The following is a 120,119-nucleotide window of genomic DNA, read 5'->3' as shown; positions in this document are numbered from 1 at the left end:
AAAGTGGAGAGTCAAGTTTTATAAACCGATTTTTACCGTTTGTGGTAAAAGGTCTTGGAAGGTTACTATAAATTTAAAAAAAAAGATCAAATGTCATAATGAGACATTATTCAGATTTGGTGTTCAATAATTTAGATACATGTACTGTAAGATTCAAAATATATAGATAATAAACCCAGAGAGAGGGCATGACCATTGTGAGAATTCACACCTGCAGATTATGAGACTACAGCAGACATATTACCAACTATGATTGTAAGTGTTTTCCTTTGAACTGGTGTCCTCGTGCAGCATGACAGGGCCACTTTAGATGTGTCACACATTGAAGTGTTTCGCAATCATTTTGAAAGTGTGTCGCCACATTTCCAATTGTCGCTTCATACTGCAGTTGCTTTAAACATGTTATGTTAAATACTGCCCTCTCCTGGACAGACACGGAACTACATCAGTAGTCAGTTGCAAGCATTGACTGTAGGTTGGTTGAAAGCTGCTTTATAATAGAACTTTTTCACTGAGGGGGTTCCTGGCAATGTACCTGCTGCAGTTAAATTGTATTAGAATAATACTGAATGTGATAGTAATTAGTGTATTGCCGTTGTAGTTGGTTTGTAGGCCTGCTATGGAGATTTCCATTGACCTACTGGGAACTACTTGAACAAAGAACCACCCATGATGGCCTCCATAACACACAACAGCATAAGAAACAGCTGCTGCCACAATAAACACATTGAGCTTTAACAGGGAAAAGATTGACTTGAGCACTCTATGCTTCTTCCAGTGGGCCGGAGGCAAAAACAGCCGGCCACAGGCTGGTCTCATAGAAATAAATGAAGGGTATGGTTTTTTTAATTACTATTTTTTGGGCTTTTCTGACTTCATGATAGTAGCTGAAGACAGGAAAGGGCGAGAGAGAGAGAGAGAAAGAGAGAGAGAGAGAGAGAGAGAGAGATATGCAACATAAGGCCACGGCCTCAGATTCAAACCCCGGCCGTGTCAGCAGCCTCAGTACATGTAGGGCCCACTCCACCAGCTGAGCTACCAGAGCTCCACAAAACTCTGAGTTTACAGGTCTCACGTTTGTCTAGTCCAGGGGGTTAAAACTGTAATCCGCAGTGCCAGAGCAGGCAAGTCTTGTGAGGACACCTGTAATACCTACAACACTAAACTAATAGTCTTTAAAACTACATATATGTTATATAGTTCAAACTGAGAGGCCTATATTCAGTAATACTGTCTTTAACAACTTCTGTAAGTACTACAGACTGGAGCAATGCTCCAGTGTCCTCGCTGTACTGCCTGCACCCACTGGCAAAAAGTTTCTGTCTACTATCATAAGGCTTTCCAGCAGAGGATGCTCTTGAGTTAAGTATAGTGATCGAAGATGTGATTCCTTTTTTTTTACTGCATAGGTAAAACATAGCATCAGATCATCAGGATGGGGAAGCCTAGTGACAGAAATCTAGTCTCTGTAGAAGGGGCCAGAGCATTCTGTCAAGCTGTCTGTGTGTGGAGGCACCAGCCGCTTGTTTTATGGAGCATCATCAAGATCAGCTGAGACAAAGGCTATTTTTCCAGGTATAAGCTACTGGAGCAAGCACAAGACTTACTTGGGGCAGTTCATTAAATGATTCTGAGGCAATCAGGTCCAACTCCTGCTGTATCTTTCCCAGATGATGTATGTACCTCGGGACACCTGAAGGAGACAATCAGCAAAAGCTATGGCACGTCAAAGTACTACACAGCAAACAATTTATGAATCAATGTAAGTAAGCACACAATTTGTTTTTAGGTATTGGGCCAGATGTCTGCTTTTCTTGTCTATTAGCAAACTCAAAGATATCTGGGAGGTGCAACATGAGACAGCTGCTGGATAAGAGATCACACTTCTGCACAATACTGATGTGGAGACAGCATGCACGGTGACTGGCTAACTTGGTTTGAGAAAATCACAACTAGGCGTGCAGCTAAAGTTGCTGTCAGATTAAACAGAGAGGCATTGTTCCAGCAGGACGAGAGACATGGACGTTTATGCAATGCCTGGATAACAGGAGAAACAAAAGTCCAACCATTCAACTACTGTTAGAGGTAATTATCAACTTTATAAAAGTTATGCCAACAGAAAATAGGCATAAACAGCTTTCAAGATTCTGAATACTGTCACGGCCAGAATGCCATTGGAGCTGGGGAAGAAATGCAATTGGTGTTTGACCTTTGGGAGCAAAAAAAGGAGCCTTTTATTTCAAGGTGCAAGAACACATCAATTAGGGCGTGGTTGTTCGTTTCTATATTTTATTGACATTGCACAACAAGGTTAGCATGTACATGACACAGACCAAGCAAGAGGAGCTAATGGCTCAAATAAATGCTAAAAAAAAATAGCTAACGTTAATAAACTAGCTAGTGTTAGTTCTCTGACGCCCAGTGACCAAAACCGTCAATTTAGTTTAACTGGGATTAACTTCTTGCTCCAAAAGTAACGTTAATAAGTTTTAATGAAGCCATGTTAGCTAACAGAACCAATCTTTTGTTTTAATAAAAACACTCGACCCGCCAGAACCCACCGCCTCCTGAGCCTACAGACCACGGTGACATTAGCTTCTCGCTTTAGCTAACGTTACTACCTAGCTAACGTAAACTGCTAGCCCGTTTGTTGTCACTCGTAGTACTATTAGTAAAGTCACAGCTTACGTTACCGGTGTTGCCAACTTACCTGTATGAGCATCCAAAATGACGGAAGGTGAGCGGGGGTAAAATTACATTTCCTGCAAAAACGTGTGGTGCACTAGTGTCCAATTAACATCAAACTTAAAATGATAGTTTTAAACAAGTCTAACTAGACAAAATTTTAGACATAGAATTGCCCACAGCAAATATTAACTTATTTACAAATGCAACGGCAATAATCAACATCAATAGCCAGATTATGTGTGGTTATGTGTTTAGGAAAAGCTACAAAAAAGTTACAAATTCTAGTCAAATATTCAATGTACAGTAGCCTACAGTGTATTGTTATATTTTGCAACTAAGACCCGTGTTAGGATCCAGTTGGACTATTTCAGGGGAAATAAATGAGATCTTTCTTTCTACAGAAAGATGTACCGGCTACAGCAGACACTCCTGATGCTCCTGCTTCTGGTAAGACCTTCTATGCAGTGTAGATACCATGTGAAGAGAAAAGATATGCGTTTGAATGTTGTGTGCCTGAAATACATGCAATTCAAGTGTTGGTGAACTTGGTCAGTAGATGGCACCAACGTCCCTTATTTTGAGAGTCCTCACTCAGACACCCATGATGCTCATATAGGCAGGTTAAGTTTTCCTGTAGAAGTACCATTAACACAGTTCAAAGTCAGGTCAATAGGAGGTGACAAGGACAACGAGTTTTCTGTCATGTTTTACGTGTCTGAGGTGACAGGATGTTACTTTTTTCTCTCCAGTTAAACCTTATTTCAAAGCCAGACCTCATTTGTAACTAAAATAATCTCCTGTATCCTTAGCGGTTGGTCGTAGGTCATCAGTCACCCCTAGCATCCTTCATTTAACCATATGATCATACGATTATGAGCCACACTTATGTTGCACTTCCGATGCTAATTAAACCCGTCCAATCATTTGACTGCGGACGGATGAAGTGGCTGCTGTAGTCATGGCAGGGGATCCTTCATTCTGTGTCCTCACGCTGTGTCCGATTCCAGCAGTTAGTAGACAATCTCTGGAGGCTTTAGCCCATCAGTTGTGGCCCTCTAAACCGGGTATTTAAGGGGCTTACAGGGGGTTAAACCCCCAAGATTGGAGCCCTCAACCGCCCGTTTGAGAGATTACGCTCTTCAGTCTCCCATTTTCACCTCTCTGTCTTGGTGGAACAGCAGGAAGTGTGGAGGGTGGTCATTAGAGAGAGAGAGACATGCCTCAGCTTGACATCTCAGGAGGGAGGAAGTGGTGATAAATGAGTTTGGTGAAGCTCGATTAAGTAGAACATTGCCACATGCTGGGCAGCTGAATTCTAAGGAACTTGTGTATATGATTTTGGTAAAAAATATATCTCCAAGTAATTCAGAAACCCCTAAATAGGGTAGCATATGGATTGAGCAGGAAAAGGAATACGTTACAGTGTGCATGCATACATGAAACGTGGAGTGGCCAAATATCTGCACAGCGCCGGTCAGAGCAAGAACTTTATGCTCCATTTCTCCCGGGTGGAGATGTGAGGAGTGGAAGTAAGCCGTGCTGCATCTTTAATGAGAGTCTGCCATCTTCAGTGCCACTATCAGTCCCGCCAGTGCCTTCTTCGTCCTCACCTGCATGGCACTCCCAGGGTCAGACAGAAAATAGAAATGCCGCTAAACCTCACGGACACATTCAAGAATCTGAATGTCACCGCACACCCTCCTTAAAAAGCAGATATAGCATTTACAGTAGCGCCAGGTTCAGGTGCCGATCCCTGGCAGCGAGAAATCACACTTCATAAAACCCTGTCAAGCAGAGTCCTTGGTCTGTTTATGATGAGCCTGTTTCCGCAGCGGCATTTCATCGATCGCTTTAATGGTTTTCATAGACTCTTCATTAGCCTGTTACAGCAGGCGATCAATACGACATTATCACATGCATGATTGAACCAAGCACCAGGCATCCGCTCCAGGGCACATTGGTTTAAACAGTCACGATTAATGTCACGATGGCCCACCACATACTTGCACTGGCAAGATTATGTTACTTTGCCAATAACTTAGACTGATGAGACTAATTTGCTGAGTGCATGTTATTGACTTGTTAGTAATATCATCTACCCACAAAATTGACAGACACAGATTTATTGTGATCAGCCCCCCGGTCAGAATGAGCTACCAAAGAAGTAATATGTGTTGTGTGTTGAGACAGCCAAACATCTGTTACCTAATGCGATGGGACCGTAGATGGTCACTAGAAGGTGAGAGGATTGGTTCTAATACCCCAAGGTACCCATTTGTCAATTGCAGGCCATATACTCACTCTAAATGTCCTAAATTGAGTAGTATCATCACACAATATGTTTCATTAACTTGACATATACAATAGAAAAACAATCATTTCATTCCTCCAGCTACAAATGAATTAGAATGAAATAAAACATGCTTTTAATAATGTATTCAGGCAGTTTCTCTTTGTATGCAAGTCTTTGTGTGTGTGTGTAAGCGTGGGTGAACTGAAAAGTTACCGCCATTGCGTCTTATTTCACCCTCCATTCTCTCCCCGAGGGAGCGTCCTCCGCTGTTCACAAAACAAAGTACTGTTGTGCACATAGGTGGAAAAATTTGTTTAACCCATTCACCCCTGGGGATTTCCTCACTGTCTGTGTTCATTGAACTTGGATGGGATCTAAACACCTCCTTTGAGATCGTGCACACAGGCCCGTGCACCGGGGTCAGACCGGGGCCCTTGTGTATGTGCATGTGCATGGGTGAGTGTGCCGAGTTGGGTTTGGATAGAGTGACTTGCTTTGTACGTGACCAGTCGGCCACATCCATCACAATAGGCAGAAAAAGGGGGTGACCACCTTTTGACAGAGCATTTTATCTCAGTGAGATCATAGCAGTTGTCTGTTAGTGGCATGTGGCCTGCTGTCATGAGAGTTTGAACTGAGTGCAGAGAAACATGGTTTAGTGTCACCCTATTTACCTTTTCCATTCAGTTGCCTCTTTAGATAATCATAGGCAATCCAGCACAGTGGTGCATTCCTAACCACGCCGAACCCCCAGTGCATTGTTGCTCTTTTGCCCCCCCCCCCCTTTTTTTTTTTTATCCCCATCTCTACTCTAAACTGACCATTACATGTTTGTGAAAAGTGTTTTTGGTGCCTCCGACCTCTTATGCCAGTACCCCACCCCACCCAACCATGCTAAATGTGAGGCAGAGCCAGGCACATAGAGGGAGGGGGGGGGGGGAGTGAGGGGGAGAAGGGGGGGCGGGGTTAAGAGAAATGGAGGGAAGGGTTGATGAAAACAACAGATCACTGCTCCCTAATCCTTTTGTGTCGACGGTGTTAATCCATCCCAGCCCCCCACCCGACCCGCTCACTCACCCTCCCTCAGCCGTGCTTCAGCACCATATACCAGGCGCTCCCGTCACATAAACAACCGACAGCGCGACTGAAACCAATACTCGCCCCCCCAGACAGTCAGGCAGAAGTACACGACAGCCGCAGTAGCACCCCCCCCCTCCCCGACGACCACGCTACTCAGGCTCAACTCTGTCCCTGCTTTCATCCTGTTCATCTCTGTGGCCACTGGGAACAAGTCTCTATTCTGCATAGCTTGCTTTGTTTGTCTATGCAAACACATTTAAAAAAAAAAAAATCTTGCATCAGTATGTCAATGTGTGTGTGTGTGTGTGTGTGTGTGTGTGTGTGTGTGTGTGTGTGTGTGTGTGTGTATTGGAGATTGCAAAGTGTTGTTTTCCCTTTTTTTGTGTGTGTTTTGCTTTCGTGCGTTTGCTCCTCTTTGTTTTGGCTACTGAACATGCAATGCACTTGAGAGCAACACGGTGTGTTCGCTGCAAGTGTTTTTTTTTGTGTCGTGGTCTTGTTTACGAGCTGTAGGAGCGAGGGGAGGGGGGAGCGGGGTGTCGGGGAGGGGGGAGCGCAGTGGTTGCCAGGGGAAGAGGAGGTTGTGTCTAATGAGGTCACGCCCTGGCAACCCAGTGACTCCTCCCACTCAGCCCCTCAACCACTACTACCTCTACCATCTCTCCACTTGGCCCCCTCTGAGTGTACCCACCCACTCAACCCCCCTTCACCCTCTGACAGAGAGCGAGAGAGAGAGCTCTCCGTGGTGCTGAAAGCAGAAAAACACATTCAGGCTCCAGTTACAGTGCAGCTGCAAAAGGGAAGGCAGGCGAGACACATGAGATAAAAAAAAAACAAAAAAAGCAGAAAAAAACGACCAACTGGAGAAATGAACTCGGGCATATGAAGATGAGTTAAAAGGCACACAGGAAGATAAATAGGAGTGTAGGCAAAGGAAGGAGAGAGAGGGAGAGAGGATGACACTCTGGTAGAAGGTGGCTACAGTAAGCAGTGGGCGTGTTCTTGTTGTTGTGATCTATAGCTGGGAAGCCCGGTGTCATCCTGCTTAAGCACAGACCGACTGTACAGACCTGTGTGGACGAGCAGGGCAGAGGGAGCCGGCAGGGAATGCCATATGCGCACCGCTCTGTGTCACATCGCTCTCAACCTCCAGGGCACTGTGGAGCGGGATTCCTTCCACCTGTGCAAGACATTTTGTGCGTTCGGACATATCAAAAGCAGAAGGAGAGACATTCTGGGGAAAAAAGCACCGGAAAGACTGTGAGCGCCTGGTCTGCAGCTGCAAGAGGAGTTTTCACTGCTTCGAGAGTGCTAGTGTGAATTTGTGTCATGCTTGCGGGTGCGGTCTGTTGCTGCGCCGCGTCTTCCTTCTGTCTCTAGCATGTGCAGATGCGTGGAGCGGTGAAGCTGGCACCTGGCAAGGAGTTCATCACCATCTGGACTGGAGGGCTCGCATCTCCCTTTTCTGCCCAGGGGAGGGAGCGTTGGGCCGGGCACCCGATGGCCCAGCTCCCCTCTAGCCCACAGCCTTATCCCGGGTCACAGTGACTCCTTCTAGCAAGTCAATCAGGTGGACCATACAATGGATGCAAGTGTATGTGGATTTAAGTGGAATAGTGCATGGGTGCTCCAGCATAGGTCAGAGTTCACAACCGTGCACCGGACTCATCAGGGGAACACAGAAGACACGTTGGTCCACAAACCAGCAGGGACACAGCCCCATTGTGAGTATACATCGCAACGCTTGCTTTTACACAACAACGACCCGTAAACACACAAAGATGTATGCCAGCAAATCCTCATGCTATACACATCACTGCATGCAAAAGGGGCGCTTTCTCTACTCACATTCACATAAAATTCCCAAACGCCCCAAAATGCCAAGTGTTGCACCTGTTTGTGTCTGCCTGGGTTTCCAGCTTAACCTTTACTTGGTCCACTGTACAGCATTAGGTGTGTGTGTGTGTGTGTGTGTGTGTGTGTGTGTGTGTGTGTGTGTGTATGTGTGTTTGTGCACGAGCGCCCACGCATGTTGTCACCAGACTATTGGCCTTGCAATCTTTTTGACATTGTGTCTCTGGAATATCCATGCTGCCCTTCTTCTATGACATGGTTGCCTGGAAACAGAAACGGTGTGCCACATTCATTTACTCTTAAAGCAAAGTGCTCCTCGATGTTACAGCGGTTGCAGCCCATGTCAGCTGGGGGGGGGGCAAAGGGAGAGAGAAGAGGTGAGATGCCTAAAAGTGCATAAAGTCAAGAGGGAAAGTGAGAATGGAGAGGGAAATAAAATAAAAAGCTTTGGTGAGGAAAATGGGTTGCTCAGTTGACAGGCTTCAGAGAGATTAGCGAATGAATAGCATTTTACATCGATGAGTTATTGGAGGACAATCCAATGTGAAAGGCTTGGTTGGTAAAAACAGTGTGATAAACAAGCTGATTCTAGTGCAGAGTGCTGCTGCAGGCTTACAGGGATTAGGCGGGCAGGCTTAATTCAGCTCAAACACTGTTTGAACTGTGCTTTCCTATTGCTGCACCCTTAACACATCTAACCGGTTGCACCTCGTTTCCCTTCAGAAACCAAAGATTTATTTCCTTTGTGCAGCTTCAGATCTCCGGCTGTGCCTGTGTATCAGAGATAAGAAAGAAAAAAAATCTCGACACCAGGAAACTGTGCCCTAGTTTGAACTCTGCTCCAAGATGGTGATTCCATCTGTTCTGCCGGCTCTTATGTGCCCTCTACGAGGTACAAACCTATGCTAAGGAGTGTGGAGAATGCGCTGTAGGGAGTGGAAGATAAACCCGGTGACCTAGGCGCCATGCTGGACTCATTGACAGACACAAGTTAGAGGGACAACTGATGATGTCTGGCTAGTCACTCTGTTGGCCCTGCAATCTCCATCTGGCAACCCCCCCCCCCCCCCTTCGTTGCCCTTGCCTCCCTACACACAAACATATATCCAGTTATCGCAAGCACCCTCCCCCTCCCCCTCTCCACGCACACTCACACTCAGTGCTTCTCTCACACGTAAACAAGCATGAGTCTTAGGCTGATCTGGAAAACATTGACCTACATAAAAGCATGCAGTGTCTTCTTCCCTCGCTCCACTGGCCTCTCCAAATTCACATTTGACTGTTGCACACACTGCACATGCTGCGTTGCAAGCAGTTGCACAGGTTTTCCGGCAAATGTGTAATGTACATGCATGTTTTGGCTGCGCCACGCTCTGTTCGGATCTTAAGTGGCTGCAGACACATTATTCACATTTACGAAGGAGTGGATCATGATTGCGCCAATGTGGATGTTTCATTGAGGAGGCTTTTTCTCACAGAAACATTCACACCCTTCCTTATGACAATGATGCCGTCAGTAATAGTCTTTTTACGGAATCAAAAGGCAGCAGGGACTAATTTTAGATCTTAAAACATAGGACTGACGATGATGTCCGCATATGCATCACAGTCTAGTGAGAGTGGTTCTTTTAATCTGTGCGGGTGGTCCCAGGAGTGCTAGATTTTCACATCTGAGCCCAGCACACGACTGCAACAGCAGAGGATGAAAGCCCCTTTTTTCAGTTTCATTCAGACGCTCACTTGGTTAAAGCCAGTGATTTCAGCCAGAAAAACGTGCAAACACAACTGAGAAAATGAACAGCCGCTACCGATCCACGGCCAATAACAAGACGGGATCTGAAGGTGATGAGTAGCTGTAGATAGTGAGTCATTTCACTGTTTGCATATTTACATGTGCATGTGAGCTTTTGTGTGTGAAAGTGTATTTATATATGTATGTACACAATAAACAATAGAGAAAGCTGTTGCAAACCCTCTCGGGAAAACATTTTTACTTTTGCGGACACATGATGCAAGAGTATGATTCTTTCATAGGCGATGAACTCCACGGCAACAGTCAGGGGCATTAAAAACAACAGCAGCATCACACAAACTCAATTGTGTGATGTTAGTATAGTGCTGATGCAATCCTACTCCGTCGGTTTTCCTCTCACTAAGGCTGACTTTGAGAAAGTAAGGTTAAGAGAGTGATTGCTGACATAACGGCATGCTTTTTTTTTTTACATTCAGACCATACTCATGTATGATGCCCTAGTAGTCCATATTACAAGTAGTATTACGTGTGTATATCTACTTAAGGCAAACAACTATTGCTAACATTTTCAATGAATGTCTTTATCAGAATGCTGTGGAAACACTTGAAGAATGATGAGCTCCAAAGAAGAGGAAACTCTCCGTTTTTTCCAGTATGTTGAGGAGAATGGGCTGAGAGCCTACAACGGCCTGGTAGCTCAGAACTTGGACCACGCCAGGAATGAGAGAAATAGGACATTCCTGCAGGAGAAAAACGACAAGAAGAGAAAACAGGAGGAAGCCATACGGAGGTAGGAAGAAAACAAACTGATAAAAGTGCTACACAAAAAAGAAATCAGACTCCTTGACAAAGGTTGTGTTAGATATCCGTCAGATATTTAGGAGATATCCTGTAAAATACATAGCTGCAGCTCACCAGTGGGATTCCGCTCTGTGAACGCAGGAACGTCACTGGGTTCACTTCAGGAAGAGGTTGTAAGGAATTGGGACAAGTGGCCAGAGGGTCCCTGTGGCAATGGCAGGTTGCTATATTTTGGGGGTTGCCAGTGTGGACTGACGCACCCCATGATCTTTAGAGGATAATTAATTTTTCACTTTTAGACTTGTCCTTGGATGGAGGTTGTCGCTGCTCCATTTTTGAGACGGAGAGCGTTTAGAATTAGGAAAGGGCTGGGATGGGCTGTGACATAGAAGTGTGTTAGGATGGGAACGCGACATGTGACATTACATCTGGTTATGCTGCTGCGATTTAAGTAAACCTAACTATCCTGTTTTAGGAAGAACATATTTCCGACCATGTGGTAAGAAGACAAGAAGTTGATGTAACACCCTATATAGTTTGAGGAAATTAGTCCCATGTGCCAATGCACCCTGTTTCACATGTTGTGATGAGCAAGCAGTTACAGCTGTGTGCAGCAACACCACTGTGTGTGTGTGTGTGTGTGTGTGTGTGTGTGTGTGTGTGTGTGTGTGTGTGTGTGTGGCATGCCGAAACTTGAGCGAATAAGAGGCACACACTCGCAACGTGACTAACATGTGGACTCGGCATGCTTGTGTTGTGGGGTAGAATAAGGAGCACTGAGTCACAGAGTCATTGGGAGGATAGCGGGACATCGCAGAAGGGGTTTGGAATGTGTTTGTGGGAAGGACGTGGACATCCGTGTTGCTTTGTTCCTCTCCAAAAACTTGTGAGCAGTATGAAATAACACCCCAAATCACTCTGTTGAATGCTTTTTAAATATTGTTTTGTTTATACATTTTTCAGTGGTTAACAGTGATTTGACCTTCGCTTGCAGAGCAATGAACGTGAGTTCTTAATCTGCTGGTTGTTTTTGTGCTCTAACATGGCATAATAGCCCTTTTAATTACATTTTAGGACTGATGACATATGAACAGGTAGAATTTTCAGGAATTTTATCTGAGAGAACACCCATGAAGTAGTAGAGAAACACTTTGTTCACCGCTTTGTGAACAAATAATGAATCTAATGATGATCAGTGTGCAGTGGAGAGGCTTATGGGAAATGCTGTCCAGTGTTGTCATGGATTCTAAAACATCATCTCCGTACTGTCACACACAGTACAAAGTGTTTTAGCAGTGATGTGGTTTTGAGGGCTGTGCATTGTGGTTCTTCTTCACTGGTTTATTCAGGAACACTTTGAACCCTGTCATATTTCTGTCAGTGGGTCCCAAGATTCAAAAAAGAGCGGTTTCTCTGCTGCCACCGTGAGTTTCCGTCCGTAGACAGTGCATTGTAGAGTATACGTACTGTATATCACTCAAAGCTGAGTTAGAACTCAACAGTATCCCTCAGGAATGAGATAGAAAGCTGAGTTAGAGTAAAACTCCAAAATCTATTTCTTTCATCACTTGCCAGCAAAAGGTCCGCTTCCGTCGTCATTAGCAGTCTAATGCAGGCCTGCAATTGGTAAACTGGACAGGGAGACATCGGAGGAAAGTGGCATCTACTGTCCTGCTTCCACTGTCTCTCAGCTGTTGCCAAAAGCTAAAATATTAATACACAGTCACTGGAGGAACAGTCTAAAAAAATAACTGGATTTTTCATGAGGCCTATAAGTAGGTCAATGAGACGACCCATTTTTACAGTAACTGACTGGGAGTGAGAGAGTGTGTGAGGATTCATGTGTGCATGTGCGTGCACGGGCACGTGAAAATATCATGTATTAGTTTGTGAGAGGGTTAGAACAAATGGCTGCTGTGATTGTGTGAGGGTGAAAGAGCTTGTTAGAGCAAATGTGTTTAAGAGTGTGTGTGTGTGTGTGTGTGTGGGGGGGGTAGAAAAAAAAAAAACCTGTTAGAGAGAGATTAAGTGTGAGCTCAGTTGCAGGAGATGTGTTCTGCCTGGTGACAGCTGGAACAGCCATAGGCCAATCAGATCTGCACGTTAGGTTTGAGTGAGGCGGGCCTTCCTGCCTGCTGCTATCTCACTCTGGGTTTTCTGTTATTGTATTTCATCAGCAGACGTCCACAAATTTGCTTAAACGTGCAAGCGTATTCCTGAACACATACACACACAGACACGAACCACACACCTAAATTTACTTATATTTACATATGCTTGCAAATTCTAAACGACTGCTTTCTCTTTGTGCACACATGGGCGTATTCACAGATAGACATCTTTTTTTATTTTTTTCTCCACCCTCAAGATCTCCTTTATTGTTTGTTTGTTTCTGTGACGTTGTTCGTCCTGTCGCATGGTGTCACAGTGAGACAGAGAGAAAGAGCTGCCCAACAACACCTCAACTCCAACTGGTCCAAGTGCACCTGTGGTCTGTCCTCTAGCCAATCACTGGGCAAATATCCTATAAATAATCCAGTCTCACCCACCTACCAACACACACAATCCATGAATTTGGGACCTGCATGCATGCTGTCACAGCAGATGCACACACCAAAAACACATGAGAGGAAGTGACTGTTGACACCTGTGGCTGAATGCCCTGGAAGATTTTTTTTACTTAGATCTTAATTGGAAAAAAACATTTGCTACATAAAAAATGGCATTAATAACATCAAAACATGACAAACAAAAACTGTTTAGGAAGTACATTTACAAAGTCTTTTTTTACATATTGTGTCTTGTATATTGTCCATTGTCCCCAATTTTGTTCCAATCTGCTTCTCATAGTCCCAAAATGTGTCAGTTTTTCCCACAAATTTAATGTGGGATAAATGCCTTTGTCAGTGATGCCACCTTTCCCCAATTCCTGGTAATAGCTTTTTTGCTTGCTAGTAGCAATATTTTAACCAGATATCTATTACTTCCCATCACACTTTCTTCAGAGAAATTACAGAGATAAAGCACTAAATAAGGATCTTATAGCCCAGTATTTGTTGAAGCACTTTTCATACAATTTACCAAAACATTGGGAATGTCTGTGCAATTGCTTATTTTTCATTTTAGGTTTAGATCAGATTTTTCTCTCAGATTTTGAAACTCCAGTTCTCCTTCTTTTTCCAAAACACACCAAACTGCTATTCCTTTTGCTGCCCATTGCTTAAATCATATCATGGTCATATTGATCTGGTTTGATATACTATTGTAAGCTAAGATATTAATGAATACACTGGCAAACGGGACTCTACGTGTTGAAGCAGCCACCTTTCTCTTGTGTATTTAAACAAATTGTGATGTGGTAAGATGTGCACATGATGCGCAGGATTGCTTTGTTATTATTTATGTCCGCCGGTATTTGGTTTTGTGTCTGGTTTCTATGGGTACCCTGTTGCTAGGCAAAGTTAAGCCCCTGACCAATGAACCCACCCTACCAAGCACCTTCTGTTCAGCAGCTGGCCGGGGGGGAGTCAGAGTCAGCAAAGTCACACACTGAGGGGGTCACAAAGACACACATGCATACACTCCCACGTGCGTGCACACACTCACACAGGACAGGGATTTGTGAAGCCACACATGCAAATTCATGCCATTTGTTTAAACATTTAAATCCCATTCACATTGAGCTCAGTTGGGGCTCTGATATTAGAATAGTTAAACACATCAGCTGCAGATATCAAGTGGGTATAGATAGCATAGTTGTCACGTCTTTTGTACACAAACAAAGTCAGATCTTGAGCTGATTTACTCTGAGACACAGAAACACACTCATACACACTCACACACACGCAGCCCTCCTTTTCCCCATTACCACACAACACTCAGACATCATTAACGCTCCATTCGGGCCAATCATCCATTTATAGGGATTGATCGTGTACTGGCCGAGGGGGGTGGGGGTGTGTGTGTGTGTGTGTGTGTGGGGGGGGGGGGGGGGGGGGGGGGGGCTTCCATGGTGTATTGTTGTGTGAGCAGCGTCGGTCACATCCAGGGTTAAACTCAAATCAATGCTTTGCCCTGAAAGAGACCCTGTTTTTAGTTGCACTGACATGCCGGATGTTGTTAAGTTAGCGCTCACACCGTTTGAGCCACGAGCACAGAATGAAATGCACATACACACGCAACATGGAGACATGCCATGATGAGTCTGTGTGTCAGGGTATGGCATGTGTTGTTTTTGCTGTCTTCTGACAAGAACAGCTTCCAGGGGATGATGTTTCTACAGTGTTGCCTCAGAAACTTAATATTTAGTAAAATGTAGATGTTGGCAACTTTTGTGTTTATTATTCATATTTACAAATATATTTCTGTCCCCTTGACCCTGTCTCTGTCCTGTCTACCCTCTCTCTCCCTCTCTTTTTCTCTCTCTCCCTCTCTCTCGCTTCCTGTTTTCAGGACAGGTGAGGACATTGCGACCGAAGGCAAGCACTTACGCATGGGCTCCATTACAATGCCGGACCCCCAGGAACGCATGCCCATGCCCCACCCGCATGCCCTCGCCTGTGGGCAGGGCTTCTCCGTGCGCTCCCAGTCCCTCCACTCTGTCGGCGGTGGGAGCAGTGGGGGCGGAGGAGAGGAGGAGGTAGGAAGCCCGACCTCTAGGAAGCAGCCCCCACCCAAGCCCAGGAGGGACCCGGCCACCAAGCTGAGCATGTCGTCTGAGGCGGTGGACCACAGTCCCACGTCCACCTGCCGTGGGGAGAGATGTGACGGTGAGCGGTGGTGGCACTTTACACCAAACTGCTGCGCTATATATAGCTGCTCTCTGCAGTGCCCTCCTCAACACTGCTCCTCCTACAGTGACATGACATCTAGCTATTCACTGCATACTTCACTCTGAGTACCATTGTGGCAAATTGATGTTAAAAAGGAGCTCTTGAGTACGATAGAGTTAAACCAAAGTTAACACATTTGTGGCGCACTACACGACAATAAAAAAAAAAATTGATAACCTGCAGTTCAATGTGCTACATTAAAAGAGTCTGACAAGATTTGTGCTGCACCACTCTGACTTGTCTGGACACGGTTTGCCTATTGTGCAAGAAACAAATCCTTCCTTTGTGTATTTGAATAACAGTGGACCAATCTACACATATTCCAGAATAATTAAATACACAAGCTAGAGCAATTGTGAATGCCATTTGAAATGTTGGAAGATCATGGATAATGTGTAACTTTATTGGACTTTTCATAGTGCTCTTTTACTTCCTGTTACTGCCAGATAAACAAATATACATATTTGCCTTCGTCCCACAGATAAATCACATCGTATGTAATCATCAGGTGTTATATGTCTGCTGTCTTTCACTCACTAGGTTTTCCAGGCTTTTTGAATACTGTCAGTTTCTCTTCTCTGAGAGGAATGTCCTGATTATCATTAATGTAGTAACACGTTCTGCGTATTAAGTCAAAGCTCTAGTAACTTCATTCAAGAAGTTGGTGGTGGTCACACGGTCTGTCAGGTATCACAAAACGACAGACAAGAACCCAATAGCACGACACAGAAAACAGTTCAGGTGTAGAAACCGGGTTTAATAACCAGCAGATGTCAAACCAGGTAGTAATCCGCGTGGCAAACAAATCCAGTGGGAGCAGGCAAAAGGGAAGGTCCAAAGTCCAAAAAGGCAGGTCAATACACGAATAATCAGGATCAGAATCGGAATGACAGGTTGCTGGATAGCAAGGGAAACACACTAGACAATCTGGCAGAGAACTGAGGGAAATGGGCCGGTACATATACACTGAGGGGCTGATTGCTGATGAGGAGCAGGTGAGTATGGAGGTGGGGCAGGCCAGGTGAAATGAAATCAGCAATTAGTGCAGAGCGGGGGGGAGTGGCAGATTCTGAAATGACATGAGAGTTAGTGTGGCAAAACAGGAGACAGACAAATGAAAAACTAAAGCCTGGCTGAAGTTGTGACACGGTCAGTTGTCCAAGCTGTTCTCATTGCACATAAAGAAGGCAGAAGTGTCTTGACAGTTTTTTGACCTCATTTAAAACGGACTTACTTACTTATGTATATCTTCAAGGCAAATTATTACCAATAAAGGCCAAACAATTTTCCCTCCAGTTAAAACTGCTGAGGCCAACATTTAGAGATGCCTTGATCAAAATCCAGAAGAATCAGCCTGCAGCAAGTCAGTTTTCTGAAGCAAAATAAACAAACACAATATGCCCGTTTGGCCATGGATGAAACAGAGGGCATAATTATAGTACATCAGCTCAGTGTAAAAGCTTTAATGAATAGGACCGAAATTAATTGAGCAAAAGTAATGTTTCCCTCAACGAGCCGCAGATACAACCACTGCTGTAGCAGACGCACATAGCTCAATAGTTTTATTGAAGACAGGACATGTGCTGAGCACTGAGAAAAACTCACAAGCATTGCAAAATCAAACTGACATTTAGAATAAAATAATAGTCTTGGAGGCAGGTGACTCTGATTTAGAGGTTGCAGGAACCTTTGACTCCATTTCATTTTGGATGCTTCGTTGCCAATGTGATGCTTAGGGAGTCCGCCCAGCCTGGCTCAGATTGGTGGGGATCTCTCTATGTGCACACAGATCTTCCTGGGCACCACGGCAACCATCCCACAGAAACAAGACCCCCTGCAGCCCAGCCAATCACACAATCGCTGAGCGGCTCGAGCCAATGGGGCTCCAGAGATGCTGAAGTGTGAGGCTGCGGAGCCAATCGGAGTGAGAGTGTGGGGGTGTCCCTGGCCGAGGGGAGGGTTGCGTGCTCGGTAGCTGGCGCTGTAGCGGGAAGGGGAGGAGCTTGTCAGAGTAGAATTCATTCAGGAGGAGCGATTGACCTAGATTCGTTTTTTTCCCCAGGAGGAGAGGGAGAGGGAGGGGGTTTGCGGGTAAACACATCCGCTGCAGGGGGGAGGGGGAGAAGAGGGAGCAATAGAGAGATGGAGAGGAGAAGGGACAGGGAGTAGGAGATGTTTGGAGCGACGGATTCATCGTCGGTGCTGAAACAGATCTGGAGATCCACCGTGCAAACCTGTTAGTGTAATAATGCATTTGGTAAATCAAAAGTGGCAATGCTTCACTACTGTGTGCACACACCGATTGATGCACATGCATACAGAGAGAAAGGGAGAGAGTACACAAGAATGTGAAGATGTCAGTCAAATTGAACACATCCGGTTTGAACCAAATCTTCTATTAACACCGTATTAATGGTAATGAGGGCACAACGGAACCAGAAGGCCTGTTAATTTGGCATCATCAACATCAACCTGGATACGTTACAAAGTTTTGTTTCACCTCCTAGATTTTCTTGACATCTTTCATTGTTTTCTCTTTAGTGATATTCTCAATTTAAATAACAGACTCTAATCTACCTATATATTTCTCTCCATCTAATTCCCTGCAACATGTCCTGCAAAGCTATACATTCACATGCAACAGAAAACAGACACCTACATAGTTAGACTCCTGTTTTCTGGAAGGATTGACTTTAGTTTGTGTGTTAAAATGTGTACATGCCTGTCCTAATTTCCTGCTCTGAATGTGTAGGCATGTGCGACGCGTGCGTGCGTTCATGTAGGGATGGTGGTGAGTCATTCACTTACAGGAAGTGCGTGTGTTTGGGCCATCTGGCATATGAATTATTGAAGGTGTAAAATCTGCAGTTTTAAGATTTCCGACATGGTCCGGCTGTTAACCACACTTATCTCTCCTTGCCTATCAGAGAAAGTCACGCTCCTATCCAAACATCGCGACGTCTGACCTAGAAATACACTGTTAGCAACTCAGTTGTAAAGCGCGCTGCCTGCTGTGAGTAAACTAGCATTAGGACCGCACTGTACTATCAAGTCGACGTGAACACTGTACCATCGGCCTCACTGCACCACATCTAAAGAGATTCACTCCGCAATGCTACGTCACCACTATCAGAGAGAAGTTCCACAGTGTGTGTGACCCAAATACGATGCTCGCATACTGCTCCACTGCCGTATATGTGACCTAGAAACGTGCATATGCCTCAACTATTCCCACATATCTGACTCAAGATATTGCTCTCAGCTATATACACATTGACCCACATCCAACCCACAAATCTGCAGCAAGCTGTATGTTAATGATAAGGATTCACTCGTGTACAATAGCTGTGTAGAAAGTTAGCAACAGAAGAGTAATGTGGAAACAGTGTGTTGTCATGTTTCATTCCATAACAAAATGTTAGTCAGAATGATGACAAGGTGCCACGATAGCTCACCTGGTGGACCGGGCTCCCCATGTACTAAAGCCTTACTGCAGCTTTCTCCCACCTACTTTCGGCTGTTCTGTACTAAACGCAAAAAAAGCCCCAAAAATAATCTTAGAAATAGAATGGCACACAATTGTAATTAATAGCAAACAATGAATATACAGTAAATGGACTGTACTTGTAGAGCACTTCTCTAGTCTTTCCGACCTTGTCATCATTCACCCACTGATGGTAAGGGCTAAGTGACACCTGCCATCAGATTCTATCACATTCATACACTGTAGGCACAGCTACAGGAATTTGGGGGTTAAATGTCTCGCTCATTGACCAGCAGAGCCAGGGATCGAACCACCGATCCTCTGATTGAAAGACGATCCTGCGCTCCACTTAGCCACAGTCACCCACACAGTGCTTTTCGTTGTCAAGTATTGCTTGTGAATGTGAGTCTTTCCAATGGATTTGTGTTTTGACCTTCTCTCTCTGTCCTCTAGCAGCTCAAGGATGTAGTGAGGACTGCAGGAGGGTGCCGCCTCCTAAACCTAAGAGGAACCCCAACACACAGCTGAGCGTCTCCTTCGATGAGTCCTACATCAAGAGCCACGCGGGCAGCGGGGTTTGCCCCTCCAGACCCCTCCACCACGTCACCTCCCCCTGCGAGCGCAATGCCTCGCCTCCGCAGAGTGACGAGAGCCCGACGGACGACTGTGAAGACGAACCTGTCTACATCGAGATGGGCGGGATCGACGTCAGCCCGCGGGAACCCTTGAAGAGTGAGGACGAGGAGCCGGGAGAGTCCGTGTACGAGGAGATGAAGTACCCAGCTCTGGACGATATGGAGTACCGCACCGACCCTGTCGGGTGTCGCTCCGCGTGCCCCACCCCGGCACCCTATGACCCTGAACCTCTCAGCCGCTGCTCCACCCCACGAAACATTCCGCTATGTGACATTCCTGCACCCTTCCCCAATTTACTCACCCATCGGCCTCCGCTGCTGGTGTTCCCACCGGCGCCGGCCCAGTGTTCGCCGAACTCAGACGAGTCTCCCCTCACCCCTCTCGACGTAACCAAACTGCCCATGCTGGAGAACCAGTCCTACAGCAAATCTCCAACATCCTCCAGCGAGCCACCTTCCTCTGCACACATCCGCAGGGAGCTCACTGCCACCCCGACCCTCACCGTCTCCGGCCGCTCCTCTGCGCCTCCTCTGCCCTGTACCCTCTACAAATCCTCCTCCTCATCCTCCTATCAGCGCAGCCATTCCGCTTGCCCGTCGCCAGTCAGCATGGGCCGCTGTCTCACCCCTCTCAGCCTCATGCGTACGCCTCCCTTCGACGCTCCCATGCCATTCCCCGGTGGTCTGCCGCGGAGTGCCTCCGCCACCCCTCACGGCAAAGGCTCGCCACCTCAAGATGCCGTGGGCCGACTCCATGGATCCATGCAGAATGTGTCGACAGGGCGTTCACGGACACCCACCAGCCCGCTGGACGAACTCACCAACCTCTTCACGACAGGCAGGAACATGCTGAAGAAAAATGCCAGCGGCAGGAAGTCTAAAGAGCCCGGAGAGAGTGAGTCATTTTACACATTTGTCTCCTCATTTTGGAACGTAGCTCAAGCAAAGGGCACAAACAATTGTGCCCGTGTTTATTTATGTCTCTTTGATCCTGGAAGCGTGTTGACAGCTTATAACTGCATCTTCTTTTTATGAATCTTACCCTGGCCTGTATGTTTCGTAAGAGGGCCTAGTTAAGAGAATTGATGAGAAAACAACCCCAGCAACACTAGAGAGGAGCTCCAAAGTCTCCGAATAACAATCGGGAGAGCAGGAGTAACATCCCAGAGTGTTTATGGACGGCGTGGAAGGTGTCAGTGTCTAAATGCTTTGGCTGCAGTAAACTCTGGAGCGAACACGAATAAGTAGTCTTCAGTTCCCTAATCAGTGTAATTCATCCCTGTTTTGCGTTCACATGTTTAACCCTGCCAAATTAGGATGCTGTGCAGAGAATGCACCACTTATACTGTACCATGCATGACGTCCATGGCGCTCTGTGCAGCCATCCATTAATCTAGGCCCAGCTAGCCAAGTCTGATACAGATCGTATGATTTAATCTAAGGGGATTAGAGACTAAAGCGGACAGCAGGTCCCTCAAACCTACTCATGGCATTAGGCCATCAGGCAGCGTTACTTTTAAATATGTAAACAACATGTTTAAATACAGATAGCCATGCCACACTCAAAACTACGCCAAAATGAATGCAAGGCAAACATTATTTGCTTGTTGTGACATAAGTGCACAAGTTGCTAAAAGTTTACAAAAATATGTAGAAACCCACTCATGCTAACTTTATCATACGATCAGTCACAAATGAACGTTCTCATTCATAATGCAACTGTTTATGTTAAAATAACCATGTTAAATATTTTGAAAATGAATGTATATTAATAAAAGGTATATGACTGCAGGCATTAAACAAAACTAAATAAGCAAGAGGGTGTTTTCATAATGCATGAAGTATAGTGAAGTATAATGTAGTTTATATATATATTATATTTGATAACAAATACATTTATATGAAGCATGTAACGCTTTATAGTAATTTAACCCTATAGTTGACATATAACTCTTCAGAGCTGAGCTATACAATGTGAAAGAATTTTAAAAACGAAAAAACTGAATTGCACAGAGCACCGTGGACGTCATTCAAGCGTATTTTGAACATAAATCATGAAAGAACTACAAAGAGTCCACACATCCATCCTCACTCAACGCTCTAAGCAACTACAACATAGCAACAGTGGAAGGAGGAGAAATCCCTGTTTCTTATTTGCAGATTCCCTCCTCATGGGTAATGCAACCAATCACAGCTCAGGGCACGCCGGCCTACAACCGAGCAATAAGCAATGGGATAGCTATGGCTCTGAACTCAAATCTGCACCTGATCAGAGGATTTCAGATTCTCTTTTCTGTCCAATCAGCACATACTCTAGTCACGATTGAGCCAATCAGGGAGCTGTGGCAGCTGTGCAGATGGGGATGGTGGAAGCTGAGGCAATTTATGATGTCTTGCTATTTTGACTTCTTCCAGTTGGTGTGCATGTGCCAATTAGTGCACATTTGTTGTTTAATCCTGTGCTTTCCGTGCACTGTCTTGATTATACTGTATCTGTCGAATTACTGTCTTACATTAAGTTATGGCTAGATTGTAAATGGACTCATTTAAGTCTCAGTGATGTCTAACCAATGAGCACATTGACAGTATTTTGTTCTCGAGCCCCATGTGGTTTGTAAACAGTTTGCATATGCTTTCTATACATATATACTTATATATATACATATATATATATAAGGGTGGGATGTGCTCGCAGGTCTTTTACATTTTTAATTTCTTAATTTCGACACCTGTGTTCAACCACCACATGGGGCTAAAGGACTGACAGGTTGTTTGTGTTGCTCTGTGACTGGCTGCGAGCACACATGGTGTAATGAGCATACAAACTTAGAACAATGAATGGAGGCTGATTTTCTTTTCTCTTCCTTACTGAGGCAAAAGAAGCAGCAACAGCTAGTCTGACCCACTTCCCAACTGGTTAATCGCCACACTCCCTCTCACACACGCACTAAAAAGCCATGTATGACACGCATAACATGAGGGATGGGCATGATGAGGGAGAATTGTGCATGGTGCTGTATGTTAAAGCCCATATAGAAACCATATAGAGGCACAGCCCACATGGAAATCAATCATGCACATATGTTTTTATTTGTGCAGTGATGATCTATAATGTCTTTATTGAGGCTTGAATTGGTGACACATACGGCTCTAAATTAACAATTTTAATGCACACAGACTGAAATATGTGTATGCTAAAGAAGAGTCAGAACAAACAATCTGGTCTGTGCAAAACAATTAAACACAGAGACATCCAATGGTAGTGGTAAATGTTTTAAAATATGTTTCATGTATGTAACCATGGTTATTTTATGGTACTGTTGTGTATTATTTTGTAGATTTTGCGGGTGAGAAAAAAATACAATGAAAAAATGAAATTAATAAATAAATAAATGTAATTTGAATTGATTGAACTGAAAAACAATGTAGAATAGATAATGATAGTGTGTATTATAATATACCAAGACGATTGCAACTCTAATGCCTGTCAGCCCACATATTGACTCATCTAACTCCATCATTCACTGCAGCTTCCTCAGTGCAGTGAGTAGTGAGTGACACCTAGAGGATATATGATGGTAGTGCAGAAACTTGAAACAGAAAAACTGCATTTTCTGCATATTTTCCCCTGAAAATATGTAATTCACACATGCATTTAAACAATTTATTTTGAGTAATTCCAGTAAATTATCAATTGCAGCAGAATAAGCTTGGATGGTACAAACATGTAAGTGTTTTTTTTCTTTTCTTTTACAGCCGAGTCCAAAAGCAAGTCTCACAGCGAGTCCAAGCGTGAGGGCAAGGAGCGCCACAGCCACGGTCACAGCAAGGACTCCAAGCGAGACTCCAAGGATCGCCATAGCAAAGAGTCTTCTCACCGGAGAGACAAAGACAAAGACAGAGACAAAGACAAAGACAGAGAGAAAGACAGAGTAAAAGACAGAGACAAAGACAAAGACAGAGTAAAAGACAAAGACAGAGACAAAGACAGAGTAAAAGACAAAGACAGAGACAAAGATAAAGAAAGACGGAGCAGCAATGTAGAGCCCCTTCCAAACAGACGCAACAGTAAAGACCGTACTTATAGCAGTGCAGATGCGCCACCTGTTCACAGGGATAGCAGGGACCAGAGCTGCAGCAGTGTAGAGCCCATCCCATTGATAAGAAGAGACTCCAAGGACAGAGGGCTTAGCAATGGTGATCTGATGCTAAGGAGAGACAGCAAAGATCGAGGCGGGGGACATGGAATGGAGCCTTTGTTGAGACTGGACAGCAAAGACAGGCTGCTAGATCAGCCACCTGAGCTGTTACAAAGACAAGACAGCAAGGAAAGGGCAAGAAACGGTGTAGACGGTCGACACGAAAGCAGAGAGAGACTGCTGGATCAACCACCTGAGCTCCTACCGCGACAGGATAGCAAAGAGAGAACCAGGAACGGCGTGGACTCAAAGCACGAAGGCAGAGACAGGCCACCTGAGCTTCTCCCCCGATCAGAGGGAAAAGACAGAGCTAGAACCGGAGCAGAATTTAGACACGACAGCAAAGACCACCGTCCTGATCTGTTACCCCAACAGGATGTCAAAGAGAGAGCAAGGAATGACGTGGAACATAGACACGAAGGTAGAATAGACCAGCCACCTGAGATACTTCCCCGACAAGAAACATCCAGAAACAGCAACAGCAAGGACAGGGTTGGCCACGGCTCTGAATCGAAGCATGAGGGGAGAGATCGGAGCTGCCACAACGGCGGAGATCTCCCTCCTCCTCCTCTGCCCAGACAGGACAGTAAAGATCTTAGGAGAACTGGACTCGAGGTGAGACGGGACAGCAAAGACAGAAGTCTGAACGGCTCGGAGCAGCATCATTATGATGCCAAAACAACCAAGAGCCCCTCTGCGATGGAGTACAGGTGTGACAGTAAAGAACGAGGACACAGATCAGATGGCACGCCCAGACGAGATAACCGAGCAAATCACAGCACGGACCAATCAAAAGCACAAGAGAGGAACGGCAGCACAGTGTCAGGGCAGCATTCATCCACCACGACGCCCACTCACCACGGGAGATCATCAGGTAGCCCGCCAATGACCACGGGAACGGGAAATGGTGAGGGTTAAAACATCACATTCATAGGAAAAATCTAGAATTGATCATATGTCCTTTGTATGTGGGGCAAAAAGTATTGTGTCAGACGTGTGGTTTCTCCTCCCTTTGCAGATCTGAAAGTAGCACCTAAGTATAGCCGCTCACCTTCTATGCCCGCTAACCCCTCCCCAATGGGAACACCACAAAGGAAAGCAGCAGAGACACATCACAGTCAGGTATGCAGATTTGTTTGTTTTTCTTCACTTATATGTTTAGCCCGTTACCGCCCCTGAAAATATATTTCCTCAGTCAATTTCGTACTCCAAGTAATAATGGAGTCCTATAAACCCACAAGGTCGAACAGTTCTCAATTTCACCAGACATTTCTGTAATTGCTGTTCTCACTGGCTGGGAAGATTTACGAAAAAGTGATGTCCTTGTGTGCACCAATTAGGATTTATTTGCTCATTTAGTCATGAATAAATATTTCATGTTATAGAGAAATACCTATTTTAGGGGCTTTAACGTGCACAACTAACTTTGAAGTCAAGCTGTATTGGCTTCACTTAATGCGTGGACTCTGCCCCTTAGATGCCCCAGATGCCGTGGATCTGTGGAGACACCACCATGCTGGACCAGATCGAGAGAAAACGCACCCTCTGCAAGGAGATCCGCTCCAGGCAACATCCACACCTGCAGAGATCTCTGGAGAGGCCTCCTCCTCCGGACAGGAACGAGGAGAGGCACCAGGAGCGGAGTCAGTGCAAGCAAGAAAGTGCACCTGTCCTCCCGGGCTGGGGGAAAAGCAGCGGGGCCAAAAAGATTCGACCTCCCCCTTACCCTACACAGAAAACCGTATTCTGGGACACGGCCATCTGAGAGTAACCACACACTTGCACCTCCCTGCCACGCAACCCCCCCCCCCAGTTACCCACTCCCTCTTTCCTCTGAGCTGTGCTGATTCTTCCCAGCGACACCAAGGGCATCAGGACAGCCAATAAGAGCACTAGGGGGATGATATTCGCTGATGTCAAAGGACAATGGTGGTTACCATAGCAATATTTCTGCTCGTTCAGGTTGTCATGTTTTCTTATCATCACTGGTGATATTTGATATTTTTCTATTTCCTGTGACTGGATTCTTGTAATATAATTAGTAGTATAGATATTTGATGAATAGATATTTTCTAAATGAGATGGGGATTAAAAAGCAGCTTAAATGATGTATAGTAGATGTAGATGCAATCTAATGTTGGTTTTTTATTTAAATTTTGTTTCGGTTATTTTACATTTCAAAGCATAATCTATCAATACTTGTACTGTAGTAGCATAATTTTCTTATGCCCAACTGTTTGTTTTTTTTGTGCGCAAAAGCACTAAACTGAATGGACTATTCAATTCTGTCTATATATACTTTACATTTTCACTGTTGTATTGTAAGTTGAGGGGTTTAACGTCTTCATGCTTTAGATCCCAGCGCCCTCCATGCCTGGTCCAGTACAGTATGTTCTAGAATGTACAACAGTTGATCCTAGAACAGAAACAGGAAACATTTGTGTGCTTCAGTTTGTATATTACAGTAAGAAGCGGTGCAGTCACTACGTCGAAGCCTTTTGAAGTGGTCGAATCGTTTTATAGGAAAACCTGCTGGCCGGCATGTTGCGAAGAAAGTGTGAAACGCGGTTTTCTAGGACACTATGAGGGTGGGTTGGGTGAGGTAGTAAATTAGATCATACATTAACAGTATAATTTCCAAAACCAGCCAAAGCCTGTTAAAGCGAGATAAGGGTGTGGTTGCACTTTGGATGGTTGGTTATTTGAAACGGGGTTGGTGGCAATAGCTGGCGAGTAGTAGTGCCCTTACTTTGCCAGGCACACTGCAAGCACCACGACACAGTGTAAATACTTGATGCCAACGACCAGCCCATACAATCAACACCTGAGCTTTTAGAACATTTCTTGATTTTACCGCAGATTATAATAGCCATATGCACTTGCTTAAGAAATAAACTTTCAAGATTATGCTTATATATATATTTTTGAAAATGTTTAAAAAAAAAAAAGATAGCTGTGCCATGCAAGTTTTTAATTTATTGGCGGGGAGGTAAAGCCTCAGGAGGCTGGCTGTGTGCGACATGCAGTCATCCGCGATTGGTTGTCTCTCACAAAATTCCCAATTCAATTGGCTGGCAACCATTTTCGAGATCAAAACGTTTAAGGACCTATAACATGGCAACAGCTCTACCCAGTCAAGCAGACAGGGGTTGCACAACGGCCTGCAAATCTTTGAGGCTTTGTAAAAAAAAAAAGAAAAAAAGAAAGAATCTGCACTACCCATCATATTCCATCACATTTAATCAGACTGATTACATACATGTCCCTCTTCCTCCCGCTCTCTCCCTCTACCTCAACCTCCTTCTTACATCATCTAAATGTGTTCTCTTCAGCACATTAAAATGCAATGTCGACATTGCCAAAATAGTGTGGGTTTGACAAAATGAGCTAGCCCTCAGAGTGCAAGTGCAGTACCCCCTCACTGGTGAGAATCAATGCTACAGAGGTCCCTCTGTGTTGTACCTGTATGTGTGTGTGAGGGAGAGAGCTGTGTGTGTGTGTGTGTGTGTGTGTGTGTGTGTGTGTGTGTGTGTGTGTGTGCGCGCGCGTGTGTGTTTGTCTCTGTGTGCCAAGATACACTGTATGCAAGTTGAATCTTTAAAAATGATTGTTTTAAGACATTCACTTTGCCCTACCCATGATGTTGGTGGGTGGAGGTTGGAAATGTAATAATGATGATGTACAATCTTCTTGTGTGTATAAAACGTGCACTGTGAAAAGGTAGAGAGAGCACCGCACCGTCAGAGTCCTCTGTCTTATTGCACTGAGTGTCCTCTTGTTTTGCGTAATAAAAAAGAAAAGGAAAAAACAATGTTTGAGGAAAAAAGTACTGTATTCTGATTGTCACTTGGGTTCTGTTGAGAGAAATAAATAAATATGAACTTGAAACCCGCTATGGAAAACTGTATCCTGTTGAAATTATTCATTCACTCCCATCTTGGGATTTTGGCATGTCGGCTGTTGTTTTTCCAAACTGGGGAAGCTATTGAACTCTGAATGACTCGTAGTGTTGAAACTTTTTCAAACATTTTATTTTGAGGAGCACAACTTAGATGAAAGAAGGAAAGGTCTTCAAAATATTTATCCTAAATGACTAGTCTGAAAATGGATTATTACAAAATCATCAGGTAAGGCAGCAAGATGATCAACTATGAAACATTTTCTTTAGAAATAGCACCTCATTGTAAATAATGACAGAGAAGGGATAGAGTGGCAGCAACATTGTATCAGATAAAGGTAACATGTAAATGTAAAGACACAGTTTTGGTCGTATATCAAATATAATCTATCTATGACTCAAAGTGGTCATCAGACTTAGATTCTGAAAACAGAATGACTTCTAAAAAGTGACATGAGGTCCTTTATTGTTCTCTGAGGCAGACATGACACTGACTGGCCTTGCGTCGCTGTTTGTCGGCTGCCTTGATGGTGTCGGGCCTCTGGGTGACAAACTGCTCTGTCTGACTGACGGTGGTCAGCCAAAAACTGTAGAGGTTGGCAAAGTAGTGACAAGAGCCGTGCGCACCCTGGCACTCTATGAAGGGGTGAGCTCGGAAATCCTTAAGGCAGCTTCCAGAAGAATCCAGAGACTGGCCACCACCCTCATCGCCTGCCCCTGTGTGCTGAAGAGAAGAAGTGCAGCAGGGTACACATTCATTAATGAGACAGCATGTTTATTTCATACGCACACGAAAGCTTTCTATCACACCCACCAGGAGGAAAGAGTACCCCGTCCACAGACTCCTCCAGCCAGGCGGGCATGCAGGGACTGTGTGATCCTGGCTGTGAAAAGCCACTGCAGGCGAAGCCGTCTCGCACACCGCACAGCGGCTGATGTGGGAGCTAATCTCCAGGCCAAAGAGGGGCATCATGGGTATGGGAGCAGTGGTGGAGAGCCAATAGGACTTGTCGTTGCGACGGGAGTAGTGACAGGCGCCTTTGTTGCAGTAGGAGAACGGCATGGTGGAGAAAACAGGGAGGCAGGAGCCAGCCTGGCCTACAGGAAGAGGGGGGTAAAAAAAGAGCGAGAGAAAGAATAAAAGAGGAAGACACTCTAAAAACGTATTGACTTATGTATGAACTCAATTCCAACACAGATGCACTTAAAGCTGACCCGTACCCAGATCTTGAGTGTGAGCCTTCTCTTGTCCCTCCAAGTACACCAGACTGTAGCCCACCCAGAGTCGACTGCTTCCTTCAGGGCACAGCGGCACCTGAACTGACTGGCTGTGGATCACCAACAGGAAGCCTGACCTTAATGCCTCCCTTCGGCCTGGGTTACCTGGATCTCCGGGTGGACCTGGGATACCTGGAGGATGGAGGGGATGGTGACATGGATTGAGGATGACAGCGAGGAAGAGAGGAAATTAGCTATTTATCGGAGGTAGTCAATCATTATATCTGCTGCCTCGATTTAAAGAGCAAACATTTTATCAAGAGCTTTCTACAAAAAATCTGTGTCTTTTTTAAGGAGACCGGCAGTTATCAGTCCTGTGAGTTTCTCATATAACTGATGTATTTCATTCGCCATCCTGCCAAAATCCTAATACCAAATTAAACAGTATAAAGTTTTGGCTTGTTACATGACTGCGTCTGATTGTTTACCTTGAGGTCCAGCAAATCCTCGCTGACCAGCATCTCCTGGGTCTCCAACAGGACCATTATGTCCAGCAGGACCAGGTTTGCCAGGGAGGCCCACAAACCCTATGGGGCCCTTCTGTCCTGGAACACACAGACACAAACAAACAAGGACAAACACACACACACACACACACACACACACACACACACACACACACACACACACACACACACACACACACACACAAACACACACACACGCATACACATACAGACAACTGAGGATGAAAACACACAACACAGATATATTCAGACACAGACATGGGAATACATATACATATGCAGAGAATATATAAAACTCTCTTGCCTTTACGTCCTGGAGTCGCAGGAGGACCCCTATCGCCAGGGAATCCCACAGATCCTGGCTGACCACGTGGTCCTGGGAGTCCAGGGGGGGCCATCTTTGTCCTTTCATGGAAATACTCACCAGGAGCACCTTTTGCACCTGGAAAAAAAACATAATGCTTTGATTACCAGATGTCATAACATAACACAACACTCAGTAGGGTTGAATAAATGAGAATCAATTCTTAACTAAAGTAAAAGAAAAAATGTAAAAAAATCTTGAGACATTTTCTATCTCACTCACCTGTGTCTCCAGCTGGGCCCGTTACTCCCTTGCGGCCCCAAGGCCCAGGGACCCCGATATGACCTTTGGGTGCCTGGGGACCTCTAGAACCAGCAGGACCTCTCTCACCTGTCCAAGTGCAGCGACATTTAGAATGCATGCAAGTGAATGGCAACACTGTAAATACTAATGGTAGCAGTCTGGCACTGTAATGTACCTTTTGGTCCTATAAAGCCTGGGTAGCTCTGAGACCCAGGAGGCCCTGGGAGGCCCCCATCTCCTTTACGACCTGGCAACCCTGGGAGGCCATTTGGGCCTGGGTCTCCTTTGTTTAAAATGATGCTACCTGGAGGGCCTGGCTCCCCAGGAGGACCTTAAAACCCAAAGCAATATTCCAGTTGTTGACAAATAGATAAAAGGCACACATACCCAGTTATATATCAACATGCGCACAAGAAATCCCCACAATGTTCACTAAATGGGACCACACAAATACTGAGATGCACATAGACAAACTAATGAACGTAAATAGGCATGCACACACACACACACACACACACACACACACACACACACACACACACACACACACACACACACACACACACACCCACCTGGCGGTCCTGGAGGTCCTTCATATCCTTGGTCTCCGTTGGGTCCTGGCGAAAGCTTGTAGCATTCTTTGCCAGGGTTACCAGGTTGACCTGGAAAGCCTGGAAGACCTGGGGGAAGAAATGCACAAGAGTTAAATACCTTATGTCAGAAAATATATTGCATAGAGGAATTAAAATGTAACCACATTCAATGAAAGGAAGTGAATAAAAAGATAACAAAACATAGCACAGTCTGAGTGACAGAATAATGCATGTTAACAAATCATCACTGTATTATTCCTATTGGACTTAAAAGGATTGTCTTCAACAGTTCCTTTCTCCCCCGCCATTATAGACAGATGCAGTAGATGTACTATTGGTGATAATGAATATGATACCTGTGGCACCAGGTGGGCCCCTCTGGCCCTTGGGCCCATGAAAATTGGCTCCTGGAGGCCCTTGATGACCCTTGAGACCTTTGACTCCAGGAAAACCATCTGGTCCAGGAGGGCCAGGTATACCTGTGCCTTGAAGTAATGAATGAGTACATTTAAGTGTCAATAGTAAAATATCATAACATATTATGCTCTAATGACTACTGACTAAGTAAAATGGCACTAATTAACTTACTTTAATTCTTCAAGCTGCAGCTGACTATATATATACACATGAACAAACCATAACAGATATGCAAAGACATGATTGCTTAACTAAGTTGAAAATTGTGATAAAACACTCTTCTTACCACTTGTTCCTTTTATCCCTTTTGGACCTCTAAGCCCATCCAGTCCATCCAGGCCCGGTGGTCCAGGGAGGCCTACACATATATCCATAGTACAACATAAGGATAATCTTGTTAGGTTATGAGCAGTCACTTCTTAGAGCCCTTTGATACAGAATTCAAGCCAATACAAATAAACTAATAGAGACTTACAAGCCTGTACCCTGACATTATGTTAGTACCTGTATGCCCATATGGGCCTGGTGGGCCCGGGGGTCCCAGACCTCCAGAATCGCCCGGAAAACCTGGAACACCTGGACGACCCGATGGGCCATGAGGTCCAGGGAAACCTGTAGAGGCGCACACATAAAAGAGCTCAAACCAACAACGTGCATATAAGCACAAGATTCAAAGTGCTTGATAAACATTGATGTAATATTTAAGATCTGACTCATATTGTTTTAATGGCTGAAGGACAAAATGAGAATTGTTGGATTCTCATATTCATACCCATATACTGCCATTAAATGACACTTTATGTGCATTCATATCTAAATGTAAGTTAGCTTTATATTATCTGCGAACAAATGATCTTGGTTACTCCCACAATGTTCTTTCAGTTTATTATAATTTTTTTCTCTCTGATGAAATACAACTGTGTGACATCTCAGAATGGGGTGCAAGCTCTTCTTCTCCTGAATCTGACTATAAGCTATGATTCCTAAGTTCAAAGGTAAACAACAGCAGCATTCCTTAATGGCTGCAGTACATAAGTTGTCGCCACTGGAAATCACCTGGTCCTCCTTGTCTTCCTGGTTCACCAACCATGCATCGCTGTCCAGGCTGTCCAGACCTTCCCTGGGGTCCCGGGTACCCTGGATCTCCTGGACTCCCTCTGGGTGCTCGAGGGAAATATTTGTGGATAGAAATTAATTTCCAGTTTTACATCCACTTACAGTATTGTATATAGTCTTGGAAACTGACCGACATCTTCAAGACAAAAATGAATTTGAGTCCCTCCTCATCATTTGAAGTAATTTCTAACTCCTACAGTCTACTGTTCAAGTGTTGCATTTTCTTAACTCACCACTGGGTCCATCCTCCCCTGGCAATCCTTTGGGTCCAGGTGGACCAGGTGTTCCATAAGACTGTCCTCGCTCACCTGGAACAGATTTGGACAGCTTTCAGTCCAACTGAATGACATGGGTATAAAATCCTGAGAGATTTTACTGGGCTTTATTGTTACATAATGCATTTATTAGAACAATATAACATATTGTGTTTAATCTGTTGTGGATTCACATCCTGTTGTATACACTTTTTTCTCTTTTTCTTCCATCATTCAATCATTATCTCTCTCTTTTGACTCACCCTTGGCTCCTGAATATCCTGGTGACCCTGGGATACCGGACTGTCCCGTTGGCCCTTGATCTCCCTTTAACAGACATCAACACATTCAAACTAACATCTAACATCTATCTAGCATCACTCTTGAGATTGACATACAATTAATCATGTGTCTACTAGACAGACAGATAAGCTATCTCTAAAGTTATGAAGACAATAAATTAGGTTCATTGTGTACCAGATCTCCATCATGTCCAGGATATCCCCTTGGACCAGGGAAACCGTTGATCCCAGGGTACCCAGAAGGTCCTGGTATTCCTGCCCTGCCTGGAGCACCAGTGCTACCTTTAAACCCTGGCGAACCAGGCCATCCATCAGGCCCCGAATCACCTGGCACTCCCCTATGGCCCTTTAAGCCTGTAGGTGTCAAAACAAATAAGATATTCCTGTACTATAAATCACAATCTATATTAAGTATGTGTAGTTAAGTCCCTGGGTATAAAGATATCTTGTTTAAATAAGATATGTAAGTTAAGGGACAGCTTCATTGCCTGCAGGTCCTTGTTGCCCTGATTGCCCCTTCCTTCCGGGAAGTCCTGATGGGCCTTTTGTTACATTCACGATCCCTGATGGTCCTCTTAATCCTGGTGGACCACGTACACCTGGATGGAGTTGAGATGAAATGCCCAAATAAAACATCATCCTCATTCATCTTTATCTAATGCTGTAGCTGTATGTCCACTACTGTAGCTGTATACAGGCCGTTTGTTGTACAACTTCTGTGGACATCCTTGTCAAGATCAAGTATCTTATTCATGCTATATCTTTAGGTTATATATATTTTGAAAGGTCTAAATATATGTTTCTGTGTATTACAACACATCCAAAGGCACAGACACATTTTTGATATTTTAGTAATTTCCTGCTTGGTAAATATTTACAATTATCAAAAAAACATTATGCCATGGCACCTGGCAAGACCGAGTATAGCTGTCATAGTCTTGGTATGCATATAGAGACTTACCTTTATTACCGGGCTGTCCTGGGGGTCCAGTGTCACCTGGGCGACCATTAAAGCCTCTCTCTCCTTGTTTACCTCTGGGTCCCGCAGGTCCAGGACGACCTGGTAAACCTCTGGCCCCAGCCCTGCCTAGGTACCCACGTTCACCTACATGAATTGAAAGGAAAAGCCTCATTTCAATCAGGACAGACTACTTTACAGATGTATTGTTGATCGTTCTTTGAGTGTGATGCTACTGTGTAGTTTTAAACTAACATTTTACATGATTTCACATGATTACATGACAGACCAGTGGTTCACCTTTCTGTCCTGGCCAGCCATCGGTCCCAAGATCTCCTGAGGGACCAGCGGGACCTCTTGGTCCAGCTGGGCCTGGCAAACCGGGAGGGCCGGGGAAACCTTGTGGACCCCTGTGTCCATGACCAGGTGGACCTATATCGCCCTTAAAACCCTTCTCACCAGAGTAGCCTATGCAACATTATATCGTTCAATGAGAGAAATATGTTAATGGGTACAGATTCATAAATGTAATCTAGATTTCATCTTGATATGTTTAAGGGACATCATTTTGCTTGCTGCTACTGGATGCTTACCTGGTACTCCCCTCTGTCCAGGGTTTCCTGGAGGTCCTGAAGGGCCTGGAGGTCCACTCACGTCACACGCAGTGCAGGGTGGGCCTCTGGGACCAGTGGCTCCAGGGTCACCATTGTCTCCTGGCTCTCCTTTCCAACCAGGTCGACCAGGTTGGCCTTGTCCGCCTGTTATTACAAGGCAGCGATGATCAACCAAATCCAATGTACAAAAAAGAATGGAAGGTACACTGAAACTTTTCAGTGATATAGGCCACATTAGTTAAGTTGCTGAGTAGTTTGTTTGTGTTCACCTAAATATTAATGAAACTTACCTGGAGACCCAAGGTTTCCAGGAATTCCACGGAGTCCGCTTGCGCCTCGAGCCCCAGGGAGGCCGGGTTGGCCAGTATCACCTGGCCTGGCAGAGAGGACATCTCCTGGGTCACCCTTCCTGCCTAGAAGTCCTGGTAACCCAGGAAGGCCTGAAGGACCATCCAGGCTAATTCCACTGGGACCAGGGTCACCTGGATCCCCATTTAAACCTTGAGGACCTTTTACAAATAAGAGAGATCTATTATTTAGGTTTTCAAAGAGCACTCCTAACCGTATAATTGATGATTAACTGACAAATTCCTTGCAGTGTGGATGTTTTATGATCCTTGAATCTCGGCCCACCAGTGAAAAATGATGATATCTAAAAATATTTGTATAATTTTAATTTAAGACAACATTTAGACAACATTTTAGAGAGTTGTTACCTTGCAGTCCAATCCCTTCAGTTTCACTGTCATCTCCTTTCATGCCTTTCGGGCCTGGGAATCCCACAGTTCCCTGAGCACCATCTCTTCCTGGCTTACCTGGAATCCCTACAAGCGACCAAAGAAAACTTGACTTGCAACATGAATCAAAATTGTTTCAGGGGTCATGAATCAGGTTTATTTCATGACATTTGGCTTAGTACGGTAAATCCAGCCAACTTTGTCATCAACTTTAGACAAGTCAGATTAATGGACATGGCACTTGGACTGGCGATCAAACAATTGCAATTTTTTTACAGTGCCTGGATGCAGTGGTGATGTTTTCTAAAGATATTACTGTATGTGTAACACCTGTAAAACTTACCCGGTGAGCCTGGCTCTCCCTTTGGACCAGGTGATCCAATCTCTTTTTCATGACAGCATTCCTCAGCTTCACCTGGTGACACAAATACAGCATACTTTTTGAGCCCATGACTCTGGCTTGTTGTGTGACTCTCAATTTAAGCCAGTCTCTGACCTGGAGGGCCTGGTCGTCCAGGAATACCGGAGGGTCCAGGAAGTCCCTGATAACCTTTAGGTCCAGGTTGCCCATTAAGGCCTGGAGCACCAGGACCTGGGTGGCCTATAAGCCCTGGAAACCCTTTTGGTCCAGCAACACCAGGGTAACCTTTGGGACCAGGTAATCCTGCATATCCTGCACCCTGCAAAAACATTACCTGATACAATAACTGCAAAACCAAAAAAGTGGACGTTTTTTTTCTGTTCCATAAATTACATATACAGTACTTGAAATGTAAACTCTCACCGGCGTTCCATGGTCCCCTGCAGGCCCAGGGGGGCCATCCAGTCCTGGCCTACCTTCTGCTCCAGGAGAACCAGAATGTCCGGGCACTCCTTGGTTACCCTTGGCACCTTTCAACAACAAAAATAAACTGAAGGTATTAGGCTATCATTTTTTATTAACCCTTAGGCATGTATAAAACGGATCTTTGTTTTCATAGCTTACATAAAGCACAAAGTTACCAACAGACAAATCCAACTTATTTTTTGTTTCATGTTACTCTTGTGCTGAACAGACTTACTGTAGTCTTTGTCAAATAAATCTTGACTTAGAATTCTGCCATTATCCAAGCATTTAAAACATCTATTCTCTTTACTTGTATAATAATACTGTCTATGGTACAGGTTTGATGTTAACAGGTGCTCACCATTAACATCTACCACAAAGGAGTGACCTTTTTGACCCTTTTGTCCTTGTATACCAGGAATTCCTTGAAAGCCCTGAAAGAAAACACAAAAAAGTTAAGTTAAAAAAAAGTCATTGCTGCTAATTTTGATACATGTTGAAGAAAATTGCTGTAACTAATAGTTAGTTAGAGTCCTGTGGTCATTACATGTGGTCCTCTTAGACCCTCGTATCCTTTCAGCCCTGGGTCTCCTTTAAATCCTTGAGTTCCAGGTAACCCTGGAGGTCCTGGAAAACCAACAGGACCAGGGGGGCCTACCGTTCCCCCAGCAGACCTACAGACACATTCCCCTGGACAACCTGTAGGACACACAAGATGACAACAATGTATGGCTATGATGCAGCATATTCGTATACTGTACAACTATACACACTGTATATATAAGTATACTAAATCTGTTCCAGTGAATTCCTACATGATGTTTCAAGAGGATGCTACAGAGAAGAACACAATATCTGCTTGTGGGATTAACTAATGCATATGAACAATCACAGATCACCTTTAAGTCCCTTGAGCCCTTGCTTTCCAGGATATCCATTGGGTCCTATGTCACCAGGGTCTCCTGGGTAACCAGGCTCACAGTAGTAATCTGTGGATCAACCAGCAACAAATATTGAGCGACATTAGTTAAAAAAAACTCAGCAAGTAGTTTTAATGCATGAATTAGTGGACTCCTTTCATTAGAAGTAATTGAGAACTCACCTCCACATCCTGATCAAGAATGCCACATACACAGACAGACAGACAGACAGACAGTACACACACACACACACACACACACACACACACACACACACACACACATACACACATGAGTAAACATTCAAATGAACATGCACAAAAACATGACAAGCTGACAATCATTCAAATAATGAAATTACATTTGTGAGATTAACTAACACATATAGGAAACTCCTTTGAGTCTAATATGAAGGAAGTAATGATATACCTGGAGGACCTGGTGGGCCTGTGACACCTTTAGGTCCGAGGAGTCCTTTAGTTCCCTTTAGTCCCGGAAACAGATTTTCAAAGTTGTTATAACTCCCTGGCTCTCCCTTGTAGCCCTTTGGACCAAGGAAACCTCGTGGACCAGGCAGACCCGGCTCTTCTAGAAAGTGTGGGAGACAAAATGAAAATTCAAGCAAGGTAGGATCAAGACTGACTGAGTTTCTAGCTGTAGGTCAAATCCTGATCAGAGTGAGTGATGTACTCAGAGATATGTAATACATAAAGACAGGTGTAACCAAAAAGTTGAAGATGGAAACCTCTGACCTGATATTGTTAATCCTGGTGAGCCAGGAGGTCCATGCATGCCCATGAACCCAGGGTCACCATGGGGTCCAGGCGTTCCAGGATACCCTCGGTCACCTTTAACACCTGACCCACACAGACATATGACGATTATTTTCATACAGTAATAGTTATTTACTAATATAACAGTTTAAGGATCAATTTATCAATTTAATTTCAAGTGATATTCTACAATGAGTTGTGTATTTAGCAATATTTTGGTGAAAAAATGACTGCAGAGAAGACAAACACTGGAGAAGTGGATTATCCTGCAGGAGTGGTTTGAGAAGGTTCTATAGTTGATACTTTTTGTGACTAACAGTTCAAGTTGACCACAGCTTTAAACATTTCAACCCTCCAGTGGGTAAGTGTTTGATTCTCAAAACATAGTTTCTGAATGGAGTATACTTTAAAGGGGACATATCATGCTCATTTTCCGGTCCATATTTGTATTTTAGATTTGTTAAAAAAAAAAACATATTATTTTTGTCATACTGTGTCTGAATATACCTGTAATCACCCTCTGTCTACAAATGATTCCTTTCAGCACCAGTTTCTTTCAGCCCCACTCCCGGAAAACCCCAGTTTGCTCTGATTGCAAGATAAATATTGTGCACCATTGCAAAGGTAGTTCTCAAGCCATGGGTGGACATACTCTGATGAGAGGCAGTGTGTTCTAATGAGCAGCATGTGACATAGGAAGGGGAGTCAAATCTGAATGGCTTGTTGAATAAAGTTTTTAGATTGGCAGCCCACAAAAAACTGACTGGGTTGTCTTATTTCACAGTTTGAGGGTTGGTTGGCACTCCAGATACCCAAATGTATGTGCAGAAGCACTGAAGTTTTGAATGATATGTCGCCTTTAAACACCCCACTGGACTGTAAGGCTATTTCCAGTGGAGCGCATGTCTAAAATCTCTACAGTGATGACAACATTGTTTTGCCAATGTTCTTTAGTAACATTGGCCAAAACTGTAAGACTAAGATTGTAAACTGTTAACCGTTAAATCAAGAAATCATATTAAATGTTTATTAAATCATATTTCTAATAAAGCTAGTGCAGCTACTGCTGTGGTCTCACCTCTGGCATCACTTCCATTGTGAAAGTTCAGGGCACCGGGGAGACCTGCATCTCCTGGGTAACCCTGTTGGATGCAAACACAGCGACGGTAACCTTTGTCATAAATAGAAAATGCCAGTGATGTTTATAATAATTCTAAAGATGAGAACAGTGATCAGAAATGGCAGGTTTCATCCAGTAATTGTAATTATCCCATTGAGCAACCACCAGAGGGCAGCAGATAACATATCATAAAGATGCCAGCAACCATCTGTCCTGCAGAAGAGTATAGATCCAAGTCATCAATAACTAAGACCTTTTAGTTTCCCTCCCAGCAGCACTTTGCACTTTAAATACAATGGTCATCTTTTACAGACAAGTGGCTTCAGTTTGCAACTGATTAAAGCTTTGTTCAAACTGTGATGTACATTCATTTGATGTTTGTGTAAAGCTCACCTTTGGTCCATTTCTTCCAATGAGACCTGGATATCCTTTCTCTCCATGCAAACCCTGAAAATATATCAATGTATTGAGCCTTAAAAAATTGCCTTTGTATAGTAACCTACAGGGAGGCTAAGGCCTCATGTCACAGGTGTACCTCAGGGCCTGGAGGTCCATCTCTACCAGGAAATCCTGGAAGACCCTAGAGATGGAAACGATGGGGTGAATAACGTACGTCTGTCTAAAAGCATGTTGCAGTTTGAGTTAAGTCACCTACCCTAACTCCAGGAAAACCAAGGATGCCTTGCTCTCCTTTTAATTGTTGGATATATGTGTCTCCTCTACCACCCTGATAAGGAAGAAAATGCAAATAAAATACCTTTCTCTTACTCTCAGACACACCCGTAGGCTTACATACAGGATGAAACTCACGCTTATGCCCTTTGGTCCACATGGTCCAGGAAGACCTCGGTCTCCCTTAGAAGACAATCAAGAAAAATAACACATTTGTCTTTATACAGCTCAATGCAGTAGTTAAAAATAAGCAGTCTAGTACAAATACATGAGAGCTTTGCCTTCACCTTGTAGCCTTTGGGAGGAAGGAAGTCTGGAGGAAATTCTATGACTTCTTCTGGTCCTTGTGGGCCAGGTGGGCCTTGCTCACCCTGCAATATGGAATTAAATGGGTGAAGACGTTTGCTGGATCGGTTGTAAGCACGCTCATAGACCTTCACACAGACACATACACACAGCGCAAAAACCTCAGTGCATGGCTGTCAAAGGCCAAAGTGGTTTCTTACATCGTCACCTTTAGCTCCTGCCAGTGATCCTCCAGGGTCGCCCTACACAACAACCAAAAGATTAGTAAGGTTTTATGTTTGAGTGTGTGTGTGTGTGTGTGTGTGTGTGTGTGTGTGTGTGTGTGCATGCACGCAAGGATTTTCTTTCAGCACTGGCTAAAATTGTGAAACAGCTGACTCACTGGTCGTCCTCTCACACCTTTAGGTCCTTCCAAACCCTAAATGGGAACATTTATCCATGTTCAACATATAAAGATGCAGCATTTCTTATTGTAATGTAGATCATGAATAATAGTGGTCCAATATAGTGCTGCAAACTGTGCATGTACAGTTATATAACAGAAAAATTAAGACGTTTCACCTGAAGTCCAAGAGGGCCAGGAGGGCCAGAGTGGCCTTTTGTCCCAATGACTCCTTGTCTTCCCTGAGTAAAAAAAAAAAAGAAACTTAAATTGAGTCAACTTAACTAAAAGCACGGCGTATGATTTAAATTATTTAATCCTTGCTTCATCTTTTAGCTTAATATTACTGAGGAACACTGCTTTACTGTCAGAATAAGAAAACTTACAGGTAGACCACGCTCTCCATCTCTACCACGATCCCCCTGTAAGATGAAATGAATCAAAGATTAAATTGTTTACAGACACTGTACATTGCAAATAAGCATGAAACTGCTCAAACAGAAATGGGGTTTGACATTGGTGAAGCCCAGTCCATCTTTATCTGAGCCTCTCCGGACCAGAGGAAGTTACCGGAAGCCCTGGAAGGGTAGCACCATACAAAGGTTCTCCTTTAATTCCTTTAGGTCCTCGTAATCCCTGATGAGAAGACACATTACATATTTACCTTAGACACATTATAAATAACTTTGAATAATGTTCAATAAGAATGTTGAACATCTAGTACCGATGTTTATTATTCACTTGGTTAGTCCTATAATATCTGCCTGTTGCATCTGATGAATTATGCAACTAGAGCTTTAGATAAACACCGCCACGATTTTATTTACAAATTTTAAAAAGCGAATTGCTGTTTGGAGACCAGCTAAAAACTCATGCCTCAGTTCTACATGTCTAACCCAGACCTCCACAAACTTAATTATCTTTGTGCTATTTGAATGTCACACTACTTTACCGATTTGCCACTAAATCAGAATGCTGGCATTGGATGTGAATCTTACTGCAGAACTATCAAAAAAGAAAAAAAATCCCATGTGCTTTACTTTGCTGCATACGTTTTGTCGAAAGGCTGGAGAGGGACATTTGAAGGTGTCACTACTGACTGAATAACGGCGAACAGAAACATCAGAGCAGGAGCTCTACTCACCGGCGACCCGTGGAGACCATCCAAACCAGGAATACCAAAGACTCCTGGTCGACCTCTTGTCCCATTACAGCCATCCAACCCCGGGAAACCAGGGTCGCCGCCTGCTCCAGGGTGGCCCTGAAGAATTTAGTACAGTTATTGTAGCGACGTATAATTGCAATGCATCAGAGGCTACAATTACAACCTCTTTGACTCCAGTTGAGAATGATAAAGAAAAGCATGCCCTACAGCATTCATGGCTTCAGGCCTATAGTTTATCTTTAATATTTCATAATTACATACTGGTTACGGTGAACAACTTTAGTTTGTATTAAACACAAACACTTGAGTAGTGAAGAGGCAGCTGCATTGGGCACAAAGTAAAACGAGGCTAATCTACAGTGAGCCATGATGTGGCCACTAGAGGGCACACCAGACACATGCTTCAAATCACTGCACCATTTACTGTGGTAAAGTTGAGCTGTGCAGGTTTTGGGAAGTTGGTGCAACCCTCCAGAGGTTTACACACCTCTACGGGATTATCATTGTCATTTTGAGCTGCATGTGTCTTTTTCTGATTTGTAGATGACATTTTCGACAACATTGGTTTACTTACTGGTGAGCCATCATTACCAGGAAAACCAGGAACACCGGTCTTGCCCTAAAATGTAAAATAAAAAAGAATATGGGCACCATTCATATATTAAAGGGCTATATTGCCTTATTCACTACCAACCCCACCCTTTCTTTTTTCTTAATCACTTTTTTCTTAATCACTGAATTAATTAGTGATATAGTATATGTAATATAATGTATTTATATTACATATACACACATTTTGTATAATAACGTAGACTTATTGTGATCATTAGCAATACTTTCTGCCTTGCTTTCTGTCTGTTTCTATCTTAAAACACACACACACACACACACACACACACACACACAAACAACATGAACATGCACACTAACGCGGTCTCCTTTGGGCCCCTCTGGGCCATGTGATCCCTCTGCTCCCCTTCTGCCCTTCTCGCCAGGTGACCCTTCACGTGTCTGTGGTCCCATTAGTCCCCGGGGCCCTTGTTGGCCTGGCTTCCCTGGAGCTCCCTACAAAGAGAAAAGTCACATATATAAAACTTTAACTTTTAACTTCTGTTGTTGTGAGTGACATTTTTAGGATTACGATTTGTTTTCCCACTCAAGGATCAATGAGTTATCTGTGGATTGGTTTCACATCTCTATCTGCAACCATGGATTTAGGATTGTCATTTACAACTTTGACTTAAGTCTGTGGAACAACATTTGTCAAATCATAGAAATTAATCATTATTATCATCAATCATTATTATTCATCATCATTTTTTTTCTGCTAGTCAAATAATTAATAATTGAGACATTGAACATTCAAGGTAATTTTGGAGAAATTAATGTGAATATTTCCAGTAGTTTATTAATATCTTTCTAATGAGGAAACAAACTACAATTCAAAATATCAACCATACTATTGTGAGAGTAATTACGTGCCAATGCATGAGAAGAAAAGGTTCATTCATACCCGTGCACCTTTAGCAGGAAGACACTGACATATAGAGCAGTTTCTGCCTTGACATGGACCTTCAATTTCCCCCTGAAACAACAAACAGACTGATCATTACTACATTTAAGAGAAAGAGACTGAGACTGGCTGAGGCTACATGTGTCTCTAAGTAGAGCAGAAAACAGTAAGGGGTTAGAGCAGACATCAGATAAGGTTGTGTTATGGGCATTTCTGACTTTCCAGAATATTGCACCTTTGAGAATAAGCCTTGAGAATTAACACATTTCCCTACGGAGACTGGACAGTCCTGATTAGAAAGCTTTAAACAAATCAATGGTCTCACGTAGACTTGGGTAAATAATGAGCACTCTGACCTTGCTGAGAAAGAAAGCTCACACAACGCTTCACGGCTCTCACAATGCACTAACATCTTGCTAAAAAACTAGTCCACACCTCGAGATGCCAAGTATTCCCACCGCTGTGTGTGTGTGTGTGTGTGTGTGTGTGTGTGTGTGTGTGTGTGTGTGTGCGTGCGTGCGTGTGTGTGTGTTTATATGCCTGTGTGTGTCCGGGGAGTTTTACAGTGTCTGTCTCACAAACATTTATTATGTTTTCTCAAATCTTACTAAATATTTGGATAAGTTTATGCTGGTGCAATTTAGTTCAGTTGCACATCTGCTGTCCCACTTTCTATTTCAGTCCAAACATTCATGGGTATCTCCTGCATCAGTCCCAAAAACATACAACAGTTGGCTAAGTCTTGGACAGGCCATTGAGATTCAGAGCATCAGCCAAATTTGGAACACTTAGTGAGAAGTAAAAAACACTGGGATGTCTCCACTGCCACACGACATAGCAGCTAAACAACAATTAGTATAAGCTACGTCCAGACCAGCTTCCAACTAGTTTATATGTCAAAAAAGTGTCAAATAAAAAAATGATTAAGTGCATGTAAATGGCATTGTGTTATCATTAGCATATTAAAACATGTGACACAACAGTAAGAGACAGAGTTATTTTCTGAGAATGTGAAGTTAAAAAAATTAAGCACATTGAATGTTTAATGTTTAAAAGTGAATTTTCTAAACCGGTATGTTTAAACAGCATAAACAATTTAAATACCTGGCCTAGGAAGCAACCATAGACTGTAGGAAGCAATGCTATTGCTGTAACGTTAGCTAGTTACGTTAGCGTGGTAGTGTCAAGCTAGGCCCTGAATGTCCATCAAGAGGAACAAATTGGGTTGGCATTGGCATTCTTGCTGATTTTGCTAACGTTAACGTAAGTTACTTCTGCAGTGTTAATCTACCTTGACGCTTCTCTGGTTAACATAGCTATTAATATTAGTGAACGTTAGTTTATTAGCAAATTTTATGTTTATGTCCTCCCTTCTCCAATCAGCGCAGAGGTAGGAGTTGTTTTGTTGTGTAACGTTACAGTGGCGTTTTGGGTGGAAAGGAATGGTGGAGCAATAACTCACGCTACTTTGGACAGATGTGAAACCTGAAAATTAAACCATTTAAAATAACAGTAACGGCTATTTCACATTTTTCCACAATTTTCAACAGGTGATCATCTGACCGGGGCACATAACGTTAACGTTACATGCAGTCTCCTCAATTTGTCGGTATGCTGCTCAATTCACCGTTTGTATAGGCTGTCGATTTGGGTAACGTTAGCTATCTAATGTTACTGTATGTTTCCACCATTGCCAAAGGATGTGGGCATACGTATTGTTTTTTTCCCAGGCTTTGAGTGCTTGATAGCGGCGTCTCAGCCAATCCATTTAAAACTCAATTTTAAAGCTTTTAGATCCTGACACTGACCTTAAACTGTAGAATGTTGCAGACAGAGTCAACTGATATGCATTAATTCATGATTATATTAATGTCAAAGTTATTCAGTATAATAAAAGCACACCTGTTGCCAGCAGGTGTGACTTTGCATCACTTTTCCCACATGACCCGTCACTACTGGTTGTAAATGCGATTTGTAGTAAAATCAAAGGTGCTTCAACACAATTTTGGCTTGCTATCTGGGGACATGTGTTTCCAGCTAATGCATGTATCTACATCTAGATCATATTTCTAAAACCCAATGCCAATATCAATATTAATATTATATTAATTGTTTGTCTTTTACAAAGTGCTTCACATAAAAAAACGTTTCAGATTATTATTCTCTTAAATTAGTTTGTTTTAAAGAATTTTACCCTGATATACACTGAATGGGACATTTTTCATTTGAAAAATGTGTCCTTGCTCTCTAGTGGACAAACTATGAAATAATGACACTGTCTATAGATTATCTTAAACATACATTATTTTGGACATTTATATACTGTTTTTTTTTGTTACTTATACTGACATATAAACCAATACAGGATTTTCTTTCTGGAAAACCATTAACCAGTACCAACTATAGTCTGCTTTCTCTGCTTGTGACATTCACATTGGGTTTGAAAAAAAAAGTGTACAGTATATACACTTTTTTTCTTAACATCAGGTTCAGGACAATATTTGCATTGAGTTGATGGTTTGTTATTTTTGACAGGCCTAAACTACATTCCAGGCTACCGCAGTAGCAGCAGCAGTGTTTACAAAAATGAAGTTGTCATTAAACTTTACATGATGTATTTCAATGCGCTTCAGTACAACTTCCTCACAGTCATCTCAACAAAAACTAATCTTTTTTTAAATTGTGTTTATGTCAGGGCTATTTCACAGCTTAGCAAGTGCATGTGTTTCAGACAGTGTAATTTTCAAGCATGTTTTATCTATTGAGGTGCTCGTTCCACTTGATAATTTGAACATAGTCTTGAAATCTCTTCGAGGTAAAGGTGCTCCTCTTCATTGTTCTTGTTCTTCTTCAAGAGCATATGTTGCTGCATTTTGAATTACAGTAAATGTCTGCTGTGTCTTACAATGTGTTGGATGTCTGAGTTTGAGAGGAATGCACATGCATAATGGTTGTTCTCAGCATGATAGATTTGAAGGTTGTCATATTAGTGATATTATGTATAAATCTAAATGAGTGTGTTGTAATGAAGACTTATAAAGGAAAGTCTTACTGCATTGAGCTGCTGCACAAAGATGACCAGGACAAGGATCCACCTGTGAATGTAACAGTGGTAATAGATTAGCTGTGGTCTCATTTAGCTCCAGCTAATGAATTCCTTTGAATAACTGCTTCATAACCAGTGTGACAAAACGAGACAGGATTTGTGCACGGTGAAAGAGGAAATGCTGGCTGGCCTGCTGCCAACACATTGCAAACCTCACAGAATTCATGTATTTTGTTCATGAAAATTAAATCTGAACAAGAAAAAAGTCCACTTGATGAATTGTTGCACATTAGCTTATTATGTGCTGCTCTTGTCTGCAGGTGGACTAAAACTCCACCCGTAGAGACAGAAAGTGAAAATAAAGTTTTCTATGCAAACTCATCACACTGCAGGCGACACCACAAAGTGAAAGTCTGTGCCTGTGTGTGTGTGTGTCTCAGTGTAGTGGAGGTCACTTTCTACACAGCGTCTTCAAACTGGAATGCAAGTATATGCAGATGTGTTGAATAGCTGAGTAAACAAGCAATAAGAGTGTTTGTCTTCAGGTGAAAAGGTTTACAAAGTAGGGGATGTGAATGCCATCAAACTTAATGAGACATATCTCCTTGTGTTTACACTACTAGGGTTCAAGACACACACATATATACACATACATATATATACACACATACATATATATATATATATATATATATATATATATATATACTGTATATTCACTGCAGATGAAGGTATTTTTTAAAGACAACTGAGGTTTTGACAAAAATGTATTCGTTGTGATATTAGCAGTGTGTCTTTGGACACCAGGTCTTCTAGATATGGGTGCTGTTACGGATAACAAAAAGATATAATATGCATGTAACATTGCTCTTATTGCTAATAATTCTTATTAATATTGTTGCGGTGAGACTCACCTGAGAGGGCACAGAGTTACAACAGTAACTGAGGATCCCATCTCTCATCTCATTGGTCTGCTAAACAGGTGAGTATTGGCCTCAGTGCTGCCCCCTGTGGTGGATAAAAGGAAGCATGAAACACCAAAGACACCTGTGAGCGTTTGGAGAGTTGATAATATGTGATGGTTAAGTCTAACTTCCTTTGAAGTAAAATGTAGTCCATGCACTTATTCTAAAATCTAAATATTCTACTGATCAAGAAATAGAAGGTCCTTCCATCCAGGTTATATCCTTTAGGTTTGAAAGTTATACCCCATGTAGTCTATAGGTAGCAGTCCATCGTGCACATAAAATAACATTCACTACTCACCCAAATTCAGGAGCTCAAATGAATCTTCATGAACGCTTCAGTGCATCCTAGGCAGGATAAGCTCCGACAAAATTCAGGCTAATCTCCTGCCTCCGTATCAGTGAAAACCAAACAGAGCCACTGCCACTGTTTGTAAGTTCTGGGGATGAGACGAGGAGAAGGATGATGACTGGGGTTGACCGCATCAGTGAGCTGAGACCACCCCCCTCCTCAGGACCAAGCTAAACAAGTTCTCTGGGCTGTTCTGTCCATCAAGGCGCTTCAACCCAGACGGAGAACTTCGATTTAACTGAAGCCATGACCTAATATCACCCACAGTACAGCAGGGGATGGGTGTAATGTGAAGGGTGGTTGCTGAGGAGGACGCTGAAAAAAGACATTTCAACACCGCCGCGGTGTCTGCGGTAACTGGAGCAAGAACAGAGCCATGGGAAGGCCAATGTTGGGAGTTCCTCTCATCCTGTTTGCTGTGATGCTGATGGGCACTGTTGCTAAAAATGTAAGAGATTTTTCTTTTCTCATTGACACAAAATTGTCAAGAGATGTGATTTGATTTAGCAAACATCACAGACTCCTATCTGCATAGGTATTGCAATGCAAACACTGAATTGTACAGTTTTTTTTCCAGTAGTGCTTTTATTTCACACAGTACACACCGGAGACACAGCCTCTCTCGTAATCCTGTCCTGTAATCATTTTCCATATTAGACTGTAGAGATTTGATTAGCTGCTGAGCTACAATGGTTTATCTGCAAACTTTTATCAGTGAGCTTTGTTCAAGAAAAACTAAGCAGTGTCTTTACCACTCAGCTTTTATTATAACTGTTTTATTTCAACTTTCCCTTTTAAGCAATGCATCGCACACATTTTAAGTTTTTTTAGATTGATGCTGTTTAGTATAACTGAAGCTCTCCGAGGTCTCACACAAAAATCCACCGAATCACTGTTTATAGGAGAGCAGCATCATTCTGTAACAGTATGTTCCCTGTGTGTTTCCTGTGTGAGCGCCATTCGTTCTACACAGCCTCAACTCACATATACAAGGCTGTGATCTGTTTGTAACTGTAATGTCTGTGCTTAACTTCAAACATCTCTTATCCTGAAGAGATGCAGGTTTTTTTTTTTGCAGTCTGTTTGTGCATCTACTTCATTGTTTACAGTATTCACTTCACTGTGCTATGTTGGTGGGCCTTTTTATGGAAAAAGGACAGGATATGGTAGTGGGAAATTAAGCAAAAGAGGCCTAACAGCGCCAGAAAAGTTAGCAGAGACATTCATTTAACTGTATTTTATTACTGTAGCTCAACATTTTGAGTCTCTTCTTCTCTGAAACCTTTCCTCTGCTGATAAGCAGAAACGTTTACAGCCTTTAAATTCCACTGTGAGGAGGTGTAAGCCTTTACACCTCCTCACAGAATTATGAGTGCTTTGGAAAATTGCTTTCGTGAATCCTCCACAAATCCTCCCAAAGTAAACTCTCTTCACTGCGCAAAATAACAAATAACACATTCTCGATCGACACAATGTTTGTGCAACACACCTGTGGGGTGGACCCTCCTGTGGGATATAGAGCCATTAAACTTGACTCCTTTTGTTATCAGTTTTCACAATATTGTTTACGGTTGATATAAATGAAATTGGTTTACAGTGGTATGGGGAAGCATGGATTTCTTCCAAAAGGGGGGCATGACTGTAAACATTTGGGAACCACTGCTTTCTAAATGGATACAAATTCAAATTAATTCGACACCTACACAATACATATCGAACACTGTTACAATTTCTTCTTTTTTAGTGTGTGTGCAATGGGAAATCAAGGTGCCGCTGTGATGGAGTGAAAGGCAGCAGGGTGAGTGGATCGTCTATTGTCTGTGTAACACACTTGTAAAATTCATTAACACTGGGGTTTACTATTATTATTTGATTTGACTATATTATCAAATCTGAGTGACTTTTTTTTACTTTGCATTTCCTACTGACTGACGTCAACATGTCTTTTGTGAAAAAGGCCTATTGTATTTGTTACCACTACCACTTAGATATGATTCATTTATCATCTGTAAAGCAGATCTCACAGATTTACGCACCTGTGCGACTGTCAAGTCTCAACGTTGCACTAAAACACCACACTGTACAGCAATTTGTCACAATCAAAACGCCTCAGGTGCAGCTGCCCGGTGCTATACAGTCACATCAGGTGCAGAGTCTTGATAGACCTTAGTTGAAAAAAGCATTAAAAGCCTTTTTTTAGTGTGTGTCAACAATCCTTATAATTATTTTAGCCTTTTCAAGAGAGACCAGCTGTTTCATTTTTAATCAACCTGCAGTGAGCTGAAAGCAGAGAGAGCAGAACACATGAAACCTCTTTAGTCTAATGCTGCTCTACCTCAGTAATGGTAAAAATCCTTCTTTCAAATCTGTATATTTGAAATTCATGGCAAAGAGAAAATAAACATACAATGTGTCTATTTTCATGTGTCCAGCTAAACAACTCAAGACTACGTATCTGTAATATTTACAACATTTGTTTATTGACCTTCAATAGTGATTGTTTTCATTATCACTTTGTTAAAAATCACTGTCAAAAGCATCACCCACAAAGTGTTTAACAGGTCTTTCAATACAAAAACAACAATTTCATCTATATATTTAGTGTTTGCTGTTATATGTTTGTTTCCAGTAGCAATATTTGGAAACTTAGGAGTAAAAAAGCTTATATTTTCAACCATGATCAGCTAAAAAACACAGAAACTTGTGATTTTCTCCCTCTCTCTCTCTCTCTCTCTCTCTCTCTCTCTCTCTCTCTCTCTCTCTCTCTCTCTCTCTGTCTCTCTTTCTCTTTCTTTCACATATACTCACAGGGAGACAAAGGTTTTCCAGGAGTTCCAGGTCCCTCAGGGCCAGAGGGCCATCGTGGATCAGATGGTCATCCTGGGCCTTTGGGACCAAAGGTAGAATTTCAGCCGAGCTCTTGTAGCTCCTTCTGTATAACATGTATATCTTCCAATCCAACGCTGTGGTCAGAGGGCAACCTTGACTCAAATTGCGTATCGACTGTGTTGAATTACACTTTCTTCTTGTGTACCTAGACATCACTTTTAGTTGTGCTTGTACTCCATCTTACCAGATCACGAAGATTAATTATAGGTTTCTGTCTTTGACAGGGCAACACTGGGCCTGATGGACGGGAGGGGCCAAAAGGCGATCCGGTAACATAACTGTGTTATCCAAGCTTGTGTCTTTTTGGGTGTATATATGATCTGGTCTCAGTGTGGGAAAATTGAGTTATGTTTAAAATGGCTTGTGTATAATATGTATATCAGGGTTCCCGCCTTCATTGAAAACCTGGAAAAGTTAGGAGAAAGTTTTTAAATGATGTCCATAAAAAATGTGTGGGAACCCTGGTATGTGTACAAAGTGCAATAGTGGTAGACAAGGTTTCCCTTCTATAGCTCCTGAGCGCCTTTTACAATGTTTACTGGTTTTGTTACTGTCATAACAGGGACCTGAGGGCAAAGAAGGGTTTGCTGGGTCTCATGGTTTACCGGTGAGGTATCTTACTCTCTCCTCCATCAGTTTCACTCTGTTCATCTTCTGATTTCATCAAGTGCATGTTCTATATGCATGTTCTATATGTTTATAGATGCTTGTTACTTTTTTTTTTTTAAACTTCCGCTGATTATGCTCTTACAGGGCATCCCAGGTCTACAAGGGCCTCCAGGACCCGCAGGGGTCCACGGCTGCAATGGAACTGATGTGAGAAAATATTTCATATTTTAGTATTTCTTTCATGTGATAGTTTTAGCTCATTTATCAGATGCTCGCATTGCGGAGCTTTGAGTAGAGGGCTTTTCAAGTACGCTTTCTTCTTACACAAACATGAACCAGTTTTTGCACCAGTTTGAACCAGTTTTTGCATACTTTGAACACATTATGCTTTTAGGGAGAAGAGGGACCTCCTGGTATTCCTGGTGTCCTTGGCATCGATGGAAGTGTAGTAAGTTCTTTATGTTATGTTTAATTATTTTGTAATCAGATACAGTGTTTTGATTTGTTACTCCTCTTAACAACTTCAGTGTTTTGCTTAGTGCTGTACAATGAACCATCAAGGAATATGTGAACTGTTTGTTCCCTCAGCTTTATCTTTACTTTACAGGGTCCACCTGGCCTGCCTGGACCTAAGGTAATAAAATGTATGCTGCGCCACCCACGGTCAGCTGTTTAGTACTTTTTGTATTTGGGAAGAGCAGAACTGCAGAATCACTCAGCAATTACTGCCTTTCAAGACGTTTATTAGCAGGATCCTGATGCACCAAGAAAAACATGATGCTGCAGTAGCACGCGCCCTCTCTGCCTCCCCAAGCTCCCAGAGCTCATTTTGTCTGTAGTCCATGTGAGACCAATAACTTGTTTAAAGATTTTTCTTTGTTTTGTTCCTTCTATCAAGTCCATCCTTCCACTTTTATTTACAGCAAGAAATGTGTTCATTCTCAAATCTAATTTTCAGGACAAATACTTTTCATTTAGTGTTACTAGAGTGAACATTATAGACGTACTACATCAGAAAGTTCGTTTTCTTGAGAGCATTATGATCCATAAATAAGCTGTAATTCTACCGTATATGTTAAATTTGATTTTGCACTATGAACTGGATCAAAAGTGCTTTAATTTCACCTATGGCATCACAAACAGTACTATACCGTAACTACTGTTGTACAAGTCCTGGCAGCCCCTCGTTCAAGTGCCCAGATACATAAAGATCAATCCTGCAGAGCCCAACTGTGAACTACAACACGCAACTCTGAAGAATTATTACATATTCCATGCAGTACTACTACATACCTGTAATCATCAAGTATTGTAACACTAAATTCAGGAGTTTTAACAACAAAATATTAAATAAACTGACTTCCTTTATTTCACAGGGTGAATCGCGGGTATCGGTGAATGCAATACCAGGGTCACCTGGGCCACCAGGGAGGAACGGAGAGCGGGTAACTATTTGAAATTACATTAATATTAATGGAGTTCTGTTTCTATAATATTTTCAATCACAGTTAAAGACATTTTCCAAAAAGTAGAGGTATAAAAAGTAATACTAGATTTGATTTTTTTTTCTATATTTATGTATATTTTAGGGAAATCCAGGTTTCCTTGGAGAGGATGGACTACCAGGGGACGCTGGACCACGGGGCTCTGTCGTGAGTAACGTTTTTTGGGTTGCCTTGCACAAAGTACATCTGGCACTCTGGAATATTTATTGTGTGATGTTTGGCATAACTGCATTCTTTATGAACAGGGGTTTCCTGGTCGTTCTGGGTATCCAGGATCGAAGGTAATGCTTACAAATATAATGATGAATACTTAAAATATGTATGTGTTTGACAGCTTATACTTGTGATAATGAGTCTAAGTATTTACTGGGTGTCGCAGTGGAAAACCGCAGCTGGACTTTTTTGTTTTGTCTTCAATTATCATAGTAAGCAGTGTTCACACTACTTGGGAAAGTAGAAAACATTTCCTGGCTGTTGTTTTAGTGATTACAGTGCTTGTTCCTTGGCAGGGCAGTATTTTGGAATGTAGTGTGGACATCTACATGTGATACGACTCTTTTCACACGGTGAAAATGGTGGTGATAGGATGTAGTGTATTAGAGGAGGGGCAGTCGAAACCCATCTGTACGATTCTGTATCAACAAACGTGGGAGCCTGACCAAAACCAAACTGGGGGAAAAATGTGAGTTTCTGAGAAAGACTGAGAGAACAGGTTAGTTATATAAACAAATTACAACTGCTTTCCCATCCTACAGGGTCAAGAAGGCATAGGCGCTATCCCAGGACCTCGTGGACCACAGGTAATTTATTTTTTAGAAACACTGTTACAGTATCGAGGGTTCATTCACTTAAAGAGGAGAGGATGTAGCATTGTGTTTATTTACCTCTGACCATTTCAATAACGCGATGATGACATTTTCTGTGTGCATTATATCTTATTTATGTTTAAGGTCTCAATTTGCTTAATATAGGGGAGACCGGGACCACGAGGCCCACCGGGTTCACCGGGTCGGATCAAGGAGTTTTTCACTGAGAGTCTCGTGTTAAAGGTACAGTATAAGACTGAGGTGAAATCAGCAGCATTGATATATTATATATTCCAGGGTGTGGTTTTCCAATATGGTATAGCAGCAACCTTGCACTGTCTTGAATGTGCCTATATAGTCCATTTGAGACATAGAAAGTGCACTAAGCCTAATGGTGTCACACTCCACAAACTGGAGCAGTTTCCACATTTTGCAGGGGCTGTGAGAACAGCAAGCTTTTAAATTCTATTAGTCAAAATTCACAATACTGGCCAGATGGGCTAATTTCTCTTTCATGAAAATGGAAGAAGTAAAAGGAAGAAAAAGGAAAAGATCTGATAGGGATGCTGCTGATATGGTGACCTGATAGGGGTGTAAGAGAAAAAGCTCCAGGGTGTCCAAAACGGAAGGACTCATTCTCGCAGCAACATCAATGTGCTCAGTAAATTTCATTGTCATGTTTTAATTATAGTTAATGAAATGTATTGGTCTATTCAGGATCAAAATGTTGGACTGACTGGTAGGCAATTAGTTTGCAACTAATGAACCATAACCTGAGGTTTATGTCTTATACAGGGTGCAAAAGGAGACAAAGGAGACATAGGAATAAAAGGATGCAAGGGTGAATCAGTAAGTTTATACCAAATGAATGCCATTTTTAGAGCTTTGATTTTTTAGATCTCCATTTAGATGTTTGTTCTGCCTTGTTGGTGCTGTGTATTTATCTCTCGGATCCCTGTCCTCCTTTCAATCTGTTCTCAGGGAGACCCAGATTATGGCTATTACACCAAAGGAGCAAAGGGAGACAGAGGACTGGAGGGTCCAGAAGTAAGATACTACATACTATTTATTCCATTCCACCTCGCATTTAGGCCTCCCTTTCCGATTGTGCATATGCAAATGTAGTGGTGTCCAAAAACAGATATTTGGTTTGTTATTCGACTGCTGCACCATATCTTTCTCCCCACAAAGATGAGATGATTCACCGCATCATTTTGCATTGAAGGGCCACCAGTAACACTTTGGGAACAGCCTGAGAAAGAGGATGACCAGCAGGGGGCAGTAATGCAGCATTAAACTCAATGTGATTTGCCCCATTGCGACACAAGAAAAGGGATAACAACAAAAAAGAAACCAGACCCTTACTCATTGTTCCTCTGTCAGTTAAATGTATTAATGAGCAACACCTGGAGGATAAACAGTGGTGTAGGGAGGCACTCAGCCAACCGGGTGTTTGCTTGTTAGCATGTAAAGTTATACGCGTGTTTACTTGTGATTTATGTTGCCAAGTGAATGGCTTCGTGAATAATTTAAAGCTCATTTTAGTGTGTGCAGGTGTGATCAAGATTACAAGGTTTTTTTTTATTGTTATTGTACAATAGGGTTGTGCAATGAAAGGCAGTTTGTAGTCACATTTTGCTACATAAAAAAAAAATGTATTATCAGTGGAGGTTGGAGGATGAATTTAGGAGTCTCATATTCTGAGGAAATGAGCTGCTCTGAAATCTGGTGGTACAACAGCTGATACTTTTGTAACGCTTGCCAGATGGCAGCAGGCTGAGCAGGCTGTTGCTGAGGTTGGTATTGACTTTTAATATCCTTTGGGCTCTTCGCAGGTTACCTTGCACCTGGATTCTCACAATGTCACGAGATCGCTCGAGAAGCGCGGACACCTCCTAGGTGTTTCAGGTCACCAACATCACTGATGCTCAGTAGATGGGTGCCAATGATGTACTGAGCCGGTTTAATCACCCGCTGTTGAGCCCTCCTATTCTGGGCCATGCACATCCCATAACAGTCTGTCATGTTTCTAGTCAGGAGTCAAGTTTCCTTAATAATTACGTTTATGAGCTTTCTTCACCAGGATGGAGATGTGTGATGACCATGTCAGGTTGTTTGTGATGCTGATCCCCAGCAACTTAAAGCTGTTCACTTGGTCCTCTTCAGCTCCACTGGGGCTGTGAGTCCTTCCCTTCTTTTCTCTAAAATCAACAATCAGCTTCTTGGTTTTACTGACCTTTAGCAGTAGGTTATTGTCTGAGCACCGCTATGCAAGATTATTGATTTTGTTGTTTGTAATCCAGGCCGATGACAGTATAGTATCATCAACTTTATATCAAGTAATGGCCTTAACCATTTCATAATTTATTGTGTTACAATATAGCTTCAGTCCACAGTATCACCACTACACCCTCTGCCCACCCAGCTACAATGAAGGCTGCTCCTAAACAAGGGAAAGGGTTGAACTATTTGGACAAAAGAGAGAAGGGTACAGCTTTGCCCTGTCCTGCAAATATATTGAGAGCGTACCTAAAGGGGCCAACATGGTATCGCCACATTTTTCTCTTTTTCATTTAACATGAAGACAGCAAGGACGTCTCAGCTGCAGATTCAAAACTGTCATTCTTTTAAATTATTTTATTTCTTTATTTTGAAAGCTCGTGGCATGCACCTGAACTGAGACGGTGCTTTTAAGAGAGGGGCCCCTGCTAATCACATCGCTCCCTATGTAATGAAAGAGGGGCCGCCCCTCAATCCATGCTGTTGATTGCTTTCATGACTACTGCCATGTGATGGCAAACAAAACAACACTTTTGATAGTGAAATGAATTAAAGGATGCCCGAGGCCCTACGTAAACTATCTCTTCACGGAAAGCAGAACCTGTCTATTCCTCACTGCTGTCCTCAATTGTCCTTACAGGGAAAGCCAGGGAAGGATGGTGATCCTGGACAATCATCTAAGGTACTGTTCTACAATCATATGAATGTGTATATGTATGCAGAGTCATTATGTTTGAATACAATATAGTTTTTTTTAGGGATGGCCTGGCCCCAGAGGTGATGCAGGATATCCAGGGACAGCAGGAGGGACGGTCAGTGATCTGTTAGTGCCAAAAATAAGCTTTTAATGGGTTGGTATGCTTTATATTCTCATCCTTTGATTGTATACTCCAATGTTTAGGGTGAAAAGGGAGATAGGGGTCCCCGTGGTCCACCTGGAGATGTAAGTTTATTTTGATATTTTTTTACTGAGTACTCCTGAACTTTATGGTAATTTTAAACCAGTTTCCAATGCTACTTTTTAGAAATTAATATTCAGTAAAAGTGTGTCCTACAGCATAAGTAAATCCCACTATTCTTGATGATTTATGATTTCACTATGTGCCCCCTGTGGTTTTTGTTTGTAGATATTTGGCCCTGTGACTGAGCCACTCAAAGGGTACCGCGGAGATCCGGGTTTCCCAGGCTCATCTGGGCTCCCTGGTCGTCAAGGTATATGAACATAATGCTGTGTAATAATTAGCCCATTAAAATGATCAGTACAGCGACTCTAAAAATACATGTTTGCTTTCAGCAGACTTGCATATACAGAAATAACACAAGTTACCATGCTTTTCTCAGGTGTTGAAGGATTCCCTGGACCTGATGGACCTCCAGGTGTGTAGCGAAGAGGCTATTCTCATCCTATCTCTCTATCTCCCTATCACTCTGTACTGTATTTAAAAGGTGCAGTATAATGAGATTTTGGTTTCCCTAAATATGTTGCTTACAGTCTCTCACTTTACAATATACAGGCCATTCATCTGGGATTTATGTGCCAGGCCCTAGTGGTCCCAATGGGTTTCCAGGCCCCAAAGGGGACCCTGGGGACCCTGGGGACATTTATCTTCCAGGTCCAGATGGGGATGACGGGAATCAAGGGCCTCCCGGGGATCAGGGCCCACCTGGACCTCCTGAAGACAGAAGTATGTGTAAATGTCTTTAAGTTATTTAACCTAAACTACTATTACTTCTATTACCACTGATAATACTACTTCTGGTATTTCTCCCACTTTCAGTAATACCAGTAGATATTTAAAATATCTTGATTAACTCAACAAACTTCTTGCATGTGTGATAGTACTATATGTTTTCTGTTTAGTAAAGCTTTCATTTTTTAAATCGTCGATTCTATAGGCTTCTATGCTGTGACTGAGGGCAGTTAGTTGACACAAATGTCTACATGGGATCATTTGACATCTATATTTTCTTATATGTAAAGATAAAATGTCTGCCGTTCTTTTAACAGTAATCCACAAAAACATTACCTTTATTTTATTCGTGTCAGGTTTGTGTTGAACAAATGAGCCAACATTTACCTGAAAGAAAAACACTTTTTGGAATAAATGTGGCAATTCTGGGACATCATAACTAGCAGACTGATGAGTGTTGTTGATGTTTGCTTGTAGCTAACAGGATTACCAAAGGTCTCCCAGGAATGAAGGGAACAAGAGGTATGCCTGGACCCATGGGATATGATGGCTCTTTTGGAATGAAAGGTGGGAAACTAAGCATCATTCCGAAATTAACTGTCACCATTTAATTTGTTCAATGTCTTCTGACCTGCTAATTCCCTCTTGTTAATAAGCTATGCTTGGCTAGGCTAGGCTATAATGTGCAGTTGTTGATGCACAGCAGTTCATGCAGCCCTTTGATGGACTAGAGAGAGTAAAAAAAGACAACGTTCCGCAAACATAATATTGTGTAATATGAATGGGACTCACTAAAAATGTTCCCATGGTTATTCTTTGTTCAGGAGAGAAGGGGGAGTCCTGTTATGAGTGTATCGGATCAGGATTCTCAGGACCACCGGGTCCACAAGGCCCACCTGGCATCCCTGGTAAATACATTCACTTCAAGATAACACAGATTCTACCAAATCCGTCCTTCTTCTACATTCAAATGTGTTTTTAAGTTTTACTGGAAATACTGGAGAGTATGAAATGTTTAAAACTGGAGCAGACATTCTATATCTTTCTGTCGCTCAGGATATAATCAAGGACCAGGTGCTAAAGGTGATCCAGGCTTCCCAGGACCTAGTGGCTTACCTGGAAGACCAGTAAGAAAGCATGTCCTAAAAAAAGTAGATTGTAAATCGGATGCAGACGGGTTACTGCGAGGCAAAGTGCCATGGGAGTAAAGTTAAAAAAAAATGATGAAAAGACCCTAAATTAACTCTGTAAGCGGACTACTTGATTACTATAAGCACATTTTTTAAAGAGCATTTGTAGGAATGATTCTGTCCCGAGCTTTTTAATCCATATAAACGGTTTGTCACTGTAACCATGATCAGGGTTTCCACTGTAGTTTGTTGTTGTTTTGCTTTGGTTTTTTTCAAACACTTGTAAACAATATTTCTTCTCTGAAGGGTCCTATTGGTCAAATGGGATTTCAAGGCCCACCAGGACCAAAGGGAGACTCATATTCCTACAACAGTCCTGGGATAAAGGGAGACGAAGGAGACCCAGGACAGCCTGGCAGACCTGGTGCAGATGGCCTCCCTGGGTTTCCTGGACTACCTGGTCGCAAGGGCGATCAAGGACCTCCAGGGGATTCGGTGAGATGGTTTTGACAGACTTGCTCTTGATGTGCCATATATTTTGCCATTAGTTCAAATTTCTTAAATTCTTAGACGTGTGCACAAGCCAATCCAACAGATTATGTAGTGGCTGTCGAATAAATTCTCCGTTTTCTCTCTAGTATCCCTTCCATGGTGCAGAGGGAGACCGTGGTTTCCCAGGACCACCTGGGCCTTTAGGCAGACCAGGACCAGTCGGCTACCCTGGGCCAAAGGGATATGGGCCTGCTGGACTTCTGGGAAGTACAGGAGATGTTGGGGTACCTGGCCTGCCAGGGCAACCTGGGATTCCTGGTAAAGAAACACATTGACCAATATACAATTTGACAGACACTTATACATAAACAGACAAGATAGAATCCTATCTTCTCTTGCTCCTTCATTGGTAGGCCAGAAAGGCGAACCTAGCCACATCCACACCATAGGATTTCCTGGACCACCTGGATTTAATGGTCTGCCTGGTTCACCTGGAAGCCCAGGTAAGCATAGCTGTATGACTGATTGATTAACGGATGGATATATAAACGTAAGGATGAATGGGTCTCATACTTACCAACAAACATCAGGTCATCACGGAGCACCAGGTACCCCAGGAATACCAGGTTTTCGAGGACAGAAAGGAGAAAGTAGTGAGGTGTCATTTCCTGGAAAGCCGGGGATCCCTGGACAGAAAGGTAATCCATGTGCTAACACGCAGATAACAAATTCAAGATTCTTCTATTCTATACAATGTATTGGTGTGTGTGTGTGTGTGTGTGTGTGTGTGTGTGTGTGTGTATATGTGTGTGTGTGTGTGTGTGTGTGTGTGTGTGTGTGTGTGTGTGTGTGTGTGTGTGTGTGTGTGTGTTGTTCAGGTGACAAGGGGCAACCAGGTCTCCCAGGTTTTGCAGAGAGGGGCTTGCCTGGTCGGCCAGGTTCACAAGGCCTTCCTGGTCCTGCAGGACTGAAGGTCAGAGACACAAACAAAATATGCCATTAATATAGTCTATTATATATTGGTATACATCTGCATTGAATATATAAAGTACATTATTGGCCATTTACGTGAAAGCAAGGTAAAAGGTAAAACTAAAGGTATATTGTTTTAACACCTGATTCCAGGGTTTACACTGTAATACACATGCAGATGAAAAACAGAAGACATGTTATATCAAAGGTCCTGTAATGATATCTGTCTGAATATGATGTAATTTCTGTTGTGGGAGATTAGACAGAGAGCTTGATGAGAAGATCTTTAAACAGTCAATAGGAAGCTAAAGTCTGTAGTCGTATATCTTAGAGACTTGAAATCGGTAAACAACTATAGCCTGGCTCTGTCCAATGGCAACAAAATCTGACTACCAGTATTATGCGTATTATTTTACCGGTGGTGTTTGTGCTAAGCTAACCGGCTCGTGGCTGTAGCTCAATTTATATTATACAGACATGAGAGTGGTAAGTGTTAACGTCTGTTATGGAGAGAATATCAGTTTGGTTTAAAAGAACAAGCAGAAAAGTGAGATTGTTTAAAAAAAGTGTCATGACTTTATTGGTTGTACCTTGTATTTAGTAGGGCAGATTAAAATCATCACTAAAGACCCACCTTTAGTGAGGAAGTAACAGATTTGCAGGACATCAAAGACGTTCGTCGTATTTCATTTGGGTTTTTAAAATTGATTTTGTGTCTTTGTAGCAGTTTTTGCTGCCATAAAAGATGTATAGAGTATAATAAAAGTTCACCCCTGTTAAGGACTCTCAACAGGAACAGACAGCTGTTTCAGTACCACAGACAGCTCCATCTGACGTCTATGCAGATATTTGTTTCTCTGTTTGACAGTAAAGTGAAAAGTCGTGATAGACAAATAGCACAGCACTAGAACAATGCCATACTGCAAACACATTGAAATGTGTCAATAGGAATAAATAAATACTATGCTGTAAATTTGTGATCATCAGGGTGACAGTGGGCCTGGATACCGTGGCCCCCCAGGGCTCCCTGGGGCGCCAGGACAAGATGGAGCTCAGGGGCCCGTAGGAGATCCTGGGATCCCTGGCCTACCCGGGAACCCAGGAGTACATGGAAATCCAGGTTTTCCAGGAGAAAAGGGTACAGTAATCATGAATGAGATATAAATCTGCAGCCAGCAGACATACAGAAATACTTGTATGGTTCAAACACAGACACATGTGCATTCAGTCATACATATTCACACAAACACATCAAGTGCTTGATTCTATGTTACATACAGGAAGCAAAGGTTCTGTAGGCCCCCAAGGACTACCTGGTAATAAAGGTTCATGTAAAGGTGATTTACCTGGGCCAAGGGGACCACAAGGACCAGATGGGTATCCAGGACATCCAGGTCAGTGCATATTGAAGTCATGTGATGTGCTTATCTGACAGCGCCAGAGGGGCAATGATGCAGAAGGTGAAAGATAAAAAAGGACAAAATAAATGTGGAAATGTCTTCCCCATAATTCAACACTGTCCAACAAATTTAGACAGAATAAAGACTTTTTCACCATCCCCTTACCTCCATACTGTCCTCTGCTCCCCACCTCTATTTTGCTCTGTCTCTCTGTCTCCCCTCTTCCAGGACCCAATGGTTCCCCCGGTGAGAAGGGGAACCCAGGTTTGCCAGGGTTTGGTCGTCCTGGCGTCCCCGGTGAACCTGGTGTTCTTGGGCCATCAGTGCCAGGTTCACGTGGGCTCACTGGACAAAAAGGGATCACGGGACAAAACGGCCTGCCCGGTCAACCAGGTATGCGGCATTATTTCTCTGACAGGCTATAACACTCTTTTGAAGATGTTTAATTGTTTAATACACATACTTTTTTTTGGTATTCCCTGCCTTAACCATATTATGTATCAGCAAACATTATATCTATTATATTGTAGAATATTGTATGTATTTGTCGACTTACAGCTTGTTTTCACTTGCATTTCCTCAGGACTGAGAGGAGACCCTGGACCAGATGGGTTACCAGGATATGGACCAGATGGGTTGCCTGGAATTATAGGACCACCAGGCCAATTAGGTAAAGCACAAATGCAAACACACACACCTTCACATACAAATAGATCACTCTACCATATATCAACTACACATGTTTAACATATATAGATTGATTAAGAAAGTTAGAGTCTGAACTGAAACAATGGTTGGTGATTTGTTGTAGTTGTATGTGAGGTGTACAGTTACAGTATGATGGAGTCAATGCCCCCATGATTGTTTCCAGGTGCCCTCGGCCCAGATGGAGCCAGGGGTTCCTGGGGTCCTCCAGGTATGAATGGCGACCCAGGTCTCAGAGGTCCTCCAGGTCTTGCATCACCACAACCAATAGACGCTTTTGGGCCCCCAGGGGACCCTGGAAATCCAGGTAAGCTTTAGTACATTTTTCCCATAAAAATATCATTCCACAACCGCTAACATTTGTTTCACAAACCATTATAACTCAAATGTTTTTAGAGATCTTTTTTTTAACTCCACTTCAGATTTTGGTACCTCAGGACATAAATGTCTTTGTGAGTCTTACTGTTATATTGTTAATAAGTATAGCCTAAAACTCTATCTGTACTTTGTCAGGTTACCCTGGTCTATCTGGTGCCAATGGAGATACTGGAAGTATTGGACCAAAAGGGCGGAGAGGGATAGCTGGAGCACTAGGGGGTCCTGGACAAAGAGGTTTGAATTTAGTTTCACATTTGTAACTAATTTAATTGTAACTGTATTTTGGTTCACCAAGTCATCAAGTTTTGAAAATGAATCTGTGCTGTCTGCCTTTTTCTGTCCAGGTCCTCCAGGTGATCCAGGTGTTGGTGGACTAGTTCTCTCAGAGGGAAGTCGAGGACCTGCTGGAGCTCCAGGAGACCCAGGAGTCAAAGGGCCTCTAGGTAAGACCTAAACTTTAGTTTAGGGCCATACACACTGATTGCTTTTGTACAAATTCTGTAACCTCACAAATTAAAGTATAGTAATACTACTAAATAGCTCTACATTTGCAGATTTAGATTACCATTAAAGGGTCACAAAATAGGTGTAAAATATATATTTTTAATAATCTAGCAGTACAGTACTGTAGCTGTAGATATCAAGGTCTCTTTCAATGTATCTTACCAAAAATATCTCTTTTGTTTTAACCCTCACAGGCCCAAAGGGAATAAAAGGAGATCAAGGAATCTCTGGAGGGCCAGGTCCAGATGGTGCACCAGGTCCAACTGGTAACAAAGGCATTAATGGAGAGACAAATTACAATGGATATGGATGGCCTGGACCAGTAGGACAAAAGGTACAAATCACTGGTGTAGAAAGTCTTTGTAGAGTACAATGTCGTAAAATAAGATAAAAATGATGATTTCTCTCTCTTCTCCTCTTTGTCGCTCTTCTTGTTCTCAGGGTGAACCAGGATCAACCAATACTTATGTGATGAAGGGTCAGAAAGGGGAACCTGGTTCTATTGGACCTCTAGGTTTACCAGGAAACTGTAGAGCCAAAGGAAACCCAGGGCCTGATGGACAAAATGGTTACTACTGGTTATGAAAATAAGGCAGTTTATGATTTTTGAATGTTTTGCTCATAATCGGTTAACCTCTCACCCCTCTCCTGACCCTCACCCTGCTCTTCCAGGTCCACCAGGCTATCAAGGGCCTAAAGGTTCAGATGGACCTCCAGGAAACAAAGGACAGACAGGACCCAATGGACCTGCCGGTAAAGTGTCTTTAGAAGTACTTGATTATAAATATTATATTAAAAAAGTAACCCTTACATTTTACAAAATCAATGAACAACACATTATTAAAGTGCTGCCTACAGTCTAATCTTTACTCTCGTCATTTTTAAAAGTCAAGGAACTTGTATCGGTATTGTTCACTGTTCTATTTCATTTGTACTTTCTTTGAAATTTTGTCCTCAGCCTTCCTTTTTTTCTTTTCTGTTTTCCTCAGGTGACCCAGGTCTGCCAGGTGCTGGTAGTTATCCAGGTGCTAAAGGCAATCAGGGCCGGGATGGGATCCCTGGACCCCCAGGGCAGAAAGGAGACACTAGTAAGAGGAATCCTGTATGAAAAGTATTGTAAGGCTCTATGAGCTCATGCACACCCTGTATATTACACACCTACAATTATCATAGTCTGTATTTTTTGTATGGCCTGTAGAAAAAGATGTCTTTCATGGCTACTGCCAAAACTCACCTCTCCTTCCATCTCTCCTCTGTAGACATTATAGGAGGGACACCTGGTAGGCGTGGTGACACAGGTCAACAAGGTGAGTCTCAGGTAAATGACATCATCCTTTTCAAGACTTTTACAAAATTGTGTCAGTCATATATTTTTATACTGAGCATGACACTGGTCTAGAAAAACCTCAGATTTATGGTCAGGGTTTTACACTCCACGTGTAATGATAGTGCCCATATGATGACTGTTGTGTACATGTTTCTCATGAACATTTCCATAAAAACCTTAAAATGTTCTAAGGTTAAATGCCAAATACCCATGTATAACGCATGCTCATCACTATTTGCATCATTGTGGTTTAGACTAAATAAACTGATAAAATTATGATCTAATACCTTAATTCTTTACAAAAATGCTTTCAATATAGATAGAGACCAACCAACAAACCTACATTCTCCACTGCTGATTAGTACTGTTGTTGACATTCGTGCACATCTGTGTATTTTTACACTGTAGGTCCCCCCGGGAACCCTGGTCCCCCTGGCTTGTCTCTCACAGGGAGTCCTGGACCAATAGGAGACAGAGGATTTCCAGGTTCAACTGGGGTCTCTGGTCGGAAAGGACAACCAGGAAGGGAAGGGGCTTGTGTTCCAGGGTCAAAAGGAGACCACGGTCATCCTGGCAATACTGGTGGCCCAGGTGAGAATATCAGGACTCAAGAGGTTATTATGCATGATATATTGGATGTAACCTGATATTCTGGGGAAGCCATTTTCTTCATAATACTTTTAAAAATGTAGAAAACAAAAAATACCAAAATATATTTTGACCTATTAGTTCCTTATTTTCTTTGTTTGGTTCTCAGTTGTCACATCTGTACTTTCATGATAATTAAATTACTGTCTCCTTCCTACTGTATATGTAGGCTATCGTGGCTTACCTGGCCTTCCAGGTCCCACAGTGCCGGGGTTAAAAGGAGACAGAGGGGGCCCAGGTCTTACAGGAGCCCCAGGCTATAGTGGACCACGAGGAGATCCAGGCCCTCAAGGACCACCGGTAAGTGAGCCTAACATTTATCTTTTGAGAAAAAGAGTCTTTCAAAGGGGAATTAAGATTCAAGCCCAATTGTATGCATTCATATTTGTATTTAACAAATGAGGTGTGATTTTCTTTTCAAACAAACTAAAAAATAGAGAATCTGTTTAAAAAGTGTGCCTTTTCTTTCAACAGAATAACCAAGATGAGATTACTTTTAAGCACCATCTGCAGTTGCATCACAACTGAAGCTAAGTCTTCCAAAGCTTGCTGCTCTTCTAAAAGTCTAATCTTTGACCTTTCATTGTTTCATTTGCCTCCCGAGGGTCCAAGAGGCAGACCTGGAGGCCCGGGACCAAGAGGTGATTCTGGTCCTCCTGGAATCCATGGCCCCTCTGGTAATTTATCATTTCAATTATAGCCTATGATTAGGTATTCTCTATGATTTTTTCCCCAGACAACACCAGATCTGTCACCACAGAAGAGTAACAATCGTCAATTGATTTATGTTCACACAACTGAGATGAAATACAAATGGGACAGAAAACAAAGTGGACAGAGAAAAATTAATTTATGAGGATTCATTTCACTTTTCTTCTGTGATATCCAATAAAATGGGATTTATGCAATAGGGTGTGATGGGCAAGTTAATTCCCTTAAAATCTATTCATGACTTGTGTGTTTTAGGTGTGGAGGGAGACTCTGGATACATCCCTGGCCCTCCTGGTCCACCTGGGATGAAAGGCTTTCCTGGACGACCTGGTGCGGCAAAAGTTTGTCTTACTACTGTTCAAAATAACCAGGGATACAACTGTACCTTGTGATTATCTTCCAGACTTAATTAGACTTCTACATCTTAACAGACATCAGTTAGGACTCGCAGCAGAAATGCAATGCTCTACCCATCACCGTCAGATTACCTGTCTAGCACTTGATTACGTTAACTGTTGTCCCTCTGCAATACTGGCATTAACTCATTCTAGATCAGCCGTGGCACACAGGTATTATGTATTTTGGGAAATAGCTTTGTAAATGCTCCTGCTGTGTCACTACAGGCTTAAAAGGTGATCCAACATTTGTCAGGGTGATATATGAACCAGGACCTCCTGGCTCACCTGGTCCTTCTGGCAATCGAGGAATCCCGGGGAACACTGGACCATCAGGACCACCAGGCCAACCAGGTCCAAAATAAGATTTCAGCTCAATCTATGCATTGATTTTTAAGATGTGCTATTTTCTATTGCTTGTTAAAACTATATCATGCCACATCCATGAAGCTGTTTTTCTGTCCTTGTGTTTTTTTCTCTGTCTATTTGTAAGGGACAAGAACAGAGACACCTTGACAATTGCTGAAACAGTCTGGAATGCTTTACATATGTGTATATGGCTGAAGCTTATTTCCAACACCAGTCCCTTGATGGGCATTGATGCACCATGTGACTCTGAATCTGTCTGTCCCAGGTCAGCCAGGAGTCAAAGGCCAGCGTGGTTCCAGCCCAGATGGCCATCCTGGATTTACTGGACTCAAAGGAGACAAAGGACAAGCAGGACTGCCAGGTGTGTGCATGTGTGTGGGTTAAAAGGTGTGTTTGTGTGTGCAGACCAGATGTTATGTCATGATAAACACTATAGGAATTCACTGTAATGCCTGTCTACAGTACATGTGACCACATCACTGGGCATGTGAGGGATTTAGAGGAAGACCTGAACCTTGTGTCACACCCTCCTGGTGACGTTCCATATTAAAAATACACTCCTCAGTCCAACAGTGAGTGTTAGCAGTGACTAAGACTGAAATACACCTCCCTACCCCCCCAAAATGTTTTTAATTAGTGTTTCCTCTGCAGGTTCAGAAGGCAGATCTGGAGACTCAGGCAACAAGGGTCGTCCAGGGTTGCCAGGTAGAGGTGGTCCAGGTTATGTTGACAGTTTCCTGATAGCCAGACACAGTCAGAGCACAAGTGTCCCTGACTGCCCTCGTGGCACCAGCCTCATCTACTCTGGTTACTCCTTCCTCTTCATCAACGGAAACGAAAGAGCTCATGGTCAGGACCTTGGTAAGAGCACAGAAACCTTCCTTTTCTGAACAGAAACACTGTGCAGAGTCTGCATCTTATAAACCTGTGTCTTTGCTGTTTGCTTGATTTCGTGACGCCGTCCCTCAGGCACCATGGGAAGCTGTCTCCCCCGTTTCTCCACCATGCCCTTCCTGTTCTGTGACACGGAGGGTAACTGCCGCTATGCTTCTCGTAACGACTACTCCTACTGGTTGTCCACTGACACTCCTATGCCTACCAACATGGCTTCCATCACAGGGGATACACTGGCCTCCTACATTAGCAGGTGGGGCAGGAGCATGCACACATATACACAGTGACATAGACATATCAATTACTTTGGGCAGTTTTAATGTGAATTTCTGTATGCACGTGTGGTTTAGGTGCTCAGTGTGTGAAACCACCTCCAACGTCATAGCCGTCCACAGCCAGACAACTCTGACACCTGAATGTCCCCGAGAGTGGGAGTCACTATGGACTGGATACTCATTTGTCATGGTAAAGAAGTCTCTGTTTGGTTTTTCAACCTGGTTCTTCTCATATGCTATTTTCCATGTAACTTGACCTTCATCCGTTCTAGCAAACGGGTGCTGGAGCAGAGGGCTCCTCCCAGCCCCTGGTTTCTCCTGGCTCATGTCTGGAAAGTTTCCGCCAAGTGCCCTTCATCGAGTGTCATGGCAGGGGAACTTGTAACTACTACCCTGATTCCTATAGCTACTGGCTGGCCTCCCTGGACCCCAACAGCATGTTCAGGTAAACTCTTCCCTTCTCTGTTAACAGTCGTGGATGACTCTCTTTCACAGTTTAAATCGTATTATAGTGATGACACAAACAGTTGCTTATTACAGAGGAATTTCTTTAGCATAGTTTTTTCTTGGTTTTGCATGTCCGTATGATAATCACGATGCGCCAAATAATAAAATTCCTAACCTATCTTACAAACAACATGTTGATTTTGGGATTTGGTTACCATGTCACTTTAAATTAAGCTATTATACATCTGTAATTCAAAACCCTATGATTTATAATGACATTTCTAACATTGGGATTGTGTGTGTTTTGTTCTCTCCTATAGTAATCCTGTTCCTCACACAGTGAAGGGACCTTCTCTACAAAGTGTCATCAGCCGTTGTCGGGTCTGTAGTAAACCACAGCAACCAACAGATGACAGACGAGGGGACAATTTTTAACATTCAGTATTTCTTTTTTCGATGTCATTTGACACCTGAAAATATGAGAAATGCGAGATAAAACAGTCTCGGCAGCTTGTAGTGTGTTTATCTGTTTGTTACATTAGTGCGAGTGACAAATCTGTGTTCATGAGCCTTAGCTGTGAATAAAATACATTTCAAGCAAATTGCCAATCACTGTAATTGCATGTGTTATATAAGCTCTGATAATAGTGCATATTAAAAGTAATGACACATTTAGTAAGTCATATCTTATCAAGGCTGTGGTGGGCCACATGACACACATGAGCCTCAATAGGGGCAACTGTGGAGAGGGTTGTCCGGCAACCGCAAGGTTGGCAGTTCGATCCCCCTTTACTACTTGTGCTGTGCCGAAGTGTCCCTGAGCAAGACACTGAACCTCTAACTGCTCCCCGGGTGCTTCTCAGGGGCAGCCCACTGCTCCCTATATATACTAGGGATGGGTCACATGCAGAGAACAAAATTCCCCACTGTGGGACTAATAAGGGATTTAAAATAAAAAAATACCAGCTAGTATTAGCAGTGATAAAGGTACTGCTAGTTGTTGTAGTAATACTAGTAGCAAAAGCACCACTGTGTCTTTTCTTTGAAATGTGTTGTTTTCATTCAGTATTACTTTAAATGCTTGCCAGTCAGTGACACGTTGAACCATCTGACTATATTCTAACCTAAATTCTGACCATGTATGCCGTCATTGATGAAAGCACAACACCATTCTCCTGTGTTGCCATGTCCATGTCCTTTCACCATGTGACTAAAGGTGCCTTGGATACAAACATGCACCAAATGTTACGATTTTATGCAGACAACAGCCAGGCCACTGAGAAATAATAATCCATTTGGTGCTGATGTCAATGAATGACGTAAAAAGAATGAGGTCACAGATGACACACATGTTCCTATGATACCTGGAGAGGCAGCATGTTGTAAATGCGACGCTCTCGCTTTGGAATTGTTAGGTTGTTGTGTTTTCACAGGCAAATATTGAGTCATTTGTGCTCTCACTCTGAAAGCATTTCTTTTCAGTTTTGGCATGTTAAATGGTGCATGCAAAGGATTAAAGCTTATGACTCATACAGCCTGCAACTTTCTCCAGTCCATTTCTAAATGAACTGTCGGAAAGGCTCCCTCTGTGGCTTCGAGACAAAAAAATGCACATTAAGATCTTGAGAGATAGGTTGTGGAATGTTGTTTTTTTTTTACATCCCATCTTTCTCGTTTTGGTTTGTCAATTGCAGGAAAAGACATTAAAATAAAATACAAATGAAGAAAAATAATGACTGTTTTAATGGGACGTTAATCTGCCTGTTCATTCCACATGTGCCCAGTGGTTTGAAAAAAGCTGTGATCAAAAACAATGAAGCTAATTTGCAATCCACATTAGCCTCATTCCTCTTCAACATCTTATTTCTCTGCACTATTCACTCAGACAAGTATCAGCAGAGCTATACCTCCCGAAGGAGCAGTCACTCAAGCTCACTCATCCATATCTGTCACTGGGATCAATAGATGCAAACTCCACATGCAGCTAAATGCAAAAAGGTACAACAGTGTCCTCAAACAACAGTGTTGAAAATGCCGTTGCTTTTTGGCACGCATATTCCAACGTATCGATTGCTCAGAGTCAGAAATAACAAGCAGCCTTGTGTGCTTATGTAAGGGAGGCAGCTAACACAAGTCGCAGCTGAAGAGGAGCAGAACCCTCTTAAGGGAATTAAAAAACCTGTGATGAAGTATCACACTGACTATAAAATTTATTTTTGACATTTTTAGAGCAGAATCACGACTCATTAAAAATAGAGTCCTGGCACATCTGACAAAAAAAAAAAAAAAAGGATAACAAGCAGCAACTCCTTGAAAGCCACCTTAAATTAGATCAGTCTTACATGGCCTGGTGCAGACAGTTGTCAGCATGGACAGAAACACTGTTGCTGTAAAGTGCTCTCAGTAGCTTTCTTAACAAGATTATTCTGCACATGACAGTGCACTTACTAATTGTTTAGGCAGCTATATTAGGCTTCTACACTTACATAATTGGGTTAGAATGGCGATATGTTGAAAGGTTGATGCGTTTCAAGGTTGTCTCCTGAGAAGGACACGCGTCCTTTTTTTCTCCACATGTGCCTCACATGGACTAGAAAACATCTGTTCATATTTTTACAGAGACATTACAGTCACACTGGTTATAGGTATTTATTTAGGTAAAATCCTCACACAGGAACAACTGTTAAAACGCATCACTTCCAGTCACTTGCAGCTGTCATAAGGTAGGGTGTGATTGGATTTTGTCCATCCACTTTAGTGTGTATCTATGTCTGTTATCACATTTAGTTTCAAACTGAATTTACATCTTTAGAAAGTCTTTTGACCTACTTTGCGTTTACATTTATCTTTTTTTTTTTTTTAAACTGACTTGATACACATTAAAACACGGTGACTTTAAAGGCAAGGGTTGTAAAATCTTCAGACCACGAAATGCAGTTGCTTATTTACAGTATGTGCCACTGCAAAATCATAGCCTGTGAGAAATGTTCCCTAATTTAGATGCAGTAGAACTGCTAAGTGAAACAGAGCAGAAATCTCATTAAGGGATGAACAGAACCAACTCACAAGGGTGTAAGGAATGATGAATTGACCTTTATGGCCTCTGTATATCCCAGTGTCTCTGCGCTGGCCGTTGATTCAACTTTTACGACGCAGCAGGGTTAATGAAATCATTGTTTTCCCCCATGTCAGCGTCATTAATGTTTTATTTTACGCGAGTGCACATTTCACTTTGCTTACAGGGATTTGCTTTTAAATTAGAAGGCAGAGGGAATCTTTCACATTTGCAAGTTACGCCAATGGCAGCATTTATTTAGACCTCTTGTCTCACTCCTAATGACGGCTGTAAATTCACACGGTACACGCCTCAGTGCATTGATGGGGGGAAAACACAAAATTGAGGATGATCCGTATGCAAACAACCTGCTCCCTCCTCCTCCTTTATTGGGCCTGGGTACCACTTTAAAAAGGCGACGTCTCTCTGTGGCAGTGAGATCAGCGGTGGATGTGGTGGTGTCTTGCCAAGAAGAATTATCTCAACAAGAAGCACACAAGCAAGATATCCCAAAGAAGGATGGCCCATATCTTGTGCATCTTTGCACTTTTGTGTTTTGCATTTTGTGTTGCGGAAGATACAGAGACTGAACAGAGATTTAAAGACCTCCAACTTCTGCAAGACTTGTTGCCGTGGCTCGACAAATTACAAGACAAACAAGTAAGACGTTTTTATTTTTTCTTAACGCCCTTCTCCATATAATGTCCCTAACGCTTAGTACTACACAACACCATCTTTCCTCTCAACATTTGAAACCAGGCCACAAGTCCTAGCTATGATCACACTGCAGGCATCAGGGTGTCCTGTCTACTATTTGTTATAACACTCGTCTGTACTTGTGTACACACATTCGATTTATTTTGATCTTTTAAAAGGATAATTTTATCCCCAGTGAGTCATTGTGGATGCTGCCAGAGCTACCTGTCCGATTACTGTCATTTGATTATCCTCAGAGCTGCAGCTCCATGAAATTGCAGATTAGAGATTAGAGTACTAACACACGTTTGCATTTCTCTATCTGACTGTGAGCAATAAATGCAAAAGTTCTGTAGTATTCAATAAACTGATATACATTTTGGTAGAAATTTCCATTTCCCTGAAGTACAACATTTTTAGAAAAAAATTTAATAGCGTAGATGAGTGTTCAGAATCCTTTAAGTCAATATTTTCCTCCATAGGAATCGACAAAGAAACTGAACCTGATGGAATGGCTTTATAAACTCTCCAAATTTGAAAATGGGAATATCCTCAAAGGCCCCACAGACACGGAGAAACAGGAGAAGAATCGACGTGGACTGGGCACGATGTCTCGCAGAGTTGGCTGCAGAGTCTTCTTCTGGAAATCCTGGACTGCCTGCTAACTTCCATCAAAGCAATCAAATGGATATTTCTCTTCACTCACTCTTTTTATGGCTTTGTAATATGTAGTTTTCTCTTGACATAGGCCTACTTGATTTATTGCTGCTTTAACCCTCATCTTGCATCATGATGAAGACATAGATTTCCTTAAGTGCTCTGTCTGAGTTAATTTGACCCAATATGCAAATTAACTGTAACTTTTCTGAAATAATTACATATATATTTTTCCGCAGATTACGTTGATTACATAACTAATAACGTTTTGAGAAGAAATGAGATAGTCCCATACAATCATTCCACTCCATTACGTCTTAAGATTACAAGAGCTTCATATGCTTCATGCTCGCATGAATGTTCTATGCTGATAGCTTATCAAATACATAACATTATGGCAGCTTTAATTAGCGTCCGCCTCAAATCAAACTGCCTGTGACTATAAAGCATGGGGGAACACTATTGTGTGAATGTATCTGTCCGCTGCATACACAGCTTTCACTTCATTTAATAAACCTATAGCCACTAAAGTCTACATTCTTGGTGCCACATCACCAAAACGATTAGAAAGACAGCCTGTCTTTTTAGCATTCTGCCAGCTCACTTGAAATAAAATTCTGTCAGTCATGATTTCATTCACCGTTCTCAGTAAACTTTACACAATTTAATGTGCTGTACCTCAACATATTGGCTGTTTCTGCTTCAGCAACATTCAATCTGTTTAAAAGCACTTCAGCGACTTCTCCTTTTTGTAGTTAGTTGAACAATCCTTGACCTTCTTGCTCCTGCATGCCTGTATTATTTACAGTACACCTGACAGTCCTGAAGTGGCCACTGAATATTTAATGATTGGTAAATGAACAATTACTGGGGGAAAGCTCCTGCAGAACCCTACTAAAGTTTTAAAAAAAACCTGCAGGGAGCTGAACAACTATACTTTACTTTATTGACGACCAACTGCTCTCCACTCATCTGTAGAAATGAGCGTCGTATTTGACAGTGCATCTGTTACATTTTAAATCAATCAGGATCCCTCACATTCATTCATTCATCACACATTAACGTATTTCTGCCTACATGGGCCCCTTTTTTGCTGGCAGGTTTCTCTGCCACATTATTTTCACTCCAGCAGAGGAAGCTATTCTTCTCTTTGTGAAATCCAGAGACTTAAAATGTCATAAATGTCTGCATGTGTGTTTGATGTTCCCGGTGATCTTCACGGTAGGCCAGCAGAGCAATAAACCCCTAGCTTTACAGACATCCATTCATCCTCTATGTCTTTGATGTTCCTTCAATTGTTATGCCAATGATCGAAGAAACCCGTTCCCCTATGTAAGTGTGCTGTACCTTTGGCATGCAATCTGACAGAGACAAAATATGCTGTGTGTGTGGCATTTGTGCATGCATCTGTGTCAGTGTGCAATTCATATATAGCATTTGCATATCTCCTGATACACTCCTGTGTGTGCATAAAATATGTCTAATAAAACATCCCACATCAACGCACTGATGAGCATGCAGTTAAGTATGCAGCACCGTCTATCCTAAAAGCCTATCTGTTCAAAATGCATCGATCTCCACCATGTGTGTATTACGCATGTAGAAATGTGAGCTGAATTTGGTGAGAATTACATGGTGTGCAGCAAAAAAAAAAAGAAATGTATCAAATTGGATAGAGAGGTGGAGAGGGAATAGAGATTAGGACTGTGAGAAAGCAGAGGAAGGGAGGGAAAGAGAGGTGAAAAGAGGATGAGCGAGGGGATGAGAGAGAATATTATTAAAGTAGCAGTGTTAGAGCATAACTGCAGTCAAAGCTTGGCTTAGTATCCTTTCTGTCTTTGGGCTATTGGGATTCAACGGAACAGCCCCCCCCCCGTAACAGGAACCACTGCCAGCACATTTACATGCTCATACTGCAGAGCTTCTTCAATAAAGTGATAGAGTGTGTGAGAGTGAGAAATACCAAGTGTGTGAGTGGGGTGTGTGGGTGAATGGCTGGGCCAGTGGGTTTACAGTGTGTGTGTGTGTGTGTGTGTGTGTGTGTGTGTGTGTGTGTGTGTGTGTGGGCTTCTGTGTGCACTGTGCACGTACTTCTATGTGTCTTGCGTCTCCTAAGTATCAGTGAGCATGTTCACCTGTGGTATTCCTCGCAGTATTTATCTGCAAACAGGAGACGCCGACGGCAGCAAATCAATCACAGAGTGATGAGAGGCATCTTCCGGAAGTTAACGCTTTAGAACCAATTATCCAATTCTTTTGCCAACTCCAAGCAGTTGATCTGGATGTGAAAGACAGATTAAAAAAAACACAGAACCAGCTAGATCAAAGGAGCATCACTGAGCCTTAATTGAACAGAGACCAATTATTTTTAATGAGAAGAACCGAACGCCCCACTTCTGAGGAGGAGTTCCCTCATTCTCTCACTGAGAGGATGAGAAAAGAGAAACAAGCAGAGTCCCAGTGGCACAGGCCCATGTCAAAACAACAGGATGAAAAGAGGTAAGACAGAGCGAGGAAAGATGCCTGGGATACAAGATCAAGAATATTTTTACTCTGTGTGCCCATGAGTCTGCAAAAGACAAACAAAGTCATGTACAGGTCTGTATGAATAACTGTACAGGCCATAAATAAAAGACTATGTTTTCGACCCAGCAGAGAAGTTCTCCATTAGATATGCCTTTGTTGTGGCATTATGGGGTCGTACACAGCCCAAAGCAGAAATGTTAGACATTTACGATTTGACAGCAGATACTGGTGACGAAGAAAATGTAACTTATGACACAAAAACATAATCCTGCCAAAGGGATTTCTGTATTGCAGAGATGTCGTGAACTGGACCAGCTGTGATCTTTTAAATGCAATAAAAAGTGATTCAGTCTTCTGCCGCACGTTAACACAGATGGTTTGAAAGGAAAGAGGAGAAAATGAAATTATGGGGTGTCATGGGAGGAGTATTTAAAATACACCGGTTGGTATTTAACAAGTGAAAAAATAGTTTAGTGCAGTTTGAATCAACCAACTCTTGTGTCTGTTAAATGCACAATTTAGATAGATGAAAGCATCAAACCGATTTATTTCAGGAGCACAGTGTGTCCACAGTGTTCACAGGCAACCTGCTGGGACATACAAACCTGATATTCAGACCTGAGGGTGGAAGATGCAGTTGAAGTAGGTCTAGTTCATCCTCTGGGATCTGGAATGATGCTAAGTAAATGTATTTTATGCAATGCATGTCTGTCAGTTGGTCCGCCACTTTGCCGCAGTCCCATTATATATATCGATCCACTAATGAATGGAATGCCATGAAATCTGGTTGAGAATGTCATGACCCCCTCAGGAGGACTTGTAATGGTGATCCATCACCATCATGTCCAAACTTTAATTTACCCAATACTTTAGTTTATGACCAAAATACTGGCAAAATGAATGAGACTGGGCAGAGCTCCATGTCCAGAGAGGTGACACACTGCACTCAGCAGTTATTGTGTAAAAGATAAATGTTGAATGTGTACATTCACTGGTCGAGTGTCACGTTGTGACATGTCTCGTGGTTTGGATATTAAAAAAAACAACGTTAATCACTAATTTCATGCACCTCCGGGCGTTCCCGTTTCATGCACGGCTGCTGGGTTGCGCTAAACTGCTAATATTGTGGCGGTGGATACTTCAGCGGCGTCTGTGGCATTTGCTACTCGGAGCTTCTACATTCAGTGAGGTGTGTGAGGCATTTCTGCAGTTTGTGACAATAATCTCTTTTGTGACTGACTGCCATGCTGCATTCAGGTGAAAACTTTTAGAATTTCAGGAGCGAATGAACGAGCAGAGAAGTTCAACCTGGAGCAGAGCGAGAGGTGTCACAGAATGACGTTCGGAGAGGTGAGCACAACGACACACTGGTTTACAGAGAAGGGAAGAACTGTGCACGCTCTCTTTTTTTTAAGGGCTGTAGCTGCTGTTGAGAGTTTATAATGTCTCTACGTCTCTGTGTTGAATGACTTGGCGATGCTTTATTCTGCAGTTGTTGTTATTTTTTTCACAAGCCGTGGTGTAGGTGCTGTTGTTTTTGGACATTTTGTGTAATTCTTTATCCTCTTGGTGGTTGTCTAATTGAGAATAAGTTGTATTGGCTGCAAATGTCTACGTCAATAGAAAACATAATGTATTGTTTTGCACACACTGAGGTGTGGGTGGTGTTCTTCCTTGTGTAACTTCTACCTTGACGTCATAATGGACCTTATTTTGTAGTGTTTTGAAGTTTGTGTTAAAAAGTCTATTGAAAGTACATTTTAAGCAATCATACTTTTTACTTTTTTAAATTTGCTGCCAATTATCAAATCCTACCCTTTATAAGATGTTAACATATTTCATATCTAATTGTGTGTGTGTGTGTGTGTGTGTGTGTGTGTGTGTGTGTGTGTGTGTGTGTATGTTGTGCACAACCAGCAAACTGTTCCCTCAACGTTTAGTTTCTTGGGTTATCCCGTATAACATGTTCGCTGTGTGAAGCTTTGGGTCTTGGACAGTTTGTTGGCTAAAATGATGGCTGTCTTTGAAATCAAAGTTATGCTGTATAACGTATGAAGAATTTGTATTTTTAAGCTCAACCTCACAGAGATTATTTGAAGGTTGCTAGGGCCATGATGAAACAGAAAAACAGATTCACTATTTCGTTATGCTGATTCAAATTAAGTGCCAGCATGTAATTAAATTGTTAATCATTTAAATAATACATGTGAGTAAAGATATAGCCTATACTTCAAAGCAATGATATCATGGTTAAGATTTTAATACATCCATGGTTTCCCTTCTTTACACTGTAAAAAGGAGGGAAGTTGGAGGAGGACAGGTGGATATGAGAGGAGTAACGGAGGCAACAGCCAGAGCTGAAGCTCTGAGACGAGAGTGCGGTGCGGCCTTCAAGCTGTTTGCATCCCTTGACCTCCGTATGTGTATCTGAACAGATGACCCTGTTTAGACTGCCAACTCCCATGGGCGTCTGAACAGCTGACCGTGACTTGTTTCTGCCCTCAGTAGACGCAGTGAACAAGATGACATATTGATTGCGATAAGACGTGATCCTTTTTTTTACTCATTGTTTGGGGGGGGTTACTCACATTTGAATAGCAATAACATGCTGTGGAAATTGGTTCGGACATTTGTGTCACCTTCAGGATGAATTGTAATAACTTTGGTCATTCCTTTTAGTCATCTCGTAGTAGAAAAATAACACTTGTAAAACTTAGTCTCAGCTGTACTGAGTGTGTACTGCTTAGCATGCTTACACACTGGTGGTGAACCTGTTAAATATTATATGTGCTAACATCAGCATGTTGACGTTGTCATTGTGAGCAGGTTGCAATGCTAGTGTTAGCATTTAGCACAAAGCACCCTGCTGTGCCCAAGTCTCACTCGCTTGCATGGGTTTGGACTTGTATTCAAGTGCTTTATTTGAAGTGAGGAGTACACTACTGTGACGTAAAGATGAACCAACACTGCAGGAGATAAATTGCAATCAAGATTGGAATGGCAGGAAGTGTGCATATGAGAAAACATGTCCTGCCCCCCCACCCTTCGCTGCAGCCATCATACAGGAGAGAAGACAAGCCACATCCTGAAAGTCAGGGGAGCCTTCATCATCCTCCTCCTCCTCATTCTCCTTGCAGACAGCACAGAAAGGTCTGTTTCCATGACAACCGCAAAATTAAGGGCGAAGGAGCACCATCCCAAAATGACACATCGGATTTAGGGGCTATTGAGAAGATAAATCACGGGCGGGGAATTGATGGAAGGAGCGGATTGGATTTTCTCAATTTGAACCGCATAACAACCCCACGTTGAAGGGTTTAGTCTGCTTATCCTGCTGCTTCTCTTGTTGGTGCAGAGTGACATTATTAAAATTAAAAATTAAAAACACACAACAGCTGTCAGTCACGATCAAAAACACATTGAATCAATCATTGCGTATAGGTGAAAGTTTTTGATAACATAGTCTTTATTCTTAAACAATCACTAACTTCATTCTGATTTTTATTATCAATGCATATTTTTTTTAATTTCATCTCACAATTCATAATGCATATATGGGCGTGTTCCAATGCAGTGAAATCATCTGCAAACATAAAAATAATAAATTCTACTTAATATTACAAACAACCAAAGCCTTTGGTCGCCCTTTCATAAATCAATAAACCTCCTGAAAAGTGCTCTCCTTTACCGCTTGCTTACATCAGCTATTTTTTTTTACCTCTTTGCTTTATTCATCCTTTTCTCAAATCCTCTCATTCTGCTGTCAACAGTTGACATCGGGTACATCCAATTTCATGCATTGCTTTAAGTCCCACATGTATGTCATTTGCACCAATATAAACCTCTATAAAAAGATACTTTCGTATGCTGGTCTTGCCTGATGACTTTCAGTCTCACGTCTAATATACTGTATGCATCACTGTTAGGTAGGTGCTGTGGAAGTTGAACTAGTCTACCGTTACTTGCACCAGCTATGGACCCAGGCACATGGTAGAACACCAGATCTATGATATCTCTGCAGTTTTGCTCTGTGCAACTGAATGTGTGCTATTTACTGTACATACCACCAAATTAGCATACAATTTCCAGCCAGACAATAGCAAAGATTGGAAACTCTCTTGCATCAAAACGTTGCATAAAAATGTTTTGGATTTAATACTCCCCGAATTTGAAACAATCTTTTATTAGCTCTCGCCTTCGAAACCAAGCTTACTTCACCCTTTGCAGTCATGCAATGTTCATGCTCATCTCGACTCCTGAAATCCCTTTTTCTCGACCTCCCTTGGCTAAGCTTAGCCGTACACTACTTTTTAATGATAAAAACACCATCGACCCCGTCCTGACCTCCTTAAACACCACACCGGTGGCCAGGCTTTGTGCAACGGGTGCTGGACAACGAGTGGCCAGTCTTTATGTCTGGCCCCGTTTGTGGAACAATTGTAGGACTTCCTGAGTTAGACAAACTAATTGGGGATTAGGAATGAGCTATGTAGCATACGCGGCGTATGTACCATTCAAATCACCTTGATTATACAGCCCTGTCAGCATGTTGATTTATGAAAGAGAAGCTTCCCTCCACAATGCCGCAAATGCCTCATTTCATGGGTCACAAAACCAGGGGGGGGGGGGGGGGGGACTTTATGGGTTACCATGTGAGAGAAAACAAATGGGGAGGTAGTCTCACCGATATTGATAGAATGTCCTCCCCTAAACCTGGCTAAGTCCAGACGAACTGGTTCCTCAATGAGACATTCTGCTTCCATTGCAATGGTCTTAATCATTGCGACCTTATATTGAAAACATCAACGAGTCAGGTCAGAGGGATATTAAACAGTCAGGCACCCTGTCCACCACTTTTGAGAAATCTTGAATACTTTCACAATAAAACTTAACAGAAATAGTCTTAAAAACTATAGTCAACACATATTCCTCACCGCCGCGCCTGCCAAAACAACTTTCTCTTGCTTGGAAAGAAACAGCAGGAGTCTTTCATCCATATAGTTCAAAGGCATGAATACTGTTATATGGTTATATTTGTAGCCGAGCTAAACAGCAGAGAGAGGGGTCTGTGTTTCTTGAGGTGAAAATGTGAAGTTTTTTTGGCCATGGCTCATGTTGCTGATGCTGGTCGTTATCGTCCCCTTGGCTTTTGGTGAGAATACTTTTCCTTACCATTTTTTGACAAGTTTGGACGTCTCTTTACTTAAAACCTAATAATCGTTGCAAATGTTAAAGAGTATATTGAAGTGATATCAAAACAGTTTTCCTTGACTTAGACTTTTACCTACTTGTCCAACTTTCTTTGTCAGTCTTCTCTACTGACGAACACACCTAACCACAGGGATGTGCTGTCAGCTTGTATTTTACTATTATTTAGAGACACATTCGACTGCTCTCTATTATATTGCTTGAATCAGTCTCGTCCCGTCATTGGCAAACAGTATAGGGGAGTTCATGTTAGAGTACTTGAAACAACCCTATCTGTCCTATTAGTCACACTTACAGTACACACCTGAGTAAATTACATCCCACCCAAAGCACTCTGTTCCCATTGGAGTCCAACACAGAGAACTATCAAATACATTCAGTCTTACCCTCACACAAGAGCAGTTAGTGCGACAGTGCATTCAAGATCAAACTATGAAAGAGAAAAAATAACAGTAATTGAAAAAATACAACAACACTTTCTCTAGTTTCAAAATGAAAATAAATCCAGAATAATGATGATAGTAATTAGAACGATAAGATACAACAGATTAGTAATGATGAGGATGTTATAGTTATTACTGACAACAATAACACAATAAAGCATATGAGAGTGCAATAGCATTTAGAAAAGAAACCAATGTATGAAAATTTAACATGTATTAAAGCTTGTTTTTCACAGCATAAATTGGAAATTATATATATTTGTATTTGTGTGAAGAGAGACCACCATTCCTTTGTTTGTTTATCACAGCTTTTTCTCTTTTTTTTTGCATAAAATGTTGGTCAAGTCCTGATTGAAAATGTTTTTTTCTTTTAATATATATATCGCCTCTGGTTTGATATTAATTCATCTAAAAGGTTTTCACAGGCAAGAGTTCAGTTCTGTTTTTGTTGTCTTGGGTGTACGGTAATAGCTCGTCGTCGTCGCAACACCCTGGTTTTTTTGCAGAGGGGATGGTGGTGCGTATTTTTTTTTGAGGGGGTGGTGTTGAGATTTCCTATGGCCCCTCTCCCCCTGAGTCAGGATGAGGCCACTCCCCCTGCTGGAAGCCCCTCCCCCCGCTGCTATGTGGAGTCCTGATTGACAGCTTTTCCTCCATTCATGGTGGGAGTCCCTGAGCTCTTCCTGGAGCGGTGCTTGTCCTCTATCTCATGCATTGACGGCTCCCTGTACATACAAACTGTAGTGGAGATGTAAAGAGAGGAGGAGGAGATGACAGGACAAAGAGAGGAGGAGCTCAAAAAGAAGACAATGGAGAGCAGATTGAAGAGATGGATGTGGAGATAGAGACAAGGTCAGGTGTGAGGCTGGAGGGACACTTTACCAGGCAGGGAATTAGAGCCATGTAAGCACTTTTTTTCTGTCCCATCGCTTAACAAGTTTAATGAGATCAAACTCTGCTCTCACTAGAAAAACGTTAGAGGTGATATTTAAAAATAAACCCACACCAGCTAAAGAAATGCACAGAATTAATGAATCTTGAGTCTGACTGTCAAAACAATAGACTTAAAAAAATACTTCAGCATTTTGGAAACTACATTAATTTGTTTTTTGTCGCGGAGAGTTAGATGAGAGGATCAATACCACTCTCTACGGTTGCAGCTAGCAGCCAATATGCTTAGCTTAGCATAAAGACTGGAGACAGGGGGAAGCTTGCATGCCATTAAAAGGTGAAGAATTCCACCCACCAACTTGAAACTTGAATTATTTCTAATGGCCAGCAGGGGGCGAGAAAGTGAATAAGCACATTTTCTAAAACTATTTCAAAATGTCAAAGCCTATTAACTTCAAATGTGTACGCCTAAAATTACTGCCAACCATAAACTATAAATCTGTCCTATCTTCAGAGCACTAATTTCAATAATGGAACTTTTAGAGAATTAAAACTAGAAAGGCAATCGATCACAGTAAATGCACTGTACTGTCATAGCAAGATAATTTGTTTAATAAAAAAACCTCTTTGTTGCTAATATAATATCTGAAAATGAAAACATTTTAAATTCAAGAGCTAAAAAATTTGTTCAGTATCCTTCTTGGTTGTTTTCTGGACTTGGTTGGTGAAAACAAGGCTAGATAACACTTTAAATTAAGCATACAGTATATGTTTTGCCTTCGGTTAACCCTAACCCTAACCCTTTACCACTGCAACTAGTTTTCACATTGTCATGTAATGGGGTAGAATATCTGAAATGTCTTGGACTGCTTTCTGGAGTAATTACCAGCATAGTGCACCCAATTTATAGTAATCTGGAAGTACACGCATAACCACAAAAAGAAACCAAACATAAAAAAAGGCCGCTTTAAAACATTTAGTCTTTCTCATACCTTCGATGGGCCTGGGCACAAAGTGTGATGAGGGCTTAGTCTTCTTGACCCGGTTGCCTTTCATGACTTGTCCCTCCTTGGTGAGGCCGAGGAACCAGGCCCGGCCCGACTCCTGCTGCCGGTACACAGTGGACGAGTAGATCACATAGTAGTTCTCGAAAACGGACTCCTTGAACTTGCACTCGGGTGTGAACATCTCCTGCAACAACAAAAAAAAAGAGAGACTGAAGGATACAGATAGTACACGATACAGATCAATCAATGTATTCACAAACACAAAATATATATTTTTTGTATGATGATTTTTAATGAAGTCCCATTTTAGGGGAAAAAAAATGAAAGCTGTGTCTGTTTCATCACCAGCATGTGTACACTGCCAAGGTCAGTAAACATACTGTATTCACACACACACACACACACACACACACACACACACACACACACACACACAGATATCCTTGGAATCTAAGTAATGATAGTCTTATTAGAATAATGGTGAACAACAATGGAATAATGTTATCTTTTTGCTTCATTATCAAAGCAGCAAGGAGAAAGTCAAGGGGACACACAGGAGGTGGAGAGGAATGACACGAAGAAGAGGACGAGCCAGATATTTGATACACTGTCGGAGGAGCGGTGCCAGATTATTGTGGAGACAGTTCAGCAGACAAAACCGTGCTCTCCACTGTCTTACCCCTAACAAATCTAAGATGCATTCATTTGTGAACGTGATGGAGATAATGGTGGAACAGCTGGCTCGGTGGATTTTGTGTGGTCTCAATTTGTACTTTGTACTGTACTGTCTGTGTGTGTGTTTGGGTTTCAGTGATGTATTTCATTCATTAATATCTCATGCGGGGTTCTGTGCCCTTTTAAGGTTGTCCAGTTGACTGACAGCCCAATTTTGCTTCCTGCTGGAGGTGACTGTTTACGTGTCTGTTTGAGAGAGAGAGAGAGAGAGAGAGAGAGAGAGAGAGAGAGAGAGAGAGAGAGAGAGAGAGAGAGAAGTTGTGTTAAAGGGTGGGTCACCCAAATTAGATTACCTGTTGCTAACCATGCAGACAGTTTTTGATGTTATTTACTTTTTTTCATGCTTACACTCCAATACAACGAAGGTGGAAGGGATTTTGCTTTTGATGCTCAAAGCAGTGAAACAGTGCTACTGAGGTCTGTTGATTATCCAAAGTAAAAGTTACACTGACTGAAGTATGGAGCATGCAAGGGGCCATCGAGAGAAAAATAAATATATTGAGGTAAAAATGTATTAATGTGTGCTCAATTTAATTAAATCGTTCCCACGTGTTGGTTAATTTGTGCGCACATGATAAAGCAAACACAGCAGACCATCCTTTCTGCCCGAAGCATGAAGTGCAGTACACTTGCCTCAAGAAGCCTATACATACATCCACCAGTAACCATAACATTTTCCAGAATCTTCCAATTAACCAACTATAAAGTCAAAATTAAGAGGCTGGATGTATGAATAACTTTGCGCTAAACCCTTTTGTGCTCTAGTAAACAATTTAATCACAAATACATTGTTTTTATGGATATGAATGGTGATCACACAACAAAAAAGGGCACGCCCACAAAGCATGGCGAACGAGATGAGGTCCGCGTTTCAAGACGGGTCGGGTGGGTTGCCGACAACGCCGCAAACCCCTGATGCACTGAGGACCGTCTGCTGCGGTTGACAGGCTTGAATCCCTTGTGCAGATGGTGCGAACCACACCCGTTGAGAAGCGTACAAATATGTTTGGTTCATGAAACTGTGGTGGACCTACAGTAATCATTAGGAAACACTAATTGCCTTTTATTAACAATAATCCCCTTGCAAGGCAAGAGTTGTCAACATGTCTTGATAACTCATCCCCAAGCTAAAGTAAAGCTTAATTTAAAAGTCTAGGGACCAAGGACAAGTGCAAGCAGGTGGCGGCAAAAATAAGGCCTATTTAATTCGTGCCCACGATGTGGGAACGATATAATTAAATTGAAGCCATGAATTCTAACTTGTGAGCACAAATTAATCAAAATGTGGGAACAAATTAAGTTGAGTTAATAAATTATATACTGTGCGTGTGAATTAGCAAATCGTGGCCTCCTATATCTTTTTTCTGCTCTAAGCACCTCAAACTAAATTCCATTCATATTGGGTTGGAGGAAGAAATCTCAGAGCAGTTTATCTCAAAACCTGGGCAAATTATACCTGATCTATAGTTGTTCGGTGATGTGTGGGTTTGTCACTTTTCACATTACATGTAGTAATTTGACTTTGTGCGATTTGTGCAGCTTTCGCCCAATCGCATGGCACACCGTAATTTAGCTAAATGAGTCGCAGTGTGTGTGTGTGTGACTGCTCATTTATAAGACACAGCAGTGCATAGCAGGCTGTGTAAAGGACTCTGGGAAGGTGAGGTCACATGGTCGGCTGTGCGTGGAAACGTCTTGCTGGTCGGCAGGAGGGAGGACAGCTCTGTGGGGAGCTGGCGGCTGACTTTATCTGGGCCTGCTGACACACCGTCAAACAGCAGACGTCTCTGGCTCTGTCGGGGGCACTGAGGGTCACGCCGTCCCCCGTCTGGCTGCCTGTGTGTTTGCGTGTGAACATATGTGTTTGAGTGGGTGGGGGGCAGACAGTGATACATTACACACCAGCAGGCGTCGTCCCTTCATCTGTTTGGAGCCAAAATCAGGCCGAGTACACACACACACACCCACACAGAAGTGCGCTCTAGAATCCTACCCTTCACAATCAGCCACTTCGCTTTGCTGACATGCAGTAGAATACCCTCCAAATTCGCCCACAAGGACAACACTCTGTTACTGTCCATGAAAACGGCTAGGAGCTGTTTAGAAAGCACCCTGGCTGTGGCTCGGGAACAATAGGGGTGGAATGTAAGTGACTTTGAAGTCTTTGACAGAGTACCTTGTTTGTGGATGACAGAGTGGAAATATGAGGTGAAGAGACGAGGTCTAAGTCTCTCTCCTGATTAATGGAATCTTCTTAAAGGACACACGTGAACCACAGAACCACAGAGGGAAGGAAGAGCACAGAAATACACACTGGCGAACAGCTACATGCGCACACATACTCAACGCTGTCACTTCCTCTGCCAGGAAAACGTAATCAACCAAAGTTTGTTACCGCGGCAAGACAAGGAAAAATTTAGAATAAGACGTGCCACGTTTCAGCGCTAACAGGCTGTGCTCATCAATGATGAACTATTCACAAAGACGCTTATTTATATTCTGTGGTGCTCTGAAGGAGAGAGGTGAAGGACTTGTTAGTGAAACTGGGCACGTGACACTGCTCACTCTCTAACATGAGAGAGCTGAAGACAAACAAACACTGAAGTGTAGTGAACAAACACCATAAAGCTGAGAACAGAATATAAATGCTTTACCAGTTTCAGCCCACAACAATTTAAATTAATTTGAACCAAAAGACTTATTTATATTTTATGGTACGTTATACTTCGACTCCACTTCAGAGGATGAAGAATTTATTTACTTTTTACTCCATCACATTTGATACCTTTAGTAACTTGTTTACTTTGCAGATTCATATTAATAACACAAAATATAATCAACAAATAAAAGATGATGCACCATTATGGAAAAAGATAAGATTTAACCGGATTTACTGATCCCTTATTGACCATTCTGCATTATGAGTACCCTTTACTTTTGGTACTGTAAGTATATGTAGATGTTAATTAATGATGTTGACAACGAAAAACCACAGGTTGTCGTGTGAGTGGGTCCCCCAAAACTGTTGCGTATTTTGACAAATTGTAGTGTTCAACTTGCATTTGATGTAATATGGTCCTAATTATGGTTCTATTCATGTATGTTGAAAATGTATTTGAAAATGAAACAAATAAAATCCCAAATCTGAAAACTTTATTCACAAATTACACAAATCAGTAGTGAAAAGCCGTCCTCTTACAGTCAGTGGTGAAATAATAAAATTAAACAAATGTGTTGCAGCAAAGGCATTTAGTTTTTCCTGCACTGATTGAGACTATGAACAGGAGGGAGCCGTTGGCCCCCCTAATTTACACCACTGTCCCAAATTGCGAATGAGAATGGACAAAAAAATATATATTTGTCGGCTAAAACGCCACACGCAAGCTTTGATGCTTGCAGTAGTAGGTGTACTACTGAAAATGGCCAAGGCCGGGAATCCACGTCTATATTATGTCGTTGGTATAAAACACTGAAATGAATCTGTCGCCTCTGATAAGAAGAAAGAAAATCTCCCTAGCAACATCTTTGGCTAACAAAGTAACATTTTAAATGCAGGACTTAAGACTCTTAAAAACCCGCCTGTCCTTCAGCTTGGTTGGGGTTAAGGATAAATGACGATGTTTTGAATAGTAAAAGGTTCTCGTCACCAAAATGCAGCATGTTCTTGACACTGAAAAACATACTGAAGCATTTTGATGACTATTAAACCTTTTACCATCATTCAAAACATTGTTGATCACCATTTAACCAAGTGCGCTAAATTACCCTCTCGCCACTTAAGGTATTTAGACGACATCATTGGCCTCTGGGCCCACTCGTTAAATTACACAGTTTCAAAGACACATCTAGGGCATAACATCTGACAACAAAAGGTAGAATTCCTGGATACACAGGTTTTCTTCTCCAATTTGATGGCAAATGTGTACTTTTAAAGAAGCAGGTATAAGGCATGCCTTATTGCATAAAACTAGCTACCATCCTTACCTTATTATGTCCTAACTTATTAGGTTTCATAGGTACTTATATGTACTTATAGTGAGGATAGGTGGCCACTCGCACTCTTTTCTGCTCTAAATCGAGATGAATTGCCTCTAGGCTTCAGAGATTTAGAGACTTGGAGATAAAAAGAAGTTAATTAAATGTCTCAGGGCCTTGGTGGAGCCAAGACGTAGAGTCTGTGGTTCCATTTATTGTAACATTTTCCCAACAATTGTCATTTCTGTCAAGATGCTCTAAAAAAGGATTTCAGCTACAGGAGAGTTGAAAATGATCACAACATAAAGAAGGAATAAAATTGCAAGGACATACGAGTTCAAATAGCCCTCATATCTAAAAATACAGTATCTAAAAATTAGATATGCAGCGATGCAATATTTTTTCAATTCTTACCAGAGTCTGGAATTTGGATATATGGCGATGCCGATACATTTGTGATATCAGAGCATTGCAATTTTGCATTACATTCAAACGCATTTCAAAGCAGTTATTTGAACAGTAGGTTAAGTACGCTTCACATACAAATAGGTGTAGGAGTGAATATTCCTATGGCAACTCTTGAACAAAAAATTTGAACAAAGTGCACAGCAAAGATCAACTACTAGTAGGTTTCTACCCATGACTTCAAAAGTAATAAGAGAATTTCAAAGAGGAATGCTATGAGGTGAAATTTTGAAAATAAAAGAACTGTGTAGAAAAATAAAGTATCTACACTATCAAACAACAATATGTGTGACCTCTTCAATCTTTTATCAAGTAATGAAATGCGAGGACAGATGTCAATTTGTGTCAGACGTTGAACAGAGGTGCAAGGTTGCTATGGCTAGCATGCAGTTTTAGAAATCAGCTTCAATAGCGGTACATTTATGACAAACTATATTATTAATACCGGCTAGAAGTTGCCTAAATGTTAAATGGTTTATTGATAGCACAGCGAGTGACACTCACCATCTGTTTAAAGAGCCGAAAGGCTGTCACTGACTGGGACATGTCAGGTTATACGCGTTTTTAAATTAATTTTTTTGAGACCACCTTGAGTGACTCTCATCGCCTGTTTAACGTGCTCTGAAGACCATCACTATGATAAAACAAACGGTAGACCGGCCATGTTTGCCGGGCAGAAAGCTGGAGGACTGTAACTGTGAAAACACAAACGATGGTAATGTGTTGTTTGTCATGTTTATCTCCTGTTCTGGCCTTGGAGCGGCCCCTCAGCCTCTGTGCTAAAGACGCCAGCCTAGTTTCTTTGCAACCATAACAGGGCTGAAGGGACATTCGCCACCATTACCTATTTATATGGATCGGTACGTGGATCGGTAACCTCAGTCCATTATTCGATACATGAATTATGAAATACAGTCCCATCTCTACTAGAAATCTGCGGTTTGTGGGGAGAGTGTACTTCAATAATTGCATATAATATTAGACACTACATATATGGTATGCTATTCAGTCTACCTTGTTAAAAGCTCTACATCGCTGAAACTGGTAGCTTACAAACTAGAATGTATCAACATAAGTACCATCAAAGGCAACAAATCTACGATCATGTATAATCCTTGTAAAGAACAGAGTATAGGTTTATTTATATTGGACTGGAGACTGACGCCAAATGGACTACAACTCAACATCAGGGTAAAAAGGGAAAGTTGATTGGCAGTTTGCATACAATAGATCCTCTGGATCTTAATGAACAGTTTTTAATCCTATTTATATTCATTGTGGGTTTGGAGGTATATTGGATTTTTTTCAGCTTGTAAATAATAAAGGGTTAAACCTTTTCCACTCAAGGGCTTGAGGGCTGTTTCTCCTCAGCTTTATCTACTGTAGATTTATTTCTTGTTAAGGATTTCTTTGACATCAGTTCTATATTTATGATTATTATTATTATTGAATGATGTATTTCTTTACAGCACTTGAATCCATTGATGGTTCTGCTATCCTCCAATATTAAGGATTGGAAGGAGCCTTTAATTCAGCTATCTTGATCACCTGGTAGTGTTTGTGTGTGCCTGTATTTAACTTACTTGTATCATATGTATTAATAGTATTGATTATTTGCTTTAAAACCCAACATTATCCCCACAGACCTAAACATTTTTAGGCAGTGGAGTTAAATCCTGTTTATTTGTGTCAAATTGGCATTGCTTTGCATGTTTTTGAATCCAAAGGGTCTTTTTTCCCCTCACCTTAATTCTTTTGATTATTAACTTGTGGATATATTACTTGTTTATGCTTCCTTCTACATAAGTACTTTAATTAAATTACTAATTGCACAACTGAAACCCAACAGCAGCTCCATTATCCTCTTAATTTTAAGATTGGAAACTTTGTGTAGTAAATTTTAAGGAAAACATTTAATCTAAAATCAAAAGATTGGCTTCACAAACATTTTATGAGGATGAAAAAAGCATTTAATGTAGTGATAAGGCCTGAGCAACACACACATTGTACATTTTGCTGAGAAACACTGAGTGGGTGGGTATCATCTGTTTCTCTGGATTCCCGGATATCTTAAGTCTGGAGCTTGTTGCCACCCAATGTCAAACACATCAAACAAAATCCAAGATGTACAATGTACACTCAAACAGATAGTGATACTTGTGTTTGTGTGTAGGTGGGGGTGCAGGTGTAGGAAATGTAAAATAAAACACAAAGTGAGAGAGCAAGATGTAATGAATGTGAAACTAGGTTGCCAACAGAACTGAGTTGAACACATTCTGAATCCAAATCAGATAGTGGAGGTAGGCAGCTCTCCGGGTCTCCATTAAGGAGCCTTGCTGCTGCCGACAAGCATCCATTTGACTTTGGAATAAGTGGAGGATGAGGTGAGGGGGGGGGGGGGGACCTCCATTTAAATATGACCCTGAACCACTGGTTTAACAGAGAGATTTAGCCTCAGTGAGAATCTCAGCCTGCTCATTATTATTCTGGGAGAGAGATTCAGGTCAGGGATTGTCTAGACGTTACTTAAACTGAAAAACTGTCTTTCTCACCCCGCCTTCGTTTATCATTTTGTTTGTCGTACTCTGAAAGTCAATCACTTTCACTGAAGGTTCTGTCCTTCCCTTAACTTCCTCCGGGGAGGACGTTAATTGATGATGTCTAATTTCCTGATGCTCTTTTTTGCTCTCTTCACCTCGGGAGCACCGTCTTTAGCGCCATCATCACTTGCACATTATTAAATTGCATGTATGTACAATAAAGCTAAAGCTAAGACTAATCGACTAGTTGATTTAATTGACAGATCTGTAAAACTGAGTTTCTCCACGAAGAATCACACAAAAGCACCACTTTAAATCTTGTGTTTACCAGAGATGTGCTCATACGTTTTTTTGAAAATAAGTAATTCAACTTGAAAAAAAGCATAAAAAAACCCACTAATCTACTAAAGAAATCTTGAGGCAAATTAGAGGGGGCAGCCCAATCATTTATGACATTTTAATAGACTAAACAATTAAGCAACAAAGTGAAAAGAAATATTCTACAGAATAATCAATCGTAAAACTATCATTAGTTGCAGCCCTAATGCACCCAAAAACTCACACAGACTTCACTCAAGTTTTAATTCCACTCTCCTAACTTCTCCGAACCCTTTTTGTTCCAGACAGAAAAGATCAAGACATGCCATCATCATTCGTCACCCGAACAAAATCTGAAATCTCTCCTTGACCATCCACACTAACTCCCTCTCAGTCGTCCCTCAGGGCCTTAAGTGACGGTTTTACTGCAAGACATTATTTTTTTTCTGTGACATAAATAAGAAGCAGTAAAATTAGTAGCCGATTGAACCGTTCAGAGGCTGCTGTGTGTGCAGCTATGGACAGATATGCCTGTTCGTGACAGATAGATGGATAGATAGATAGCACGGAGAACAGTGGTTACTGCTGTGCAGTAAACTAGGTCATATTGAGAAGTGTTATAAATAATGGAAGGGAGCTCTTCATTGTAGATGCTCAGCCCCCACGCACTTCATCGCTAAACACTCCACACAAGCATTATCACCCTGCTCACCCGTTGCTATATCAGCTTCCCATCTGCAACAGCCTCGACAGTGAGCTCTGCACTCCCAGCAAGAAAAGCCAACCAGCGACCAGCATGCGAGTTACCACCTAATTGATGAACGGTAATGGCAAACTCACAGGCTAGATACCCGACACCTAGATGACAGACTGAGAGAAAGGCTTCCCAAAGTTGCAGCACAACAGCCGCTCAGAATCATCTCCCATTGAAGATGAAGCTTGTCGTATTTTCTCCCTAACAAGACAGTGCAAAGCAGCAGGGAAGAGAAAAAGAAAAACAAGGGAGTGTTTGAGGGGTAGGAAGATATCCCTGAGTAATTATCTCCCGGGGGGGGGGGGGGTCTCAGCTCTCAGATGTTAGGCAGACAACATAAGACAGCAAAACAAGCAGTGACAAACCTTATGGTTTGCAGGGGCAAAAGAGTGTAATGGAGATCTTTCAAGAAGAGGGAGGATAGCGAATAAGCGAGGGAGGTGCAGGGGGTAAAAGATAAAGATCTGGACAAATAGCAGTAAAAGTAAATGTGTCAGTAATACAACGATGAAATGAAAGTGAAGGACTTCTTTTACAGCGGCGATTGCATCATGAGGGCTCTCATAAAAGTGTGAATACAGAACAGAAACGTTCTCCTTTACAGTCCTCTTGCAGCACAATGTCTATCACAAACATAATCTGTGTTGGTAAATTAAGCTGGTAAATAATGGGAGTTCGAGAGCGAAACGGAGGCTATTTGAGCTTTGCATGTTAATTTAGCCTCTTTATGAGCACTCTGTGGCTCTTCAAGGCTTATGAGCCTTCCTGTGATCCAGCCCGCCACCCGCGTTCTGCCTACAAATGCATGCTAATTTCCCATGCTTCACATCTGAGGAGCGGGACCTCCTCCATATGGCAAGAGAGTTCGTTCACTGCATAGTTTTGATTAAAATGGACTTTCAGCTCTTACTGCAAACATGTTTTTGCCTTCTGACCAGCCTTCTCCCTGGGATAGAAACGTCAAAAATGATGATTAATAAAAAAACAAAAACACAGTTTGAGTCTGAAATCATGAATCACTTGTAATGAATAATTATCATGACCCTTGATGAAATGAGGATTTCATCAAGGGTGTGTGTGTGTGGGAGGTCATACAGCATCTCCATCTTGTGGTCTATTTAATGAAATGAAAGACTTTCATTTGACGTAGATAGGTGGGTGGAGGGTTATTATAAGCCTCATAGTAGGGCTGTGAATTGTGCACTTGTTTATGAGCCTTTAGTTATGAATGAATCCGTCTACCTAGGTGAGTCATAACAGCCTGCGCATTTATCGTACGTCCTTCTCTGAACTTTTGAGTGATCACACATCTGTGGAGGCAGTTGTGCTCAAGTCATACTGAGCGAGAATGCTGAAAATGGTGGCGCTGTTTGGCTTTAAAAAAAAAATTGCTGCATGCGCGCTGTTTATGTGGCAGACATAACCGACACTGGATTTCTGTCCTTCACGGATTTTTACGAGTACTTTTGACAAAGAAAAAGTTTGATGGGCAGTTTGTGAATTCCAGCTCTTGCCAGACATTTATCATAGCTGTCTGGCGATCAGATGTCCGCCTCAATGTCCCTCAGCCAAGGTTTGTGGGTAACGCAGCCCTCCCATCCTCTTCTGTCTTCGTAGCACCATGAGACTGACGGTTATATAACCATGCCAACTAGGGATATCTTCCTGTCTCTACATCTCTGCCAATGCCCCCCCCCATTTCTCTGGTACACTCTCTCACACACACACACACGCACGCACGCACACACACACACACACACACACACACACACACACACACACACACTCTCTTCCACTGCAGCTCATTTCTACAAACGTGCTCCAGAAACATCTCCTCATCCTCAATGCATTAGCCATGACTTAATGATTTCTCCGACTGGCATCTGTGACTGGGTCCACCAACGCCTGTACATCTGTTACCCACACCAGCCTATATGCTCCTCATATCTCACACTGCAGATGAAATATCCGTCTTTGTGATATTTACTCCCCCACTGAGTCTTGAAATTTGTTTTTTGTTTTTTTTTTAACCCGAAGGAGTATTTTTGCCAATGTGGTGAGATAATTCCAATCTTTTTTCGCTGCAAGTGTAGGACTTTACTAATCATGCAGTATATTTGGCTGCTATAACAAAGAACTGAACAAGTGCAATGTTTCCCAGCTCAGATTGCATTCATCAAAAAAGTGCAGTGTGTATATCCTTTTATGATTCAGAATCAGGATGACAAAGTTAAACGAAGCGACACCATCAGCATCAAAAGCACAATAAAATTCAGTGGAAATTCGGTTTACAGCTGCTGCATAACGAGCCTCCGTTTGTAGCTGGTAAAATAAGAAGAGGCAATTTTAAAAAGGCCTGAGCATTGAACTTGATGTCAAATTAAATATAAAACATGCGCGGTGCTGCTTCAACAACAAAGAGGGGGGGAATAAGCGCTGCACGGCAACACAAAGGCACATCCGAAGAGCTCTCGAATGGAGCAAAGATGAAAGGGGCTTAGAAGGGTCTTTGCTGCAGTGGGATATTAAAAGAGACAACAAACAGAACAAAACACAACACGTGTAAATGAACAAACACACATTCTGGTGACGCACGTGCACAACCTACGCGACTGGAGCAAAGGGGCTGTATCTTACCGAGCTGTAGAGCATGCCCTCTCCATTCATGGCGATGTAGAAGCCACTCTTCAATCCTTGGATGGCCACCACTCTCAGACCCACAGGAATAAGATTAAACAGGGCTGCAGAACAGACAGAGTGAGGTCGAGGGAGGGAGGGAGGGACAGCCGGACAGATACGAAGAGACAGAGAGACATCAGACAGAAAGGACAGAAAAGGGCAATTGAGTTTCCACTCAACTCTTGTAGACGTAAAATTCTCTGATCTCTGTCAGCAGTAAAGTGCGGGGGATAAACAATGGGAACATTGACGCACCTCATCGTGACAGTGAAGCATTAATGTTAAAGCAGAAACCCAGAACTTTCTTGTACAAAAAAAGATGGCAGAGCATCCAACGATAAACAGTATAAACAGCTGCCCACCAAGCTGAATAAAAATATATTCGATATTTACTAAAGGGATGAAATTACACATAAACGTAGCACAGAATTACAGGTATTGTCTCATTGATTTATATTTATGTGACTTTGTAGCCAACAGCTCTGGTTTGATTAGACGTGGTTGGCATCAAACGCGGTAATAAGCTGATTGAGAACATTTGTTTTCAGGTCTTCAATGTCGAATAACACCGTGCAGACGATCCACATTACATTTCAAGTGTGGTCTCAAAGCTCTTTGGTCAATCATCCAAGAGGCTTTATTAAATCTGTAAACAAGTCTGATATTATTCGACTTCCTGTTATCTCTGGAAATGTTCTATTGAAAAAAGTTCTTCTCTATTGGAAAGTTCTATTGAATGGACTGTGACTTTCATGGGCTTACGTTTGATGAAGGTGTGAGGACACTCTTTATCCCCTGTACTGTTGGGATGATTGTTCTGCAGGTGGCGATGGGGACTATCAGATAAAGCTGGCTGGGACGATAGGAGACGTGACAACACGGGTCTGTCCTCCGAACAGATTCAATTTCACTCGATAAATATCGACGCGCTGCTTTCGCCTGCCAATGGTTTAACTCTGCCCTTAGGCCACTGGTACAAGCGATACACACTGGCCACTCTTGCAGTTTTGTATACCCTTGAGGGGCCAGATCTTTGAGATAGGCCTACCCTGGCAGAATGTGAGCCCATTAGCACCTTAACTTTTGTTTTCTCAGGCTTTTCAGTCTCTCTTTTCCATCATAACTCTCTCCTTCCCCTCCGTCTGTTCCCCTGCTCCTCTTTCTGCTGCCTTTGTCGCTCAGTTTACTGGCAGTGTCTCTCAGACGCAGAGCCCACAATTCTGTCACGTATCACTAAAAAAGAGGCATATAATATGGCACGCTAGTCCACCATTTTGCTATAATTATGTTTCTGCCGTCCCTGCTCTCATTTGCCAGCCAAAGAATAACACAACAGACAAAAGTTGTTGTTCAGTTACCTTTTAAATGCCCGGCTCTTCTATTTGCAGCTACTGCGGTTGATGGATCTCATAATTACTACTGTTAGAGTGTCTGATTGCTATTCTTCTTCCTTAATAACCTCAATCTTATCTCTCAGCGAGAAAAGAGAGCGACTGGCATGGTGCAGAGTCGAGAGATTTTAAGGAATCTTCCATCGTCAAAGAGCCAGACAAAAAAGGGTTCAAACAACCCGATAAAGCCGAAATCCTTGAAACGACAATTCTTTCAGTAGAGCGGTAATTGGCTACAAGCAAATCCTGCAGGTAGGCTAAAGGAAGTACATTTGATGTGAGGAATACAAGCGCAGTGGGAAAGTAAACCCTGCAGGAAAGGTTTAGAGAAACACTGAGCCAAACTTCATATGCCAACGGCACGTCTCCAAATCCAGAGAGAAATGCAAATAAAAGATGGGAGTGCTGGTCTATACAGTACAGGTGTGTGAGGTATTTGTTGTTATATATATATTGTTATATACAGTGAAATTAGTGACAGGGTCTTCAACTAAAATAAACAGTCTTGGTTTCATCTCATCCATCAACCAGGAGCATCAGAGTCGGATGGAGCGTGAACGCCCGATACCACAGGTGTCTCATAACCAGCAATATCTTTCTGGAGCTGCAGTGTGTGCAGGTAATTAAGGCGAGCGATCAACTGACGACAGTCAAATTAATAACTGTTCAAATTTGAACATGGGTGTTAATTATTTGAATGGTGTTCCACAGCTCTCGCAGTTAGTCAAGTGTAGCACTGTCAGTCATGCTTACCACTAAAGCAGTTTAACATACCGCAGCGACAAAACTATTCTATTACTCCTCGCAGTGTACTGAATATTTGGGGTCAAACAAGTCTTAGGACTTTGTGAAAGCAGAATTCCATTAATTTCTTGTGCATTTCTCCAGCTAAATCTATTTGCCGTGCAGTTGTGTCCTTGTCTCGGCACTTGTTGTCATCCAGCGCAGAAATATAGCAAATAATAAAAACTGGAATTGAAACGGGCTCAGGTCGCCCCTAGTATGCAGGCGCCGTCATGCTCCTCAATCCCAATCGCTTCCACTGAAACCTCAACCTGAAAATAAATCACTGCGTTCCATCTGCAGCTGCTGAAGATGCTGCAGGTCAGAGAGTGGAGTGGTTCAAGGGTGATCTATTATTCTGATAATCCAGCCGGGCGATCAATAGCTCAGTGCTAGACCTGAATTCTAAATCTTCTTCGACCATTTCCATCTCTCTTGATCACTTTTTTCTTTACTCTTTTTCTGTCTCTATCTTTCTGCTCAAAAGACATTCCTCTCGTTGCACCTCCGGCTCTCGCCTGCTCTCTTTCCGTGTCTTGCTTCGGACCGTCTCTGAGCTGGAGGCATCTCACATAGAGAATTATTCATTGGGTACAAAGAGGGAAGGTGGTATTTTTAGTTTCCTCTGGCTGAATTATTCACTGCATTCCTCCATCCCTGGGCAAGTGGGACTGCTTAACAGGAGGATTACCTAGAGGTGGGGAAACCCTCACATACAACAAAAACCTCATCAGCCAAAGCCTTTAGAACACAATGGAGGCTCCAAAAAACAGCAATGTGCTAAAGGGGCAAATGGGAAATGCATTGTGTGGAAGTTTTTCACTTTTCTTGCGCTGTAATCTTTCTTTATGCCATAAGTACCGAAGATCTATCTCCTCATAAAATATAAAGCGACGAGTGACAGGGAGAGACCTTTCTTTCCACCGCATGACTGCCACGATCCAGCAGCTTTGGCTCCAGCTGCCTTCAGGATTGGCAGGATGTTTTAGAGAAGAAAGGTCATGATCGGTTTCCTGTCTGGCCTCACTCCAGACTGGGAGTGTCGTCATTATTCGGCTTTGACGACCCTTCTCCGCTGACACACATCTCTTCCTTGATCTGCCGCCTTCCATGGGAGACTGTTACAAAAGCCTATACTGTATGTTTTAATAAATGTTTTCCCTGTTTTTCTGTTTCTGGGAGAACAGAAGGGAGTGTGATATCTGTAGGAGTCTGTTCCCTGGAGACTATTTATCCTCGGGTGGTCCACATATGGAAAGTCGATGGGTGGTGAAATATCGCAAAGAACCGGCTCAGGGAGGGATCTATGTCACTACAAGTGAAGCTGTGGGGCTACAGTTGTTTCAGGCGATGGGTTTTTCCAGGAAGGAATTTCTGCAGTGTTAATCACACGCGCTTCAGAGCCAAATCAATCAAAACAACGTGCCACTTACAATCATGCAGTGTACACAGCAGAAGCGGTTTACTTGGAGGGACAGCGACGGGTATATTGGAATACATTTTTACTTGGGAATAGAAATTACAATACAAGATGCTCCCATAAATAATGCTTTTACTTACCGTGAAAGGTATGCTTTTCAGAAAACTGGATTCATAAACCATCGGAGTAGGTTATGACACATTTATGTCTACAGTTATATCTTGTACATGCTATTGCATAACAAGAAGCGGGAAAGAGGGCATTCTACCTCGTGGAATTTGGTGAATGGTTCCCGTTTACGTTTTTTTGTATTGATCATTTTATAATAAGAATAATTTTGATTAAGCACAGCTTATTAAATGTGGTAATATATTATATAACCGAGTGACTCATTGCCATTAAGTGTTTTATGCTGGAAGCTGCAGCTTCCGTAAAGCTCCACTCACTGTGGTCAGTGTTCTCGTCCTTGCTGCCATCGATGGTTCCATCCGGCTGCATCTGCAGGTAGAAGCCCTGCTGGCTGAACAGTCGCGTCACGATGCCTTTCAGCTGCGGCTCTGAAACACACACACACAGACACACACGCATACACACAAACCGTCGGCCAAGCCACAGCCCCATCCCCACCAAGAATATGTCAGAACAGCATTATCAACATTGTGACAGAAACACTCAAAAGATTTGATACACCTCTGCTTTCAGCTAAGTGTTTGCCCTCTTACAGCTCTTCACATCAAGCAGTTTTAAAATGCTGAAATGTTTTACCGACACACATTTCACAAAAACAAAAATGTACAGTGTTTGATTAATTAAAGAAGGCAAGCTGGCTGTGAAATATGGAGAGTACCAGCAGAACAATAACAGACTTTTCACCCTTTAGATTTCTTAAAGCATTTAAAAACACTTACTGTTGTGTTTTCATGTCAGATTAGTTAAAGCCTTTATATAACTTGTTTTGAATTGCATAATTTAAATAGAAATGTAAGTAAAATACTTTATTAAGTGAATCTCTATAATTACATAATTATAATTAACCATTTAAAAAATCGTATTGTTCTCGTGGCAGAATCCAGCCTCATGAGTTGCCTGATAACTAAATAAACTTAAGAGCACTAGAACCATTTCAGCCCTTCATTTAACTCTTACCATCTGTTGAATACCAATAAGACTGTGATTGACAGTTTGTAATGAGTCATCTGTTATACTTCATAATCCCAAAAATGTCTGTTTGACGGGAAGGCCTTAACAATGACAACACCATGACAGAAAATCAATGAGATACTTTCTCATAATGTCTTACCGTATCTAGCACAGAACAAAAAGCCATTTTGCATCATTTGGAAACTAAAGTTTAACTTTATAATGTACACTAACATGCCAATGGTTTTCTTTATTTGGTATGAAGCAACTGTGCATTTTTGGGTTGATATCACTGGCATTCAATGAAAGACAGTCTGAGTTTTTACAGGGAACATGTTCACCCAAAGGATTCCAGCGCTTTTTCTGACCTAAAAGAAACTGACCTAAAGTTTCCAAGAGTTGTTTTTTTTTCTTTTCTCATTGCAATAACCCTGAACTGACCTCCAACTCTGAGGCTGTGACATCTGGCAGCTGGCCAGGGTGCAGTTCACAGCACTCACCACTTCAGGGGAGCCGGGGGAAACGAGGATGAGCTCGGGGCAAAGAAAGGCTCCCGGTCTCAATGCCAGGAAAAAGTAGATGTGTAAAAAGAGTTTATGTGAGGGGAACTGTACGTGCGGTCTCCGTGGCCCATCTAATGTCAGGCAGGTCTTTTGATTTTGTGCAAACGCAGTAGTCAGAGTCAAATGACACCATTAGCGTACAAAAGACTTGGGTTGTGGCTTTTGACAGGGAAACACTGGAGAGGTAGTTTGTTTGCCAGATAAAAGAAAAGATGGAGAATAAGTATATGTAACCATGTTCGTATTTTTCTTCGGGTTTACTGGGAATAATGAATCACTGAACTATTATGTGTTTGATTTTTGAGACAAGCTCCACTGAAATCAGACATCAATTCCGTTGCTGGATGTTACTAATTAATTTGAAGAAACAAATGATGTGTTTTTTCACAGTTGAATCGCTGCCATTTCGTTTTAAGTGGCTAAATACACATTCGGCAACTGAAAATGCTTGCTTTGTAGGGCTCACAGCATGTTCTGATAAATGATGTACGTGATTGCAATAAGGGGATATGAGTGAGCCCGACTGTCCTCCAAGGTCATAGCAAGACTTGGTGGTCATGCAGTCAAGTTGGGTACAAAAAAAATAAAAAAAACAAGAGCAAAACAAAACATTTTCTAACTTGGTACCAGGAGAGGAAAACATAATCAAAGTTTTTCTGTCTTCAACAGTAACAGCAGATGTTGAGCCTTTACTTGAAAGCTGATCGCTGCAGTAATTACTGGCGCATATGCCCTCATTTATATTTTACAGAAGACAAGTGAGAGCTCATAGAAAGACTACGCGGAGTAGTGATGACCCCCAACTAGACTGAGTTCACCTCAACTGTACATCATCCTGACCATCAGTCCCCGACTCACCTACCCCTGGGATGGGGCCATCAATTCCTGAGACGGGCCTTTCATCATCCATCACAGGCAGGGTGAGGAGAATGTGTGTGTGTGTGTGTGTGTGTGTGTGTGTGTGTGTGTGTGTGTGTGTGTGTGTGTGTGCGCGCAAGTACATGGGAGTGTACACATCAGTAAATCACATGTGCTAACTACACTTCCATAAATTAAGACCTCAACGTGGGCCCGAGCAATCGCTGACGGCTCATCAGTTCCAATCATTTAGCAGAAAGTGTGTGTGTGTGTGTGTGTGTGCGTGCGCAGGTTCAAACTGACTCCATGTCAAACTTCAGAATTTACAACATATGTTTGTGCTACAAAAAAAAAAGAGTCTTTCAGTGGCAACATACAGCAAATCATTCTGTGTGTATGGGCCATCAAAACGTCAATAGATTTACTTCATACCAATACAGAAGGACAAAAACATTTATGTACGTCGACAAATGGCGTCATGACCATGAAATGCAGAATGATCATCACCTGTTCTGATATAGTGTTTGACAGAGAGAAACACAACATATCCATGTACACCAAAATACACTATTAGAACCTTTACTACATTTACACACAGCAGTACTTGACACATATTTACAGACACAGAACAAGTAGCGAAGATAGATAGACTGATCCGACATTGACTGACGGAGAGAATGAGGCAGAGACAAAATGAGAAGAGGCAGAGCCAAAGATAAAGATAGAGAAGAGACAGAGGAGCGACAAACGACTGGCTATAGGAGAGCTTTAGCTACGAGAAAGGAAAAAGAAAAGTACAAAATTAAGCTTAGAAAATCCAACAAAGCCACACAGAAGGAGGGATGAAAGAAAAAAAGAAGAGATCAGCAAGGGAGAGGGTCCCCCCCCAACCCACCCTCACTCTCTGTCCCTCCCCACCCCACCCCTTCCCCACCTACCCCCCCCCTCCCTGGCCGAGGGGGAGTCGACATGGGCGCGAGATGGGGTGGAGACGAGAGGAAACACAGCACACACGGATGGAGGCTGAGCTACTGACCTAGCCTGCAGCCCTTATGGGACACCTGTGGAGGTTTCGAGGGTGCATCTTACGAAGTGTGGGGGGGAGGGGGGTGGTGGGGGGGATAGAAGGAAAAACAACAGTCTTTTAAACAGGCAGAATTCATAAATTCTCCAGCGTATCGGCTGTTTATATGCAAATATATGGCAAGGCATCAGTGGAAAGATAAGGATGATCAATTAGAGGAAACACAGCATCTGCTTTCTGTTCGGCCATGTATGTGAAAGGGGTCACCTACCTGCCCAACAGTGTCTGGAGGCCTGACTGGCTTGTTGTCTGTCTGTCTGCTTATGTTTTCTATTCTGGCAGTTTTGGCACTGGGATTGTTTTGTCTGTGCGATAAGGTGGGCGGCGACAGGGTTTTAATTGAGTCTGTCTGGCTGGCTGGGTGTCTGTCTCCCTTTCTGCCTTTTAAATAAACTGTCTCTCTGTCTGTCCTCCTGCCTCATTCCGTTGTTAATCGAAGACAGAACTATCTGGATTCGGGGAGGGCTGGCTCGTGGTCTGTGCAGCAGGACAGAGCCAGGGGAATAAAAAAAAAAAGGGGGAAGGCTATACCATGGAGTGTAGTAGGCACGGAGCCTATGTCTATCAATACAGCCAGAGTAGCTCTTAATCACTAAGGCTATACCTCCCTTCACTGCAGTAAAGCTCCCTCTCGGCAATAAACATTTACCATTAAAACATTTAATCTCAAAAGAGCCTTGGTGCACTGCGGTGCAATTTACCTCCCCTCTGTACCACAATCTGCAGTGATATTGAATTAGCCAATTTAAAGCAGCATTTATAAGTGTATTCAAGTTACATGTGTGTTTTGAAGGGGAGGGGGTGCAAAGAATTAAGTGTGCAAAATCGAAGGCTTTAATATATTAGATATCTGTTGAAAGAGAACCTGCTCAGGCTGAGATATAGCATTAGTTTTTTTCTTTTTTTGTGTGTCCAGGGTAATCGATTATTCTGAGCAGTATCCCAATAAATAAAGGGGCTCACGTCACAGCATGCAGATCATTTCCTATAGATTCACGCTGCTCGGTATACGGGGGAGGGTTGTGCGCGGGGGTCGACAGACAACAAGAAGACCTTAATGGAACAGGTGGAATTTTTTCGCACCGCGGAGAAAATCTACCTTCTCCTCCGGTTCAGATTGGAGCCCTTGACTGCAGTATAATTGTCCAAAAGGGAGGGGGGGCGGGATGGGGTGTGGGGGCTGGGGAAAACTGCTTTCACGAGCCCACATATCAGTAAAAAAAAAAAGCACTGACCTGGTCGCCGCCGAACGGGTCTTTTCTTGCCGCTGCAGAAACGGACTTTGCTGAAGACCCCCAAGAAATGCCTCTCGCAGAGAGAGCGGGGGTCTTTGCTGGGACTGGGGCGACGTTTCGAAGTAGAGACCCGGTCGCTGTTTGACTCCCTCGCCTGGCGTTTCTGCCGGATCAGGGAGCTGGCGATCGCGGCCATCTCCCCGAACCGAGTCTGAAAACCGAGAGTCTATAGTTCGGCAGCGGGCGGTTGTGTTTGGTGCAGCTCCTTGACGCAAAAAAAACAAACTAAAACCGAGAGAGTTGATTCTGTGTTTGGCGTCCACGAGCGTTTCAACCAAATGTCATCCTGATCAGAAAATCCTCCGAGTCCCCGAGCATCAACGCGCTTCAGACGGCGACCACATGAGGGGGGACAGTACAGCGTCTTATTCACTCAGGGCTTCGAATCAACGACGACCGATCGTATAAAACATCGATCGACGGGCTAGGCCACAGGGGCCGACATGTCAGCCGTGAATGACATGCAACAGAGTTGTTAAATTGATGCTGCTGCGCGTCATTGGAGAGCTTCAGGTATTCCAGGTGAAGAGCGCCGCGTCTGACTCCGTAATCCTCATCTGCACAAGCAGCCTCTCCTCAGGCTTCCTTTTAAATAAGTCGCATTACCCTAAATCCATGCACGAGACGCTCGTGCGCGACTGGAGGAGAAATCATCCAAACTTTTTTTTTTTTCTCCCCTTAATTCATTACTCCACGCACATCGATGAATGAGACCGTTCGCTGCCCGTTCAGGAGGGGGACGGTGAACCCAGATATGTGAGCTCAGTCCCCCGGTTCCGTCGACTGCACCTCGGCGACAAAATGGAATCGGCAGCAGAGGCTGCGCTGCACGGATGCTGCAGAGATGTAATTTAAGCTTACATGGCGGGATTGTCGTCTGCAGAGCAACAATTAGTTGAGGCGATTTTTTTGTTGTTGTAGCGCACAAATAATAAAGAAGCCAGAGCAAAGATGATTTCCAGCGCGTCCCGATTGCTGTCGGTGTGTTACATCGCCGACAGCGAGAGTGGACGGTCACGGTCCGCTTCTCTCCCTCTCTCTCTCTACCCCTCTCCCCTTCTCTCTCTCACCCTCCTCTCTCCCTCTCCAACTCTTTTAACGCAACCATACGTGATTGAGGTTCCTATTAGGAATTATCGGAGGGTCGTACGGCGAAAGATCGATGATCTCCAGGAAGAAAAGACGTGAATATAAAATATATAGGGGGGAATGGGGAAGGCGAAATGCTGGATGGGTGGTTATGCAGGGGTAAGTGGGTGCGCGCGGGCGTGGGTTTTTTAGTAATTTGGGATAAAGTGCACATCTAAATAGGGGGGCGGATGATCTCCCAATTGTCACGTTGAACTACAATTTAAATCCAAAGTTGCAAGCCAGTTGTTTTTTTTTGAATGGGCCAACGAGGAGGTCACGTGAAGTTTATATACTTAAGCGCGCATTATATTTTTAAAAACCCTGTGGCCACACATGACGTAAAGAACATATTAAACGTGGATAAAATGATTATCTTCAACAGGTGCACAATGAATATGAACCCCACCAGAAATGGTACGTTGAAGACCCAGACAGCGACACAACACATGGATAAATATGTTTTATGGTTTATGGAAACGACGCGGGCTACCCCAAAACATTATAAATAACATTTTCAACAACGGCAGAATTCTCATAAACCATGAAAAATACCGTAACAATCAAAGCTTAGAGAACTGCCCTTTAACACTGAGTCAGGAGAGAGGGAGTGCATGGACATGTGTGCATGTGTGAGAGCATACTGTATTCTGCTTGTGTTTCTGTCATAGATCAGTTGCTGACGACAAATGCAAACCAATCGATTGTTTTCACTGCATTTGTTAAATTGTTCTGCATTGGAATTCAGCGAATGGCTATAAATTATGGTTAAGGATGAGACGTAAATCAATGCAAAGTCCCCAAAAAATTTCCTGCAAATATGTCTGTGTGCATGTGAGCATGCTTCTGGTTTCATGTCTATTATTGCATGAGATGGGGAGCACGCACACACACACACTGTGGGAGGAAGAACACGTGAGTGTTCAGCAGCAGAGCAAACCTCTCTCCTCCCCTTGATGAAACTGCATGAAACATTTAGAGGCCTTTTTCTAGGACTGGGTTTGACATTCTCTCTCCAAACCGAGCCCTCAGAGAGACAATTTCCTTTGGACTACCACTGTCTTACGTAAGATTTGGATATAATGGATGAAAGTGGTGAATGTGAAGCACTGGTACCTTTTGTGTGGTCCTGCATGTGTGTGTCAGAGAGAGAGAGAGAGAGAGAGAGAGAGAGAGAGAGAGAGAGAGAGAGAGAGAGACTACAATCTTTTCTCAGAGAAAGCTAGACAGACAGACAGACAGAATACAGATGGCAAAAGAAAAGTTTATCAGTCAAAATCAAAACCTGCATTCTGTATTCTTATTGCCAGTGCATAGTAAAAAATGAATATGCCACTGCAGCATAAAGAAATATCAATAACAACATCAATATATCATTCATCATTCTCACGGATACGCAGCAGCGTGATATACATTTCTTAGAAGAAGAAAAAACCCAGCGGGTGGTTTGTTGTATATTGAGTGAGAGAGCTTTCTCACAAATGGGGGGGGACTTTGTGGATGTGCAGCTCTGTAGAGACAAGAGACATATATCTTAGTCAGGAAAACATAAAGTATCCCCTAATGAGGATCTGCTAGGCTTCCTACCTCTACCAGAGACAATTGATGTCCACTTCATTCCAGCTGAGAAATACCCTCGGGCAATAAAACACTGTCGCTATGAAATTCCCTGCAGGGCCATTGCAATCATTTGAATTGTCAATTAAAATGATTTGACTCCATAAAGGTTTGCTAGTTAAGTTATTCAAACAGCGTGATGTCAACATGTCAGTGTGCTACCGACAGAGTAAGTCATTAGCATTTATTGAAACCACATTGTGAACATGAGTGAAAATGATGCAGACGTGTAGTGTTAAACATGTTGAGTGTGCAGCTGTGTTTTCATTTTATCAGCCACTGCTAGTTCTTGGACTTTCATCATTATGAACCATGTTGCATACACTGTACTCTGCAGCATAGGAGCTAAATATGTCTGCAAACTGAAACGCAAAAAAAGCCCCAGCATCCCCCGTGGCCCTCCTTCAGGTGCCACAACTGGAGTAACATGTTCAGAGTCATTTCTTTGTACCTGCTGCCCCCTTGTGGAAAAATAATGAACCATAGGTGTTCAGGGAGAGAGAGAAAGAGAGAGAGAAAGAGAGAGAGAGAGAGATAGATAGAGAGAGATAGAGAAAAAGAGAGAGAAATAGAGAAAGAGAGAGAGAGAGAGAGAGAGAGAAAGAGAGAGATAGAGAGAGAGAGAGAGAGAGCGATAGAGAGAGAGAGAGAGAAAGATAGAGAGAGAGATAGATAGAGAGAGAGAGAGAGAGAGATAGAGAGAGAGAGAGAGAGAGAGAAAGATAGAGAAAGAGAGAGAGAAAGAGAGAGAGAGAGAGAGAGAGAGAGAGAGAGAGAGAGAGAAAGAGAGAGAGACCCATGCGGTAGGTTCCATCCTCTTCAAGATGGTCACTCCAGTGTGTCCTTGAGACACCTCACAGATCTGTTGACTCACAATAGCTGTGAGTTTTCGTCTCGTAATGTCTGCTAAACTGTCTTGCCACGTCTCCAGGAGGCAAAGAGGAGAGCTGTGAGAGAACAAGTGTGATGCTGTGGCTCAGTAGCACACTTACACCACCAACACAAACCACAGCTTGCTGCTTGATCATAATGAGTGTGAGAAGTATATATACTTGAAATGCAAACAGTAAGTGATTCTTATTTACAACCAAAAAGAGTGCAGTAAATGCGAGGCAAATCTTACTGTTGTTCCTAATTGTGAGCATGAAGGCACAAAACAAGACAAGCACAAGCAGAGAGGTGACAACCAACCTATAATTAAGACTTTTAGGACAAATTCAATTAGTCATTAACACAAATCGTGCTTGACAAAAATGCAAAAAAATGTCTGATTCTACTAAAAATGCCGCACATCATTCTACAAAGACTTTAGCGATGATTTATTTGACAAAAAGGTCACTCTATATGAAAAAAAGCTGTTCCCAAAGTAATTTAAATGAAACCTGATGTTATATTGATCTGAACAGCCACATTGAAACTGACAAACAGACAAGAAATAAGTATCACTCGTGAGGAGGAGGTTTTGTTTCCATCCCACCCACCACACAAGTCTCCTGCAATCCCAACTACTGTATTTAACTTGTAACACAAGAGAAGCCAGGTGCAGACTTGACACTACAAAGGGAAGCGCAGGTGCAAACATTTAAGCCTGCTCAGAAACATCCTTCACCGAAAATCCCTATGGAGTGGATTTTGGCACAGTGCCCGGTGAGCGGAACCTTTTCTGCTCTTTCCTGCTTTACTTGATTTTTTTAGTGAATGATGCAATCGGTTACCAGCCGAGGTTAAGCTCAGTGTGTCATCCCTGTTTGTCTGATGACACTTATACTGATGTATAATAGACTGACAAGTCCATTCATCCACAAGCACTGTTTAAACATCCACAAAGCATGCTGTCATCATATTGTAGCTCTGTTTTGAAATAACGCGTTGGAGTTTTGGATGTGCAGCAGAGACACAGTGGAACTCCTCTTTAGGAGTTCTTGCAAAAGAACCCCAACAAGTCAAAAACAGAGAATCCAATAGAAAAAAAGATTAAACTTGTTAGTGAATTGGCAAGTTGAAAAACAACAAACTTCAAACGAAGCATCACCTGACACAGCTTCATGTCAGACAAGCTTTAAATTTGCATCCAGCTGTGAGCTGACTCATAAAGTTTTAAATGAGGTCATGCGGTTCATCTAACAGTGAGCAGATATGCTGGATAAGGACTGATGGTGCTTTATAACTGAGCCCTACAGATCCCAGTGTGCACGCTGCTTTTGGTCCAACTTCCTCAGAGGAATCAACTGTGCTTAATGGAGTTTCTAATTGTCTGCCCTGAATATGAGAGCTGCTCCGAGCTGAAGCTACTGGAGAGTCTACAAACTGCATGTGACGGGAGGAGGCGGGAGGAGGTGTTGCATTTGTCTCCCGGTAAAATGGCATTTTGTCTTGCTCTGGAAATACCGTAGGATTTTTAATGACTTGGGAGGTGTAGTTGTGTTATGAGCAACAGCAGCATTGCAGTGAATTTGCGGAGACATGAATAGAGGACATGGAAGGCATATTAGGCATTTTGCCAAAGGCTGTTGAGTGGTGGTTGTGTATGAGCGCAAATGCATGTGTGTGTGTGTGTGTGTGTGTGTGTGTGTGTGTGTGTGTGTGTGTGTGTGTGTGTGTTATTGAGACTCTCTGTTGTACAGTGGATGTGTGGCAAAGTGAGTCACATTCAAAAGTACTGTTTGGTTTCCCGGGTCAGGCTAAATGCAGCTCATCTGAAACTATATTACACCATGCCCAGTTTTCAGCATGCATTAAAGTAGCTGAAGTATAAGTGTAGAGACGGTTAAACTTTATATTTAACTCTGTCTTGTCAAATTGGGACAAATTGCAATCAATGTGGGGTATCCTGGATGATAGACATCTTTTTACTCCCCACATTAAAAGTTTGGGAGCCCCTGCAGTTGGAGTACTTCTGCCATGGCGCTATCCGTGGTGCTGAACTGTGCAGCTTGTTTTGGGGGCCCTAAAACAAAGCTGCCTCTCCAGGCCCCATGAAGTTTAATGACTTGATCCCAGCATTGTTCAATTGTTTTGGCCCCACCGCTTCAGATGCAGCACTGGAACACGCTGGTCTGCAAATACAGCTCGGTCTGGTAATGCCCCCCCCCCCCCCCCCCCCCCCCTCTCTCTCTCTCTCTCTCGCTCTCTCTCTCTGGAGTAGTGCGGCTGGCCATGGATGCTGAAAGCCAGCAGCTACCCGCATACACACACACACACACACACACACACACACACACACACACACAACGCGGGACAGATGCAAAGGACCACAAGGATAGGCTCTCTCCACTGCAGAATCGAAAGATGTAACTCACACACTGGAGTGGCCAATGAAACCACTCCCCCCCCTCTTTTTTTTTCTTTTTTTCATCACTCAAGAGAGAAAGCATGCAAAGCGAAGGTAGCTTGCAAAGCTACGGTGCTAAACGTTTATCTCTCACCGTCGGGGATAGTGGTCGACTTCGATCGTTGTCCACAGAAACACTGCAGCATATGCGCTCCTTTCTGAAGGAATGGCCTCAGAATCCTCATTGATTTGGGTTGATGGGAGCCCTCCTCAATCCAAACAATCGGGCAACGCTATGACAACCACAGCAGGGTCAGGCAGCATAGCGTAGCCAGCCAGCCTCTCGCTATAGGCTCACAGCAGCCCTCCAAACGCCGGAAGGGCACAGTCTGCAGGACAAATTACGCTAAAACGAGGCATCTTGAGTGATCCCCCCTCCTCGCTCTCTCGCTCTCTCTCTCTCTCTAGCACTATCTCTCTCGTTCTCTGTCTATCCTCTTCTCGTCCACCGGCGGTCATTCGCGTTCACGGCACACTCCTCTTCCGCCACGGAAGGCAACGCAAGGACGTTACAATGTGCTCTTAATTGTACAATCCCCCCCTCCTCCTCTTGTCTTCGCGTCTTTACCAGCAGAGAGAGAGAGAGAGAGAGAGAGAGAGAGAGAGAGAGAGAGAGAGCATGCACGCCAAAGTTAAAGTGCAGGGGTAAAGTGGCAGGCCGGCCACGAGTGAGGTAATGCGGAGCTGACAGTTCAGGTGACGATCCGACGCTGGCTGCACAGATGTTGAAACCCTGGAGGGTTTTTGTTTTTTTCATTTTTATTTTTTTTTTACCCCAGATCCTTTGGGAACGCGGGTAACGCAGAGCCTACGTCAGCTGCAGCCCGCCGCTTTAAAGACAAATGTGTTTTCTCTCTGCGATGACACAGTGACAGAAAGTTTACGGCTCAGTCAGTCACTGCGTTATGAATTACCAGAAAAATAAAATAAAATGAATACATCAACTTTATCTAGAATGCCAGCTTCTGCTGAGTGCATCAATGTGCATCAGATCTGAGTAAATAAAATTGATTAGGACCGTATCCATGTGGAACAAGGCAAATAAATAGTTTTCACTTGTTGACAGTTAGTAAAAGTAGCAGTAACACACGGTAGAAATTCTAGAAGTAAAAAGGGAAAATGTTATCTTAAAGCATAAGTTGTATTGAATGTATTAACGTATTGCTTCTATGTATATTAGCAAAAATATCATTGGAGTATTATTACTGATGAATCAATGTACAAAATATGCCTTTCATTGTTGTATCAGTCAAGGCGGAGATCATTTTAATTATTTTGTATATTATTGGTTCATAATCTGCAACGATACATTATTCTTAACATATGTTTCTTAATGTAAGATCTTTATCTTATTTTTTTAAGTAATTAAAGCTGTCTAATAAATCCAGTGGAGTAAAATGTAGGATACAGTATTTTCCACCAAATTGTAGCGAGGTAGATGTATGAAGTACACTGACAATGTATATACAACTGTGAAGCACCACCACTGTTTGTTGTATCTGCTAACTCTACACTAGACATCTCTGAGTAAGTAAAAGCACTTTATAATTAAAATTGCTTTGTGATTTAAAAAAGGATAATAACATGCAAGAACAATAAAATTGAATTAAAACAAAAAAATAACAGGCTTTATTTCACCACAGACAACACTTTCTTACTTATTATGTGAAAGAAACAAGTGAGTTTGATCTCACAGCTGCTCTTACAAAACTGGCTCAATACTTTAAGGATTGAATGGGATCGACAATATGACAAGAATTGTTGGAGCATCACAGAAAAACATGTTAGTACTAAACTAAAAAGGACCCTTAGAATAATGCATGGAGATATAATAAGTGAAACATGTGATTCAAAATGTGTAAAGTTCACAACCATGTGCCGTCTTCAATGTGATTTCCTTTTAATGTATTCTAAAGATATTTTTTTGTTTACTAATCAAGATCTTAAAGACAAAATCTTTCAAATTTGACCCAGTATGAGCATGAAAGCAAAACTATGTGCAACAGTGTACTCTAGGGGGTGCCATGACATAAAGCACTCCGATTACAATAACATGCAGAGAAACTGAGATTTGACCATGAAGCAAAGAGAGGAAGAGAAAGAAGGAGAAAAAGTAGCATTTCTTCTTTCTAAGTATTCAGAGTCACTAAAGACAAAACACAAGTGTTTGGATTTACTGTGTGAGACATTGCTGTTCTTCAGTCTGTGTAGTGAACAAAGACGCTCTGCACATCCTCCTCTGCAGCATTCATTTAACACACGACTGCATTTAAAGTGTTTTACAGTATATCTTGTGTTTTCTTGTGCTCATGTAACCTTGTACCACAAGGACTACAATAAGCCTATGGCACCGACTACCTTGGGAACATGCCCTCACAATGTGTAATATATACATTGTACATAAAATGACATTTTAGGTCAGCAAAATGCTTCAACAACAGCATCCATGCAAATAAGGAAAGGTCAGAGAGGTGTAAAGAGAGAATGGAGGAGGGAAGGAGGGAGGGAGGGAGCTGGCATCAGACCCAGAGTCACAGATATGGTGCTGTTGCTATATTCATCTCCCACTATACTGTCCCACTGCAGAACAAGTCCCCATAAAGAGAGAGAGAGAGCATGAAGAGGAAAAGGTGGCACAGAGGGCACAGGGAGGAGGTTAACTTAAAACTGGACATGAACTGACCCTCCCATACTAATAAAAAAATAATTGGTTTTAATCTGGCATGCATTCATTTCACTTTACAGCATGTCTTTGTGTATGTATAGGATAATTTGCTGTTGTATGTTCCCTAGTTTCTTAAAAATCCTTCGCACTAACAGCAAAAAGACAGAGAAAGACAATTCTACATAAAGAAGGGCTTAAAGGGACAGCTCACCACAAAATAAAAAATTACATGTTTTTCCTCATACTTGTAGTGCTATTTATCAATCCAGATAGTTTTGGTGTGAGATACCTTGATTATATTACTAAAGATAATTCACAGACCTTGTTGTGAGCAGTTTCACGTAGGAGCTATTTACTACCAACCGTATCACGGACAAAACCTTCTATCACGATAAAGGCCATTTCATATCTCTAACAGGATATAGCATGTTTTCCAGTAATTCAATAAATAATTGTCTATATGAAATAATGACATGGTTATGTATACTCTTGTGTGAATTATATTCAATTAAAGTAATGAGTATTTTCTAATTTAATTAATAAGAACTTTAGTGTAAAATTATTTGATAAGAAATTTGAGTTAGTATGTGCTTAATGTCTATTTAGACAATGTTATTGTTTATCACGATATCTCGATATATGATTTCATCACAGTATGATTCAATTGAAAGATGATAAATTATAATTTTGAATTATCGCCCAGCCCTAATCACTGTTCATAAACATTAATGGTGTAATCCTCGGCTGAGCTGTAACATTACCTCAGTGGTGCTGGGAGAGCTAGCAATAGAGTAAACATGCACGCTTCCTTCCGCTCGGTGATACGGTTGGCAGGTGTAGTTTGGTAGAAAATAGTTCCTACATGAAACTGCTGACCACAAGGTCTGTGGATTATTTTAAGTATCCGGGTCGTGAGTTCTGAAAAGAGACATTGCTGTTGAGTTTTTTTAATTTATTGTCTGCTACTTTGAGCACCACAAGCCGAGTGCCATTTAGTTCCATTCTATTGGAGAGAAATACATATTCATCAGCTCCTCTCTTCTCCCGTCTGGACTTGGAAGTACCAATTTCCGATGTAAAATTCCCCTTCCTCCAATCACATACTTCTCTTAGCTTCAGACCCCATGTGACACCTTGTGAATGACCCGTCGTCATTCACTCAGTGTGTTCCGTAACGTTACCTTGTCCAAAAAAGACGCGTCCTGTATGTATTTGAGCAAACTCAGATCTGTCTGTGATGACACTGTGGAAAGATGTGAGACAAGCCAGCTCTCATTTCACCTTCCTATACTGTCAACAGAAGCAAGGTTAAACTGTTCACCTTGTAAAGAGATAGCAGCTTTGAATGGTACTGCAATCGAAATGGATCATGTAGAAATGCATTGTGATTATGCTGACCAAACATTACGGGAAGAAAAACACATGTCCAATTTAGATAAGTAGCTGCAAATTGAAATTTAGATGTCCCTGTTCTTCCAGATCATTTCATTTGAAAAACAGAAGTTGTGATTTTAGATTAATTAATTCTTTCTCAACAGCAGGGTTGGTTGTTTGTTTCTGCAGTGGGAAGCAAAACTATTTCAAGAATATTAAAACTCAAACTAGTCAACCCAACAAATGCTTTGGTGGCTTTATCATTACAAATTCATGCTGTGCAGCCAAGCATTGATCAAACATCAGTGCACAGAAGTACGTATGTAAAACAATGCACAACACTTCTACACTTATTTGTTTGACTGTAAGGTGCCGCCATTACAACCGTATTTTAGATGTTACAGTCAGTTTAATAGCTTCAATGAAGCGTTAAAACAAGCAGAAACAATACACGCAATATATACAGAACAGTGAGTTTGTCCAACACTTTTTTTTAAACAAATAGAAAAATAAATTTGAAATACAGCATATTGATAACTACTAAAACTAGTGCAAGTGTTAAATTACTGTGAGGATGACTCAGTTGTTTGTAAGTGTTTACAGCAGAGCTGCCCACAGTAAAACACATCATTACAAAACACACGAAAACGCCACTTACTCATTTAAAACCTGATGTATAAAGAGCCATGTTTTGGAAAATATTTGGACATCAAGTATTTGAGTCTACAATATTACAAGTATTGTATTGTTTACTGTTCACCATTAAATTCATTGAAGTACCATGTGAGTGTTATTGACATGTCTGTTTTGGTCAAGTTTATGTTATTGTGTGACTGCAATCACTACATACAGCTACACTGCCTTGCTCTAATATATTTAACATGAATTGCAAACAGGATTGTCTGTCACAACATATTTTTAAAGCTTCAACAAAGTGACTCAGATTTAGACAAAATCTACTAGAAAATGTAAAACATGTATTTGAAAATGGTCAGAAGTAAGTTAGAAGTTTCTCTCTGGCAGAAGAGATGTTGTATCTCAATGGGACCTTTCTGGTTAAGTAATGGATACATTTAGTTGGAGCTAACACATGTAAAAACTTCCTTTTAAAGTGTTTAAAACATCCAAACTTCTCTAAAGTATGAAAATGTCATCTGTTGCACTTAATTCTATAAGTGTTGGTTGTAATGCTCAGCTACAACAGCCTATGCAGAGAAGAAGAAGAAGGCCTTTGATTCTGTGAGTAACATAAACATACACTGTGTCGTACAACAGCACTGCGTCACTGCTGATGGTAACTAACATTTTCTGAAATGCCAGAAAGCATTCTCATATTCTGCAAAGCCAAAGCAACGTCTGCGTTGCAAAAAATTGGCAACGCTGTCCATGGTTGCATCAAGTAAAGCTGCCAAAAATCTGTTGCAAAATGACAAGTGGGCAAACTTGAGGTTAGTGGCTCAATCTGGGTACAACAACACAGCAACAAGACACTTTGTCACAGATAACGTATCAGCGTCACAGCATTGAAAATGCAACTATAGCTTTTTCACTTCTCATACATGGAAAAAAAGAGAACTTTTATTGTTCTGTTTTTTTTTCAGTGGACCTGCTGTGTCGCTCTGTGTATTAATGAAGGAGAGAGTAAGGAAAAGACAAAGAGCGGATCTTTAAGAAAGAAGGAGACTCTTTTTAAATCATGAGATAGCAAGACTGCAAATATGTGAGAGAGTAAGAAATGAGAGATAAAGAGGTTGCTGTCATGTGCAAGACGAAGAAAGAGGGGATTTAAAAGATGAGGAGAGTGACGAAGGGTAGAAATGAATCAGCAGCGCTGAGCGGCTGTGTGTACCAGTTTGTGAAGTGGACTGCACATGAAAGACACCTGGGTACATGACGGATGTTGCACACAACAGACCACAGAAACACTGTGAGAAATGTACTTTATCTATTCTTCTGTCTATACAGCATGAGGGGGACTGTCATTGAAAAAAAGCTTTTGACGCAGAGGAGCTCTTCATGACGAGTCATCAAGATCAGGTAATAAAACAGGACCCACATAAAGGCCCTTGTTAGTCAGCTATCAGTTGATGATGTAATGGTGCATAATTCGGTATTCCAAAGTACATTAGAATGAATCAAATTGCTACACAGTTGTCCGTTTTGCCCATTGGCAATCCTGCCATTAGATTAGACAACTAAACTAGTTTGGTTACAGTGACAAACAGAAGATACAAGTCAAACAGTTCACCACAGACAAATGTATGAAAACATACTGATACAGTAACACTAACACACAAACAAACTGATATTCCAAGAGTACATTTATGTAGCTGAAGAGCCCGCCACCACTAACTGATGAATACAACAGGATAATAAAACAGGAAATATGAAATGAACAAGTTAATATATTATCCTTTCTGTCATCATACAAGAGTCACTGAGACACAAACAGAGAGCGCACAAAGAAAGACGTGTGAGGTCAGACTGATGTACTGGATTGAGCTGGTGTTGGCTTTTTCTATTGTGGATATCAGCACTGATTAACCTGATTTGTATTGTTACAACTGCCCTGGAGTTATTTACATGTTTAATGTTTCCATAGATTAAGTGCACATGTGGCATTAAAAAAGTTTTATTGAACGGAAACGACAGACTAAGTCCAGACTAAGTCCAATGAGAGAACATAAATCTAAAGTCTGTCCTGATATACAATACAAGGATGCGAACACTGTGACCTGGTGGGAAGCGTTAACAACAACACAGGAACAGAGGACATGATGCATGACAGTAAAGCACAAAGCATTTGTGGTAGTGAACACTTCATTTTCCCCGTGTGGAATCAATGAACAAGGCCGTAAACTCAGCGGATCCCAAAGCGTACATAAAAAGGGTGGGTCAGGTTTACAGCCTTGAGAGGACGTAGGTGAGCCCCCCAGTTACCCCTCAAATGTACTGTATGCAGCACGACTTCTGTGTCATGCTTTACTGCAGCATTTGTGCTTTTATTTTAAACTCTGGGTGAAAGAGATCAGGGTGACCATGAGCGAGAAGGTTACCCTACTTAAAGAAGGGCGCTCTGTCCTTTGAATATATTTTAAGAAGGGACTGTACCTGATTTGTGCTTTAACCCCGTGCATCATTATACTACACTGCCTACACAACTACATATATATACGTTTAAGAGTGAGTTACATATTTAAGATGTGTAAGCATCAAGCTTTTCATGCAGCAAACTCGATCCTCTAAATACCAGCCTCTATCCCATTACTGGCAGAGTTTAAAAGCTTTGTCAACAACACGCATGCTGATCGTTGAGGCCACACCACGCTGCACGGTGAACAGCAGCATTCATCTCGCCGACAAAAAAAAAAGTGGAGAGCCAGCAGTTTTTGTCTAAATCAGCTGACAGCACCGACAGCGTACAGGAAAGCTCCAGCAGGGAGACTAAAACCGTTTACCATGCGCAACACTGGGGGTGAAAACACTGTAATGCAGGCCTAGTATTTGCATAAGTTGCATATCATAAGATGTTATTTTCAACAGGCCAACATTGTGGCCTGATCTAATAGCGCTGATAACTCTTTACACCTCGTGTTGGAAAGGTTTCCTAAACGGTTAAAGCAAACTAGTGGAGGCGGCAGACTGAGCTGGGAAGCCGGGGTGCAGCAGCAGCAGCAGCAGCAGCAGCATCGCGCTGCAGCACCGGAGCATGTGCTGATGAGGCTGGTTAACGCACACACATAGGCATGCACAGCATCATGCGCGTGCATCCGTCCGCTCAAGTTCTAACCCGGGCTGTGAAAGTGCATCCCAACTCTATCACATGTGGTGCTCTGCTGCAGATTTACTAACAAAGTTAAGGCTTTTTTTTGTGTTCCGCAGTCTGTGCACCAGAGCCGCCACACAAATAAGCAACGATAACGAGCTCATAACTTATTCATAAACAAGCGCGTGGAAGTTCCTTACCGGCGCGTTTATCACCCATGTCCCCTTGCGGTGCAGAAGTTGATTGTATTGCCGACGTAGGCTGGAGGATTGCGCTTGGAGGTGGCGCGCGCTCGCTTCTTCAGTTGGGACAGCAGAGCAGGGCAGGGAGGCAAGTTGCTTTTTTCAAGTAATAGATTACAAAATGAGCTCCTTGTGGGGACCCCCCCGCCCCCTTAAAAAAGCACGAAAGCGACACCGGATGCAGAGCTCTTCGGTGAGCTCGTGCTTACCTCTTCGTGTTCGCAAGAGTTTGTGAGTAAGGTGGACTGAGGGCTCAGGTAAAGAACGAGGGAGGAGGGTTGGGACTGTGTGTCTGCGTGTGTGTGTGTGTGTGTGTGTGTGTGTGTGTGTGTGTGTGTGTGTGTGTGTGTGTTTGCAGGGGAGAGCGGATGCAGGGTGTGCATTGTGTCTTGATGCAGGAGTACAGTAGATGTTTTTTTGTCTGGAGCTCTTTCTGTCACTGTTGGGCTGAAACACTGCCAGTTTTTTAATTTCCTTGCAAACCAGCACGCTTATAATTTGTGCTGATGATTTATGATGACAAGAGTGTTCCACAAATAAACCCTGATCGATGCTGTTTTTTTCTATTCAAAACATCTTCAATTTAAATATGTATTTAATAATATTTATTACAGTGCCATATGTGATAAGCTCAGCCTGCATGGCTTTTCAAGACACCACACATTCATACAATCCAGATCTAGAATGCTGCGTATACATTTCAGATTTACAGACCTTCACATCTACAACAAAAGTAGCCAAACATGCATTTTATAATAGAGGAACCAGAATACTTTAATATTCCACCTCACCCTCTTTTCTAGGTTTTTGGGACAAAATTGGCAAACTTATACCTATCAAAATTGTACGGCAATTACAATTTTTTATCATTGGTGTGTCAGGACTATTTTCATGAGAAATATTAAAATATTGTTTGCTTACTTCTGAATTAACAATTACCATTTTCCAATTCCAGCCTGGTGAGCTCTGTCCTCACACACCTGCTGCCCACATACCTTACCATGTTGCTTTACCGTTCTGCAAAGGCAGGTGCTAACCCTAACCCATTTTGCAGAGAGACATCAATATTTAATGAATGAATCACAAATCAATATTTCTGTCCTGAGCATCTGAGTCTTTATTGTGCCTGTTATTTGATTATACTGCAGTAGAATTCCGACGGACATTGTGTACAGCGTATATACAAAAACTCTGCACTGTGCATTCTGAATGAGCTGACTCTTCCATTGTAATGGCTTTGTGCTTTGCACTGGAGGAAGTGGCTCGTATTGTGTTATCAACTCGGTGTGAATTGCCGGGGCAGATATAAGGTACAGTGCGTGCATAAGAGTGTGCTGCTCTCATGTTTGTTTAAGTGCCCCTCTGATTTTGCAATGCATTTTTTAAATCTTAAATTAAAACAACAACAAAAAAACACAGAATAGTGAGAGATTGATGTTTTCGTGCGGTGTGCTTTTCCTCTGGGGTGTTTTGGGTAAAATAAACATCAGGACTTTGCAGTGGTGGAATTATCTAAAATCCCACTCAGTGTCCACCTCACACAGCTTATTTGTTTAAATCAGCTGCTTCCCAAAGAATACCCCGATCACACTCTGACCGCCAGGTCTCAAAATCTGTGCAGGAACAAAACAAGTCACAGTGTGGTGTCATCTAACTCGCCCATTGATCAGCGTCATGGAAAGCTCACCGTCAGCATTCTGATGGGACTCTATGATAACAGCTAGAATTTCCTCTGATGGTATAAAAAGACTGTGCTGCTTGTATAAGATGTTTCTATCCTTTGGGCTGAAATAGAAGCCTCAAGGCCAAATGACGTTCAGCCTCATGCGTCTGCCTGTGGGTCCAAATCACAAATATGGGAGCCGAACGTCACAGTGTTCTTATTATTCTCTCTTGCTGGACATACCGTAATTGCAGTAAGATAAATGAGTGTCCTACATGAATGACAAGTTGTTCTGACTTCAGATACTTCCTGTCACGTGACCGAGGCCCTGTTGCCGACACAGGCAAATCCTAGCTGGCGTCAGTTCACAGCAAATCGATGAGGGGACCTGAAAGAGGACACCTCTGCTGGGGGAAAACAAATGCACTGCATTGATCAGAAAAGAACCTATAGTCCTCTACAGACTCAGAGAGAGATGAACGTGTGTGTGTTTGTGTCGTTGCATTGCAGGGCCTATGCATCGTATTGCTCTTCTACCAAAAGTCCAAACAGCTTTTTAACTTATGCAGCCACTTAAATATTTATGATTCTCACCCTCTTTTCGTCCACTCTCCTCCCCTTTCTGGTCCTTTTTTTTGGCCTCCCCGTATCAATCGGTCCTGTGCTCACTCCTATTACTGTCATCCCTCCCTTCATTCTCTGCTCTCCTCATCCCTCCTCCTCCTCTTCCTGCCCTCCCACATCTCCCTGTCCTCCCCTGCCCCAGACCTGCACCCATAGGATATCATCTAACTTGGCGGCGTGTCCTTGGGTCCATTCAGTGGGAAAGGCATCGTGCTCTTCTGTCTTTGTGCACTGTTATCTTTAGCCTGAAACCTTTACACTTTTCTGTATGACTACATAATTGTCTTGTATTATAATGTCCCCACTGAACACATTGTCTGCATCAGCTAAGATTAATTACCTACCTACTCCTAAACTTGTTTTATTCTTGTCTATACAGAATTTCTCTGTGCAATATTGTCTACAGCTGAAATAGCCCAGCAAGCCGAGTGCAGATATTGCATTGGAGGAGAGCCCTAGTTGCTCTGCAGACACTGCAGTGCAGCCTTCTCACTGTGAATTCTACCTTCTTCACCTATTTCTGGAGTCCCTGGCAAGCTTGTGAGGAGTTTGTGGAACTTGTCCAGATGCCAATAGCAACCCCATCAATACTGTTTAGTCCAGGGCTTCGACTGCATTCTCTCTTGTTTTCATGAAAACAAATTTCACTGTGGTCGCCAAAGGTTTTAATCAGAAAAAGAAGAAGAAGAAGAAGAAGAAGAAGAAGAAGAAGAAGAAGAAGAAGAAGAAGAGTAATTTATTATATTTTAATAATATTTTGACATTTTGAATAATATGTCATATATTAACACTTTTTCTTAAGGTGTTCTCACTCACTCCGTCTTGCTATTCTTCTATGCTCAAAGCTTTTAGATTAATTTATGCATTTTCTTCTCTTCTAATCTATCTTTAGTGGTGGAAGTATATTGATCCTTTACTTAAGTAAAAGTATCAATAAAACAAAAGTAAAAAATACTCTGTAGAAGTCCTGCCTACACAATTTTACTCAAGTAAAAGTACTTAAAGTATCAAAAGTAAAAGTATTTATTGTGTAGAAGTGTCCCTGTCAGAGTGATATTATTATGTTACATTATTAAATTAGTATTACTGGTGAATTAATGTGTAATTTGAGTTGCTCTATATACTGTTTGGTAGTTAAATCTTTACTTTGATTATTTATTTATGCTTTCCCTATTGTGTTCCATCACCACAGGCTGTTAAATAAAATGTAGTAAAGTAAAAAGTACAATATTTACCTCTGAATTGTAGTCGAGTCAAAGTTTAAAATAGCACAAAATCAAAAGTACTTAGAAACTGTACTTTTCAGTTCATTACTTTAGTAAATATACTTTCTACCACTTCACTGTCATCTGGCAAATCTGTACTTTCATACGCCACTAGAGGGAAGTGAAGTGTTACCTTTGGAAAAACATAAATACAATATGTTGTAGTGCCTGCACAACACAGTACCCTCAACTGCATTTAACTGTATTGGCCCTGTATACTTACATATAAAAGAAGTGTCACTGGTTGGTTTTCAGTAGCTCTCAGTGTACATACATTATATATATGTATATGTTTATTTGCATAGGGACAAGTATCTCAGATAAAACAATGCAACACACCACATCATTTATAGCCTAAGATAATTTGCACTGCCCATCCTTAGATGGGCTTTTAAAATACATTAAACTAAACAAAAAATATGCAAAAGAGAGTTCAAAACACAAACTCAACAATAGGTACATACAATAAAAGGACACATTTCTACTGTTAAATGTTTCCATGCAAAGAATGCTAGGATAATATTAAAGGGTTAAGTTGGCTAATAAATTACTAGGAGGAGGTTTATGTACAGTAACCTACATATAGACCTTTACATGTACTGTATGTACACGGTGTACAACCTGCTTGGACTTG

At 42.2% G+C, this 120,119-nt stretch overlaps 4 protein-coding genes across 7 annotated transcripts; 2 read left to right on the top strand and 2 right to left on the bottom strand.

The window, feature by feature from the left end:
- The first annotated feature begins 6,727 nt into the window (after positions 1–6,727).
- On the top strand, positions 6,728–27,542 carry nyap2b (neuronal tyrosine-phosphorylated phosphoinositide-3-kinase adaptor 2b). Of its 2 annotated transcripts, XM_068701727.1 has the most exons (7): positions 6,728–7,785; positions 10,257–10,458; positions 14,922–15,238; positions 19,242–20,315; positions 23,177–24,526; positions 24,638–24,741; positions 25,097–27,542. In XM_068701727.1, exons 2-7 carry the CDS (start codon positions 10,280–10,282, stop codon positions 25,382–25,384), a joined length of 3,312 nt encoding a protein of 1,103 aa, XP_068557828.1. In that variant the 5' UTR covers positions 6,728–7,785; positions 10,257–10,279; the 3' UTR covers positions 25,385–27,542. The 2 variants fall into 2 exon arrangements, with proteins under 2 accessions (XP_068557828.1, XP_068557829.1); XM_068701728.1 differs by lacking the exon at positions 6,728–7,785 and having other exon boundaries at positions 10,288–10,458; positions 14,927–15,238.
- A 64-nt stretch (positions 27,543–27,606) lies between these two features.
- Positions 27,607–46,961, bottom strand: LOC137892581 (collagen alpha-4(IV) chain-like). Its single transcript, XM_068737844.1, has 46 exons — positions 46,850–46,961; positions 46,498–46,591; positions 45,590–45,632; positions 42,538–42,609; positions 41,955–42,089; positions 41,599–41,643; positions 41,004–41,120; positions 40,430–40,495; positions 40,246–40,281; positions 40,039–40,101; positions 39,860–39,895; positions 39,678–39,719; positions 39,459–39,542; positions 39,310–39,354; positions 39,155–39,226; positions 39,035–39,079; positions 38,893–38,946; positions 38,458–38,521; positions 37,359–37,463; positions 37,036–37,194; positions 36,789–36,797; positions 36,586–36,675; positions 36,234–36,385; positions 36,048–36,120; positions 35,645–35,751; positions 35,357–35,461; positions 35,204–35,275; positions 34,414–34,536; positions 34,169–34,267; positions 33,810–33,941; positions 33,513–33,638; positions 32,727–32,939; positions 32,513–32,576; positions 32,229–32,303; positions 31,936–32,043; positions 31,384–31,491; positions 31,166–31,237; positions 30,819–30,947; positions 30,442–30,549; positions 30,045–30,200; positions 29,849–29,956; positions 29,567–29,704; positions 29,224–29,340; positions 28,739–28,927; positions 28,332–28,615; positions 27,607–28,241 (listed from the first exon to the last, which is right to left on the bottom strand). The coding sequence occupies exons 2-46, from the start codon at positions 46,536–46,538 to the stop codon at positions 27,981–27,983; spliced, it is 4,542 nt and encodes a 1,513-aa protein (XP_068593945.1). The 5' UTR covers positions 46,539–46,591; positions 46,850–46,961; the 3' UTR covers positions 27,607–27,980.
- A 172-nt stretch (positions 46,962–47,133) lies between these two features.
- LOC137892772 (collagen alpha-1(IV) chain-like) lies at positions 47,134–68,067 on the top strand. The gene is made up of 52 exons (XM_068738143.1): positions 47,134–47,348; positions 48,645–48,698; positions 49,711–49,800; positions 50,014–50,058; positions 50,352–50,396; positions 50,543–50,605; positions 50,793–50,846; positions 51,006–51,032; positions 51,775–51,843; positions 51,988–52,050; positions 52,149–52,184; positions 52,659–52,703; positions 52,875–52,952; positions 53,505–53,558; positions 53,691–53,756; positions 55,630–55,671; positions 55,748–55,801; positions 55,891–55,932; positions 56,117–56,201; positions 56,331–56,366; positions 56,504–56,674; positions 57,158–57,247; positions 57,505–57,588; positions 57,737–57,807; positions 58,117–58,305; positions 58,449–58,620; positions 58,716–58,805; positions 58,893–59,000; positions 59,181–59,275; positions 60,262–60,412; positions 60,555–60,668; positions 60,903–61,067; positions 61,258–61,344; positions 61,546–61,686; positions 61,893–61,991; positions 62,102–62,200; positions 62,456–62,595; positions 62,703–62,829; positions 62,934–63,014; positions 63,251–63,349; positions 63,521–63,568; positions 63,997–64,179; positions 64,406–64,536; positions 64,841–64,913; positions 65,203–65,277; positions 65,571–65,696; positions 65,977–66,072; positions 66,363–66,572; positions 66,681–66,858; positions 66,956–67,070; positions 67,153–67,325; positions 67,648–68,067. The coding sequence occupies exons 1-52, from the start codon at positions 47,277–47,279 to the stop codon at positions 67,760–67,762; spliced, it is 5,016 nt and encodes a 1,671-aa protein (XP_068594244.1). The 5' UTR covers positions 47,134–47,276; the 3' UTR covers positions 67,763–68,067.
- A 9,664-nt stretch (positions 68,068–77,731) lies between these two features.
- Positions 77,732–108,443, bottom strand: fgf12a (fibroblast growth factor 12a). Of its 3 annotated transcripts, XM_068738155.1 has the most exons (6): positions 101,751–102,838; positions 100,468–100,515; positions 97,317–97,427; positions 93,235–93,338; positions 81,796–81,994; positions 77,732–80,650 (listed from the first exon to the last, which is right to left on the bottom strand). In XM_068738155.1, exons 1-6 carry the CDS (start codon positions 101,944–101,946, stop codon positions 80,535–80,537), a joined length of 774 nt encoding a protein of 257 aa, XP_068594256.1. In that variant the 5' UTR covers positions 101,947–102,838; the 3' UTR covers positions 77,732–80,534. The 3 variants fall into 3 exon arrangements, with proteins under 3 accessions (XP_068594256.1, XP_068594258.1, XP_068594257.1); XM_068738157.1 differs by lacking the exons at positions 100,468–100,515; positions 101,751–102,838 and adding an exon at positions 107,981–108,443; XM_068738156.1 differs by lacking the exon at positions 100,468–100,515.
- Positions 108,444–120,119: the final 11,676 nt, after the last annotated feature.

The sequence above is a fragment of the Cebidichthys violaceus genome, unplaced genomic scaffold (assembly GCF_023349555.1).
Source record: "Cebidichthys violaceus isolate CVI_PGR_0920_01 unplaced genomic scaffold, fCebVio1.0.p SCAF_8, whole genome shotgun sequence".
NCBI lineage: Eukaryota > Metazoa > Chordata > Actinopteri > Perciformes > Stichaeidae > Cebidichthys > Cebidichthys violaceus.
The sequence above is the reverse complement of the archived record's forward strand: the minus strand, read 5'-3'. Positions and strand labels throughout refer to the sequence as shown.

Bases quoted from the DNA above. Each gene is read 5' to 3' on its own strand.
- LOC137892581 (XM_068737844.1), bottom strand. From the start codon at position 46,538: ATGGGATCCTCAGTTACTGTTGTAACTCTGTGCCCTCTCAG. The intron at 45,633-46,497 runs GTGAGTCTCACC...TTACATTCACAG, and splicing joins GTAACTCTGTGCCCTCTCAG to GTGGATCCTTGTCCTGGTCA. The intron at 29,957-30,044 runs GTACATTACAGT...GCACTTGGACAG, and splicing joins AGGCTTTATAGGACCAAAAG to GTGAGAGAGGTCCTGCTGGT.
- LOC137892772 (XM_068738143.1), top strand. From the start codon at position 47,277: ATGGGAAGGCCAATGTTGGGAGTTCCTCTCATCCTGTTTGCTGTGATG. The intron at 51,844-51,987 runs GTAACTATTTGA...TGTATATTTTAG, and splicing joins CAGGGAGGAACGGAGAGCGG to GGAAATCCAGGTTTCCTTGG. The intron at 66,073-66,362 runs GTGTGTGCATGT...TTTCCTCTGCAG, and splicing joins AGGACAAGCAGGACTGCCAG to GTTCAGAAGGCAGATCTGGA.
- fgf12a (XM_068738155.1), bottom strand. From the start codon at position 101,946: ATGGCCGCGATCGCCAGCTCCCTGATCCGGCAGAAACGCCAGGCGAGG. The intron at 100,516-101,750 runs GTCAGTGCTTTT...ACACTTCGTAAG, and splicing joins ACCCGTTCGGCGGCGACCAG to ATGCACCCTCGAAACCTCCA. The intron at 80,651-81,795 runs GTATGAGAAAGA...TCTCCACTACAG, and splicing joins TGTGCCCAGGCCCATCGAAG to TTTGTATGTACAGGGAGCCG.
- nyap2b (XM_068701727.1), top strand. From the start codon at position 10,280: ATGATGAGCTCCAAAGAAGAGGAAACTCTCCGTTTTTTCCAGTATGTT. The intron at 10,459-14,921 runs GTAGGAAGAAAA...TCCTGTTTTCAG, and splicing joins CAGGAGGAAGCCATACGGAG to GACAGGTGAGGACATTGCGA. The intron at 20,316-23,176 runs GTGAGTCATTTT...TTTCTTTTACAG, and splicing joins GTCTAAAGAGCCCGGAGAGA to CCGAGTCCAAAAGCAAGTCT.